At 37.6% G+C, this 118,859-nt stretch overlaps 1 protein-coding gene across 1 annotated transcript; it reads left to right on the forward strand.

The window, feature by feature from the left end:
- Positions 1-452: 452 nt before the first annotated feature.
- On the forward strand, positions 453-69,544 carry LOC134205475 (cAMP-specific 3',5'-cyclic phosphodiesterase-like). Its single transcript, XM_062680750.1, is given in 16 exon segments — positions 453-649; positions 651-789; positions 792-839; positions 842-1,002; positions 1,004-1,126; positions 30,482-30,670; positions 30,957-31,001; positions 31,619-31,720; positions 51,346-51,514; positions 51,578-51,671; positions 51,739-52,049; positions 52,123-52,387; positions 52,466-52,580; positions 52,803-52,965; positions 53,041-53,397; positions 66,322-69,544. Coding segments are annotated over 16 exon segments (2,541 nt in total). The 3' UTR covers positions 66,385-69,544.
- Positions 69,545-118,859: the final 49,315 nt, after the last annotated feature.

A 118,859-nucleotide genomic window follows, 5' to 3' on the forward strand; every position in this document is an offset into this window, starting at 1 on the left:
TCCAATGACAAAATAAATAAATTATAAAAGACCTTTCCGAACGTTGTTGCTACTTGACTCATGAATCGCCAGTTAGAATGACCAAATCTTACTTCTGTGAGGGTATTTTATAACCCTTTATGTATGTAACGCTAATATATAGATCTTTCTCATCCCTGATGGCGTCATTGTCAATAAAAATGTGCAATGCTTGCCTGGGAAACGATGTTCGTTGATATTAAATTTTTAGCAAACTAAATCACTGTTTATTCTGAATATCCGAATAGATCAATTTCATCCTGCAATTCATTAGCAATTGAATTGATCAAATTATCAAAATCAATGAGCCCATCGCGTTCGCTGATGAAGTTTACAAAAGTAAAAAAGCCATACAGCGAAGAGCAACTTAGCCGAGCCAGTGAACTTGAGCAGAAGGAAAATTTACCCCTATCATCGCTGCCATTTCAAATCGCATGGAAGAAGAAGACGATAAAGTGTGCTCTTGGAAGGTTTCTGTCCAGCAACAACAGCAGCAAATGCGATCGACATATCAGCATCAACAGCTACAAACACAACAAAAAAACAGCAGCAAATGTATTCAACAGCCAGATTCGGCTGGAGCTACCGAACTCGTAGGTGATTATGGACCGAAAACCGACCGATTGATGGAAATGTTCGACTCCAAGGAAATTCGCAGCAACAAGGTGGAATACAAACGCAAGCGTACAATCATTTCAATCTATATACTACTTCGTCATCTGCCCGACGGCAGCGAGCTCGAAGAAAACCAAGTTCCACAGTTTTCGCAGAGCAGCAGCAGCGCAGCAACGACGCAACAAAGTTTCTAGCCTGGAGCGACTTCTCATCCAGTTTCCAGCAGGCCCTGGCCTCCCCATCTTTGAAATCTCCTCACACATTTTCCGGATTGGCCGCTTTGACGTCACCCTCTCTTATTCCATCGTCTCCAGAGCTAGCCATTTCCGCCGGATTTGAGAACATCGGCGAAATGGAAGAAGCAACGAGCTGAAGCTCAAAAGAGCCTCGAACTGAACCGCAAAATTTCAACTCAGTCCAGCCATTTGAGCATTCGCAGGAGCAAACAACCAAGAGGAACGAACCTCCTGTTACAAAACGCTGAAACATTGGAGTAAGTATTCCGCCAAAGTAGGTTGTTGCATTTTTTTCTTCTTATGCCATCATTACACACTATAGGCAAAATGTAGAGCATGATAGATGATAGAACGACTGTAAAGACCCTGGAACGCTATGACGTCACTGAAAAACGATCTCGAAGGTCCTGCAGTCAGCGCCGGTACGCTGAAACAAACGCCCATAATATAATCCAATGGCACGAACAACATGCTTTGCTTTCGCTGGGCGCATTTCATTTAAATGCATTTAGTTTGTTGCTTCTCATAGAAATTTTACTGAATCAAACCAAATTCGTTCAACTACTCGCAAAATGCACGTCAATAGAATTCGTGTGTTCTCCTCTCTGTCCCGTTCACCTCCTCTCCTGGAACACACACACCCATTACTATGTTTTCCAGGGAAGCCTTGCCTGGTTTTCCGGATCTCACCCAATAAACGGTAGCCATGCAGTCTGTGATAGCATACTGGCTAATGGTAACAAGTGATTGCCGATTGAAGGACGCAGAAAAGTTGAAACAATGATAGATATTCTGTATTCTGTTAGATTATTAATGACAATCAAATTCAAGCCTAACATTCGATCGAATTAGAATATTGGATTGCAGTACTTTTTTGAGTTTTCGTTCTTGATATAGTAAGAAAAATAAGGGTTCTTTGAGAAAGAATCCGCTGAATCATATCCTGCGTCAAACGGGTCATCGCTCAACTGGTGGGACCAATGCACTTTTTATGGAACGGTCGAATGCGGAATGATGGAGAAGCCTTGGTAATCGAAGATCGAATATCACTACTACACAGAAGTGAGAGTTAAACAGACAGAAAAAGGACAGGCAACTAAAAGTTTAACCTTCCGGGACTCGCATGGTCCTGAATCACTCATGCAGTCCCGCCGGAGATTACAGTAAATTAAAGGGGTTTAAGGTAATTAATTTATGAATAATTCATCTTATCCTATTTATATACTTGACAGTAAGCTTTTTGTCCATTGAAATGAAAAGTAGGCTTTGAAATTTAAATAACAAAAATGAATACAACTCGCCACGCAACATACGCAGACTTTTAGGTCCCATTTGTTTGCGTATTCATCCTAACTGTTCGAAAAATGACTGTATTTATATTACAAATTGCAGTGAACTAAATAAGATCAACGGAATTAAAATCAAAGGGATAAATTTTCAAGGTACGTATTGATTCATACACAGTGGTAGATTAGTCAATGGATCTCCATTAATTAAAACACTCAGTTCAAAAATGGCTGTACGGATTTTGATCCTTTGATTCGAAATCCATCCACGGCGAACGGATTTCGACTCAGGAGGAAATGATTTTACTTATTATCATAATTGAAACAGATTTTACGACCGTGATTGTGATGAAAGAGGTTTGTGGTTTTATCGGTCAGTTCACCCAAAAGGAGGTAGATAATCGAAAGATAATTAAAATCAACAAAATGAAAGCTGTTCGCTTATTAATAGTACACGGTTCTGTAGTTTCAAATCCGGTACAGACCCACAAGCAGGCTAATCTGGTGTAACGAGAACTCGATGGCATCCCAGCTTGCGCTGTTGAATCCCTAGCAGCACACATGTTCCACGTAGGTTACTGTAACTCATATGTGACCAGATTTGGTTACAACTGTTGCTGCAACCATTTTGACTCACTTCGCCGCTCGGATGCGTTCTTCAGATCATGTCATTAATGCACAGTATCGAATACCCGCCTTCAGGATCGCTATCTCGTCGGTCTTACCACGGTTAATAGCGTCCAACGTGGACTTCTCCGCAAAACCAAACTGATTGCTTGACAGGCCGTTCGTACCGTGGAGCTGAGTCAGCCTGTGAGAATGATCCTTCATACTTGCCCGTCGTGTCTATAAGGGATTGGTCTATACGCCGATGGGTCGCCCGGTCTGCAGCTTCGGCAACAAACCAACTACAGGAATCTACACCATCAAGGCATATCTGCATAGCTAGCCTGAACATGTACGGCTGCATGCTGCCTTTGAGCGCTGTTCAGAACTCATCAGGCCTGGAGCTTGTTCGTTACCAGGATTTGGCACCGCGAGTAACTCTTCGTCGTCACGAGTCACTACTGCCGTACCTATATCGTTTCGTGCAGGAGGGGAGGGAAGAGTGCCCGATAATCTTCGCCAACCGATCCGGGACCGTTCGGGGTGAAGAGATCCCTCGGTCTTGGCCATCATTATCCTGAGGCGTCACCCACGGATTCGCGTGGCTCCTTCACAGGTTGATCGAAACGCGCTCTCTTACTGCTCTTGATGGCTTTGTTAAAGGCCAGTTTTAAGGCTCGAAACACTTCACGGCGGTCCGCTCTTTCATCCTCGGTGCGGGCACGTTGCATCCTTCGTCTATCCTTGAGGCAGGATGATCGAATGTCCTCAATCTCGGTACTCCACCAGTATAGGTCTGTCATTTCTCGGCAGGGCTTTTCTCGGCATAGTGGCGTCGCACGCGCGTGATAGGACAGCTACCAACGCATCTCCGCTCCAACCTTCAGTGTTGGCCTCCATTCCCAGTGCCTCGGACCTCGGATGTTGCACGCCATGGTTGATCTTAAAGTGATTTTCTAGATGATAACTGTGGGTGTAACCCTCGTCCACCCTCCGTTCCTTCTGAACGTGCTAGCGGAGCTATCATGATCTACCGCGTCGAGCTTCGCTAGCGCCTCTAATAACGCCTTGACTCCTTCGATTGGTGCATGCCCCACTCCACTGCTCAAGCGTTCAAATTCTGTATGACGACCGGCTTTCGACCCATCTAGGTCGGACGAACTCATCGATCATCTGATTGAACTGTTCTAATGATTACCTTGGTGGGACATAGCAGCTACAGAACACACCATGATCTTGATATCGCGACACCCTCAGCAGAGGAGTGTACCACCTCTGGCGGGCACAATTCCGTCGTGCAACAGCCGCCACCCAATTGCGCATTAATAGGGACGTTGTACGGGTCGGACAAGACGGCGACATTTGTCCCAAACTCCGAGACCGACTGCAACAGCAGCTGCTGGGCAGCTGCACAATGGTTAAGATCCAGCTGTGTTACTTGCACAGTCATCTTGCGCTTCCGCGACGCCTTCGGGCCCTCTGCACACGATCTGTTCCTTCCAGACGATGTTTGGCCTTATGGTTGCACGTCGTTTGGTTTGCCCTAAGCGCCTTCGCCGGATTGCTGCCTTAGCTCTCTAACCGCGTGCTGATAGGGCTATACCCCATAACCGCTGGAGAAGACTCTGCCGTTGCTGCAGTCTCCGTCACTCTGCTCTCCGCCTCCTGGGAGACTCACCAAATCCAAAGGGTTTACACATGCATACTCCCATATATTTCCCATGCATAATGCATCATCAAAAGAATTATTTTTTCACTGTAATTGAGTCCCCTTGGTTGTCGAAGCCTACTGAAGTAGTCGCCTGTAATGATCCCATGGTCATCTTTGCACTTACGTGTTCAGAGCCAGATCGGCGCAAGTCAGGAAAGGGCATCTGAGCCTACTCCCATCCAGCAGGCAAAGGTTGGTGGCAGAATTGGACAGCGTGCTATAAGGCCCTCCACGGTTTTAGAAGACGGGAGACAGCCTAGACATTCGCCCACTCGCCGTTTCGAGTCAGTGTCACCCCCCATTGAGAGTAGAATGTCAAACGCCACTCGCTTTCACAATATTTCGATATCCAAGACAAGGTCCGTTAAAACGCGGTCAGAATGCCATAATCAGGATCTCGCTGGCATTGATCCTGATGTGCTAATTGGCACCCTGGCCCTTCCGTGCCCTTGCTGCAACAGCATATGCGCTGCGACCTGTCCTCCAGAATCTGTGTATGTACTGAATCCAACCTGATTCTGTCTCTGTCAGACATTGTTCTACGATCATGCCATATTGTCTCCGTTGTGTCGTTGATCACTGCTTTAACCTTTTGTCTGTGCTCTGGGCTCAACAACTACTGCCGTTTTTAGTTATTGATTTGCTATTTTTTGGTAGTTTGGTAAAACTAGCCGAAATATGCCCCCTGTGTGTGTGTAGTTTTACGAATAATTTGATCAGATCTCATGTCTCGTTATGGTGCCTTTTGTTATGAAGACTAGTACTGCAAAGGATTCCTTGAAGCAAGAAAAGTTCCTTCAGAAAGTGTGGGAGGGATGTACTAGTTGTCATAACAGGTACAGCAAAACTTCACAAGGACGCCCTTGTTCTGTACTAACTATTCAGGAATAGAAGGTCGAGAAGAGCCACCGTTGATAACTAAGCGTGAACCGGATACCTGGGACTCTCACAATATCCGCGGCAATAGAAGCAAAGATGCCCTGTACGTATTTAGTGGTATTTTAATGAATCTATTTGTTTTATAAACAATGCAATAAACATTGAAGTAAAAGTAAAGAATTGGAACGTGCTCACTGCTTTAGTTCTCTTCTATCGAAATAGCTTCGGTTTTGAACTGCACCACGAATCTTCAACGTAAGTTTCATGCATTTCTCATTTTCATCCTACGTTGTCTCCATCGGAATTATGGCTGCAATGCTCAACTATCGGACGATTGCGCAAAGGTGTCGTCAGTTTTGAAGCTGTAGAGTTCGTTGCCTTTAATGCCCAGGATGCTGTCGCCAAGCAATTCGAACTGGTTCAGCTCAGCAACAATTCTAGTGCGTTCGCATCGATATAGATATTATTCCTCTTTGCAAAACTTTCCCATCCTGAATAACGCTTTTACAAGAGAATGAAATGGAGTGTATCAGTGTTTTAAATCATATATGAATGATCATCAGGTATCAGTAGTATGAAGTCGGCTCAGGAGGCACGTTCCCTCAATTTGGGAGATTTGTATCGTCACTTCGGCCTTCTCATCATTTACCTGACGGAAAAGGAAGTAGGGAAGGAAGAGGAAGTGAAGTTGGAAAGGAGAATGGAACCATTTATAGGGAAGCCATATGTAGACTACACGTTCAGCTAGGGACTAAAGAGAGGTCCCAAAACACAGAGGATGTAACAATACGAAGGTCAAAGACGAAATACAGAGTGCATCGAAAAACGCATAATGCGAATCCATATAGATGACAATCACAGACATTGTAAAAAAATGCATAATGCGAATCCATATAGGTGGAAGTTTGTTGAAAACAAGTAAAACACATATTCATAACCCCACACTCACGTTGAGGATGAACAAGAGATACATAGCCGAATCAAAGACGAGACACAGAGTACACTGTGAAAAAACTAATACGAATCCTATAGGTGGCATGTTGAAAATTGAAACACATATTCATAACCCATTCTTATTGAACCTCACGTTGAGATTGAACAGGAGTAGCGAACCCGAACGTTAAGGACTAGAAAGAGTACATTGTGAAAACGTACAATGCGAATCCATAGGTAACATACACAAAGTACATTGCAAAAAAATGCATAATGCGAATCTCATAGGTGACAATTTGTTGAAAACCAAGTCAAACACGTATCCATAACCCCACTCTTATTTAACCTCACGTTGAGATTGAACAAGAGTAGCGAAGCCGAACGTCAAGGACAGACACAGAGTACACTGTGAAAACGCATAATGCGAATCCATAGGTAATATACACAAAGTACATTGTGAAAACGCATAATGCGAATCCATATAGGTGACAATTTGTTGAAAACTAATTAAAACACATATCCATAAACCCACTCTTATTTAACCTCACGTCGAGATTGAACAAGAGTAGCGAGCGAACGTCAAGGACGAGACACAGTACACTGTTAAAACGCATAATGCGAATCCATAAAGGTAACATACACAAGTGTATAAAAAAAGATAATCCTTTTAATGCCCAGGATTGCTGTCGCTACAATTGAACTGTCTGCCTCAGCAACAATTCTAGTGCGTTCGCATCGAGCCTATAGATATTATTCCACTTCCCCATCCTGAATAACGCTTTCTACAAGAGAATGAAAATAGAGTATCAGTGTTTTTAAATCATATATGAATGATCATGTTACAATCTGAGTCGATTGGTATTAATACACATGGGTCTCGAGACCTATATAAAAAGTTCGTATTCGAGTGAAATGATAGCCTTCGTATTAATTTTGTTTTATGAAATGACAAAAATGTGTTTTTTTATATATTTTAGTTGTTACTACGCATTTAGGTAAAGGCAAAATCAATCAAAAAACTAAAATGTAAGTTCATGGACTCCATCAGATTATGGTGTGGAGCAGGAATTTATACGATTTCGTTGAAACTAGAACCCAAAAATACGATGGTATAACGAAATCGGATTAATACGTATTAAAAAATATAAAAAATCAAGTATTCAAAATGGACCCATTATGCATCAATTTCTCAGTGGATTGAGATAACTAATGCAGAATATTCTCAGCGACATTAGCTCTGTTTGCTAAACATACAAAAAAGTGGAAAAGTATACTGCCAGCTATCCTATATTGAAATGGATTTCTTCTTTATTCTTTATTTGGAGCAGGGAAAAGCCCATTTGAGTAGAACTGCTCTTGTGGTCTTTCTCAAATGGGCGCAAAACCTCCTTATCTTTAATACCAAAAGAAATACATAGTTTCCAAATGATACATAGTTTTCTTGCATATAATTATCAATAACTCTACATTAAAATACTGTCCTAGTTAAACCACTTATTCTGGTGTGTGTTGTAATAGAGTTGAAAAGTAAACTGTTTTCGGAGGGTTGCGAAAGGGAAAGTCATATATCCTCGAGCAGGAATTGAATATGACACAATACTAGCGAAAGGTGCATTTTGGGCATACGTTCGTGCACCTCTTAAGTAATAAAGAGTTGATCGAAGTTGGCGAAAGGGAATATTAACGTTCAACTGCGAGAAAGAAGCGGGCAATCAATTCTTGATTGCAATAGTTCCGAGATGAAAAAGGCTTTTGAAACGTCTCGAGATCACTAAGCAGATCTAAACTAATAAGCTGACAGTGCTTCATAGCTAGGTAAATTATTTGGGTCATTCCAGGAAGACGGCGGGCGAAACGGACGAATTTGCGCGTACCTTTCAATTCGCATTGTGCTGTTTGCAGAAAGAAGCTCAGACAATAGATGAACATTCAATAATGACCTGACCAACGCGCAGTATAATGATTTAAGACATTGAATATTATCAAGTGTTTTGCTATGCGAAAAATAAATCCAAGCGTCTAAAAGCTTTTAAAGTAATGAAGTCGATGTGATCTTTGAAGGTTAATTTAGTGTCTAATAAAACCCCCAGATCTTTAACAATAGATTCTCTTCTAATAACTATGGGTCCAATTTTGTAACTAAAGTCGATCAAAAAGTGTTTACGGAAAAGGAAATTATCGACATTTTTCAGCATTGAGGGCCATGCGATTTATCTCGCACCATTTAACGAAAACGTCCGATATTTGTAGGAAGAGTGCATCTTGAGTATCGTTGATAATCCAGTACAATTTAAAATCGTCGGAAACGAAAGCTTGAATGAATCAAGTATTAAATTCACATCGTTGAGGTAAACTAGGAATATCAATGGCCTATGTGACTACCTTGCTGTACACCTGAGGAAACGTCAAAATGTTGTGAAATGGTATCTCCTAGTTTGATGGCCATTTCACGGCCAGTTTTTTTTTTTCTCCTGTTCAGGTGTGCCACTGCGACCAATTATTAGATCTATTGTAGCGTTACCCGTATCCTTAGTGTTTAAGGGCATGTCGAATTACTCCAGTGCTATTGAGAAGAATGCAGTATCGGTTTCGATACAGTTGTTGTTTGTTTTCTCAAGACCACCATGAAAGGTCCCGCTATTTAGACCCTTCATAGAGACCAATCCCATTGAAGGCGCGCCCCTTATCAAAGGAAATCAACTCTTTCTTGAGAAAACAGAACAGTGATACTGTTTTTGGCCATGCATCGGAGCCCCTAGCCACATCTCTCTTGCTTCTAGAATATCACCAGTAAACAATGAAAACCGGATTTAGCTTGTCTACAAGACCATTTCAAGCAAGAGAATTTGTTCTAATAAGAACTCGTGTGTTCCTTCACTACCATTGTTCACCAGTTCAAGAAGAGAGGCATTTAAACCCCTAACTGATTTTTCCAGCAGTCGTTCAGCCTAGACCGGGTACGAGGTTTTTAACATGCTTGAAAGTTGTTTCCGCTGTATACAGTTTAGCCTCAAACAAGAGGAATTGAGTCTTCAACTGTCTGCAAAGGTAACATTAATTATGTTTTATTTCTGAGACTTGTTGGTAGCGAGGACTAAATACGATGAATCCAATACCACAACTTATTGCCTAGCTAGAAAAATGGATTAGGTTAGGCCTGTTTGGTAGATCTTACACCGCAACACACTACGTCAAAGTGATCTACCGTGTTACGGGAATCCCGGCCAGTTAGGTACGATTGAAGCCAGCACAGAAAAGATCCAGAAAATCCTAGGCGTTCAAACTTAGCAACTGCAATCCTGTGATTAATTTTATCGAATGCCGCTGAAAAGTCGTAAATTGCGTCTACTTGACATCTTTCTGAAGAGATTGCGATGAAAGATAAAATTGTCAGATTCGTATTTGTTGAACGCCCCGGCATAAAACCGTGTTGATGCTCAGAGATAAAATCTTTACAGTTGTAGCAGAAATTTGTAAACCACTTGTTCAAATAATTTTGAGGTGGTACATAAAGCGGCTATTCCGCGGTAGTTACTAACTTCACGCTTATTACCTTTTTAAAAAACAGGAAAATGTAGGATTTCTTCCAATGCTCAGGAAAGTCCAACTTGAAGAAGTATTGAAGAGACTAGTCAGAGGGAGTAGACTACTGAACATTTTTAAGGACGAAGGCGGTATACCATCTGGACACAGTAGTAGAGGCTTTAAAGTAGAACAAGTTTACATTGCGTCTGTATCGACGATTGGGTGATTTCAACTGGAGGACGAACAGGGACGTTGAGCTGGCTTCAGTGATTTGAAGTAATCCAAGGACTCTTTAGTAAATACACCGAGAATTGCTGTTGAAACAGATTACAGATGTCTTTAGTTGATGCATATCAGTGTTACCCTTAGTCATGGTAGTAGACCAGATTCTTCTGTTGTTGGTTGACGTAGTTCTAGAACCCTTTAGGTTGTGACGTAATTTCAGTTGTATTTTCGTTGGTAAGAGGAGTAAAGCCTTTGTTCATGCGTTTGTAGCGACCGTTCAATATGTTATAGTGAAGCTTATACTGGTGAGTTTTAAACTTTGAAAATCTACGCAAAGCAGACCGTTTACGACTTTTCAGACGCCTTTAGAGTTATTTCCATGGTGGATTTTGGGAGGGTTGCTTAATCGTTTTGGAATGAATTGATCAATTGCATAAAACAATGTTGAGAAAGTTGTCACGACGAATTAAGGGCCTGATTGATGAGAGTATTCCAATTAATGCCGGTGAGAAATTCATTCATTTTTGTATAATCGCCATTCTTATATCGTAGTAGACTGTTCAGCTGGATCGAAAATAAACAATGCGAAACCCGCTTATGTCTATTAACAGAGGAGGAGTGAATGGACGATTTCACTAGAGGAGAAGGTGCTTCGATCAGTGAAAATGTACATCTCCTTGAAGCTAGTAAAACAAAGATCAAGCAGGATTTCATTTAATGAAGCTAGACTTGACTCACAAAATTTGTCAAATATTAGAGAATATTAGTTTATTTGACAATGTAATAAATTCTATATGATACGTAGACTCGAAATCCGTACACTTAAGCACCTAGTAACAAGTCATTAGAAAAATAGAATCGAATGTAAATAAAACGTTTGTCATTTACTAAAGGAGCATGGCTTTTACTTTTGAAGTGTTTCAATTTACTCATTAAAAACTACGAAAACTTGACAAAATAATGAATAAAATCTACTACACTCGACCTGAAATCCGTCAGATCAAAAACTGTACAGCTATTTTTTAACTAAATATTAAAATTGAAGAGTCTGATTGACTAAACTACCATTGTAAATAGTTCGATACGCACCTGAGAAGCGATCCTCTGATTTGTATTCGCTTATCTATGTAGATTCGCAATTAGAAAAACACAGCTACTTTTTGGTAATATACTTAGCCGAAAACAAATGGCGGTAAAACCCGCGCTTGATGGTGATTTGTTTTTGATTTTTGTTGTTTTAATTTCAAAGTCTTTCATTTCTATGCCCTAGAAGCTTACTGCCAAGTATAGAACAGAATAAGATAAATTATTTCTATGAATTACCTTTAACCCCCTTTAACTTATTGATATCTCAGAAGGTGGACGGATTTCGGTGCTGTACGGATTTCGGTCCTGCACGGTACATACCAATTAGTTTGGATCACCTCGTTTTATAACAAACATACTGCTCATAATCACATGTTTGTTCCGATTGAATAGGAATTCAGCAAAGATAAGTATAGTAAGAAGTTAAGCTATTTGTTAAAAGATTCAACGAGATTTGACGAATTCGATAGTCAAACACCATCAATAGGTAGGTAGGATTCCTGCTACCTGTTGATGGTGTTGGTTTACGTGGGAGCACTATCAGATTCGTCAAATCATCGTTTGAATCTTTGTTTACAAAAGCAGATAAGTCGTTTTGAAAATTTTGTCTTGATGTGTTTACAGGGGCTGTATGCTTTAATAAAATCACAACATTTTTTGGGGGAACAAAATACAACATAATTATATATAAATTAATATATATAATTGTAAATCAATTTTGCTATGCGTACAAAGATGAATATTTAAGATTTTCCAATATAAATACATTTAATTAATTTCTCGAAAGCAAAGCAACGTCAAGAATCTATATACCCATTCAAACGTTTATCTTTTAGGATTCGAATTCACCGTTATTCGCTAGAGTCGAGCTTAATACGCCATATTAAAATTAACAATATTTCAATCAATTGAAATTATTGTAAAGCATTTGATTTCGGAAGCTCCTTTAGATTTGAAATAATTAGCAACGCCACTGTATATCCCTCTAGAAATAAGTGCTGGAAGAAATGTACACTATTGCATTAGAAAAATCGAATCTCGATTGTGTATTTTAAAAAAACACACCAGCACCACTTTTAAATGTAGAACCATTGGATGGCGTAGCACATTCAATTGAAACTTTTCCGGGTTTACAAAATAATTACGCTATTAACTAATAATTTAGTTGTTGTTTTACTGACTGCCTTATCTGAAACAAGAGCAGTCAGGCATCGTTTCCTCAACGGATTAATTCTCTCCTTTCAGAATGAATAGGTGTATAGGATATTAATAAATCTCTCGCTTAACTTTTCAAGAGGTCCCAAGTAACATTTCTTTCATGAATCAATTTGAACAGCGCAATCAACAGAACAACATGAAAGCTATTGATTGCAGTATTCCAACCAATTCATGAAAAAACGCTACTTAGGTCCTTTTGAAAAGTTAAGCGAGATTTCATTTACAATAACAAGTCACCACAATCTCGCGCAGAAACTCCACAAAAATCGTACAAATCCAGGTACAAACAAAACTGTAAAATTCCTACTTCTTCGTCAGCAAATAGAATTATTAGATTTTTATACAATACTTGTAAAGAATCTGGAAACCCTCAATGCTGAAATTATAAATTTCTTTAAAAATCATTCGAATAAAGCTTAAAACAAAAGATCTGTTGAACCAGTATATGTCAAGAGCTTATCTACGAAAAAGGTGTAATCATTGATGCAATTATGTCAATGTGTTATGTTTTGTCAGTTTTAAAAGGTTATCGAAAGTTTGTCAAACCTCCAATTTTCATTATTTATAATTGTAAAATAAGTAAAGCAAGTTTTAAATTAAGAGTTTGAGCACGTACAAGTGGATGAAGAAGCGTAAATAAATGCACGTAAAGTATCTTATTGGATTCCATATGAAAGTATTTCCAACGTTAATCAGCAAACATCCATATTCGTTGAAAGCAGCCGTCACAAGAAACTGGGAGTGTTTAATTTCCAACGATCTTAGAAATCTTCACTCTGAAAAAAGAAAATTTCTGTCAAGCGTTGAAAAACACATCCTATCCGGTCCAAGCCTCCTTCGTTTTTTTTTTCTACTAGCCGAAATCTGTCCCCTAGGGTCAAATTTGTTTGAAAAATCTTGAAAATAAGCCGTAAAGAGTACTCTAGAGTAAACTCACGTTGTCTGTACTCTAAGGACTTATTGACCCATAATTGAAATCGTTATTTTGTTTGGCCCATTTCGAATTTTTTGGTGTTTCTGAAAAAATTTCTATATATAATGTCAATAGGAAAGTTGTTCTGGTGGGAATGGACCGTCGTGACGGGAAAAATATAGAATTTAAAATTAGGCGGCTCCAAAAATAATGTAGAAAAAAACAATGAGTTTTTTTTAATTCCGGAACGCAATGAGGTGTTGTCTTTATGTATCCTCATCCGATTTTCTTGCAAAATGCTGCCTAATTTTTCGTTATTGAAAATTGGCCCAATTGGCCATTGTTGCAAAAAAAAACCGAATGATTATACATAAAGACAACACCTCAATTCGTCGAACCGAGTCGATTGGAATATAACACAAATACGCAACAAAAAGTTTATCCATCCCTCTGGCTCATCTAGCTTTAGTACTTCGTGTGACCACTTTTGGCTTCAAAAACTGCACAGCATCGTCATGGCATCGACTCAACAAGCTTAGCAGTTGTTTACAAAGTGATTTTGTCCCATTCAGAAAAAAATACCTGCCGCAATTGCTGGATGCTTGTTGGTTTTTGCTTCTGGGCCCTAAATTTTAAAATTGATCAGAGATGCTCGATTGGAATAAGGTTGGGAGACTGTGCCTTGATACAATTGACACGATTTTCCTTGAACTGTAAAACCAGTTTTGGGGTGTGCTTCAAATCTCCGTCTTATTGGAGAGTATATTTGCGCCCCAACGCTGGTCGTTAGACCCAAATAACATTCATTACTGGTACGAATCGTGATGTTAGTTGAATTGAAAACTCGCTTTCAATCTGTTTCGCAATTTTTCAAGCTGATAGTCCCTGATCCAGCTCCGCCTCCTTCAAGATAGTTCTGTTAATTCGGCGTGTTGTCTTTGAAGGACGCCCCGATCGTTGGTGAGATAGAATCACGCTTATTTTACATCTGCATAAACCTATTGACCGCATATTTGTGAAGCTGTACAATATCGGCAAATTTTGAGCACGAAAACTTCAAGAGCACCAAATGACAGCTAGACACAATGTTTACATTTAAGAAATACCCTAAGACTCTGTAAAACACACTTAAGTCGTGGTATCCGTCTAATAAACCTCAATATGTGCCTCAAGAGTGCACATTTAAGTTTATTGATTATATTTTATCCGAAAAGTGTTTCAATTGCAGCAGCATCCGCCACTGTTACCTAAAATGATACATCCAATTATTGGTGTAGTGGTCCAATAGTTGCTATATTTTAAAATTCGCATTCCTATAGTTTCGAATCCCATTGTTTTTATATGGGACTCGCAACCATAGAAAACTACCGCAACTATTGGTGCAAAGCCGAGAGAAGGATAAAGGTATGTTAGTGATAGGTACTTTACCGATTTTGAGAGAAATCCAAACCTTTTATTTCATCTAATGCCAAGTCAACAAATTGATAGGCTACATGGGTTGCTACGTCGAATGCGTTATAACAAAATAATAGAAATTCGGTGGAATCGAAATAAACGAGATCCATAACTCTGGGCTGCATCAATTGGTTCAGTGAAAAACTGTGAATTCACCCAAGAACTGCGACTTTATTCTAATAGTAGTTAGTCTACCCCCCATTATTACGTTTTCAACACGATTTTATCACGTTTTTGACCTATAAACCCCAAAATCATTTCTGAGATATGTCATAGATTTTATGTCTTTCGACAAGAGGTAACCCAACGGTAATCTTCACGCATTTTGCCTTCCCAAGGCATCATCGAAATCAAAGCTTCCAGTGCGTATTTTAACAACATCCTGAGCCACTGTGTATAACTCCTTTGTAGGTAAAATTGTTTTCAGCATGATATAAATCTGTTATTCTCTCCTACTTGGGTACTTTTGAATACATTTGAAAAGTATTCCAGAGTAAATGGCTATCATGGGGCAATCCTGAATTGCCAGCCACAGTGCCATGTGGCTCGTTTGCTGTATGGGCAATCTCGAGAGGCATTCGCAAGAGGCGTCTGCGCCGACAACAATTACCTACCATCGATTGATTATAGAGTCTGGGCAGCGTACTTATCCGGCATGGATTGGAACCAGTCAGTAGCGAATACATTTTAGAATGCGACGACGACCATACACGAGTCATAGATAAGATTATTTACATTCGAGCTCGCGCAAATTTTCCTTCTTCCCGTTTTGGACCTTCCGCCTGTGTTTCGATCTATAAAAAATGTGACTGTTTGCTCAATTTTCAATGCTTTGTGACTGCTTTCAATGAAACTGATTCTACCAGGAAGTGCTGCGGTGATTAGGAATTCGAAAAAATCAAACGTGACGGAAAGTGAACACTTGATAATTCTCGCGGTCGTGCCAGGGAGTGCAAAACTGTTCTCCGGAAATTGGGCAATGAAATTCCGGAAGGAAATCGTTTTCCTCTCACCGTTCTGCGGCCGTTATATAACGAATGCATTCCGGTTTGCAGTTTTCAGCGTGACGCTAAATCTTTGAATTCTCTATAACCGCTGTATCTCGATGAATTACCAATGTAACAGAATAACTGACCAACGCAATCGTTCACGACTGAGCTGCAAGATTAAAAATTTGAATTCCGTATCAGTCAAACAAACAATGATATGATTGTTGCTGTATTTGTACTTCTCGCTGCTCCGTGGACTAAACAGAAACGAAAATCTGTCGTCCGCAACAATTTGTCGTCATCGGCGGATCAAGACCGCCACCATCCCGCCAAACTAAGCGAATCGGCTGCGGTCGAGGGCAAACCTCAACTCCTCGCTGGAGGAACTGTGCGTGTCCCTCGCAGAGCGATAGCTTTACTCCTCCGCGACCACGCAAAATCTACGATAAGCGTCGCCAGGATTCGTCCTCGATATGTTCGGACATATTCAACACGGACGAGGGTGGCGGTCATGTCAACAAGAGGCGGCGCGCATCACACACGCAAGAGTCTGACCCGCATTCGGCGATGCATGTCCAGAACGAGTCTTACCGACGGAGGGACGGAAGGTAGGGGAGGATGCATTATGCACTTTTATGGTTTTCTTTGCATGTGAACTTTCATCGGCCCAGAACCGAAGGTCGGGAACTGGATGATTATTTTTAAACTGTACCGCTCATAAAAAAAATCTGCTCTTCCGCTCATTTTTGGACGCAACGAAAAATACGCGCAAAATAGTCGTCTAAGAAAAACATACCTCCAGAAAAACTACTTTGACATTTTATAAAATTTAGTTGTCACGTGGTGCATTCCGGCGGTGGATGATTGGATAAGCACGTGCTATTTGTACAGTGGAGAAATTTTTCTATGAGAGCCTTGGAAAATGATCGCGAAAGTTGTCATTTTGTTACAAGTTACAATATATTTCTTGTTAAGTGATCTTTTTGCACTCTCATGGAATAGGGTAACCAACTTGATTTGGACCCCTACAGATTTTGGACCATCTAGGTGACATTTTCTTAAATTCTGATCCAAAATCAATGCCGCTGCTGATTCCATTACTGGTTTCAAGAGAGTAATATTGTACTGCATTTGTTTAACTAGTTTTTTTTGTGAAATTTTAATTAAATCAAGTTTGGGCAAGAAGGCAAACGTTACAATGCGTTACACTTCAAAGCATACATAGCTGAAAAACTCAAAATGCACACAATAAGTTCAAGTCGAAATTTAGAATGCAGGAATTATCTTATTTATGTCTGCCAATCGAAAGATAAGGCTTTGCTTCGGCTCAATTGACCAGAGCGAATTGGTAATTCGACTTTTAAGAGTCTCTTTCAAATTCACCCCTACAACACTCCAGTAAAATGCTAATATCTTTGCCTAATAAACTCTAATCTTCTCGCGGTTTTCAGCATAACATTCTGTATTTAATTCTACAAGATCTGAATGAGTATCATGGTTCTTGATCGTAAATAGTGCCGTCCAACTGCAAATCACTGTTTTTAGTTTCTGTATACATTTTTCCATATAAACTTCCAACGAGTTTAGCACCGCCCAAACGTTGACCGATTTGGCTGAAATTTTGTCCAGAGCATCAGGGCATCGAATAGAACCGAATAAGAGGGCGGCCCATCAACAAATTTGAAAAAGTGTTTTTTGAGCCACCCTAATACGCAGTTAACATTTTGCACAGTTATTAGAAAAAGTTTATTGGTGATGTACCAATTGTATAACGGGAAAAAGGGGGAGACGAGGGATCCATAAATGGCGGCTAATCGACGGCGCTTTGTCATGCTGTCAATAGAAATGCTCTGACACATCAAATCAAAACATTTTCTTATTCAATGCATTTTTCTGGAAAATGAGAAAGTAGGGAGTGATGAAACTCAAAAATCAGTTCACCATCACTCACAACTTCCTAATTTTGTTTCGCCTTTGTATTTTTTTTTTGTATTCTCACTTACCCGTGTTTTCTGAGCACCCCTAGAGGTGCATAGGGCTAACATAAAATCTCTCTATCCTTGGCGGCTGCTCGCTTCAACCTTGACCTGAACTCAGGCCAGATTCGTATCTACTGTCTCTATTTCTTTGTTGAGGCCCTGCAAAGTCCTGCCGGATTCCAGTCCAGCGCTTCTTGCAGATTTCGTCTCCACTCTTTCATACTGTGTAGCCAGCCCACCTTAATTCACGCTCTCAAACTTCTGTTGATATCGATTATTGATGGCTTCGGCTCAGCATCACTATCCCGACATCCTGACTTCCAAGGATTATTTTGATCATTCGGTAATTTGAATTCGACCATTTAGTAGTCTGTCAATAACTCATTCCAGAGGCTAAATTTCAAAATATGCTGTATGGTGGACTTCTAATGTGACGGTTTTTTTTCTACAACTCTACTTAACATAACGGAGTTGAAGCGCTTGTTGCAGTAACTTAAACTAAATGTTAATTAAATTACAATCATTTAGTTGAGTTATGTTCGGATAACAGGATCGATTAGGTGGAGGATGATTTGCGGACCCTCCGCAGACTGCGTGGTTGGCGACACTGCACAGGCCACTCTGGTCTTAGTATGATAATAAATGAAAAGGTTTGGATATCTTCAATGCAACTAGCCCTATAACTCCGTTATTTTTAGTGGAAATTAAACAACTATTAGGGAGACCAATGCACTTGAAGTCCACCATACAACACATTTTGAATTTCAGCCTCTGGAATGCGTTATACACAAATTACCAATAATCGAACCCAGATCATTAAATAAATTCTCAATGGCATCTTTGCTGGCTTTTGCTGGGAATTTTCCTACGGGTTATTTTCTTGGGCTCCTTCCAAGTTCCCATTGGTGATCAGCCTTCGATGACCTACCCGGAGGAAGCCAGCGGAGCCCAAGGGTCTGTCTTGGAGGTCCTCGTCGTCATGAAACGTGTGTTTTACTTCCTACCATCAAACATCTACATTTACATTCACGCCGACTAGGGTTCGTAATGCCCACTTTATCTCAAGAGCAGAGTATGCTCACTAACGAAAATTTTCGGTGAAATTACGTTTTACGAAAGAAAAATAGTCTGAAGAGTGATAACCATTTTACGTTCCCTATCAAAGCCACGAAAAGACGGTTTGTTTGTTTACTTTTATATCCTAACATTTTCGCACCAGCATCAATGCAAATTGTCGTAGCCTTTGTGGAACAAATAACCTAGTGCTTCCATTTAGATAGCGTGGCAATGATGTGACTAGACTGAACGCATACTGCACTATTATTGTTAATATTCTAGGTTCAAATCGCATCGAGGCCATGATTTTTTTATAATTGTTATATGATAATTTTTGCGATAAATGAGTGAGGAGAAAAAGTATAGAAACGAGAAAAGAATTTCATCTATTAGGCATGATTTTCGTTTGTCTTCTTAGTATTTATTTATTTATCCAGACTAAGGCCGAAGTGGCCTGTGCGGTATATAAGAGTCTTCTCCATTCGGCTCGGTCCAAGGCTACACGTCGCCAACCACGCAGTCTACGGAGGGTCCGCAAGTCATCTTCCACCTGATCGATCCATCTTGCCCGCTGCGCACTTCGCCTTCTTGTGCCCGTCGGATCGTTGTCGAGAATTATTTTCACCAGGTTACTGTCCGACATTCTGGCTACGTGCCCGGCCCACCGCAGTCGTCCGATTTTCGCGTTTCGATTTTCATGCAACTCGTGGTTCATTCGCCTCCTCCACGTACCGTCAGCCATCTGCACCCCACCATAGATGGTACGCAGCACTTTCCTTTCGAAAACTTCCAGTGCGCGTTGGTCATCCACGAGCATCGTCCAGGTCTCGTGTCCGTAGAGGACTACCGGTCTAATGAGCGTTTTGTAGATTGCCAGTTTGGTACGGCGGCGAACTCTATTCGATCGGAGCATCTTGCGGAGTCCAAAGTACGTACGATTTCCAGCCACTATGCGTCTCCGAATTTCTCTGCTGGTATCATTTTTGGCAGTCACCAGTGAGCCCAAGTACACAAATTCTTCTGCCACCTCGATTTCGTCACCACCGATGCAAACTCGCGGTGGGTGGCTCACATTCTTCTTAGGCTAGTTCAAAAAATAAGATTGGTTGTTTCCTAACATTAAACATAGAAAAAAGATTCTCCAATGTTGGTCGTCGTCGGTGACAATCCCGCACGCACGCGGCTCAAAGTCCAATCCGTCATTCTCCATGACCGCCAGCAAATGTATCCGTAGACATGTTTGCCGGGGAGACATCAGGTTCGAGCATAAAGTTAAGGGAACATCCCGTCTCCAAAATGAAAATAAGTTGAGGTCATTTGTAAAACTAGGTTCCATCTAGTCCTAACCCTGTCTAAACCACACAGGCCCAATAACAGAGCGCTCTGTCTACGGATTAGTCAGGTCATCATCGATAGACGCGTGTTTTATGGTTTGGAACTCATGTGCTTATCCCACTTCAACCTCATCGATACTCAGTCGACGACCTTCAACCAGTTCCGCTTCTGGGTTGTTGCCCTCTACACCAGCGTAGTCTGCCTATGCTGAGGCATGTTACTTTTCCACCACGTACGCTAGTTATCTAGTTATAGAGGCCCTCCTTAGCCGTGTGGTAAGACGCGCGGCTACAAAGCAAGACCATGCTGAGGGTGGCTGGGTTCGATTCCCGGTGCCGGTCTAGGCAATTTTCGGATTGGAAATTGTCTCGACTTTCCTGGGCATAAAAGTATCATCGTGTTAGCCTCATGATATACGAATGCAAAAATGGTAACTTGGCTTAGTAACCTCGCAGTTAATAACTGTGGAAGTGCTTAATGAACACTAAGCTGCGAGGCGGCTCTGTCCCAGTGTGCGGATGTAATGCCAATAAAGAAGAAGAAGACGCTAGTTATCTCCTCCCAGTGACATGTATCCACTGGCATGGCGCAAAAAGCTGGCACTCCTCTACAGCCATAATAAATAGTTCCATAGGTTAACATGGGCCCTCCTTAACCGTGCGGTATAACGCGCGGCTACAAAGCAAGACCATGCTGAGGGTGGCTGAGTTCGATTCCCGGTGCCGGTCTGGGCAATTTTCGGATTGAAATTGTCTCGGCTTCCCTGGGCATAAAAGTATCATCGTGTTGGCCTCATGATATACGAATGCAAAAATGGTAAAACTCGGCATAGAAACCTCGCAGTTAATAACTGTGGAAGTGCTTAATGAACACTAAGCTGCGAGGCGGCTCTGTCCCAGTGTGGGGATGTAATGCCAATAAGAAGAAGAAGAAGATAGCTTAACATTTTCGCAGAAGGGACAACTCAGAGGCTCAACTTTAAAGATCGGTGGTGAAACTTTACGTTTACGGATGGGTCGATTTCAGATCGTGGAGTTGGGATCGGAGTCACCTGGAGAAATCTGACGATTTCGGACAGCCTCCCAGGCATCTGCAACACTTTTACTTCCGAAGTTGGTGAAAAGTAGGCGGGTTGTCGTTGGCGATGACTTTTCAAATTTTGGAATCAATTGATAATAAACACAAAATTATCATCTAAGGTTTACAACCTTACCAAAACTAATTTTATGTCAACAATGAAGTTCAATATGATGCTTGGCATTGTGTTTGATATTATGTGTTGAAAAAAGTGGTGTTGATCCTCAATTATTTGAAAATTTGATTTTTCCCATCCCTGCTGTGATCAAACAACATAATTTCAAGAAACTAGATTCTCACGCTCACCCATCAATTTCATTATCGTCGCCATTATTCATCCTTTCCTCGCGTACTGAGAACTCGGATGGAGTCAAACAAAACTCCGTCAAGGACACTCCTCACGGAATCCAAGTTGCAACTCGCGTTTTCGGGGGCACATCACTCGATACGGATGCGGGGCACAACTGTCATTTTTGTTGATCTAGCTTTGCTGCGTCGCGTGAAATAATGCGTGAAATAACAAAAATGACAGTTGTACGTTGCTTCCGTACCGAGTGGTGTGCCCCCGAAAACGCGAGCACTTTGAAACTTGGATTCCATGAGGAGTGACCTTAAGCAGATGAGCAGATGATTTTATCAAGAACTCCATTGTTTCTAAGCGTATTAAGATTTTCGTGGTCCAGCCGATCGAAAGCTGTTTCGTAGTCAATGAATACCAAAATGGAGAGACTAGTGGAATTCGTTGACCTGCTGTAGTGTAAAAAATAATAAAAGGCACCTTGCATACAGTCGGCCTGAACTGTCATAGTTGGTACAACATTTCTTATCTGCTTATAGGTAATTAACCACAGGACTCTGAGAAATTTCATGCTTCGTTTGGCTTGGGACTTGGACTTCGGAGTTGATTTGACGCGGGTAATGCGTCGCATCATTGGCGGCTCATGTTGGTTGGTCAAGTGTCGAAACTGAGGAAGTTGCTCGAAGTACTCGAACTCTAGAGTGCTTTGAGAATAGGTCGTATGTGCAAAAGAGAGTCTCTCTTTGCCTCCATTCTCTTTCGATTATTACAGATCTATAATAAAGTTTACTTCAGATTTCTTGGCAGATATCTAAAGATTATAGCTTTGTCTAGCGTTCTGAAGTGAAAATGTGGCAAAATATGCAAAACTAGCTTATGTACAAGCGAAAGAGAGCGTGAACGAAGAGAGCCTCTCTTTTGCACATACGACCTATTCTCAAAGCAATCTAGAACTAACGTTTCAGCTGATCAGCTGGATTGATGAGTAACTGACCCGATACCAACTGATATTATAAAGGAGGCAATATCGCCAGTTATTGCAGTTTTCTCTCCTTCGTTGTCCACCCACGCTCTTTTGTCCCATCTGCAGCAGTTGGTTACTGAGCCCAATACCCAATCTCTAGAGCCCAATACCGTTGACGTTATTAGTATTTGAAAGCCATGCTCCATACCCACTCTATCGCTACTAGAGTTTCCATCCTGGGACATACCGGGACAATAATTCCAAAAAATTTCTTTTTAAAAAAAGTTTAAAGTTCATGGAAAATTTTATAATTTTTATAGTTTATTTTTTTTATTTTCTTATTTTTTATTGTTTTTTATTCTTTATTTTGTTGAACAGCTTCATTTTTTTATGGAAAAAAATATTTATTTATTTTTTTTGATGGACATTTTGATTTCTTTATGGAGATTTTTTTTATAATTACAATTTTTGCTTTAAAAAGTGTTTTGTGGAAAATTCTCAATTGCTTATGAAAATTTTGCATTTCTGTGGAAATTTTATATGTATTCATTGTTCATACCCTGACTTCATCATTTTTCTAAGTTTTTTTCTAAGTTTTTATGAAAAATTTCTAATTCTTACTGGAAATTTTATTTTGCTGCCTATCAACAATACATCGTTCAGTTCAATCAAAGGTAATTGCCTATTTCCGGGGATTAAACCACCCGACTTGGACGTTAATTTACAATGTTACGAAAACTCATATGTGAATATGTACGTTATGTGGAAGATATTGATTTGGAAAATGTATTGGAGGTAACCACTTTCCCTTCGATGGGACTCGAACCCATGTAGGAATGGGTTCGAGAACTGTAGGGTCATGGGTTCGAGTCCCATCTAAGGGAAAGTGGTTACCTCCAATACATTTTCCAAATCAATATCTTCCACATAACGTACATATTCACATATGAGTTTTCATAACATTGTAAATACATCGTTATCAATATTCTTGAATATACAAAAGAGCAGCTACATATAATTGGTGCCTACCCATCTTCTGTCTAAAGCGAAGTATCGATTTCCAAAACTTCTCCTTAGTGTACGAACCTTGCTAAAATCCTTGCTCCTCCTAACATTGAGCCAGTCGTCCTAGGCTCTTCTTCTCAAAAACTTCTCTAACCCATTGCCCGTACAAATGGCCTTTCTTTCGACGTTTGTACAATAATCTCTTCAGCACATCTGCCTGTACAAGTGGCTTGACTCCGACGCTTGCACAGCGCCTATCAAAGATCTGCCAACCAGTTCCTGAATGTTTTGGTCCGAAGCTACAGCTGGACTCCTGCTGACTAGCCAGCAACCTACCTGTGGCGCGATCTATGGACCCTATTCTATGATAACGTCTGTTTTAGCTAATCCATTGACTCTAAGTTGTAGATCTTGAATCGTTCCTAGGCCCATAATCTGATGGAGATAAGGGAAGGCTGCAACTGTCAGCAGTAGCCCGGCAGACGTATAAGTCAGGAGGCTGCCATGGAGTAAATAAAATTCTAGTAGGTATTGTGTTTTCTTTGTGATGGAATTCCCTTCTCCAATAGGTTTTGGCCTCAGTACGCTTCCAATACACATTTTCCGTCTGCAGCGAGATGTCGCACACCACCTGATAATCCAACAGAAAATATGTTACTTCAATGGAGCATTTAATGCAAAACCAGCAAATGTCTAAACTCAAAACAATGAGGACTACCTACTACTACCAGTTCATTGTAAAAAAAATCTTTTTGACGTGTAGCTCGGCTGCATCGGTCGGTGTGAAACATTAAAATATCGTAAGGTGCATTCTTAGATATTGTGTAGATATTGTGGACACATTTGATAATGTATCTTTCGATGCCATATATTGTGAACAAATATTGTAAGCCGCACGTTGATTGGGTCCGCAACGTTAGGCATAAGTACGTTAAACATAATGGACGTTAGGCATAATGTACGTTAGGCAAATGGAATGAAATGAAAATGTCATAAGCTGTTCTTTGGGTCATTTTATGCCTAACGTACATTATGCCTATCATCCGTTATGCCTAACGTCCATTATGCCTAAGGGGAAGAAGTATGTCAGACAGCATTGATTGTGACACTGACGACTCCCTCCTCGAATGTAGAACAGGTGCAGAAGTCTATTCGTGTGAGCTGAGATTTGAACAGTCCCACTCACTGGGTAGACACTGCACTGTCTTTCAAGCGGAAATATTTGTCATCATTTGTGGAGTGCAATTCTTACTGCAGCAACACATGGCTTCGACAAACTCAAGGACGAAGTTAGTAATCGCATATCGAACTCAAAGTGGGAGCATAATTCAGTTTAAAATTTACACCCTATACGCGTACCTTTCTATTCAGTTATAACTGAAAACGAATTGGCTGATGAGTTAGCACTGAAGCATCACATGACTTTATAGGTCCTGAGCCAACTATTTCAATATCTAAGTATTTTGGGTGAAGCTTTTGATTAACTTTTGAGCTGCCACTCAGCTCAAATGGTGAGTAGTTTAGAGTCATGCAGTCAAATTGTTTATCCGAGAGTCATCTTCGATAGTTGCAAACAATTTGACTAATCTGTCCAAACAGAATGGCAGTGTCTTAGTCCCCGTTAGGGCAAGTAATACTCATCTCCGTATTGGCACTTGAGCAACAATTGTCTTGTCCAAAACCTTTTTTGTGGTACGTCGCGTAGATTTTAACCTTCAAAATCGCTTAATTCCGATACTGTTTCAACGCGCACGACAAACAAGCAATAAGTGACAGAATGTCAATACCACGTACCACGGGTAGCGTATATAGGAGGCTAAAACTGGCATCAGTACCAATACAGACTATTTACATGGGGCATACCTACTACACAAAGATCAAAAATTTGTATTCAAACTTATTGAACACCCTGAATGCCCTCTTTAAGAGCCTCTTCCCCAAAAACTCCCCTTTTTATCCCATCCACATTCCTTTCCTATTTGTTCAATTTTTTCTGTCAGGTAGTGATGAAAAGGCAAAATCTCAAAAAACACAAATCTCCCAAATTATGGTAAACATAACTTGGAGCTAATGTTCTGATATATGATCAGGGATGGAATGCTCCTCAGAGCGAATCAGGAGAAGAAAAAAAATGCTCACTGCTCTCGTCACACGAATCTTTGCTCTTCTCTTTTGCACTTTTACGTTTCACTCTTTTTCGGGTAGCTCCGAAATAAATACATTTCTCAATGATAACTGAATGATTTGACTCAATGAAGTGAGGAAAAAGTTGCTCATTGAGTATCTTTGAGCCTCTTTTCGAAGGACGGAATTAGTGGTGGCGAATAAATTTATGGCAATTAGTTGGCTAATCTAACTGTAGCCAGTAGGTTATTATATTTATCGTGGTTGTTTAGAAAACAATTCAATCACTGACATAAGGCTAGTTTAGAACTGTTCCATTTAATTTCTACACTTTGTTGTAAATGGAATATCAGTAAACTTGATTTATGCTAATGAAGACATTCTCTTAAAGGAGCTTAACAATTTTCATTTGAAATTCAAGCAGTCGAACAAATCTTGTATTAATCGATCGAAACGATATACACTAGAGTCGCTTTTCTTGCGGTTTAGTATGAGGCTTGTTTTCAATGCAGATTTTGGGTCTCACGCGTTTTTACGCGTTTACACAGTATTTTGAGGAAAGGCTTGGTGCCTTTATGACACTACTTCTTTCTTATAAAAGGAGATCAAGGGATCGCTCCCTGGCCCTTCTTTTTTATATTAGATAATTTCGTCAATAATCTCTTTGCTAATCAAATTCTAATTGCTAGCCAAATAAATGTAGATTTGCCTACATCAAGCTGCCTGTTACTTAGAAGCAGTAAATAATCTATATATATAAAAACCAATCTATGTATGTATGTTCGCTAACTACTTCTGAACCACTTGGCCGATTTCAACCAAATTTGGTACAGACATTCTCTATCCTCAGAGGAAGTTAACAAAGGGGTGGGATGGTCATTGGAAAAAAGGGGAGGGTGGTGGGAGGGTTTTGTTCAGAAAACGAACAATTCTGTGTAACTTTCAACTCCCAGGACCGATTTCAACCAAATTTGGTACAGACATTCTCTCTATCCTCAGAGGAAGTTAACAAAGGGGTGGGATGGTCATGTAGAAAAGGGGAGGGGGTGGTGGGAGGGTTTTGTTCAGAAAACGAACAATTCTGTAACTTTCAACCCCAGGACCGATTTCAACCAAATTTGGTACAGACATTCTCTATCCTCAGAGGAAGTTAACAAAGGGGTGGGATGGTCATGTAGAAAGGGGAGGGTGGTGGGAGGGGTTTTGTTCAGAAAACGAACAATTCTGTGTAACTTTCAACTCCCAGGACCGATTTCAACCAAATTTGGTACAGACATTCTCTATCCTCAGAGGAAGTTAACAAAGGGGTGGGATGGTCATGTAGAAAGGGGAGGGGTGGTGGGAGGGTTTTGTTCAGAAAACGAACAATTCTGTGTAACTTTCAACTCCAGGACCGATTTCAACCAAATTTGGTACAGACATTCTCTATCCTCAGAGGAAGTTAACAAAGGGTGGGATGGTCATGTAGAAAAGGGGAGGGTGGTGGGAGGGGTTTTGTTCAGAAAACGAACAATTCTGTGTAACTTTCAACTCCCAGGACCGATTTCAACCAAATTTTGTACACATATTCACTACGAGGAGGTAATCATATGGGAGGGATTTGGGAAAGGGGAGGGTCTGGAGGGAGGGGTTTTGTTTAGAAAACAGGCAATTCAAGTAAATCATGAACCCCTGTACCGATTTCAACCAAATTTGGTACACATTCTACATCATAAGGAAAAAGATAACAAAGGGATGGGATGGTCATTGGAAAAAAGGGGAGGGTATAGGGGAGGTGTTGTCTTTGGAAAACGAGCAACTCAGTGTAACTCCCAACCCCAGGACCGATTTCAATCAAATTTTGTACACATATTCACTATGAGGAGCCGATCGTACGGGAGGAAATTTGGATAAGGGGGTAGGGGTCTGAAGGAGGGTATTGTTCAGAAAACGGGCAATTTAGTGTAACTTCTGAACCCCTGTACCGATTTCAACCAAATTTGGTACACATTTTCTATCCTAGGAGAAGATAACAAAGGGGGTGAAATGGCCGTTGAGAAAAGAGGAAGGGTAAAGGAAAGCGGTTGTCTTTAGAAAACGGGCAATTCAGTGTAACTCCTGACCCCAGGACCAATTCTAAGCAGATTAAATGATTAAATCATTCAACTCTATGATTAAAGATTATGATTAATGAATTATAATTTTTGAAAATGATGACTGATAATGATTAATGATTAAATTCATTTTGACAATAATTAACGATTATGAATAATAGATGAAAAAAACCGTTGGATTATGATTAACGATTACCGATCGTGATTAAATGTTGACACACTATGTATGGTTATGATTAACGATCGATATGATTAATGATTGATGATTATGAATGATCAAATTGCATAGTGATCCATAATCGAGTAACCTTTATTCCAAATTTTAAAAGGTATGATAATTATATGATAATGATTCAAGATTAATAAATAAAAAGCAAGGTATGCAATGATCCAATGTTCCAGCATAACTTCTGTACCCTTGCCCGATTTCAACCAAATTTGGAACAAACATTCTTTTTCTTAAGAAGGCGAAGATGACGGGGATCGATCAACTCAACACTTCATCGAAATCATGGTTTGCCCAGAGAAAAGCAATGATTAAAGTGTTTCCTTCTGGACGGTAAATGTGATCATTTCTTTAAAATAGACGTTTTTCCGGAATAAAGGCATCGGTGTATGTTTTTCCTTCTTTAGAAATAGACGTTTGCCCGGAATAAAGCGATTTTGGGTTTGATCCCATTTTCAAAATCAGTCAATGTTTTCAAATGTAATCTACCTTCTTTTAATCAAATGATGAAATATCAATAAGAAAACACAATTATCCTTTTGACCTATTCCAATTCCGATGGTGAAAAAAACTGCGAATTAAACTGGCAACTCCGAGCAAGGCCGGGTACATAAAGCTAGTTAATGTAATATAATGGTATTAATTTCTACCCGCCAATGGATGCTATACACGTTCGCTATTCTCATCCTGGTCTCATACAGGTGCGAATTTGTGAAGCTGTTGTGCGGGTAGCAATGGTGTGTGTGAAATGTGCGTTCAGTTGGAAAGAACAACAAAAATGTTGCTCATCAAAGAGGCACATTGAGACAAACGGCTTCTCTCAAAGAGCGCCGCTCCTCATTTTTCCCGCAACGAAGAGCATCTTTTTTTATGTTTTGATCATAACCGTGATGTCTGGTTTCTCATTTTTGATGAACTTTTTTTTGCTCATTGAGCTCATTGTGCGAGTAAATGCCAAGCCTGTATATGATACCTTCACATATTGATCCTGATGTCACCCTTCGAAACTATATCGACGGGCATTTTTGCTGGTTCACGAATTTGAATCGAATCAAAAACACTTTTTCAAATTGTTTGATGGGCCGCTAATAACTTCGCCGAGTAAACACTAATCTTCTCGTGGTTCTCCGCATCATATTCTACAGGAACTGAATGAGTATCATAGTTCTTCATCGCAAATTGTAGCGTCTTACTGCAAATCACTGTTTTCGATGCTTCTGCATACATTTTCCCATATAAACTTCCAACGAGTTTAGCACCGCTCAAACGTTAACTTATTTGGCCAAAATTTTGTCCAAAAAAATGAAAAAAGTTTTTCCCATACTAGTTTGAGGCTCCCTAATATACATGCATATCGAAAGTCATAAGAATTGCTAACCAAAAGATTTATCTCGTTGAATTTGAATTTTACTACAAGCTGGTTGAACTCGGGTCGCTTCCGTGTGTTATGCATTTTGCAATACTTTCCCCAAAACAACCACACATTGATGCGCCAAGAGCTGGGTGGCGACGGTGGGACTTGACTTGGAAAATGGAACTTGAGCTGAGAGCGAATACAAACCGCGCGCCGCCACCGGCCATGGGCGCTTCGAGTTTTTGATTGATGAGTTTCTCGATTTGCGGAAGCGTGGGAATGTTTTTAATTTATGGATAACATGTTGATTTTTTTTTCAAGCTGGATCCATTGATGTCATATGTTTACGTCTTAGGATTTCGCTTACGGTACAGGGTGGAATACATTATGCGATGGAAGCGAGGCTGGTCGTTCACCATGCTTCTCCATTATGGTGCTTTGCGAACCTGTCAATCAATAAAATAAAAACAACGCTGAATTCACCGAAGCTGGAAGACATCGCAGCGCTTCTGTGGAAACTTGAAAGGATGAAAAACAAAACCCACAATAATCCTGTAACGGTGAATCCTATAAGAGGGATCATTTACATGAGTAAATAACACAATTCAAATCGGAAAATGTTGGGATAGCTAGGATATGGATGGTATTAAGCATCGTTCCTTTGCTCAGGTGATGTTTCCCTGCAATAACGAGATTTTTACCGTAGCCTTAACTGGATTTCCATATTTTTTTGTGACAGAAATAGGATGAAGTAATGTATGAAACACATAATTGGAAAAACGATATGACATCTAAGGAGTTAAAATTTCTGGAGAAGTGAGAACAAAACAGTTGCATAGCAAATGATACAATGTTCTTAGAGATTAGAGAGAAGATATAAATATCGCCCATTACTTTAAGTTTGTGCAATATTTCTTTACCGCTTGCATAAATCACCGACATGATCTGGATTCGCAGAATACATTTGTTTCTCAGAGCAGATCCGAGCACCAATCCAGAACTAGCAAAAATTGGTTTTACTCTGATTAATCTTTGCTTCATCTGGTTGCGAAAAATGCGTAGTAGATACGTAGTTATGTGACAAAGTCGAATGAAATAGTCGAATGAAAGGTCGAATGATACAGAGTTTTTGAATACAATAAAGTAGTTTGTACTCAAATAAGACTATCTATCCTGTTATTTCACTTCAAAGCGTCATGATTAAAATCAAGATTATCATCTGTAATAATCATTAAGTGGTGAAATCAATGTATTTTTTTTGTTTTTCTCTTCCAGTTTTGACGTCGAAAATGGCCAAGGTTCACGATCGCCGCTGGAAGGTGGATCACCGGCAGCCGCCGCTGCCGCCGGATTGGTACTGCAGAATCTACCTCAGCGAAGAGAATCCTTTCTGTATCGGTCCGATTCGGATTTCGAGATGTCGCCGAAGTCGATGTCGAGAAACTCCAGCATCGCCAGTGAAAGGTAACGTACAAGTTGAACTACCTTCCGTTCCCGTGTATCAAATGTATCTGTTTTTCTATACTCCCATCTAATTGCCGGCCCATGTCCGCACATGTGTCGTGCGACCGTTGTTGCTTCCCATACCCCTGTGTCACAATGCAACTCCCACTGACGAATGTCAATCACCGAACTTACCCTCCATGTCGACACATGAATGTTTGCCCCACAATTGATCAACCAACCAATTACCACCACCATCAATCAACCTGTTCGAACTGAACTCATACAGAACTGATAAATTTTCTAGACTCAAAGAAGTGGAAGCACCCACGATTACCAGCACGGAACGAACGTAAGTATGGGGAAAAGGCGGTAACAAGCATGATGGCGTTTGTCCTGTACTTGATGAGAGCGATTATGGTATTCATATGTAATTGATACTCAATTATGGTTTTCAAAATAACACTCGTAATGTTTCACAGATGAGTTGATGTTGACAAGCCAATATCAATTATTAATGCATAAACTTGAAATTCAAGTCAAGGGACATTGAAAACCTTAGCGCTTAATGTGTATACAGCTTTAGCATTTGAACAAACGCTAGGTTTTTACATTTTACAGTTACATTTTTATATAGGAACATTGTGATTTTGTACATGCCAAGATTTCATACATCATTTCATCGGTGTAGAAGTGGTTGTGAAAATTACTTCTGCATAGGATACCAAACAGGTGCAACACTCGTATTATTAACTGTGATGGAAACAGTAAATCGCGTTCTTGGGCAACATTCTAACATCACAAGTTTTCAGGACAACCGTCATCAATTAAATAGCCATATATTCCTCGTTTGTGATTTATTAACTCGAACATTTCTCTTCTCTCCCTGTGGAATTCTTTCCTCTGCAACTCAATCGTAAAACCCCACCATCGGATGGTTCCGTCAACACCGATCGCGTCACGGCACAGGCATGTGGAAGATCTGATCGTTACACCATTTGCGCAAATTCTCGCCAGCCTACGTTCGGTGCGATCGAACTTTTTCAACTTGACAAATGTTTCACCGCCCAAGTGAGTATATTTCTTTCATTTATTTTCCTCGTTCCTAGCGCAGCATTATCACATTTATCTTCACACACACCATTGGCTACATCTTAAACCCCATCATCTGCGTTCGCACTGTTTCTGCTATTAGGCTAATGGTCGGAAATGATGCAAAATTGTATGCTGGAAATTGATAACGTGGTCTCCGCTGGTGATTTACTTTGAGATATCGTTGGATTATAATTTCAAAATCATCTTTCCTCGAGTTATATCTTTAGCGAAAAAATCCCAAATTCTTGGGATCTGTCTCAGGCAGTACGTCGCGTCGCGCAAATGGTTTGCTTTTTCCCATCAAGCGCTAGAAAATCAACGGGCGTCCCCATTATTATTGCATCATGGGGCGCAACGGTGACGAACGACGCGCTACGCCAAGTTGGAAATAAATCAGGAAAAATAACATGTGATTCATTGGAACGTAGGCATCACAATCACTGCATCGCTTGGCTAGAGCGGCAGCAACGGTTGTAGAAATATTTTTAGAAAGACAATCGTTCTGGTATATATTTTTGATTTTTTTGCTTGCGTTTGCTCAGCACGTGTTGTTTTCAAAACAAAAATAAAGCTAATGGACCACCACGGACGATTATCAAAAAAAATACGATCTTGGAGGTTGTATACCTTTGAACTCTAAAAATTAAAAGTTTTTTTTTCATCGGCGTGGGAGGAAACCATGTAGAGTGAAGATTGGGAATCCCAACTGGGGCCTAATTTTTATAATTAACTGGATAACTATCGTTTACGATATTGGAGCCGGTGCAAAGGAAAATGTATGTACATGGCACACAGATTTTCCTTCCCACATTTTTTTTTTCAATGGGAAAGAATTGCCTTTAAAAAAATGCTAGAACAAAAGTCCAATGAAACCACAAAGATGTACTGAACATGTTTTTGTTGTTGTTAAAGCAATTCGACGAAAGTTGGAAGGTGCGAACTTTGACGAAGTTTTACAGCTACCATGGGAAGGGAAGGGTTAAGTTTACACGAGACACATTTTCCTAAAAGCTGTGAATAATAATTTCAAATTTATAGTTTATGTAATTCAATTGCACCAAGACGTTGTGAGTGATATGCCTGAAAGATAAATGCAAAGTTTCTTCTGCAATTTCAAGTTTATTGGAGCATAATGCTCAGTGGTACATATTACTGAAAACAAAATGCAACAGAAACCGAAAATGTTTGCCTGTAAGAATGGTAATGGTAATGGAAAAATCAATCTAAACGGGAGTAAACCATCTTAAAAATCAAAATTGTGTAAAAACCTGTTGCATAAACAGCCATATTCCGAGTATTCTTTTAAATTTGCTGATTTAAATTGGAACAGGTCCGGAGGTGCAAATCTTATTGAGCGTCTGTTCTCCATGTCAGGATCGGCTCACAACAGCGTCTGTTCTCCATGTTAGGGGCGGCTGATCATCGTCCGAGTGCCAGCGAGGGACTCTAAGTGAAACTGTGCACCATGGTCCACCGGAAATAAGGAGGAATGGTCCTCCGGAAATTTAAGGGGTTTGGTGTCAGGCCCTGCAAGCCAATCTTAAGCAACGAACAATCAACAAGAGAGTACCCGAGCAAAGTCTGAAAACATAATGAGAGCATATAGAAAACATATTTTGATATTGATATCAAATCGAAATCATAATTTGTTTTCAAATATGAATCATCATAACTGATTACATATTTTGATCTCATTTTGCTGTTGATTTCTAATTTGTATGATCTGACATCAAACTGTGTACTTATTTTGTTATCGGAACCAATATCAAAATTAGTTTTCGATTTGCTCTCATCGATAGCAGGAATAGTTTTCGATTTGATGTCACAGTAAGATTTTTCTGCTGTAGATTTTGATCTTTTAACCGTTAAAACGACCAAAAGGATATCAACCTGAGTTATCAAAATTAGGCGATTTCACAACAGCAAAATTAGTTATCGATTTGCTCTCAAGCTTTGCTCGGGTACGGACCGGAACCATCGGCGAAGACCACTGCGACGAAAAGGGACTAGCGATTGGAAACTCGGTTCGTGGAACTGCAAATCTCTCAACTTCATCGGGAGCACACAAAAACTCGCCGATGTGCTCAAGGGCCGTGGATTCGGCATCGTAGCGCTGCAGGAGGTTTGTTGGAAGGGATCAATGGTGCGAACGTTTAGAGGTAATCATACCATCTACCAGAGCTGCGGCAACACACATGAGCTGGGAACAGCTTTCATAGTGATGGGCGATATGCAAAGGCGCGTGATCGGGTGGTGGCCGATCAATGAAAGAATGTGCAGGCTGAGGATCAAAGGCCGGTTCTTCAACTTCAGCATAATCAACGTCCATAACTCACACTTCGGAAGCACTGATGACGATAAGGACGTACTCTACGCGCAGCTGTAAAGTGAGTACGACAGCTGCCCAAGCCACGACGTCAATATCATCATAGGAAATTTGAACGCTCAGGTTGGTCAAGAGGAGGAGTTTAGACCGCCTATTGGAAAGTTCAGCGCTCACCGGCTGACAAACGAAAACGGCCTACGACTAATTGATTTCGTCGCCTCCAAGAATATGGCCATTCGTAGCACCTACTTCCAACACAGCCTCCCGTATCGGTACACCTGGAGATCACCACTGCAGACAGAATCACAAATCGACCACGTTTTGATTGATGGACGGCACTTCTCCGACATTATCGACGTCAGGACATATCGTGGCGCTAACATCGACTCTGACCACTATCTGGTGATGGTTAAACTGCGCCCAAAACTATCCGTCATCAACAATGTTCGGTACCGACAACCGCCGCGGTACGACCTAGAGCGACTGAAGCAACCTGATGTCGCCACTGCATACGCGCAGCATCTCGAGGCAGCGTTGCCGGAAGAGGGTGAGCTCGATGGGGCCCATCTTGAGGACTGCTGGAATACAGTCAAAGCAGCCATTAACGACGCAGCGGAGAACAACGTCGGGTATATGGGTCGAAGTCGACGGAACGATTGGTTCGACGAAGAGTGCAGACAGATTCTGGAGGAGAAGGACGCAGCGCGGGCGGTCGCGCTGCAGCAAGGTACCCGGCAGAACGTGGAACGTTATAGACGGAAGCGGAGACAGCAGACCCGCCTTTTTCAGGAGAAGAAACGCCGCCTGGAAGAAGCGGAGTGCGAGGAGATGGAACAGCTGTGCCGTTCTCAAGATACACGCAAGTTCTATCAGAAGCTCAACGCCAAGGATGTTATCGATCATTTAGTAATTTGCGTTCGATCATTTAGTAGTTTGTCAACAACTAATTCCAGAAGCTGAATTTCAAAATGTGTTGTATGGTGGACTTCTAGTGCGAAGGTTTTTCTACAACTTTGACTAATGGTTCGTTGTAAGCATTCAACTAATAACGGAGCTATAGCACTAGTTGCAGTAACTTAAACTAAATGATTGGAATTTTGTTATCATTTAGTTTAAGTTACTGATACTATAGCTAAAGCTCCGTTACTAGCGGAATTCAAACAACGAACCATTAGGCAAAGTTGTAACCTTCGCACTAGAAGTCCACCATACAACACATTTTGAAATTCAGTTTCTGGAATTAGTTGTTGACAAACTACTAAATGATCGAACGCAAAATACTAAATGATCGATAACATCCTTGCTCAACGCATCCCGCAAAGGCTTCGTGCCGCGAGCCGAAATGTGCCGGGATAAGGATGGGAGCATCTTGACGGACGAAAGGTGGAAGCAGCACTACGAGGAACATCTGAATGGCGCTGAGCGTACAGGCAGTGAAAGTCAAGGCAGCGGAGGAGATGACTACGTCAGTTCAGCGGACGATGGAAGCCAACCAGCCCCCACCTTGAGGGAAGTTAAGGATGCCATTCAACAGCTAAAGACCAATAAAGCAGCTGGTAAGGATGGTATCGGAGCTGAGCTCATCAAGATGGGCCCGGAAAAGCTGGCCACTTGCCTGCACAAACTGATAGTCAGAATCTGGGAAACCGAACAGCTACCGGAGTGGAAGGAAGGGGTTATATGCCCCATCTACAAGAAAGGCGACAAACTGGAGTGTGAGAACTTTCGAGCGATCACCATCCTTAATGCCGCCTACAAAGTGATATCCCAGATCATCTTCCGTCGTCTGTCACCATTAGTGAACGAGTTCGTGGGAAGTTATCAAGCCGGCTTCGTTGACGGCCGCTCGACAACGGACCAGATCTTTACTGTACGGCAAATCCTTCAAAAATGCCGTGAATACCAGGTCCCAACGCACCATCTGTTCGTTGATTTCAAGGCGGCATACGACAGTATAGACCGCGTAGAGCTATGGAAAATTATGGACGAGAACAGCTTCCCTGGGAAGCTTACCAGACTGATCAAAGCAACGGTGGATGGTGTGCAAAACTGTGTGAAAATTTCGGGCGAACATTGTGCTAGAACATTGTGCTAGAAGGTGTCATGCGGAGAGCCGGGTGTAACAGCCGGGGTACGATTTTCAACAGATCCAGTCAATTTATTTGCTTCGTCTTCCTCGGATCCTTGCTAACGGCTGACAACAACGTTAGTCGTGAAATACGAAGGCGCATCATCTGTGGAAGTCGGGCCTACTACGGGCTCCAGAAGAAACTGCGGTCGAAAAAGATTCGCCACCGCACCAAATGTGTCATGTACAAGACGCTTATAAGACCGGTTGTCCTCTACGGACATGAAACATGGACAATGCTCGAGGAGGACTTGCAAGCACTCGGAGTATTCGAGAGACGGGTGCTTAGGACCATCTTTGGCGGTGTGCAAAAAGACGGTGTGTGGCGGCGAAGAATGAACCATGAGCTCGCCCAACTCTACGGGCGAACCCAGTATCCAGAAGGTAGCTAAAGCCGGAAGGGTACGATGGGCAGGACATGTTGCAAGAATGCCGGACAGCAACCCTGCAAAGATGGTGTTCGCTTCCGACCCGGCAGGTACGAGACGGCGTGGAGCGCAGCGAGCGAGATGGGCAGACCAGGTGCAGAACGACTTGGCGAGCGTGGGGCGTATCCGAGGATGGAGAGATGCGGCCTCGAACCGTGTATTGTGGCGTCAAATTGTTGATTCAGTGTTATCTGTTTAGATGTTAACTAAATAAATGAATGAATGAAATTGGAACAACTGCTTGTCATTGTAATATGTACCAAAAAATTAAATGTGCATAACTCAGGTTTAAGTTATCAGAAATTTCGTTATTCCCTAGATCCTTGAAAATAAAAAGGTTTTTGTAAATAAAACTCAAAATTGACAAAAATGATTTATATACCACTTTTTCTGCAAATCAACGACTAGACAAATATTTCTAAGTAAGTTAGCTGCTTACAGGACCCGGGCAGAAGCTATGAACAAAATAAAAAACATCCTCAAAATAATTTCCTTAACATAAAAAACATGTTATGGACTTGATTGATATAAGAAATAAAAGAACAGGCAACAATATCAAAAAATTGCACCGAAAATCATTTAAATATCAAGATATGTTATGGATAAGAACAAACTAATGGCACATGCTATTGATCACTTTTTACAAATAGCATAACTTAATGTCAGAATGATATTTTAGTGCAAAATATTGATATTGTCGTCTGGTCCTTTATCAATCAACATTTGATATTATTGAGCTATTTTCGTCTAGTCGTGGAGTGAAGAACTGATTAATGTCAAAATTTGGTGCCATGGTGCCTATTTCCGTCATCAAATTCTAATTCACTAAATACTCGCGAATGATAATTAAAAAAAAAATTTGGGGTTGTATACAAGACACAACCGCTCGACGTAAACTACGTAAAACCAAATATAGGGTTACGGCAGGCATTTTCGTCTTTTCGTCATAGTCTCGAAAACCAATAAAAGAGAAATTTTTTGCCGAACTCATCCGTACCGAATCGTAAGCTCAGGAGAAACGTTCTGCTAAAGTGTAGTTCCAGCAAATGGACGTTGCTTTCATAGGTTTTGACCCATACGACGAAGGACGAAAATACCTGCCGTGTCCCTAGTAAACTGGACCAATTATTCCGCTCTATATAGAAGAGAAGGAATTTATCCCACCGCCGACACTACTACCCAGCTTTAGCAGCATCTCCCACTCTGTGAGGGAGTTGGGACCCCACTGTCTAGCAGCTGGGCCACCCCATTCATACACCCCACCCTAGTAGCATTTTGGTTTTATGCTTGTTTTATAACACTCGTATAGAGAAAATTATGGTGTTTAAGAGCGATATAAAACTTAAAATGTTACCTGGGCAATTCAGCAATTGATAATACCCTAAAAGTAGGCAATTACGAAGAATTGGAACGCGCTGCATAGGAGATGCATGATGCATGAAAGAACTATTTTTTTTTTTTCAATAGTTTAGCGTTGATGCTCAGATGTTTCAATACTACTGGCAAATTGGTGGAGAGTTTGCGAATCGATTGATATATAAACCTTTAAAATCCATTGAAAGATAAAGGACCTATTAATGTTACAAATCTTACATGATTTCGTGACGGTCCCCAATTTTGAAATTTTCATTTTACACCCTGTATCCGAGTCTTCCCCTTAGACGTAGTTTACGTCAAAAACAAAGTTATCATCAGGCAAAATAGAAAAAAGTGTACACAATGATCTGAACTCATTCCAGTGTTATTTTCTTAATAACACTGAAAACAAACTTTGCGATTCAGATAAACTACACGATTTCCTACCTTATTCAAACGAAGAAGGAAAATCCATCATCTTCCACTCCTAGCGTATGCCAGTGTTGGGAAAAATTCAAAATCTGAATCAACCATTTGAATCATGGTAGATTTTCTTTTGTTCTCCTTTGTAAATTAACAGAAAATTAACGTTCAACACATATTTAGAACAATGGATACTCCTGCGTGTGTAAAAAAATAAATTTCCCCCAAATTGATTTTCAACACATTTTGGAACGAAATGATTTTTTTTTAGAAATGAGTAAAAGATCCATTCTAGCATGAAAAACTCAAACGTGATGCATTCCTTTAAACTCGCAAATGTATTAGTTCGCGCGGGAACGCTCAATGATCGAGATAGATGAATTATTTTCAATCGATGTATTTACACTTACTTTCACTACACTTTTTCACTTTTTTTCACTACATACTAGATTGAAGCAATATTTGAACCGGTGCCAGCGAAAGTGGTACATGTTTCATTGAGTAAATTTTTCAGGAGACGCATTTCCCCAAAAACATCGAATAATAAATTCATATTTGCTATTTTTGCATCTAAACTGTACCAACATGTTATGCCTGATGTGCCTAAAGATAGTGTAGTGAAAAAAACGAAGTTTATGACAAATTTTGAGTTTATTGGAACAAGTTGCAAATGTACCACTATTAATGGGAACAAAAGGAAACAGAAACCGAAAAACGTTGACAGTAAAAGTGGTACATGTACATTTTTAAAATCATTTTAAACAGCAGTAAATTATCTTGAAATTCAAAATAGGATCAAAATCTGTTGTGAGAACAGTCATGTTGCCGAATTTTCTTTTAAACAAGCTGATTTAAGTGAGTGGAACTGTACATGTACCACTTTTTCTGGCAACGAAATGGCCATTGTGATATATACCAGAAAATAAAATGTGCATATCTCCAGATTTAGTTGCCAAAAATCACTTTTTTGCAATTCCTGATCATAATACCTGGTTTACAGTTCGTCTTTGAGTGATAAAACGGCCTACTTTTCCATACCAACAAAATGGGTGCTTTAATGAACATTATGCAACTCAAATGGGTTGCATAATATCCATTATAGCACTCATTTGGGTGCTTTAATGAAAAACCAACATCGGAACAGTAGTTACATGACTACATTTTGCTGAATTAGCTTGGGATAGTGTTCAGATAGTGTATTCTCTGCATCGCGTAATAAATGAAATAGTTTGATGGACATAACATCAGAATTTTCCAAAGGCGACTTCATCTATCGCTTCAAGGCATGTAGAGAGCTATGCGATGTGGCACGATAACAAAGAATCTGATTGTTCTCTGCAGAAACATTATTTATTGGCAAGAATTATCATGTGGAGTAAATATTCTTTACTATTCTGGTACAGATTTATCATAACAAAGCTCATTTTCGTCATTGCAAAAATAGCGTGTGCAACTCGTTGCAAAACTCGATTTTTTCAGCACTCGTAGTATTTATCCAACTCGGCAAGCCTCGTTGGATAAACGTACAACTCGTGCTGAAAAAATCATCTTTTTGCAACTAGTTGCACAAACTACTATTTCGTTATTCCTTTACTAGATATTTGCAAATAGAACCCGTTGGTATAAAAAACTCAAAATTGACAAAAATGGTTTATGTACCACTTTCGCTGGCACCGGTTCATTTGTTGCTGAACTGAAAAATATTAAAAATGGAACTCCCGAAAGGCGTAACAATTAATGTTTTATTGCCAGTGCAGATTTAGATTTTTTTTCTTTGTCGCCTTGTTTACACTTGAAGAACGCGTTACCAAACTATCGATGTGAACTGAATAATCTTATGTTACACATATGACAAAACGTCATGCAGTCAATAAAACTCATTTGTCCAATTATTGTCTGCTGGCATAATAAAAGTAAAGTATTCCAAATTCTTTTTTGTTATCCAATCCACAATACCAAAATTTTCTACTATTCCGAAACATTGAAAAGGGGAATAACTTCATAATAGAAATTTGATGGCAACACTACCCACGGACATGTTTCGCGCTTGTGTTGGTTGTTTGACAGATTGAGGCATTTTACGAATGGTAGTACAACCAATCCTTTTTAATGCGGTCCAAATGGGATTGTAATTAGAAAATTTTATGAACTGGAACCGAAAAACACGAAGAATTTCGAAATTGCTCAACGTGATAGTTTTGATGCATAAGCTCCTCTAGTTATTCAAGAATTTTCTGGAATAAATAACTGCAATTCTGCAACTATTAGGAAAGAAACAATCTTTGCGAATGTGCCATCAAATATAACTCTCTTGCAATCTAAAAAGCGCAAGAGGTGGAGCCTACGGAAACATCTTTCGATTGCAGTAAAATTGTAATAATGTCGCAAAATACTACAGCCGGCATAATAAAGCGACCACTTGCCGTTTTTCATACAAAAAGGTCAACTTTGGAGCTCTATATCTCGGTTAACCGTGAACCGATTTTGCTGAAAATTTTACCAGAGCTCAAACATAACTTGTATTTTGTCATACCTAAGTTTCTATCACACTAATTAACAGAGTGAAAAAATACTTACTTACTTGATGGGCTACAGCTCTTCGATGAACCTACGCCGAATGCAGTATCCTTCTCCACTGGACTCGATCCTGGACCAATCGCTTCCAGCCGCCCTGAACATTGAGCGCCCTCAGGTCCTCTTCAACTGCAAAAAGCCATCGTGTACGCGGCCTTCCACGAAGCCTGCGGCCTCTTCCGGGTTCTCTACTAAATATTATCTTTGCTTGACGTTCTTCCGGCATACGAACAACGTGACCAGCCCACCGTAGTCTGCCGTGTTCTATAAGCTTAATAATATCCAGCCCTTTATACACCTGGTACAATTCGTGATTCATGCGACGCCGCCAGAGTATTGTTCGCAGCACCGTACGCTCAAACACTCCGAAAGCTCTCCGATCAGCCTCCTTTAACGTCCATGTCTCATGGCCGTATAAAGCCACCGGAAGAATCAGAATAGTATACAGCGCGAGTTTTGTTTTCGTTTGCAGACTACGAGACTTAAGCTGGTTACGAAGTCCGTAATGAACCCTATTTGCAACTGCAATACGCCTTTTCACCTCGCGGGTAACATCATTATCGCACGTCATAACACGTAAAAAAATAACCTTATATGTTTTGGCAAAAAACCATTCGAAAATACGTATACTCTTTATTATGCCACCCAATGAATGATCCCATACCAAAAAGCTAATAACATTCATAAGTTAATGAAAAGTATAAGTTTCGGAATGTATGTGATTAATGCGATGTATAAGTTTTTTCTTATACATATCATTAAGAGCCTACTTTGGCAAAAAGGTATTAGAAATATTAATAATAAATAACATTAATTTTTTTTACGTGTAATCTTCCAAGATACACAAATTCCGCCAACACTTCAAATTTTTCACCATCCAGCACCATTTCGCTACCACCACCACTAATGAACCCACGTTGATTGCCAGCGACCATATACTTCGTTTTGCTGGTATTGATCGTGAGTCCAATCCTCACTGTCTCCCTCTTAAAAGGCACAGAGGCCTCTTCCACGGCACGGCGATCAATTCTGATAATATCGATATCGTCCACAAATCCCAGGGGCATATGCGATTTTGTGATAATGGTACCGCTTCTGTGCACACCAGCTCTCCTAATCGCTCCCTCGAGCGCTATATTGAACAGTAGATTCGAGAGTGCATCACCCTGTTTTAATCCATCTAAGGTAACAAATGACGTCGATATTTCATCCGCAACCCTTACACTTGATTTCGATCCGTCCAACGTTATACGAATCAGCCGTATCAGTTTCGCCGGAAAACCATGTTCAAGCATAATTTGCCATAATTCATTCCGTTTCACTGAATCGTACGCCGCCTTGAAATCAATAAACAGATGATGTGTCTGCAAGTTGTACTCCCGGAATTTATCAAGGATTTGTCTCAGGGTAAACATTTGATCCGTCGTTGATCGGCCCTTACGAAAACCTGCTTGGTATTCACCGACGAAGGACCCTTCAAGCGGTCTCAATCTGTTGAACAGAATACGGGTCATAATTTTGTACGTGAATTAAGGAGGGTTATTCCTCGATAATTGGCGCACTCCAGTCTATGCCCTTTCTTAAATAGAGGGCAAATGAGGCCGTCCAACCAGCTAGCAGACATTTCCTCGTCTTTCCATATTTTTGACATAATATGGTGCAGAACTTCATAAAGCTGCTCACTGCCGTGTTTGAGAAGTTCAGCCGGGAGCTGGTCCTTCCCCGCAGCCTTATTGTTTTTCAGCTCTTTAACAGCTTTTATAACCTCATCTAGTGTAGGTGACTCCACAACTTGTCCATCGTCGCTAATATTTATTCTGTTCACCGATGCACCGTCACTTCCTCCATTCAACAAAGTCTCGAAGTGTTGCTTTCACCTGGCAGCCACAGCAGTTTTATCTGTCAGCAAATTCCCTTGTTGGTCGTTGCACATGACGGGAGATGGCGCTGTCTTTCTCCGCACGCCATTGACAGACTCATAAAACCTCCGCATATCGTTCTGCTCCATTTTTTCCTGCGCCTCACTAATAACTTTTTCTTCGTACTCTTTTTTCTTCCTGTGGTGGGTTCGTTTTTCGGCTGCTCTTGCTTCCTTGTACCGATCTCTATTCCATCGGGTACCCGACACCAGCATCCGGCTTCTGGCAACGTTCTTCTCGTCTGTCACTCTCTGACACACCACATCGAACCAACCCGTCCTGGGTCGCCTATGTGCAGTGCTTACCACTTCTTTTACTGTTGTGCTCACCGCTCCATGGATCGACTCCCATAGATCGTTGATGTTGCCGCTAACGTTGATTGCACTTATCCGTTCGTCGAGCTTCTGGCGGTACTCAGCCGATACTCCTTCCGCCGACAATCGCTGGATATTGTAACGCATCGTTCGCTGTGATCTTTCGTTCGATACAGTTGACAACCGTGATCGAATTTTACTGAAAACGAGATAGTGATCAGAGTCAATGTTCGGACCTCTGAATGTCCGCACATCGATAACATCCGAGAAATGGCGCCTATCCACCAGAACATGGTCTATCTGGTTGCAAGTTTTACCATTTGGGTGTCTCCAGGTGTGCTTTCGGATGTTCTTTCGTGCAAAGTAGGTGCTACTGATGGCCATCCCTCTGGTAGCAGCAAAATTTACTAGCCGTAGGCCGTTGTCATTGGTAGCGGAGTGAAGGCTCTCCCTACCGATTATGGGACGGAAAAAGTCCTCTCTACCGACCTGAGCGTTAGCGTCTCCGATAACAATTTTCACGTCATGCTTTGGGCACTCTCCATAGGCTTTATAAAGACATTCATAAAACGTGTCCTTCACGTCGTCTGATTTATCGTTTGTCGGTGCTTAAACGTTGATTAGGCTGTAATTGAAGAATTTGCCCCATATCCTCAACACACGGATTCGTTCGCTAATGGGTTTCCACCGCATCACTCGCTTCATCTGCTTGCCCATCACTACGAAGCCAACTCCAAGCTCTGCTTTTCACCGCCGCTGTGATAGATGTTATACTTGAATGCAGTGTTGGTCGTAGGGTCCACGGCTCGGAATTCACGTTCTCCGGATCTGGGCCATCGGACTTCTTGAATAGCGGCCACGTTCACTCCAACCTTCTGCAGATCGCGAGCCAGAAGGCTCACTCGTCCAGGTTCATTTAGGGTCCTGACATTCCAGGTACCGAGTTTCTAATCATAATCCTTATTTCGTTGCCGGGTCGGTTGCCAAAAATAACGTTCTCTTTTTCTTCTATCTCCATTTTTCGTTGTATATGAGAGGCTTCAGTAAGCTACCTTACCGGGGTCGCGTTACCTACATCGCGCTGCTAGGGCTGCCACCTTAGGTATAGCTGACGCGATACAGCGTTTCGTTGATCAGCAGCTGGGTACCAGGCATACACTGTTTGAGCCGCACCTCCTGGCGAACAGACGCTCGAGGCGTACCTTCTCACTCTAGCTGATGTCAGAAGGACAACAGTGCCCAGGCTGCACTTCCAGCTAAGTACACAACCCTTAGCTGGCGGTCTTTTGTCATCGACGACCCGTGGAAGCGTGAGATAGCGACTTGTGGGGACCAGAGCTCTGTTGGGCGCTTCTTCCTTGATGTCAACCCACCATTTTGCAGCCCTTTTTTGCAAAAAAATATATATATATATATATATTTTAAAATATATTTTTTAAATATCTTAAATTCTATGTGTTGTAGGCTGATGACATATTCAGCAAAAAAGCGTATTTTGGCAATAGGGAACAGTTTACTGAAGGAGAAGGAATAGAGGAGAAAAAAATATGGAATTAGAAATAAGGAAGAAGCATTAAGGAACAAGAAGAAATAAAGAAAACGGAAGAAGAAAGGAGAAAGATGGATGAAAGAGGAAGGAAGAAGAGAGAAGGTATAGGGAAGAAAAAAAGAAGAAATTAGAAAGAAGGAAGAAGGAATAAGGAAAATGGTTTCTTCTTCTGAAGAAAGAAAGAAGAAGGTAGAAGAAATAAGAAAGTAAAACGAAGGACGAATGACAAAGGACGAATAAAGAAGGAACAACAAAGAAGAAAGAAGAAAGAACAAAAAAGGAAGAAAGAACATAAAAGAAGAAAGAAATATGAACGAAGAAGAAAGAAGGGAGAAGGAAAAGAAAGAAGGAAGCTGAAAGAAGAATGAAGGACGAAGGAAGGAAGAATAAAGAAGAAAGAAGGAAAAAGGAAGAAGAAAGGAGGAAGAATGAAGCACGCAGAATGAAGCACGAAGTAGGAAAAATGAAGAAGAAGAAGGAAGAAGTATAAAGAAGAAATGGGAAGAAGCTTGAGCTTGAGCTTGAGCTTGATTGACTGCTCGTAGTTGCTACTCCATTATGACCAGATCAGCTGTTCTTGCACAGGGAACCAACAGATGTTTGCTTGGGACTAGCACACATCTTCAATGTACAAGTACTGGTGATCTCATTTGTTAGGTCAACCTGGCGCCTGCCACGTCAGAATGCAAGTCAATGTAGGGAAGGGGAGGAAATGATGATGCAATCACTCGCCCACTGCAAGCCGAATATACCTCTGCACTTGCCACGAGTTCATGCGGAATTTGTTGGAATTTCTGGGTTAGGTTGGAGAGGCAGAGGTCCGTTTTGGTTAACGAGCTGCCAATGTGATAGATAGGAGAAGGTAACTGATGGAATTTCTAATTGGATGTAGGAAACGAGCTGTATAGTTCATTTCCAATTCTAGCAGATTACTGTTAGAATACTCAAGTTGAAGGTATAGGAATACAAATGGAAACGGTATGAAAGTCCATTTCCAGTTCTAGCGATTGCTAGAACATGAGAAATATAGAGGAAGATACAAAGTAGGAGAATGGAACGGACCTGGGATTGAACCCACGACCTCCTGCGTATGAGGCAGAAACAGTAGCCATATGACTACCAAGCCCGCTATAAAGAAGAAATGGGAAGAAGTAAGAAAAAGAGGAAGGAATAAAATAAGAAGGAAGAACGTAAAAGGAGGAAGGAAGAAAAAATGAAAGAAATAAGAGCGAAGAAGAAAGAAGGAAGAAGGTAAAAGAAATGAAGAAGAAGGACGAAGAAAGAAGGAAGTTTTAAGAAAGAAGCGGGAAAAAGGAAGAATGAAGAAGTAAGGAGGAAGAAGGATGAAAACGAAGGAAGAAAAAATAAGAGAGAAAGAATAACAAAGAAAAAAGAAGGAAGGAAGAAGAAAAAAGAAGGATGCAGAAAGAAGGATGCAGAAAGAAGGAAAGAGGAAGAATGAAGAAAGATAAAGAAACCTGGAAGAAGGAAGAATGAAGAAAGAAGAAGGAAGCTGAAACAAGGAAGAATGAAGAAGAAGGAAGCTAGAAGAAGGAGAAGGACAAAAAAAGGAGGAAAAAGGAAGAAATAAGAAGGAATAAGGAAGAACAAATAATTATTATTTAATCAGACTAAGGCCGAAGTGGCCTGTGCGGTATATAAGAGTCTTCTCCATTCGGCTCGGTCCATGGCTACACGTCGCCAACCACGCAGTCTACGGAGGGTCCGCAAGTCATCTTCCACCTGATCGATCCACCTTGCCCGCTGCGCACCTCGCCTTCTTGTGCCCGTCGGATCGTTGTCGAGAACCATTTTCACCGGGTTACTGTCCGACATTCTGGCTACGTGCCCGGCCCATCGCAGTCGTCCGATTTTCGCGGTGTGAACGATGGATGGTTCTCCCAACAGCTGATGAAATTCGTGGTTCATTCGCCTCCTCCACGTACCGTCCGCCATCTGCACCCCACCATAGATGGTACGCAGCACTTTCCTTTCGAAAACTCCAAGTGCGCGTTGGTCCTCCACGAGCATCGTCCAGGTCTCGTGTCCGTAGAGGACTACCGGTCTAATTAGCGTTTTGTAGATTGTCAGTTTGGTACGGCGGCGAACTCTATTCGATCGGAGCGTCTTGCGGAGTCCAAAGTACGTACGATTTCCAGCCACTATGCGTCTCCGAATTTCTCTGCTGGTGTCATTTTCGGCAGTCACCAGTGAGCCCAAGTACACAAATTCTTCTACCACCTCGATTTCGTCACCACCGATGCAAACTCGCGGTGGGTGGCTCACATTGTCTTCTCTTGAACCTCTTCCTATCATGTACTTCGTCTTCGACGTGTTGATGACTAGTCCAATCCGCTTAGCTTCCCTCTTCAGTCTGATGTAGGCTTCCTCCATCTTCTCAAAGTTACGTGCCATAATATCTATGTCGTCGGCGAAACCAAATAGCTGGACGGACTTATTGAAAATTGTACCACTCGTGTTAATCCCTGCTCGTCGTATTACCCCTTCCAAAGCGATGTTGAATAGCAAACACGAAAGACCATCACCTTGCCGTAACCCTCTGCGGGTTTCGAAGGGACTCGAGAATGCCCCTGAAACTCGAACTACGCACATCACCCGATCCATCGTCGCTTTGATCAACCGTGTCAGTTTATCCGGAAAACCGTGTTCGTGCATTAGCTGCCATAGCTGGTCCCGATCGATTGTATCATATGCGGCTTTGAAGTCGATGAATAGATGATGTGTGGGCACGTTCAATATTCGCGGCATTTCTGCAGTACTTGGCGAATGGCGAACACCTGGTCCGTGGTGGAGCGTTCGCCCATAAAACCCGCCTGGTACTGCCCCACGAACTCCCTTGCAGTTGGTGCTAGTCGACGGCATAAAATTTGGGAGAGTACCTTGTAGGCGGCGTTCAGCAATGTGATTGCGCGGTAGTTGCTACAATCCAGCTTATCGCCCTTTTGTAGATGGGACACGACACCTTCCATCCACTCCTGCGGCAAAACTTCCTCCTCCCAAATCTTGGTAATGACCCAGTGCAGCGCTCTAGCCAGTGCCTCACCACCGTGTTTAAATAGCTCTCCTGGTAGTTGGTCAACCCAAAGGGCTTTGTTGTTCTTCAGCCGGCCAATCTCCTCCTGGATTTCCTGGAGATCCGGAGCCGGTAGAATTGTGTCCTGCGCGCGTTCTCCCAGGTCCATCACCATACCGCCATCTTCGTCTGCCACATCGCCATTCAGGTGTTCTTCGTAGTGCTGCCGCCACCTTTGGATCACCTCACGCTCGTTCGTAAGAAGGTTCCCGTTTATGTCCTTACACATATCAGGCTGTGGCACGTGGCCCTTACGTGAACGGTTTAACTTCTCATAGAACTTTCGTGTGTTATTAGCGCGGTACAGTTGCTCCGTTTCTTCACGGTCTCGATCTTCCTGCTGGCGCTTTTTCCTCCGGAAAATCGAGTTTTGTCTGTTCCGCGCCTGTTTATATCGTGCCTCGTTCGCCCTCGTGCGGTGTTGCAGCAATCTCGCCCATGCTGCATTCTTCTCTTCCACTAACTGCTCACATTCGCCGTCATACCAGTCGTTTCTCTGATCCGGGGGCACCGTGCCAAGTGCAGCGGTTGCGGTGCTACCAATGGCGGATCGAATATCTCTCCAGCCATCTTCAAGAGACGCTGCGCCTAGCTGCTCTTCCGTTGGAAGTGCCAATTCCAGCTGCTGCGCGTATTCTTGGGCTAGTCTACCATCTTGTAGCCGCCCAATGTTAAGTCGCGGCGTCCGACTTCGACGCGTGTTGTACACCGTCGAGAGTTTTGAGCGCAGGCATACTGCAACGAGGTAGTGGTCGGATTCAATATTCGCACTGCGGTAAGTGCGGACGTTCGTGATGTCGGAGAAGAATTTACCGTCGATTAGAACGTGGTCGATTTGGTTTTCCGTTTCTTGGTTAGGTGATCTCCATGTGGCCTTGTGGATATTTTTGCGGGGAAAGAAGGTGCTTCGGACTACCATTCCGCGGGAGGCTGCGAAGTTTATGCATCGTTGGCCGTTGTCATTCGATACGGTGTGCAGACTATCTGGTCCGATGACCGGTCTATACATTTCCTCCTTCCTACCTGTGCGTTCATGTCACCGATGACGATTTTAACGTCCCGCAGTGGGCATCCATCGTATGTCTGCTCCAGCTGTGCGTAGAACGCTTCTTTCTCGTCGTCGGGTCTCCCTTCGTGTGGGCAGTGCACGTTGATGATGCTATAGTTGAAGAAACGGCCTTTAATCCTCAGCTTGCACATCCTTGCGTTGATTGGCTGCCACCCAATCACGCGTTGGCGCATCTTACCCAGCACTATGAAGCCGGTTCCCAGCTCGTTGGTGGTGCCACAGCTTTGGTAGAAGGTAGCCGCTCGATGCCCGCTTTTCCACACTTTCTGTCCTGTCCAGCAAATCTCCTGCAGCGCCACGACGTCGAAATTGCGGGGATGTAATTCATCGTAGATCATCCTGTCGCAACCTGCGAAACCTAGCGACTTGCAATTCCATGTTCCAAGCTTCCAATCGTGATCCTGTATTCGTCGCCTAGGTCTTTGCCGATTATATCGAGTCGCATTATCTCTTATATTGTTCGTAATGATTGGTTTTCTATGCGGCTTATTGGGCCAGCGCAAACCTCCTGTCTCGTCGGAGGGCCGTCGTGTCAGGCCTGTTTTGTGTCCCACCTGACACCAGGACTTGGGCTTGTGCGCTTTGAGCGGCACACGGTCGCTTTAAATGTCGGGGCCTACTTGCGGATACATACATGCAGCTTTTTATAGGAATTTAACAGGGCCCGCTGTCAAACCCCCACCTCATCCTAGGCAAGCCCTACAACTCGCAGATGGCCTGGGGAGGGATCGTCAAGCCCTTGGACATAGTCCCTGCTGCCCCCAAAGAAGAACAAATAAGAAAGAAGGAATAAAAAAGAATAAAAACGGAAGAAGGAAATAGGAAAAAGGAAGGAAGAAAAAAGAAGAAGGCAAGAGGAAAAAGGAAGGGAAAGAAATAAGAAAAAAGAAGGAAAAAAGAGAAAGAAAGAAGGAAAAATATGTCACTTAGAATATATACGGAAATGGGTACATGTATCCAGCTGCCAATGCCCATGGGGATGGATATATCGTAATAACTTAGATTATCGTGATAACTTAGTATTTAAATTTTATGATCAGCAAACATGCAAACTTCACTGCTATTAAAGCGAAGTGAGAAAGCTTTGTGACCAAAGAATTTAAAAAGTTTCCCAATCAAACAAAACCGCAAGTAACCATGTTTTAGTGGTCGAGAACTACAAATGTAACACACAACATTTAAGCCCGCAGTCCTCTGTTTTCCATAAAGACAAATATTTCTAGACCAACATTTGAAAAGGGCGTAACGAACTTTCTTCTGGAAGGAGATTCTCTATTTATCCCGTGGATTCGCATAAGTGTCTTTGCTTATGGAACCACCCCACCCATTTTTGGCCCTTCATACAGGAGTTTGATGAAATACAACCAGTAATATAAGCATGATCAAATCGTTTGTCGAATATGGCCAGTGCTATCGGCAGGTGCCTTGCTACAATAGATGGTAGTATCATCATCATCATCATCAACAACAACATTTGAAAAGGGCGTAACAGCCAAAACATATCCTTTGTCTTGCTTTGTCTCTGTATATAGCTTTGTATGTAGACGAGGAATATCAGAGAATAAATTTTGGCTGTTTCCCCCTTTTTAAAAAAGGTTGGTCTAGATTTGTCAAGTTGATATCTATCAGACTGGCTAGAAATCGACATGGATATCAGGCTGACTTGACAAATATTGGTCATTATAACAAACAATGTATTGATAGCTTTATGAAACCTAATGTTCATTTAATTGACCAAAGAGCATTCTTTGGCTTATTTATGGTCTACTTTCCCAAAGAACACATAATGTTGAAGCCTTCAGCTGTTCTTAAAATTGAAAACATTAAATAAATAAGAGTACAAGTGTGAACCGGGCCTAATTAATTGGTCTGATTAGATTCAAAATCGAGTGAATGAGGGAAGTCGAGCGAAAGAAAAAAATTGGGTTCTTTGGGAAAGTTGACCTCAAATAAAAAATCAATTGAAACCATAAGAATGAAGTAATGTTTATATATTTCATCTTTATTAAATTACTTACTTAAGCTGCAAACTGAATATACTATTAGGACAATAATGCGTATAACAGCAAGACTGATATATCAACAATAAAATATGAATCGCTTTACTGAAAATAACAAACCTGAATGCGTTGAATGAAAACTCAATACATCACTTTCAGTTTCATTTGCATATACAATATACAAACATACGCAACAGACACCTCCGCTAAACTGTCGCAATAAAAAAGTAACATGAGTAAATACTACGAAATTGCGCTCTTCGCCCCATTACGTATTTACTGGGAATTTTATGATCTCTCTTATTCACACAATTCTTGCTCGAGAAAACCCCACAATAGAAGAAAAAACACTCAGCTGATCGTGAAGCAATATCGTTTGCGCACACTTTAATCATCTCACTCTCAATCGCACCCCCAACAGATCAAAACGAAATAACGTGCAAGTGACACCGGCTCCAAAAGCACTGACCCCCGGAGACGATTCGTATGTGAAGCTGGCTTTGGATACGATCGACGAGTTGGACTGGTGTCTCGACCAGCTGGAAACGGTACAAACGCATCGCAGCGTGTCTGACATGGCGTCCTTGAAGGTATGATCCCACGAGTTCTTATTTTTCGTAATGTTTTTCCTGACAACTATTTTACCGTTCCAGTTCAAGAGGATGCTCAACAAAGAACTATCACACCTTAGCGAATCTAGTAAATCTGGCAACCAGATATCTGAATATATTTGTTCGACTTTCTTAGGTAAGCAAAAATTACTTTTCGAAACTTTTGTATCCACTCACGAGCCAACATTGGCGCCCAACAACAGATAAACAACAGGAACTGGATATCCCCTACAGCAGAGATGATTCGGATTCTCACAACCCGAGCACGCTTTCCCGTAGCCGATCGCCCCGGATGGGCGAACGAATGTCGCAAATTTCCGGCTTCAAGCGACCGCTGCAGCATACCAATTCTTTCACCAGTGATCGATTGCCACTGTACGGGGTCGATACGCCGCACGAGCATCAGTTGGGGCCGGTTCTCAACCAGATCGACACCTGGGGCATCGACATCTTCAGAATCGAAACCTTAAGCAACAATCGACCGCTGACCTGTGTAGCTTTTGCTATCTTTCAGGTAGTGTGATGTTTGAGCCAATTTGAGTAGCAATCGGTTAATAATTTTTCTTTTCTCTACCAAACACGCACAGGAACGGGACATACTGAACACTCTTATGATACCATCCAAAGTTTTTCTAGCGTTTATGACAACCTTAGAAGATCATTATGTTAAGGATAATCCATTTCACAACTCACTGCACGCAGCGGATGTGGCGCAGAGCACCCATGTTCTGCTGAACACACCGGCCCTAGAGAATGTATTTACTCCGCTAGAGACCTGCGCAGCACTATTTGCCGCCTGTATACATGATGTTGATCATCCTGGGTTAACTAATCAGTTTTTAATTAATTCAAGTAAGTTCAAAACTCTATGGGCTCTATGAATATCGTGTCTCTTATCACTATTATCGTTGCCATTATTTATTACAACAGGTTCAGAGCTAGCAATTATGTACAATGACGAGTCCGTACTAGAAAATCATCATTTAGCAGTTGCATTTAAACTCTTGCAAAATGAAGACTGCGATATACTACGCAATATACAGAAGTAAGTAGCAATCAAATATTGGATCCACGCAATTAGCATGGAAAATTCTCCTTAAATTGGAAGACAATTAGAATGTTTTAAATCAGTTCAGTTTAATCTACACAGAATCAGTGGTAGCCTTCCCACAATTTACTCAAAGATTGTGTAGGATAAACTGTATTCGCTTCATTGATAACATAATAATTATCACAATACTTTATTCTGCCATTGTTTCACTCACAGGAAACAACGTCAAACTTTTCGGAAGATGGTAATCGATATGGTGCTTTCAACGGATATGTCGAAACATATGACACTGCTGGCTGATCTGAAAACTATGGTGGAGACTAAGAAAGTCGCCGGTTCTGGAGTCTTGTTATTAGATAATTATACTGATAGAATACAGGTGAATTAGCCACACTAGATTTAATTTTTTTGATAACTTCTGACTACCTTCCAATCGGTAATTCCCTGCCAACAGGTTTTAGAAAACTTGGTACACTGCGCTGATCTCAGCAATCCCACCAAACCGCTACCAATGTACAAACGATGGGTTGCCAGGCTGATGGAGGAGTTCTTCCTGCAGGGGGACAAGGAGCGAGCCGCCGGCATGGACATTAGCCCGATGTGCGATCGGCACAACGCGACAATCGAAAAATCGCAGGTCGGCTTCATCGACTACATCGTGCATCCGCTGTGGGAGACGTGGGCGGACCTGGTGCATCCGGACGCCCAGGACATTCTCGACATGCTGGAGGAGAATCGTGATTACTACCAGAGCTTAATACCACCTTCGCCGCCGGCGCTCGACGAGGCGGACGATAAGATTCGTTTCCAGGTAAGTGATCTGTTCGTTGGAGTATAACACATTTCGGCATGCGATGCATGGGTGAGGCATTCGCGGGATCCCGAGCAGAAGTGAGACCTGGATAACAGGAGTTGGTATGAAATTGGTGTGCATAAGCGGTAAAATACCAAAAAATATCTTGCAAAATACTTCAGGCATAACACACTCAGGTACCAATACCAAGTAAATAATAATTTGTTAAGCGTTTGGTATTATATTAACAGATAGCAGTAATATTTTTGGTTTTATAACTGTCATGAAAACCATTTGGTCTATTATAAGGCTTCTATAAAACCAGCATCAACGTTACTATGGAGAGTATGTTATGCCAAAGTACTTTGAATTTTTATTCCTGGTAATACTTATTGAAATTTTACTTATTATGCACACTAAGTTCATAACAGTGTACACACTTGCACCGAGGCTTATACTATTTGCAATAATTGGTTTTATCGGCGGAAAACTAAACCTGAGCTGACCTTCTATTTCGCCCGAAGGGCTTCGTGTCGGTTCAGTTAAGAGACTCACCCAATACCAAGATTTGGACTAATGCGTTCTGAGCGAAACGCTATCGCTTTAGTTGAGCCGGTTTGTAGATACATACAGAAACATCTTGCAAAAGGTTACTAGAGCCCGCAATCAAATCCCGCCATAAATCGTAGTGCTTCTGCTGACCCCTGAGACACACACAATTTCAAAGTTTTTCAACATTTCATTGAATTAAGTAAAGCATATTTTCTAGTAGGAATGTCACAATTATAAATATAAACAAATCGTCGCAAATCTAGCATTAGCTGCTTTGATCACTAGCCTGGAAAATATTCATTGGAAGCGCTTTGAATTTTCCAGGGTTCCAAATGTATCTTGCAATGCGTAATATCGAGATGTAGAAAGTAAACATACATGTGAACAGAGAAAACCATCAACTAAGGAGAGATCTCGAGATATGAAACATCGAGATGAAGAGAGTTTACTGTATTGCATTATTTTCTCCTGTTCGAGATGCAATACGCTCCTTACGTCAAAACAACGCGGTTGGGATAAGCGCCGGCCAAATATTGTCGGTGGTAGCATGTGTCGTTATTTTACTCGCCATCAACTTCGACAAATTCATCGCAAATTATATCGAAAAATTCTTAAAATTTCTTCTATAAATTATTCCAAGTTTCAGTGAAACTCTTATGAACATCTACGAAAAATGCTAATGAATTTTCACGAGAATGTCTAAAAATCTTTTAACGCAAAATTTTACGATTTTCCATAAGATAAGACTCTATATTACCAGGAAAAATCATCCAATTATTGCACTACGGCATCAAATATCGAAGTTTCATGCATCTAAAGGACATTTGGGACCAAAAACAAAATTTTGATTTTTTTCGAAATTTGATGTATCCCTATACGGGGAGATTTGCATCCCCCAGGACACTAAAATCATCAAAATTTCATTTTTTTCAAAAATTCCCCATTGTCACTTTGGACATCCAATTATTGCACTACGGCATCCTTCTCCTTCTTTATCCTTCTTTCATCCGTCTTCCTTTTACCTTCTTTCTTTTTTCATCTTCTTTCTGACTACTTCCTTGTTCCTTCTTATTTTTCCTTCGTTTCTTTTTCTTCTATCTTTACCGCCTTTCTTCTTCTTTGTTCATTCTTACTGTTTTTCTTCTTTCTTTTTCCATTTTGCTTCTTTCTTCTTCCATCTTCCTTCTTTTTTCTTTCTTTCTTCCTTCTTTCTTCCAACTTTCTTCTTTCGTATTCCTTCATTCTTCCTTCTGTCTTCCATCTATCTTCTTCGTTGTCCCATCTTTCTTCTTTTTTCTTTCTTCTTATTTCTTTATCCTTTCTTATTCATTCTTCATTTTTCTTTTTTCCTCTTTCCTTCTGCCTTTTCCTTCCTTCCTTCTGTCTTTTTCATTTTTCCTTCCTTTTTTATTCTTTCTTCTAAATTCTTCTTTCTTCTTTCTCCCCCATCCTTTTTTTCTTCTTCCTTCAATCTTATTTCAATGTTTTCCTTCAATATTTCTTCTTCTTTCTACATTTTTCCTTCTTTCATCTTCTAGTTTCCTAATTCTTCCCTGTCCCTTCATCCGTTTTTTGATTCTCTCTTCTTGTTTTCTTTTACCTGTTTTCTTCTTCCTTTTCCTAACTTCTTTTTTGTTTCCTTTCTCCTTCCTTATTCCTTTTTCCTTCTTCATTATTCTTTCTTCTTTCTTTTTTTCGTTTTCCTTTTTTACTATTCCTTCTTTTTTCTTCCTTATTCTTTCTTCTCAATTCCTTCTTTCTTTTTTTGTCTCTCTTTTTTTGTCATCTCATCTTCAGGCCGAAGAGGCCTGTGCGGGAAATAAGAGTTTTCTCCAATCGGCTCGGTCCATGGCTACACGTTGCCAACCACGCAGTCTACGGAGGGTCCGCAAGTCATTTTCCACCTGATCGATCCACCTTGACCGCTGCGCACCTCACCTTCTTGTGCCTGTCGGATCGTTGTCAAGAACCATTTTCACCGCAGACGACCGATTTTTGCGGTGTTAACGATGGATGGTTCTCCCAGCAGCTCATGCAACTCGTGGTTCATTGGCCTCCTCTACGTACCGTCCGCCATCTGCATCCCACCATAGATGGTACGCAGCACTTTCCCTACGAAAACTCCAAGTAAGTGCGCGTTGGTCCTCCACGAGCATCGTCCAGGTCCAGTCCAGAGGACTACCGGCGTAATGAGCGTTTTGTAGATTGTCAGTTTGGTACGGCAGCGAACTCTATTCGATCGGAGCGTCTTGCGGAATCCAAAGTACAGGGGTTAGGCAAAATGATTGAGATAGGCAAAATTTGGCCCAAATTCAAATCCTTATAACTTTTTGAAAAATTGATGAAATTGAACAAAACCGGAAGCATTCGACGGCTAATTTAGTCAAGATTTAGGAACATGTGCGGTCACGAATACTGGCCACCGGACACCGGAGATGTTCCGGATTTTCGGAGGCCATGTCAAAAACACATTTTTTTCTGCCGCTCGTATTTTTGTGTGGTTTGAAGTTACATCGATAAACATTATTTTCATAGAAACTAGATCTAATTGAAAATTGAATGCGGGCTGTTGCGCTAAGATCCGTTGAAAAACATCCGAGATATGGCCATTTCAGTAAACCTGGTTCCGGATACTATGGTCAATTATGTATATCCTTCCAATCACGTATATATTATCCGGTACCATATCAATATTGGTATCAAACTTCAAGATTTTTCATGGAGATGCTTCAGGAAGCATATGCAGGACGATCAGTTGCCCTGACCACTCTGTAGTAGGTTCCAGGTGCCCCGGGGGAAGTGGCCAATTTGAAAAACGTTCAGAACCCTATCAATATGGGTATCAAACTTCAAGATTTTTCATGAAGATGCTTCAGGAAGCATATTCAAGATGGTCAGTTGCTCTGACCACTCTGTAGTAGGTTCCAGGTGCCCCGGGGGAAGTGGCCAATTTGAAAAACGTTCAGAACCCTATCAATATGGGTATCAAACTTCAAGATTTTTCATGAAGATGCTTCAGGAAGCATATTCAGGATGATCTGTTGCTCTGACCACTCTGTAGTAGGTTCCAGGTGCCCCGGGGGAAGTGGCCAATTTGAAAAACGTTCAGAACCCTATCAATATGGGTATTAAACTTCAAGATTTTTCATGGAGATGCTTCAGGAAGCATATTTAGGACGATCAGTTGCCCTGACCACTCTGTAGTAGGTTACAGGTGCCCCGGGGGAAGTAGCCGATTTGAAAAACGTTCAGAACCCTATCAATATGGGTATCAAACTTCAAGACTTTTTATGAAGATGCTTCAGGAAGCATATTCAGGATGATCAATTGCCCTGACCACTCTGTGGTAGGTTCCAGGTGACCCGGGGGAAGTGGCCAATTTGAAAAACGTTCAGAACCCTATCAATATGGGTATCAAACTTCAAGATTTTTCGAGGTGATACTTTTAAATGCATTTTAGAACCAGCAGCTGTCATGACCACTCTGTAGTGGGTTCAAGGTGCCCCGGGGGAAGTGGCCAATTTGCAAAATGTTCGAAACTATATCAAAATGAGTATCAAAGTTCAAGGTTTTTCATGGAGATGCTTCAGGAAGCATATTCAGGACGATCAGTTGCCCTGACCACTCTGTAGTAGGTTCCAGGTGTCCTGGGGAAGTGGCCAATTCGCAAAATGTTCGAAACCATATCAAAATGGGTATCAAACCTCAAGATTTTCGAGGTGATACTTTTAAATGCATTTAGAACCAGCAGCTGTCATGACCACTCTGTAGTAGGTTCCAGGTGTTCTGGGGAAGTGGCCAATTTGCAAAATGTTCGAAACCATATCAAAATGAGCATCAAAGTTCGAGGTTTTTCATGGAGATGCTTTTGGACTCTTCTGTCGAATAGAGTTCGCCGCAGCACGAAGTTGACTATCTACAAAACGCTCATTAGACTGGTCTGCCTCTATGGCCACGAAAGTTGGATGTTGCTGGCGAAGGACCAACGCGCCCTTGGAGTTTCCGAATGGAAGGTGTTGCGGACCATCTATGGTGGGGTGCAGATGGAAGACAATGGAGGTGGTGGTGGAGGTCAATGAACCACGAGTTGTAACTGTTAGGAGAACTATCCACACGGTACAATTTTGGCGGTTACGATGGGCCAGGCATGTAGCCAGAATGTCAGACGATAACCCGATTGAGATGATGCTTCGATAATAATCCGACCGGTACAAGAAGAAGAGGCGTGCATCGGTCACGGTGGATCGACCAAGTGGAACGCGACCTGCGAATCTTTCGCAAAAATGAAAAACAGACGTCATATTCAGGATTTGTCATCATATCAACAAATACCTTGTCTTCCAAAATAATTTGATAATCGGCACTTTGCCCTTAAGTGCCATAATAGGACCATGGCCATGTCAAGATATAGCACCCCACACAATTGCTAAGTTATGCTTGCGACCTGCTGCCATTGATGGAAGGCCATCTTACACTTGGTCGATCCCCCGTGACCGCATCGCGCCTCTTCTTCTTGTACCGGTCGGATCATTATCGAGCACCATCTCAATCGGGTTATCGTCTGACGTTATGGCTACATGCCCGACCCACCGTATCCGCCAAAATTGTATCGTGTGGATAGTTCTCCTAACAGTTACAACTCGTGGTTCATTGACCTCCACCACCACCTCCATTGTCTTCCATCTGCACCCCACCATAAATAGTCCGCAACACCTTCCATTCGGAAACTCCAAGGGCGCGTTGGTCCTTCGCCAGCAACATCCAACTTTCGTGGCCATAGAGGCAGACCAGTCTAATGAGCGTTTTGTAGATAGTCAACTTCGTGCTGCGGCGAACTCTATTCGACAGGAGAGTCCAAAAGCATCTCCGTGAAAAACCTTGAACTTTGATCATTTTGATATAATTTCGAACATTTTGCAAAATTGGCCACTTCCCCAGGACACCTGGAACCTACTACAGAGTGGTCATGACAGCTGGTTGAAGTTTGATACCCATATTGATATGGTTCTGAACGTTTTTCAAATTGGCCACTTCCTCCGGGGCACCTGGAACCTACTACAGAGTGGTCAGAGCAACTGATCGTCCTGAATATGCTTCCTGAAGCATCTCCATGAAAAATCTTGAAGTTTGATACCCATATTGATAGGGTTCTGAACGTTTTTCAAATTGGCCACTTCCCCCGGGGCACTTGATCATTAGGCAGAGTGGTCAGGACAACTGATCATCCTGAATATGCTTCCTGAAGCATCTTCATGAAAAATCTTGAAGTTTGATACCCATATTGTTAGGGTTCTGAACGTTTTTCAAATTGGCCACTTCCCCCGGGGCACCTGGAACCTACTACAGAGTGGTCAGAGCAACTGATCATCCTGAATATGCTTCCTGAAGCATTTTCATGAAAAATCTTGAAGTTTGATACCCATATTGTTAGGGTTCTGAACGTTTTTCAAATTGGCCTGGTCAGGGCAACTGATCGTCCTGCATATGCTTCCTGAAGCATCTCCATGAAAAATCTTGAAGTTTGATACCAATATTGATATGGTACCGGATAATATATACGTGATTGGAAGGATATACATAATTGACCATAGTATCCGGAACCAGGTTTACTGAAATGGCCATATCTCGGATGTTTTTCAACGGATCTTAGCGCAACAGCCCGCATTCAATTTTCAATAAGATCTAGTTTCTAGGAAAATAGTGTTTATCGATGTAACTTCAAACCACACAAAAATACGAGCGGCAGAAAAAATGTGTTTTTGACATGGCCTCCGAAAATCCGGAACATCTCCGGTGTCCGGTGGCCAGTATTCGTGACCGTGCATGTTCCTAAATCTTAACTAAATTTGCCGTCGAATGCTTTCGGTTTTGTCCAATTTCATCAATTTTTCAAAAAGTTATAGGGATTTGAATTTGGGCCAAATTTTGCCTATCTCAATCATTTTGCCTAACCCCTGTACGTACGATTTCCAATCACTAAACGTCTCCGTCTTTCATCGTCCTTCTTTCTTATTTCTTCCCTGTTACTTGTTTCTTCTTCTTTCTTTCTTATTCTCTTTTCCAACTTTATTTCTTCATTGTTCATTCTTTCCTCTTCCTTCTGCCATTTTCTTACTTTCTTCTTCGTACTTATTCCGTCTGTCTTGTTCCTTAGTTATTCTTCCTTCTTTCTTCTGCCTTCTTCTTTTTTCCTTTTCCGTTCTTCTTATTCTTGATTTCTTCCTCTTATTTCCTTCTTCTTTTTTTGTTCTTCATTTTCAATTCTTTATTCTTTATTTTCTTCTGTGTTTCCAAAAGAAGTTCTGCATAATTTCAACGAGGAATTTCCCTCTAATTGTCATTGAGAAATTCAAAAAAATATATAGAGATTCCACCGGATAATGTCTTCACGCCAACTTGCCGCGCTACTCCATCTTATTCCGGAGTATTTTGGATAACTCGTCCACGTAACCATCGGCTCATCATTAGCATTCAATGGAGGATTGTATTGCGGATACAAGAACGCAGAAAACCTTCTGCAATTGTCGCGTAGTTTGAATGGAAATGCAATGGATGCCATCAGCAGCTTTTTACTCCAACCTTCGACAGTGCCTCAAGTTCGTGTCTACCTTGCAGCAGTTATACGGCCACTCAAAGCAAATAGCAAATCACATGATCGTTAAGGCTCGTGCAACTTCACCTCCAAAACTGGGCAGGATGGATACACTAGTTAGCTTCGGACTGGTGGTTCAAAATCTTTGCGGACACCTGAAAGCAGTTGGGCTTGGAAGTCACCTAGAAAATCGAATACTATTTCAGGAATATGTAGAAAAGCTACCAGCCACAGTAAAATGGACGCAAGTTCCCAGGCTTTGGCAACAATTGCATATTTCCGCATTATAGATCAAGGGCAGATCAGGGTAGCACTTTGTCTCACTCAAAACGAAGGTCACACCACTTCGAGGAATTTCGATTCCCCGGTTGGAATTGATGGCAGAGTTGCTATAGTTGTAGACAACCACACATTGGATATAAAGAAGACCGACTTTTGGAGTGATTCATCGACGGTTCGCTCCTTGATCAAATCAGACACACATCGATATCGACAGTTCGACGTCTTCAGGGTCGATGAGATATTGAGCCTATCACGGATTTATGAATGGCAGTGCATTTCGACTAGGGTCAATGTTGCAGACGAAGCCACCAAATGGGGAAAAGGTCCTTCATGTAGTATAGATAGCCGATGCGATGGTTTCAAGGACTCGACTTTTTCTATGACAGTGAAGCGAACTGATCGTTGAGTTCAGTGCGTGATCTCTCTTGTTTCGGACAGCAGAACGATCGCGCGGTCGGCCGAATTATTGTGTTCTGCATTGCGCGGCCGGTAATAAAATTAATCAGTTCAGTGCGTGATCTCTCTTGTTTCGGACAGCAGAACGATCGCGCGGTCAGCCGAATTATTGTGTTCTGCATTGCGCGGCCGGTAATAAAATTAATCAGTTCAGTGCGTGATCTCTCATGTTTCGGACAGCAGAACGATCGCGCGGTCGGCCGGGATATTGTGTTGTGCGTTGCGCGGCCGGTAATAAAATTAATCAGTTCAGTGCGTGATCTCTCATGTTTCGGACAGCAGAACGATACCGCGGTCGGCCGAATTATTGTGTTCTGCATTGCGCGGCCGGTAATAAAATTAATCAGTTCAGTGCGTGATCTCTCATGTTTCGGACAGCAGAACGATCGCGCGATCGGCCGAATTATTGTGTTCTGCATTGCGCGGCCGGTAATAAAATTAATCAGTTCAGTGCGTGATCTCTCTTGTTTCGGACAGCAGAACGATCGCGCGGTCGGCCAAATTATTGTGTTCTGCATTGCGCGGCCGGTAATAAAATTAATCAGTTCAGTGCGTGATCTCTCTTGTTTCGGACAGCAGAACGATCCCGCGGTCGGCCGAATTATTGTGTTCTGCATTGCGCGGCCGGTAATAAAATTAATCAGTTCAGTGCGTGATCTCTCTTGTTTCGGACAGCAGAACGATCCCGCGGTCGGCCGAATTATTGTGTTCTGCATTGCGCGGCCGATAATAAAATTAATCAGTTCTGTGCGTGATCTCTCTTGTTTCGAGGCGGGCTTGGTAGTCATATGGCTACTGCTTCTGCCTCATACGCAGGAGGTCATGGTTTCAATCCCAGGTCCGTTCTATCCTCCTACTTTTTATCTTTCTCTTTATTTCTTATGTTCTAGCAATCGCTAGAACTGGAAATGGACTTCCATACCGTTTCCATTACTATTCCTATACCTTCAACTTGAGTATTCTAACAGTAATCTGCTAGAATTGGAAATGAACTATAGAGCTCGTTTCCTACATCCAATTAGAAATTCAATCAGTTACCTTCTCCTATCTATCACATTGGCAGCTCGTTAACCAAGACGGACCCTGCCTCTCCAACCTAACCCAGAAATTCAACAAATTCCGCATGAACTCGTGGCAAGTGCAGAGATATATTCGGCTTGCAGTGGGCGAGTGATTGCATCATCATTTCCTCCCCTTCCCTACATTGACTTGCATTCTGACGTGGCAGGCGCCAGTATGACCTAACAAATGAGATCACCAGTACTTGTACATTGAAGATGTGAGCTAGTCCCAAGCAAACATCTGTTGGTTCCCTGTGCAAGAACAGCTGATCTGGTCATAATGGAGTAGCAACTACGAGCAGTCAATCAAGCTCAAGCTCAGCTCAAGACAGTGAAGCGAACTGGTCGATGACTCTTGAAGAAGGTACGGATGAAAGTGACAAGGAATTACGGGAGGCGAACATATGCAGCCATATGGTGAAGTAATCGTTTTTAGATCATGCGCGATTTCCAAAAGCAAAAGAATGTTACGCTCAGTGGTGTACGTTCACCATTTCATGGATCGCTTGCATGCTTCGAAAAGTAATGGATCATGGATACTGTTGGAGTAACTAGTGCGGAAATTCAGAAAGCCGAGAGAACATTGTGGTTGACTGTACAGTCTGAAGTGTCACTTCGCGTGTGTTTGGGGGAACCTTAAAGCGGATATTTTCTCACTAGTGTGATGGAGACGCATGGTACGCGCGAGGTTTATAGTTTCGTTCGGTAGAGAGGGGAACGAATCCCCTTCGTCGGTGGGGATGAACCCGTCAGTTCGATTGGCGGAACATTAAAAAGAACTTTCGTCGCGCAATATTCGTTTTCATTTCGCTTTTCCGGACAAACGAATTGTAAATGCCGATTGGCAACACGTGCAATCTGCAATGGAGTTGGCCAGTGATACTTACTTGATACTTGATGGGCTACAGCTCTTTGATGAATCTACGCTGAATGGAGTATCCTTCTCCACTGGATTCGAGCCTGGGCCAATAGCTTCCAGTCGTTCTAAACGTTGAGGGGCGTTAGGGCCTCTTCAACAGCATCAAATCGTCGGGGGAACAAATAGTGAATTGTCGCTAAACAATGCAAAAAATAAGCAACAAAAGAGAATAACGATAATTTTTTGTGCCCATCTGTAGAGGATAAAACCAATGTTACGTTCCATTGAGTCGTTACGCGAGGTAATTGTCGTGAATTTTTCAAATTGCGATTGTTTGTCAACAGATGGCTATGTTTATGTCTAAACATTGATAATTAATACATTTTTAACCGCGACAGGCGATCGTTGTCCTATTCTGTTCTAGTTTGGGACGAATGCTTGTTGCGAGTCCCAACATTTACTAGAGAGGACAATGTTGCTATCATTGACACAGTGGTAGTTTTACATTCGCTGAATGAGAATACACCACAGACATCTACAATGGTATATGGACACTAACAATACCATAGAACCGCTTCAAGTCCTACGACTGCAAGGCAAATTTCGATTTTTGTTTTGTTTTTGTCTTTAAATTAAAAAAAAACACTTCAATAAAGACAAAAAAAAACTCTTGTAAAAGCTGTATAGTGGTTATCAAGAGTGGTCCACTCGGTCATTATTTTACTCTTATAGTGGTTATCAGAAAGTTGTCATTTAATAATCAGTTTCATTGTTTATTCTTATAATTTGATCTTGAAAACCGTTTGGTAAGTGGAATAGAACTCGAAAAGTTACTTGGGATAAACTATATCAAGACAAGTTTGTAGATCGGTTTTTTCTGAATATTTCTCCAATACAGAAGAACATACCAAAAGCTTTAACAGGTTTCTTCGAACTTTTATATCGACCGTTTTACTGTTTTCGTTATCCTTGCCGTTTGCTTGTTGTTATGTGGAACCGATGTGGAATGCTGAAATGTACATGTCTTGTGAATTTTATTCATTTCGTTCTTTTCAATATTTCTTCCATTCTGGTATAGACCGTTCCGATAATAATATATACAATAAATAAATTGAATAATTCTAATTTTTTTCAAGTAATCTACTATTTTATGGTTACATATGGCCCAACTTTTATTTTCGTTCATATAGCATCAAGTATTCGAGAATGTTCCGAATATTTATCACGTTCTGTGAATTTTTACTTCCCATTGTTTTGAGGATTTTGCACAACATGTTTTTCAGCTGTTACTCAAAAAAAATCATAAATATTCTACTTACTCCATACGAACACTCATTTAACAAGCATTATGGATTTGAAAAATGTAATAATTGCAATTGGACGAGAAGTAGAACAATTTCAAATTAACAGCGACTAGCCTCAAAAAGCATTAAAAATTATTTCGAGCTCTCGTTTTCACCCTATCTGAAAATCGTCTGATTCTAAAGCCATATCCGTACTCATGTGGATTTTCGATATAATTTTTGAGGCTTTTTGGAATTTCAACCATATCGATATCGACCGCAAAGCCAAGGAGTATATGCGATCTTGTGATAATGGTAGCACTTCTTTCCACACCAGTTCTCCGAATCGCTCCCTTGCGCGCTATATTGAACAATATATTTGAGAATGTGATGGGATTCGGCTTCACAGTCTCAAAATTGTTCAAACAATAATGTTTTAACTGCCCGTGGGGTCCGTGATTGATAGTGCGAACAAATTAAACAATGTTTTTTGATAAAATCCACGATAATCAAAATAGAAAACATGAATGACAACACGACACAAGATTACAGTGTAACAAAACAACGAAAACAGTAAAACTAATTTCCCCCAGAAGAAGGGTGCCAAACACAGCCGAAACGTCGGGCAGTTAAAACATTATTGTTTGAACAATTTTGAGACTGTAAAACCGAATCCCATCACATAAATTAACAATCGAGACACCATAGAGTTAAAAATATTTGAGAATGCATCACCCTGCTGCAATCCATGTACGGTTACAAAAGATGTCAAAACCTCATCAAGTGTAAGATTTCGTTCCGAATCAGCCGTATTAGTTAAAATGTTTTGGCATAATTTGCCGTATTTTATTTCACTGCTACGCTGCGTTGAAATCAATAAACAGATACAGACAGAAGTAGAACTGCCCGAATTAATCAAGGATAAATATTTGATCCATCGTTGATCGAGCCTTACAAAAAGCCGTGTGATATTCGTCGACCAGGGTCACAAACCGCCCCGTCACCGATTGTCTGTAGTTGAAGAAATGACCTGCGATCCTCAACTCTTACATCTTAGCGTATAGAGCCTTTTATCAAACCGGTGTGTGAAGCCGACCCAGAGTTGGATGCTAGTGACACAGGTTTGGTAAAAGGCAGCTGCTTGATGTTCGTTTTTCCAGGATGTATAATGTAAACTACTTTCATTGGGCATCGGACTGAATTTTGTGAGATCAATCCAATACATATTACTCTATAAAATCTCCCAATGGAAATGAAAATCTCAGCACTGGTCAGCATAGACGGAGTCACAGATATCGGTTGGTAAAGAAAAAGAGACATGGATCCGTGGATCCAAGGAGTCAATCAGTATTCCTCAGAGCGGAATTACAAATGATTTTTTTAAAAACATTTTCAAATTGCTTATAAACCAAAACGCATGAGGTGGTGCCAAACGGCACACATGCATGAGAAACAAACAGTGAACGCATGGTTGTTTGTAAACCTTATTTCATTGAAGGAAAATCTAACGAGTGAGTTGAAAGAACCACACATTGTTGATTTTAGGTACAATCAAAGGGTTTTTCTTGATCTTGATTACATTTCAGTAATGATAATCTAATATTAAATTTTAATGATAATAATCTCTTAGAAATATACTAAAAACGATGAAAATCTGCTTCAAAAGTTATGAGCGAAATTTATAATATTATCTGATCGTACTTGGAACAATCATTGAAAATGACCGAATCAACATGATTTGGGAAAAAAGTTGTTCCAAGTTTATTCTCCTGTTTCATAGTGCTTTTAGTTTCTCTTAAATCCAGTATTTTTTCATAGCTAAATTAATTCATATTTTATTCATTTGTGTTCTTTCAGATGACACTGGAAGAGGAAAGTGCGTCGGAAAACGATGAATCGAATCGCGATGAAAAGCCCTAAGAAATCTGCACATTATTTTCACCCTGCGGCTCTCCCCCAACATAACGAATATACATTTAATCAAGGACTTTACAGAAAACATTAGGCATATACTCATCAAACTTATGTAATCACGTAATGCAAACCAATATCCAAATGAGATACACAAAACCAATGGAAAATAATAGGAAGGTTGTTAGGGAAAATCAATACAAAACGAAAACCAAAACAAACAAACAAACAAATAACCAAGCAACAATAACATACATGGACACATACATTAACAAACGTACACATACACATACACATAAACAGCGCCAGGGCTGGTTCCCTGCGTTAAGTATATTTAAAAAAATGAAGAGTTGTAATTCGTTAATAATTTATTAGTTGAGGGACATTTTATGATGAGCAACAGATGTTTTGTACGATAAGTTATTTTATTTTTGATACGTCCGAGATGTATATGTTGAAACCAAAAAAACAGAGAAGAATATGTAAAACAAACAAGCAAACACACCACACGAATAGCGGAATTTATACCCAAACCAAAAAAGGGAATATCTTATTTAGTAACTGTAAGTTGTAGCGGCTAAGTGCGCATACAACGGAGGATCCGGCGACATCGATCTGCTGGTAGTTTCATGGAAATGTTCAGATCGCCTTCCTCCATGTAATACTGTTTTCATATTCGGTTTTGATTTCCATCCCTGTTCCGTTAAGTTTCTTAATGTCAAGAAAAGGAAGATAGCCCGGATTCTGTCACAAGTATGACGGATTTTGGTTAAATCGCTGTGATTTTTCGAAGGCACCAGATCACATGAAAATGTTTTGGTTTCATTGGTCAAATGATACCTAATATGACGAAAAAAATAGAACCAAGCGGAACGGAAAGCGATCGAAATCAAACGTTGAAGAGTCGAGAAAATGATCGTTGAGAACAGATAACAAATAAAATGGTTACACAACTGATGATATTATACGGTAAAACAGACAAAAAGGAAAACTATCGTAGATCATAAGTAGTTATTAAATAGAAGCAATATCAGAGCAAGGAAGAATCGAAAAAAAGGTGTTTAACGACAGATTCTAGTACGATAATATTTGGAAGTTGATTCTCTGTGTAAAATTTGTTTCGCTCGTTGTGTGCTTGAACCCGTTTTGGCAAAGATTTTCGTTTCGTTGGATCGTAGCTACAAATGTCGGATGTTTAAGTATAGTTTTGTAACAATTTTTTATATAGCAAAGCAATTTCAATTTAAGGAATAAATGTTGAACATTTAAAGTAATCCATTTGACATTTAACGTTTATTGATTCATATAAACTTTCTTTTCTACTATGACTGGCAAGGATATAACTTCTAATGAACGTCTTTTTCTTGATCTAAAACCCATTCCTTTCATATAAATCTTTCACTTCAACAGTCCCCACCGAAAACGGTTTGATCAATCGTAAGTCTATCTTATAGTGTTTGTACACCCAACCGAGATGCTCGCCATTCCCGGATTGGCAATCCTACGCTTTTTTTTTTCAAAATACTTATTGGAGATAGTGCCAACTTTGCTTTACTTTCATTAACCCGTTCCAAAGATCCATCATTATTGAAGATCTAATCCAGATTTTGTCGAATTAAATCTTTCAAATGCTATTCATCGGATCTTATTGAAATTCCGAAGAATTTCTCAGCAAATAATTTCCAGCGGAAATTCAGAAGAAAAAAAAAACGTTGGCGAGACATAATGAGTACGATTTTTCATAACCAGCAGATAAATCGTCGTAGAGTAGATCTCGGGTCGTGCAATGTCATGACGAAATCTATTTTTTTTCGGTTTCTTCATACGACGAGAATGACTGTTGTCATCCCTAAACTAGACTCGTTTCGAACTAAATTGGAATCTTCCTATGACTAAGTTTTATGAAGAACTGGGAATAGTGGAATATGATAGCTCAACAACAGAGTTAGTTTAGTTCGTATGTTAGAGTTTGGTAATGAACTCTTCAACTGTGCAAAAATCACTTTGATAGAGTACCTACATAATAAAAAAGCTTCTTGGAGTCCTTGTGATCCTGTTGCGCTTGAACATATTGTGCAGAAGTCGAGGATTACACGTCGAGCCCTTTTTATTGAATGTACGCCGGTGCCAACTGAAAATATTTTTCTAAAAGTCAGACCGTTTTCGAAGATTATTTTTACAGGTTGTTGTTGACATTCGAATTAAACGTAATTGCTCGCTTTGATGAGTTTTGTCCATTTTATTACTTTGATCAACTCTGGCATTCCTGTGAAGTCAAATGGATACTTTCATTTATACGCTACCAAATATCAAAAATGTTACATTCGAAACTCAGTACATTGTGGTGATTTATGATTGACTCCGAGCATTTTGTGATTGCCTGCGAACAACTATTCTACAAAAACGCATAAATTCTAAAACAAAACATACGTTCAATCATCATCGAAAGCTGAACTGTGGGCGATTTTATTTGTGCATGGAATCACCGATCAAAATCACACAAAGAAATCACGCTGCAAAAAAACAACACAAAGATCAAGAATCACATAAACGATAGAAAAACGTACATACACTACATATAAGCAGTGAACAAAACTGTCTCGAAGCGGAAAACCTTTAACAATTAGCGAACAAGACTAATTAATGAGTAAAACCAAATAAAACTATAACGAGAACAAAACCAAACAAAGTGTAATGCAGAGAATCATACAAAAAAACTGTCTGATTACGCTAATAATTAGTGAAATATCGATGTGTGTATCTAGTTTCGAGATTTAGGACAGAAGAAGTAAGTAAAAAAAATCGTGAAAATGTAACTAGAATTTCAAAGAGGAAAATATTACCGAACTGGGTAGATAGTTTAGATACTACATTGGCTGATTTTATTTTATTTTGTTCGTGATTTGCGACAGCGTTACCAGGTGTTACAATCGATGGGATAAAGGTGCTGGTCACCCAAAAGCCAAGCAATAGTCAAACGCGCGTACCATTAAACATTGTTTAGAACAAAGTCTTCCAAATAATTCAGTTTCATACTTTCATATTTCGAAGCTTCTAACAATTTCGAACTGCATTCATTTGGTTACAATAAAACTGAATTGATTCTTACTACAAGTTTCGCACTATCCGACAGATATTAATCAAACTCAGGGCACAAACTTGATTCAGTGTTTAACGAGGAAACATAATTTGGCGATGGCAATACTACGATGAGATCGAATGCTGTTTGTGTTCAGTGTTCTCTAGCAAACGGAATGGATAATATATATGAAGAACGGATTACGTAGTGGACAGTGAAACTAGGAACGAAGAACAATTCTCAAGTGTGTTAGAAGCAATAAAAAAGAATTTCACAGGGTTCGTTTTTAAAATGGCTGTTTTAAGCGTGTCTCCCGCGTAAAAACCGACTTCATTGTACTCACGACCCTATATTGTCGGCGTAGCACCAACTTAGAAATCGGAAGTCGTGACTTCCGAACCGAACTTTCTTCCGAAGTTTTATCTGTCAAACTAATTGATGCGTTGTAGCGCATCTTTAGGCGAATCCAGCACACTATTTCCGAAGTTGGGAAAGTTGCCTGTATCTGGAGAAAAATCCAACTTCGGTATAAAAGGCGGTATAACTTTGTTCCGGATAGACAATATGTGTGTGCTGTTCACGTTTCACTTGCCTGACATTTGGAAGCCCACGGTATACAGAAAACAAGATAGGCTCTTAGGAAAAATAAAATTTCAAGAGTGACGCATATTTTATCGCCACGTGTTGTAGTATAAAAATTTCAAACCATCTTCGTCATTGCGCATCTCCATTTGATAGCTCTTTCGTAAGACAGTTTGCATGGTTTGCTCGTTTCGAGTCGAGATGTGCAATGCCACCCCAGCTCTCGTCACGAGGATCAAAGAAGCTATGTAATGGCATAACCTTTCTTGATTGATTTCAGAGGTTGGAACTTTTTTGTCTTTCGAGTCAATTTAACTCATTTTTCCAAAACTTGCTGTGTGCCGAGCTTGGCCGTTCTCCACGACTTCTTCAATACTTCAGTTGCTATGTCATCAAAGGCAATCGGGGTCTTAATCCTATACACCAATATGAAAGTGATTTCCAGGCTTCCGAATTCTCTTTCATATGAATAAAAGCCTAGGATTAATCCCTTTAGTGAAGTGTGATTTTTCATGTTCCCCTGTGAGGAAGAATTCTCACACAACGGATAGAATGACGGGTGATAAGTTCGTGAGCGACAGCTCGCCGGATAATTTAATTTTGATCTATCAAATTTTCCTCATTGTCGTTTCTTCAGACAAATTTTACAATCTTATTCACAAAAATTAAGGACCGCGACTGGATTCGAACCTAAAACAATTTTGAAATGTTTGGAGCGCCCGTTATAACAACGCCACCACATGAACTGATCGAAAGTAAAGAGAAAAACTGCTGCATTGAACCTTCTTCTTATCTTGGCGCATCGTCAGATTCAATCAGTTTGAAGAGGCAAAGTAAGCGGCATTTAATTTTCGCGAAACATGGGAAGAGGAATAACAATTTTTCGCACCGTCGCTTGTGCCGGAGTTTATCGCACTGTTATTTATCCGGATAAAATGGATGGTGGAGCGATCTGTTGCCTCGTGAGTGAGTGAGAAATCCGAATTCTGGTGATTTCGGATTAAGTAGAGCTCTAAGTCGTTGTCGAGCGAAGTGCTAGTGAGGAATCTTGAGTACCTCGATCTCGATCAGCACATAAGGCATCATTATTTTATCTTTAAAATTTTTAAAATCAGGTTAACACTGTATGTTATATTTTTGAAATCTTGATTTTTTTTCAATTTTTTAAATTGTTAAATTTTTAAATTATCAAATTTACAAATTTTAAATTCGCCTGATATTTAATAATATTTAGAAACAATCACATCTCGCCTCTCCCCTCTGATTTTTTGCCCAAAACTAATATTTTGAGGGGGACAAAAATTTGTTTTAACATATTCATTTATTATTAACAAAGGGTGCCCATTTGACCTTTCAAAGACCAGTAAGACACAATTTTAATAAAAATTTTCCTTAAAATTTTAAAATAATAAAATCTAGTCTTAAATTTTTGAAATTTTTCGAATTTAAAAAAAATCCCTGTTTTCAAATTTTACAACATTAAAATTATTAAAATTTTTAAATGTTAGAATTTTTAAATCCACAACTTTTTTTAATTTTTAAACCTTCGAATTTTTGAAATATTCAATTATATTGATTTTTTGAATATTTATATTTTTGAATTTTTAAGTTTTCTAGTTGCTAAATTTAAAACTTTAAATTTTCTAATTCTTAAATTTTCAAATTTTTCCAATTGCATTTTTATGTATCTTTGAATTTTTAAATGTCTAAATTTCTAAAGCATCAAATTTTTAAATTTTCACATGTTTAAATTTAAAAATTTTCAATATTTTAATTTTTTAAGTTTTTAAATCCTTTAAAGGCATTTTCAACAACCTTATGAGCACGTGGTCGCTTGAGAACAATAGGACTGAATGTAAACATCGAAGCACCATCTAGTTTTATTGTGTAAAGATGATCAGCTGGGGAGCTCAGAACAATAAAAAAAATCAAAAAAAGTGCGGCTTGTGACGATTTTCAAGTGAAATGCGCACGGTAGCCAACAGCGAAACTGAAATCTGAGTACGACGAAATTTATTTCATAAAAGGTGAATAAAACCGCAATAATTTTTTTTGAAATTTTAAAATTTTAAAACTTTGAAATTTAAGAATGTTGGAATTCTTAAGATTACAATTTTTAAAATTTTGAAGTTTAAAACTTTTATATTATTAAAATTTTAAATTTAAATATGAAAAAAATTAAAATTAAAATTTAATTCTGAAATTTTTAAATTTTCAAATTTTTAATCCCTTAAATTAAAAAAAAAATTAATTTTTAAATCGTTAAATTTTTAAGTTTTTAAATCCTTGAATTTTTAAACTTTTTTAATCTTTAAATTTTTAAATTCCTTACTTTTTGAATTTTTAAATTTTTAAATTTTTTAATTTTTGGATCTTTCATTTTTTAAATTTTTAAATCCTTGAATTTTAAAATTTTTGAATTTTTTAATCTATAAATTTTAAAATTCCTTAATTTTTGAATTTTTAAAATTTTTAATTTTTGAATTTTTAAATTTTAAAGTTTTAAAATTTTGAAAATTTGAAATTTTGAAATTTTGAAATTTTGAAATTTTGAAATTTTGAAATTTTGAAATTTTGAAATTTTGAAATTTTGAAATTTTGAAATTTTGAAATTTTGAAATTTTGAAATTTTGAAATTTTGAAATTTTGAAATTTTGAAATTTTGAAATTTTGAAATTTTGAAATTTTGAAATTTTGAAATTTTGAAATTTTTAAATTTTTAAATTTTTAAATTTTTAAATTTTTAAATTTTAAAATTTTTGAATTTTTAAATGTTTAAATTTATAAATTTTTAAATTTTTAATTCTTTAAATCTTAAAATTTTTAAATTTTTAAATTTTTAAATTTTTAAATTTTTAAATTTTTAAATTTTTAAATTTTTAAATTTTTAAATTTTTAAATTTTTAAGTTTTTAAATTTTTAAATTTTTAAATTATGAAATTATTAAATTTTTAAATTTATAAATTTTAAATTTATAAATTTTTAATTTATAAATTTTGAAATTTTGAAATTTTGAAATTTTGAAATTTTGAAATTTTGAAATTTTGAAATTTTGAATTTGAAATTTTGAAATTTTGAAATTTTGAAATTTTGAAATTTTGAAATTTTGAAATTTTAAAATTTTGAAGTTTTTAAATTTTTGGATCTTTAAATTTTTAAATTTTTAAATTTTTGAATTTTTAAATGTTTAAATTTATAAATTTTTAAATTTTTAAATTTTTAATTCTTTAAATTTTTAAATTTTTAAATTTTTAAATTTTTAAATTTTTAAATTTTTAAATTTTTAAATTTTTAAATTTTTAAATTTTTAAATTTTTAAATTTTTAAATTTTTAAATTTCTAAATTTTAAATTTTTAAATTTTTAAATTTTTAAATTTTTAAATTTATAAATTTTGAAATTTTGAAATTTTGAAATTTTTAAATTTTTAAATTTTTAAATTTTTAAATTTTTAAATTTTTAAATTTTTAAATTTTTAAATTTTTAAATTTTTAAATTTTTATGTTTTTAAATTTTTAAATTTTTCAATTTTTGAATTTTTAAATTTTTAAATTTATAAATTTTGAAATTTTGAAATTTTGAAATTTTGAAATTTTGAAATTTTGAAATTTTGAAATTTTGAAATTTTGAAATTTTGAAATTTTGAAATTTTGAAATTTTGAAATTTTGAAATTTTGAAATTTTGAAATTTTGAAATTTTGAAATTTTGAAATTTTGAAATTTTAAAATTTTTAAATTTTTAAATTTTTAAATTTTTAAATTTTTAAATTTTTAAATTTTTAAATTTTTAAATTTTTAAATTTTTAAATTTTAAAATTTTAAAATTTTTAAATTTTTAAATTAATAAATTTTAAAATTTTTAAATTTTTAAATTTTTAAATTTTTAAATTTTTAAATTTTTAAATTTTTAAATTTTTAAATTTTTAAATTATTAAATTTTTAAATTTTTAAATCTTTAAATTTTTATTAAATTTTTGAATTTTTAAATTTTTCAATTTTAAAATTTTCAAATTTTAAAATTTTAATATTTTAAATTTTAAAATTTTAATATTTTAAATTTTAAAATCTTGAAATTTTTAAATTTTCAAATTCTTAAATTTTTAAATTTTTAAGTTTTTAAATTTTTAAGTTTTTAAATTTTAAATTTTTAAACTTTTAAAGTTTTAGTTTTTTAAATTTTTAAATTTTTAAATTTTTAAATTTTTAAATTTTTAAATTTTTAAATTTTTAAATTTTTAAATTTTGAAATTTTGAAATTTTTAAATTTTTAAATTTTTAAATTTTTAAATTTTTAAATTTTTAAATTTTTAAATTTTTAAATTTTTAAATTTTTAAATTTTTAAATTTTTAAATTTTTAAATTTTTAAATTTTTAAATTTTTAAATTTTTAAATTTTTAAATGTTTTAAATGTTTCTCTGAATTTATAAATTTTTTAACTATTGAATTTTAAATCTCTGAATTTTTAAATTTTTAAATTTTTAAACTACAGTATTGACCCGATTTTGTCACTCCCCGATTTTGTCTACCCCCGATTTTATCACGTTTTCGACCCGATTTTATCACGTCCCGATTTTATCACGTTTTCGACCCGATTTTGTCACCCCAAACAATTTTGTCATTCTTTTTATTTTCGAAAATAATACCACAAACAATATTGATTTCCATGAAATAACTTTCACCGCCTGTAGTGTATTACGAACAACTTCTGAGTACCTGGGAAATATTCTGTAAGCAATTTCGACAAGAAATAACGGGTACCGTTCACGCATTCGGCCTTTCCAAGGCATAAAATGATTCATATTTGTGGAATGAATTAAAAAAAAGGAAATATTTTGTTTTCCACTTTTGTCACATACCCTGTTTTATCACCCCAAAATTCACCAGGGGGGTGATAAAATCGGGATATTACTGTATTAAATCTTAAAATTTTTAAATCTTTAAATCTTTAAATTTTTAAATTTTTAAATTTTTAAGTTTTGATCTTTTAAAATTTTGAAGTTTTAAAATTTTGAAGTTTTAAAATTTTGAATTTTGAATTTTCAAATTTTTAAATTTTAAAATCTTTAAATTTTTAAATTTTTAAATTTTTAATTCCTTAAATTTTTAAATTTTTAAATTTTTAAATTTTTAATTCCTTAAATTTTTAAATTTTTAAATTTTTAAATTTTTAAATTTAAATTTTTAAATTTTCAATTTCTTAAATTTTTAAATTTTTAAATTTTTAAATTTTCAAATTTTTAAATTTTTAAATTTTTAAATTTTTAAATTTTTAAATTTTTAAATTTTTAAATTTTTAAATTTTTAAATTTTTAAATTTTTAAATTTTTAAATTTTAAAATTTTAAAATCTTTAAATTTTAATTTCTTAAATTTTAAATTTTTAAATTTTAAATTTTCAAATTTTAATTTTTAAATTTTATTTTTTTAATTTTAATTTTTAAATTTTAAATTTTAAATTTTAAATTTTAAATTTTCAAATTTTAAATTTTTGAATTTTAAATTTTAAATTTTCAATTTATAAATTTTAAATTTTTAAATTTTAAATTTTAAATTTTAAATTTTAAATTTTTAAATTTTTAAATTTTAAATTTTAAATTTTAAATTTTTAAATTTTAGATTTTAATTTTTTTTTTTGAATTTTTAAATTTTAAAGTTTTTAATTTTATAATTTTAAATTTTAAAATTTTAAATTTTAAATTTTTAAATTTTAAATTTTTAAATTTTAAATTTTTAAATTTTAAATTTTAAATTTTTAAATTTTAAATTTTTAAATTTTAAATTTTTAAATTTTAAATTTTTAAATTTTTAAATTTTAAATTTTAAATTTTTAAATTTTAAATTTTAAATTTTAAATTTTAAATTTTTAAATTTTAAAATTTTTATATTTTAAATATTAAATTTTAAATTTTTAAATTTTTTAAATTTTTAAATCTTTAAATTTTTTAATTTTCAAATTTTTAAATTTTTAAATTTTTAAATTTTTAAATTTTTAAATTTTTAAATTTTTAAATTTTTAAATTCTTAAATTTTTAAACTTTTAATTTTTAAATTCTTAAACTTTTAAATTTTTAAATTTTTAAATTTTAAAATCAAATTTTCAAATTTTTAAACTAAATTTTCAAATTTTTAAATTTTAATTTTTTTTCTGGTAATAACTTTCAAAAATTTTAATTTTTTATGTTTCTAATTGTTTAAAATTTTAGAAAAAAAAAATTAAAATAAAAACATTTTTTTAATCAAAATTTTTAAATTTATTTTTTTTATTTATATTTCAAAATTAAAATTATTTCAAAATATTGAAATTTTTAATTTTTTACCTCAAATTTTAGATTTCTTAATTTTAATTTTCCTAATTTTTTTTAATTTTTGTGCTCGATGTCTCTTGATTACTGCTCTACGTGTTGCATATGCTGTCATTAATACAAGTATTGTGGCCCTCCTTAGCCGTGCGGTAAGACGCGCGGCTACAAAGCAAGACCATGCTGAGGGTGGCTGGGTTCGATTCCCGGTGCCGGTCTAGGCAATTTTTGGATTGGGCATAAAAGTGTAATCGTGCCTGGGCATAAAAGTATCATCGTGCTAGCCTCATGATATATGAATGCAAAAATGGTAACCTGGCTTAGAAACCTCGCAGTTAATAACTGTGGAAGTGCTTAATGAACTCTAAGCTGCGAGGCGGATCTGTCCCAGTGTGGGGATGTAATGCCAATAAGAAGATTGTGGCCTTTCACAATGATTATAAAAGGAGACCACCATCTTGGATTTTTGTGAAAAAGTTTTTTTTCGGAAAATTTGCTACCACCGATTTTGGAAATTAGTACATTGTTGAAAAAAAATTAAATGTGTTCAAACAAATGTTCGCAATTTGCCATTTACAATTTCATATCCATGATTGCAAATACTGCAAATATTTTGTTTGTACGGCTCAAGCTATTGGAGCATGACGGAGCCATACTCACGCATCACGAATCAAATAGATTCACAAAATCACGGGTCTTGATTTTGATGAATTTAAATGCAATTGGAGCGATTTTCAAATATTCAGAATCCAATTTATATCATTACTGGGAAAAAGTTGAAATGGTAGAACCACTTCTTTAAACTTTGATATATATTCGGTGAAATTTATTCAGATGCAAAAGATTATTTTTCCACAAGGCAATCTCCGATTTCGAAAGTTCGTTAGTTTGTTTCTGCTTCAAATCAAGGAGACGAATTAAATCAACAAACTCTACTGTCGTGATGCTTATCCGCCATTCGGTTGGTGAGCTAAAATATTAACTACTAAATTACATCTACTAACCCATGAAATATAGTTAACGTTATTCCCATTGCAGCCCTGCAAATTATATTTAAAAAAATAACCAAAACTGAATATCCTGGTAACGCTCGAAGGAAATCTACGTGTATTAGTTGTTTCTAATTAGTAGGACAATATACCAAAAATGAGAAGAAGCCATACAGAAAGTAATTATACGAGATTCATTGTGAAACAGCTGTTAGTAAAATACTTCTGTGGGTAGATATGCAGCATTAGCGTTAAAGCGATTTGAACCCGACGAGTTGGATATGCATTGCAATAAGACACCGTAGCACATTTTGACCTAATTCCTTTCAGAACCCCACCTACCGAGACCAAACCAAATAACAACCCACCTGAAAAAAAAAAAAACAAAAAGATTATAGATATAAAGACCACGAGAAAACTCCAATCGGAAAATGCTCAAAGTTCATCAAAATTTTGCGCAATAAAGTGCCTCTTTAACATAATCAAATATTTAAAATAGTAGAAGTAATATTATCAGGTTATCGAAAAATGTATGAAAACGCTTTGCATGTTAGTTATAAAATCCTCGTGTGTACTTCCACTAGGACGTAAGAAGACATCTAAATTGGCTAGTCTTTCGTCAGCAATTAAAACCCGGAACGTTCTCACCCTCTCCAAGCTCTCTCACTCTTCTCCCATCAATAACGCTCAGACTCTCTCTTTCTCTCTAGTAACAATCCGCTTAGCATTTGAATCACGTGCAGGAGATCCATCCAACTATTATTTCAAGCTGTATAATAGATAACGCGTCGAAAACACATGCTCATTAGGCTTTCATTCGGTCCCAATGTGGCCCGACCCATCTGCATCATGTACACAGACAAATACCATTCAATGACCGCGCCTGTAGATGCCAGTACTATGCGTAAACCATCAACGTCGCTGTATAGTAAAGAAAATATTTGAAACTGTGACAACGTCTCAGACTTTTGCAAGCATTAGATAAACATGACTGTTTCACTTGGTTAGTGAACGAACTTTGAACAGGCAGCGGAAGGAGTACTCATCATTTTACTCTCCATAAAAAAAATAACGTGTAAGAAAAAAATTTACATTGAGGGGGCTTCGAAAAACACAGAAAATGCACGTAATTCGTATACGTCCACAACAGCGCGTGGAGCGATTAAAATTTAATACTCCGCCCAAGTTAACGTGCAGTAATTCCAATCAATAAAAATGGTCGAATGTTCCAAATTGCCCCTAATGTAGGATATACGCTTAAATAAAATTCCGTATTTCTCTTTATACATAAAATATTGCAGTCAAATAACGTCTATCAGGAATGTTACAAACCGTACTGTTAAAACTGCAATACAAAACGCGTAAAAATTACTTTATCAAAATCGTTGTTTCGTATGTCTGATTTTTTCAAACCAAGGAACAAAATCGGTTAAAAAAAACACATCAATACAAAACCTTGAAAAGGTTTAAAAGTACGAAACTCCAAAACGCGTGAAAAACGAGCAAAATTGCGTTGCGTTAAATGGTTCAGTTATTACACTGGGGATCTTTTCATGTGCGAGACACTGTTTTTTTTTTGTTTATGTATTAGGTAAATGATGTATGTTGGACAAGCGCAGGACATTCATTAGAAAATATATCGAGATTGAATAGTATAAACCAATTGAAAACCACTAGCTTCATCCAAATACATAACCCATGATTAGTTCAGGTTCCATTGCCCAATTTTTGGGCAAATTACGTTTACAAGGTGTAAATTGTGATATACAGGTAGATCAAACAACCCAAATTTTGAGTTGTTTTCGATCTGGATCTCGTTCCTTCCATCCTTTGGTGTCAAAACAGAGAAAGAAAACCACCCAACGATAACAGTTCGATGGGGAAGCCAACGCTAGGTTAAAGGGGTTGAACTCAAATTTAGGTTGTTTAAACCGATTTGAACTTAACATTAGGTGGAAAAATTAATATTTAGGTACTTTTTCACACGGGATCAAACGAAACTACTCAAACCTGAGTTCGGCCATCCAACTCAAAATTTGCTTCCCCAACGGTCCAAATTAAGTGAAATGAACTTAATTTGAGTTGTTTGAACTTCATTTTGGGTTGTCTGATCTAACCGTGTACTGCGAACTGAAATATTTTCTTATTGGACATCAAATAATTGACAGGAAAATGAATATATTTTGGCCAGAGTCATTTCTCCTTATGTCATGATGACATGGCCTACACGTATCCACATTCATTTAAATGTATTTATTTGCTTAACTGACATAGATTAAACCAGAAAAATTGTTTCGCAATCTTATCGATATCATTGAAAACAGCCAAGTTGGCAATTATTGGTCTATCCATGTACTGTACATGGGGTGACCAATAAGTTCATGTTAAGCGATTGAATATGTTAGTATCTCAATTATAATTAAACTTTGGCCGCAGGACCTCAAGATTGCCGTTTGAACCAATTTAAACGTGTTTCAGGTACATGTTACGAAGAGTCCTATACTGCATGTTCTCCCCACAGGCGAGAAGTATACAATGATCATACTTCTTCTATCTAAAATTGATCGAAGAAGCTCAGGCTTGTCCAAATAATCATTTACTCCTATTATGTAAGTAACGCAAAAATTGAATAAAATGTCTTATTTCTAAACAGAAAATCTGTCAAGAGAACAAAGAAATAATTAATTATAAAGTGCTCTTTTCAGTATGATAATTCAAATTTGTCGCTGCTATTGCTCCTCCACGCAGATGGAAACCAGAAGATGCGACATAATCTACTTTCGGGACCAATGTGTCGTGCACAGAGCCGAAAGTGCATGCGTTGTCACACTTTGTCGCAGATGTGTGCTCTAACAAGACATACAACAAAAGCAAGTTGTCGCGGTTGGAAAAGTTGTCATCTGGTCTGGGATCCAGTCGTGGACGGAAAACTGGAAGTGACAAGTTTTTTTGACTGACCATGTTTGTATCTTGTCAGGTGTCACTGAAAACGCGAAATTCCCAGGCCTGGTTCAGCCCTACAAATTTTCAGCCTTATGATTCAGCGTGTAAGACCTGAGGTATCATCTGAATGTGAACGAGATTTTTTTTTTTATTTACGCAAAATTTTCAGAATTTCCACTGGATGAGAGTCTTTATTTTTTAATTTCCACAGAAAATTATTAAAAATTTCAGAAACCTTCCGAATTTTTATTTACTAGGAGTATTTTCTGAGTTTCCACAGAAATCTTATGAATTTCAGCGGAAATTCTTCCAAATTTTCTGTGGAAAATTTACGCATTTTCAAGGGAAATTGCTTAGATTTCCTAAGAAAATTCTCCAAATTTCGTGTGGTTCCAAAATTTTTTCCCTGACCACAAGTAAGTTTCTCTATTATTACAGAAAATTTCTCGAATGTCTACAGTAAATTTTCCGGTCTTCATGGGATGTTCCTCCGAATTTTGAACATCGAGTTTTTTTTATTTTCTTTTATTGTGGAATTCTAAACCAAATTCTTCTGAATTTTTAAAATACTTAAAGTCTATCCTTTCTGAATTTCTGCAATAAGTTGTCTCAAATGTCGTTTTCTTTAATTCGGGAAATTTTCGAACTACCACGTGAAACTTTCCCAACATTCTACCGGATTTTTTCTATGACATTCTTCTGAATTTTCATGGAAATTTTCTCCGAATTACCGCAAAATATTCCCAAATTCGGTTATTTTATTAAATTTCCCAACAGATCGTAACAGGCAGATCAAAATTACACAGAAATTCTTGCGATTTTACACTGCAAATTTATCTAAATTCTTCCAGATTTACTAGAGAGAATCTTCCTGAACTTCCAGAAAAGAAATTCTGCATTCAGACGATTGTGACGTCAATCGTTTTGGCTGCAAAGAGTTGGTTCCGATTCAAAGGCGCTGTATCAAGGAAGTGAGGAAAGCTTTCCTTTTCCATTAATTGGTTGTGTGAGGTGCGGTTGCACGGTACGGGTGTTTGATAAACTTGTTACCTTTGGGCACCCTTGGTTTGCGAATGACACGAGGGGTACGGACTCACAATGATGACAAGGAAGTCAACCAGATAAGTGAAATGATAGCTCGTACGTACAGCCGCGCGTGATATCGAGGAACGAAATAAAGTTATAATAAATTGTAATTTTCCCTGGTTATGCCGTCCATTGGTGACCCTGACTGAAAAACCGCTAAAATCGGTCGAACGATTTCATCGTAAACTTAAAGAAGCTATTACTGCCGAGACGTGGTTTGTTCGACTTCTGATTTTGCTTGGTTTACGGACCACCTTCAAGGAGGACATGGAGTGCTCACCCACCGAGTTAGTGTCAACCTCTACGTATATTCTTCAAATCACCGGAAAAATCATCGATCGAGCTTAATTTTTCACCAGATCTTCATCGTAATGAACCCAAGATCAGACCAATTGAAACCAAAACACCACACCAAAAAAATGTTCGTGAACAAGCCCCGAAAGATTGAACCACGTTTTCGTGCGCCACGATGTGTGAAGAAAAGTCTCCAACGACCATACGACATCGCTCGAACGAATAAGTACTACGTGGATACATATGCTGATCAATTAGAAACCGCAACGAATTTCAAATGATCGAATCAAAGCAGCTTGTCAGCGTTAAACGTTGACAGATTCTGATAGCAAGAAAATCTAGTTACAATACGGGCCGTCGCGTTAGATGCTTGAATGGGGGTCACTGTAGGTAGACGAACCCCTGCTGGTTGCGAATGACACGAGAGAGAGGATCGACTATGATGACAAGCGAAGCCGACCAGAGAAATGAAATGATAGCTCTACGTACAGCCGCGTGATATCGAGGATTGAAATAAAGTTAGTAATATTCGTGCCGTTTATATTTTCCGCTTCCGATCGTGTCCGTCCACCACAAATCCTTGCGGTAAAAATAAGCGGATGTTTCTCACCAGTGCGGTGGAGACGCACGGTACCCGAGGTTATAGTAGGAAACCAGGAAACGAACCCTTTCGTCGGTATGGGTGAACCCCAGTTGGCAGAAGATTAAAAAATCCGGACAAACGAACTGCCAGCGCCGATTGGCAACACGCGCAACTGCGATGATGTTGGCGAGGCCCATGCTACCGTTTAGGAGACCCAGGGAGCCCAGTAATAACGGGCATCGAATTGAATCGACGAGGAACACCTGCAGACGTCACAATGGATAGAAAGCGAACAATACCACAGGACCGCTCCAAGTCCTACGACTTCAAGGCAAAATCATTCGTTTCCCAGAACCCATTCATCCTTCGGCTCTCCCCGATAGTTTCCTTGGTAGTCCCATCGTTGAGGCCCTCAACGCGTTGAAGGTTCTGACGCAACACTCCAGCGGCTGCAAAGTGGACAAACTTTGCAATGGCATGCCGAAATCGTGAATACCCCGTGTTGAACTCCACTAAATGTGTTGTCTCAAATGCGGACACACTTCGCTTCCAGAGGACTACATTCTGGAGAGCTGAACCAACAAGGAGTGAAGGAACTTACGCATACAAAGAAGGAGCCGAGGGAAGAAACATTCCACAATCATCCTGACTGGGAAGTGCTATTCCGATTTTGATTGACTAGAGTTCGCACTAGGAACTACTATCCCGCCCAAGATGAATACAGTAGGGAGAACGGTCAATGCACCCTGGGGCAAAATGGCCTCACTCATAAAATCACTCATGTAATCTGTTGAGCAATTTATGAACGAATATTACGATTACAATTCATAATTAGTTATCCATCATTAAGCTCCATTGGAAAACTTTAGCAAAATCCTTCATATTCACTCAAATTTAATGATTTGTTTTCTTCCACAACATCCGTAGATTGTTGTTCAATCCATTAAGAAAACAAAACAACCATGCGTTCACCATAATTCTACATGCAATCGAGTCATTTTAGGCCACCATTCGTGCGTTTTGCCCCAGGCCTATTTTTAAAACATTTATTAAATGCGTTAGAATGTCATGAAAACCTTATTGTTTTGAATAGGAGATCATTGTGAAATGAGCTGTTATAAATTTTGCACCTGCACGTTGGAAATCGTTGGGTATTTTGTTTATAGGGTGGAAACATCGAAAAGCTTAAGGTGCATTTTGGACCGTTCTTCCTTTACTAGTGCCCACGTTTAGTTTGAGGAAGAAGGGGTAGTATTATCGCAAACGAAACAAACCGGCTACTCTCTCCCATATTGTGATTGAATCAGATTTGGCAGATTGAACATAGAGGTGATTCATCTTGATCCTGCCCTAGTTACGACCAAGATGAATACACCATAGGTGTTCCATCCGAATTCACGATTCAGCCATCTTGATTTTACTATGGCGAACCAGCCTGTTTGTTTTCGTTTTGCATTGAAAATGAATTTCACCCTCCTTCTTTCTCTTCCACAAACTTGGCAGATTGGAGCACCTACTGTATTCATCTTGGTTACGACCATCTCTGCTGGTAGCTTGGGAAACACAATCAAGCTGAAAATGCCATGAACGTGTACTTATAATCAAACACCCCAGCAACCCGTCCCCAGTCGGACCAGCCATAATACGAATTCTGCAAATGCAATGCCCACCCAACCCCCAGCAGGAAATATGCAGCGTAAGTAGAGGAGACGAATTCCAGCATATCGGTGGACCAAGGCTTCCATACGCTCAAGCCCTGGGCAAATTAGATCTTCGGTCCTAGCACCCCCAAAGTAGTGTCAACCAATGTAGAAACATGGAACAACTGATTCAGAAGATCGCCCAGTTTCCAATTCCCTTTTCTACCCCATCTCCTACAGTTGTGGGTTTTAGACCGCCACACCCAGTGGCTGTTTCTCCTTTCCTGGCATGATGGAAGGGTGGCAACGACGAAGATGGCTGCAGCTTTGCCGCTGCACTGGACGGTAGGCTCGGACCTGGCTAGATTGGTATCGGAAACACCGAAACCTACCCCTCTGGGACATGGAACCATCGGTGTATTGTACGGTATGGTTCCGAAACGAGTGGCCACGAGCTTTTGAAGACCAACCTTCTTAGCTCCGATTTGTCGCCTCTCCGGAAGCGCGCGGCGATGGAGTTTTCGATATTTGGGAGGCATTGATCAGCTTCGCTCCGTGCGTGGACCCGCGCCATGGGGAGACCAGTGCCGGCCAGCTTCTATGGATCCGGTCAGCCTTGCGAGGAGAGGATTCCGTACTCTCCTGATGTCACCTCAGCATAGGAAGCCCTGCAGAGATGACCGTGAGGAGTCTTTGCCGGAAAGGGAAGATTCGCTTCGACACAAGCTGCCTAGCTGGCGTGGAAGGAAGGAGACCGGAACCCAGTCGGACGTAGCTGGAATATTGAGAAAGACACTGACGAGGTCCTTCGCGGAACAGGTCAGCTCTAACCCATATAGCAGGCGACTATCATGGTTGCTTGGCCTATACTTAGCCTGAGTGTGGCTGTTGGTCAGGTGTTTTGCGGCCAGGGTTTTCATCAGGTTAATTCACGGATTGCAGGCCATTTCACCGCCCGGAAGTGTGGTTAAAGGTAAGCCGCCGGTCAATATCACGCCAAGAACGCGAACGACTTTCCGGTTAGGTATAGGGTCGTGGTCAAGCTTAATAGGCGGGCCTGACCTGATGGTAGCCATGGCAAACGTGGTCCCGGATGCACTTACCGGCATTCATAGTAAAGCCATGAGGTGGCCCAGCGGTGGATGGCGCTAACCGCCGCCTGTGCTTTAACACTAATTGCCTGGGAGTTCTCACCCGACAACCAGGAGGATGCGTCGGCGTAGAAAAAGGGTGGACTGGCCGGTAGTATGCCGAAGACCCCGTTCACTAATCAGGAAAAGGGGACCGCAAGAACGACCCTTGAGGACCCAGTTTCTCGGCACACTTCCGGATGCAGAGTCGCCGATGAGGACCGTGAAGGTCCCCGGTCAAGAAGTTTGAAAAGGCACGATGTTGCCAGTGATACCCTACTTCTTGTAATTTGTTGAGGACCAGGGTGTCCAGGTCCTGCTGAAGGTTCGGCAATGTCCAGCGAAACCAGGTCAACATGTTGCTTTGTTAGAGGGCTCGCAGCACACTGCCAGGGGAAAAGTATGTGTGGTGCTACCCGCGAAAGGCGTGATGTTGAAGCCGAATCTTCCATAAAATAACTATTTAAAATAAAATAATAAATAATCATTTCCGTTTTCAAAAGGGGGTTGGTAAGGAAGAGGAGAATCGTCACAAAATCCGTTCATTCGTTACGCACAGAACCGCCTCACTGATTGTTCAGAAGTTGAAGAACTGACCTGACGATCCTCAGTTCTTACATCTTAGCGTATAGAGATTTTATCTATTCTGGGTGTAAGCGGCCCAGAATTAGATTATAGAGACACATGTTCGGTAAAAGGCGGTGCTAGATGTTCGTTTTTCCAAGATAAATAAAGTAAACTACTTCTAAGGACTGAATTTGGGGATCAACTCAATACAATTTTCTATAAAATTCCAAATGGAAAAGAAAATCTCAGCACTGGTCAGCAAGACGGAGTCACAGATATCGGTTTGTAAAGAAAAAAACAGACTAGATCCATGCAAAAGCAACATGCATGAGCAACAAACAGTGAACGATGGTTGTTTGTAAACCTTTGTCATTGGAAGAAAATCCTGTGATGAGTTGAAAGTTGATTTTCGGTGAAAATTAAAAGGTTTTTCTTGATCTTGCGCTACAATTCAATAATAATAATAATAATTAAAAATTTTAATGATTATAATCTCTTATAAAATGTATCAAAAGATGAAGTAATCGAGTTTCAGAAGTACGGAGAGGAATTTATAATATTATCTCATAGATGTAACAATCATTGAAATGAATGAACTACATGATTAGAAAAAGTTGTTCCAAGGCTTCTCCTGTTCCATAGTGATTTTAGTTTCCTAGTTCCACTATTGTTTCAAGATTAATTATTTTTTATCCATTTGTTTTCTTTCAGATGACACTGGAAGAGGAAAGTGCGTCGGAAAACGATGAATCGAATCGCGATGAAAAGCCCTAAGAAATCTACATTACTTTCTCCCTGCGCTCTCCCCAACATAACGAATATACATTTAATCAAGGATTTACAGAAAATTAGGATATACTCATCAAACTTATTAACCACGTAATGCAAACAAATATCCAAATGAGATACACAAACCAATGGAAAATAATAGGAAGGTTGTTAGGAAAATCAATACAAAACGAAAACCAAAAACAAACAAACAAACAAAAACCAAGCAACAATAATATACATGGACACATACATTAACAAACGTACACATACACATTCTAAACAGCGCCAGGGCTGGTCTCCTGCGTTAAGTATATTTAAAAAAAGAGTTGTAATTCGTTAATAATTTATTAGTTGAGGGATATATTGAGCAAAAGATGTTTACATAAGTTATTTTATTTTTGATACGTCCGAGATGTATGTGAAACCAAAAAACAGAGAAGAATATGTAAAACAAAAGCAAACACACCACAGAATAGCGGAATTTATACCCAAAAAAAGGAATATCTTATTTAGTAATCGTAAGTTGTAGCGGCTAAGTGCGCATAAACGGAGGATCCGGCGAAATCTGCGGTAGTTCATGGAAATGTTCAGATGCCTTCCTCCATGTAATACTGTTTTCATATCTTGTTTTGATTCCCTCTGTCCTAAGTTTCTTAATGTCAAGAAAAGGAAGATAGCCGGATTCTGTCTCTATGACGGATTTGTAAATCGCTGTGATTTTTCAAACACAGATCACATGAGTGTTTGGTTATTGGTCAAATGATACCTAATATGACGAAGAAATAGAACCAGGAACGGAAAGCGATCGAAATCAAACGTTGAAGAGTCGAGAAATGATCGTTAGAACAGATAACAAATAAAATGGTTACATAACATGATATATATACGGTAAAAGAAAAAGGAAAACTATCGTAGATCATAAGTAGTTATTAAATAGAAGCAATATCAAGAAGGAGAAAAAAGGTGTTTAACAGATTCTAGTACGATAATATGGAAGTTGATTCTCGTGTAAAATTTGTTTCGCCTGTGTGCTTGAACCGTTTTGGCAAAGATTTTCGTTTTGATCGTAGCTACAAATGTGATGTTTAAATATAGTTTTGTAAATATATATAGCAAAGCAATTTCAATTTAAGGAATAAATGTTTAACATAAAGTAATCCATTTGACATTTAACGTTTATTGCTTCATAGAAACTTTCTTTTCTTATGACTGCAGGAATAACTCTAATGAACGTTTTTCTTGATCTAAAGCCCATTCCTTCCATATAAATCTTTCACTTCACAGTTCCCACCGAAAACGGTTTGATCAATTGTAGCCTATTCATAGTGTGTACACCCGACGAGAATCTAACTCGACATTCTCGGATTGGCAATCCTACGCTTTTTTTCTACAATACTGATTGGAGATAGTGCCAACTCTTTACTTTCATTAACCTGTCCTAAAGTCCATCATTATTGAAGATCTAATCTAAATTTTGTCGAATTAAATCTTCAAATGCTATTAATGCTTTTATTGAAATTCAAAGAATTTCAGCGAATAATTTCAGCGGAAATTCGAAGAAAAAAAAACCGTTGGCGCGACATAATGAGTATCATTTTCATAACCAGCAGATAACGTCGTAGGGTAGATCTAGGGTCGCAATGTCAAGACGAAGTCTATTTTTTCGGTTTCTTTATACGACGAAATGACTGTTGTCAGCCCTAAACTAGACTCGTTTTAGAACCAAATTAGAATCTTCCTATGACTCAGTTTTATGAAGAACTGGGAATAGTGGAATATGATAGTTCAACAACAGAGTTAGTTTAGTTCGTTTGGAGTTTGGTAAGAAGAGTTCAACTGTGAAAATCACCTTATAGAGTACCTACATAATAAAAAAGTTTTAGGGTTCTTGTGATCCTGTTGCGCTTGAAAATAAGTCAGAAGTCGAGGATTCACGTCTTCGAACATGGCTTGGTGACGTGAGCCCTTTTATTAAATGCCGTTCCCAATTGAAAATATTTTTCTAAAAGTCAGACCGTTTTCGAAGATTATTTTTACAGGTTGGTGTGACATTCGAATTAAACGTAATTGCTCGCTTTGATGAGTTTTGTCCATTTATTACTTTGATTAACTCTAACATTCCTGTGAAGTCAATGGATACTTTCTTTTATACGCTACCAAATATCAAAAATGTTACATTCGAAACTCAGTACATTGTGGTGATTTATGATTGATTAGCATTTTGTGATTGCCTGCGAACAAATTCTAACCGCACAAATTCTAAAACAAAACATACGTTCAATCATCATCGAAAGCTGAACTGTGGCGATTTTATTTGTGCATGGAATCACCGATCAAAATCAACAAAGAAATCACGCTGCAAAAACAACACAAAGATCAAGAATCACATAAACGATAGAAAACGTACAATACATACATAAGCAGTAACAAAACTGTCTGAAGCGGAAAACCTAACAATTAGCGAACAAGACTAATTAATGAGTAAAACCAAATAAAACTATAACGAGAACAAAACCAAACAAAGTGTAATGCAGAGAATCATACAAAAAATCGTCTGATTACAATAATTAGTGAAATATCGATGTGTGTATCTAGTTTCGAGATTTAGGACAGAAAGAAGTAAAAAATCGTGAAATGTAACTAGAATTTCAAAGAGGAAAATATTACCGAACTGGGTAGATAGTTTAGATACTACATTGGCTGATTTTATTTTATTTTGTTCGTGATTTGCAGCAAGCGTTACAGGTGTTACAATCGAAGGGAAAAGGTGTTGGTCACCCAAAAGCCAAGCAATAGTCAAACGCGCGTACCATTAAACAAAGTCTTCCAAAATTCAGTTTCATATTTCGAAGCTTCTAACATTGAACTGCATCTATTTGAGTAACAAAACTGAATTGATTCTTACTACAAGTTTCGCACTATCCGACAGATATTATTCAAACTCAGGCACAAACTTGATTCAGTGTTTAAGAGGAAAATAATTTGGCGATGGTAATACTGATAAGATAAAATGTGTTTGTGTTTAGTGTTCTCTAGTAAACGGATGGATATGAAAAACGGATTATATAGTCGACAGTAAAACTAGAACGAAGAACAATTCTCGCTTAACTTTTCAAAAGGACCTGAGTAAATTTTTCATGAATTATTTAGCTTATCTTTTAAAAGGACCTAACTAATATTATGAATTAATTTGAATAGCGCAATCAACAGAACAACATGAAAGCAAGGTATTCAAATTAATTCATGAATTTTTTCTATTAGGTCCTTTTGAAAAGTTAGGCGAGAATTCTCATGTAGTAGCATTAAAAATAATTTCACAGGTTCGCTTTCAAATGGCTTTTGAAGCGGATTTTAAGATTACGCGGTTTGTTTTTGAAAGTGTCTCCCAAAAACTGACTTACTTGTACTTACGACCATAAATGCGTACGCTATATTTGCCTGACATTTGTAAGCGCACGGTATACAGAAAACAAGGTAGGTCGTAAGAAAATGAATTTCAAGAGTGAGCAAATTTTATCGCCACTTGTTGGAGTACAAAAGTACGCAAGATAGCCTTCAAATAATTTCAAACCCAGAACCTCATTGCGCATCTCCATTCGACAGCTCTTTCGTATGACAGTTTGCATGGTTTGCTCGTTTGAGTCGAGATGCAATGCCACCCCAGCTTCGATTACGATGATCAAAGAAGCTATTTAATGGCATAACGAATCCAGCACTGCAACCTTGTCGCTGGTCTCTTAGAAGTTCACCAGTCTGTAGAAGCTCACGACGGACCTGTCCGCCTTCTTGTATTATTTGAACCATATGTCCTCGCGGCCAGCATGTGCACCTACGACACCTTTCTTGATTGATTTCACAGGTTGAACTTTTTATCTTCGAGCTAATTTACTCATTTTTCCAAAACTTGAAGCCGATTTCTGTTCTCACGACTCTTCAATACTTCAGTAGCTAGTCATCAAAGGCAATCGGGTCTAATCCATTTGGTGAAACCAAATGAAAGTGATTTCAGACTTCAGAATTCTTCTATGAATAAAAGCCAGGATTAATCCCTTTAGTGAAGTGTGATTTTCATGTTCTCGTGAGGAAGTATTCTCACACGATAGAATGACGGGTGATAAGTTCGTGAGCGACGGCTCGCCGGATTATTTAATGATCTATCATTCTTCCTGTCGCTTCTCCAGACAAATTTTACAATCTTATTCACAAAAAAATAGACCGCGACGGATTCAACCAAAACAATTTTGAAATGTTTGAGCCCGTTATAACAACGCCACCACATGAACTGATTGAAAGTAAGAGAAAACGCTGCATTGAACCTTCTTCTTATCTTGGCGCATCGTCAAATCTAATCAGATTGAAGAGGCAAACTACAGCATTTATCGCGAAACATGAAGAAGAATAACATTTTTTGCACGTTTATTTTTACCGTTTATCGCATTGTTATTTATCCGGATAAAATGGATGGTGAGCGATCTGTTGCCTCGTGAGTGAGTGAGAAATCGAATTCTGGTGATTTCGGATTAAGTAGAGCTCTAAGTCGTTGTCGAGCGAAGTGCTAGTGAGGAATCTTGAGTACCTCGATCTCGATCAGCACATAAGGCATCATTATTTTATCTTTAAAATTTTAAAATCTAACACTGTATGTTATATTTTTGAAATCTTGATTTTTTCAATTTTTAAATTGTTAAATTTTAAATTATCAAATTTACAATTTTAAATTCGCCTGATATTTAATAATATTTGAAACAATCAATCTCGCCTCTCCCTCTGATTTTTGCCCAAAATAATATTTTGAGGGGACAAAAATTTGTTTTAACATATTCATTTATTATTAAAAAGGCTCCATTTGACCTTTCAAAGACAGTAAGACACAATTTTAATAAAAATTTTCCTTAAAATTTTAAAATATTAAAATCTAGTCTTAAATTTGAAATTTTTCGAATTTAAAAAAATCCTGTTTTCAAATTTTAAAACATTAAAATTATAAAATTTTTAAATGTTAGAATTTTAAACCACAACTTTTTTTAATTTTAAACCTTCGAAATTTTGAAATATTCAATTTTGATATTGATTTTTAAAATTTAAATTTTTTAATTTTAAGTTTTCGAGTGCTAAATTTAAAACTTTAAATTTTCTAATTCTTAAATTTTCAATTTTTTCAATTGCATTTTATGTATCTTTGAATTTTAAATGTCTAAATTTCTAAAGCATCAAATTTTAAATTTCACTGTTTAAATTTGAAAATTTCAATATTTTAATTTTCATGTTTTTAAATCCTTTAAAGGCATTTTCAACAACTATGAGCACGTGGTCGCTTGAGAACAATAGGACTGAATGTAAACATCGAAGCACCATGTGTTTTATTGTGTAAAGATGATCAGCTGGGAGCTAGAACAATAAAAAAATTCAAAAAAGTGCGGCTTGTGACGATTTTCAAGTGAAATGCGCACGGTAAAACAGCGAAACTGAATCTGAGTACGACAAAATTTATTTCATAAAGGTGAATAAAACCGCAATATTTTTTTGAATTTTAAATTTTAAAACTTTGAAATTTAAGAATGTTGGAATTTTAAGATTACAATTTTTAAAATTTTGAAGTTTGAAACTTTATATTATTAAAATTTTAAATTTAAATATGAAAAAATTAAAATTAAAATTTAATTCTGAAATTTTTAAATTTTAAATTTTAATCCCTTAAATTAAAAAAAATTAATTTTTAAATCGTTAAATTTTTAAGTTTTAAATCCATGAATTTTCAAATTTTTAATCTTTAAATTTTAAATTCTTTACTTTTGAATTTTTAAATTTTAAATTTTTAATTTTGAATCTTTCATTTTTAAATTTTAAATCCTTGAATTAAAATTTTTGAATTTTTTAATTCATAAATTTAAAATTTCTTTAATTTTAAATTTTAAAATTTTAATTTTTGAATTTTGAAATTTTGAAATTTTGAAATTTTGAAATTTTGAAATTTTGAAACTTTGAAATTTTTAAATTTTTGATCTTTAAATTAATTTTAAATTTTAAATTTTAAATTTTTAAATTTTAATTTTATTTAATTTTTAATTTTAAATTTTTAAATTTTTAAATTTTAAATTTTTAAATTTTTAAATTTTTAAATTTTAAATTTTAAATTTTTAAATTTTTAAATTTTAAATTTTTAAATTTTTAAATTTTTAAATTTTAAATTTTAAATTTTTAAATTTTTAAATTTTAAATTTTAAATTTTAAATTTTTAAATTTTTAAATTTTAAATTTTAAATTTTAAATTTTAAATTATTAAATTATTAAATTTTAAATTCTAAATTTTAAATTTTTAATTTTTAAATTTTAAATTTTTTAATTTTAAATTTTAAATTTTTAAATTTTTTGAATTTTTAAATTTTTTATTGCTTTTCATAGAAGAATAGACTAATGAAATTTCATTTGTAACAAAACAAATGCTCACACGTCGAATATAGAAATTATGAGAAATCCAAAACATCATTCTTGCACCTTTTTCACACAAAAGCTTTTCTTGCAGTGGAGACGTCATCCATATATGGAGAAATGGAACATATTTTGGTGGACAATATTTTCATGGAGTCGAAATTACTGCGCAAAATTTGTAATAAATTTTAAATTTTAAATTTTAAATTTTAAATTTTTAATTTTATTTTAAATTTTTAAATTTTTAAATTTTTAAATTTTAAATTTTTAAATTTTAAATTTTTAAATTTTTAAACTACATGTGACAACTGATTTTGTTACCCCGATTTTATTACCCCTGATTTTATCAATGTTTTGACCTGATTTTGTCACCCCAAACAATTTTGTCATTCTTTTACTTTCGAAAATAATACACACAATATTGATTTCATGAAATAATTCTCACCGCCTGTAGTGTATTACGAACAACTTCTGAGTACCTGGGAAATATTCTGTAAGCAATTTCGACAAGAAATAACGGTACTGTTCACGCATTCGCCTTTCCAAGGCATAAAATGATTCATATTTGTGGAATGAATTAAAAATGAAATATTTTATTTTCCATTTGTCACATACCTGTTTTATCACCCAAAATTCAAAGGGATAAATCGGATATTACTGTATTAAATTTTAAATTTTTAAATCTTTAAATCTTTAAATTTTAAATATTTAAATCTTTAAATTTTAAATTTTAAATTTTATTTTAAATTTTTAAATTTTAAGTTTTGAAATTTTGAAATTTTTAAAATTTTAAAATTTTGAAATTTTTAAATTTTTAAATTTTTAATTTTTAAATTTTTAAATTTTTAAATTTTAAATTTTAAATTTTTAAATTTTAAATTTTAACTTTAAATTTTTAATTTTTAAATTTGAAATTTTGAAATTTTGAAATTTTGAAATTTTGAAATTTTGAAATTAAAATTTTGAAATTTTGAAATTTTAATTTTGAAATTTTGAAATTTTGAAATTTTGAAATTTTGAATTTTGAAATTTTGAAAATTTTGAAATTTTGAAATTTTGAAATTTTGAAATTTTTGAAATTTTGAAATTTTGAAATTTTGAATTTTGAAATTTTGAAATTTTGAAATTTTGAAATGAAATTTTAAATTTTTAATTTAGAAATTTAAAAATTTAGAAATGTTGAATTTTGAAATTTTGAAATTTTGAAATTTGAATTTGAAATTTGAATGAATTTGAAATTGAAATTTGAATTTGAAATTTTGAATTTAAATTTTGAAATTTGAAATTTGAAATTTGAAAATTTGAAATTTTGAAATTTTGAAATTTTGAAATTTGAAATTTGAAAATCTTGAAATTTTGAAATTTGAAATTTTGAAATTTGAAAATGAATTGAAATTTGAAATTTTGAAATTTTGAATTTGAAATTTGAAATTTTGAAATTTTGAATTTAAATTTTGGAATTTTGAAATTTTGAAATTTTGAAATTTGAAATTTTGAAATTTGAAATTTTGAAATTTTGAAATTTTGAAATTTGAAATTTTGAAATTTTGAAATTTTGAATTGAAATTTGAAATTTTGAAATTTGAAATTTTGAAATTTAAATTTTGAAATTTTGGGATGAAGAATAAAGAATGAATAATGAACAATGAAGAATGAAGAATGAAAAATGAAGAATGAAGAATAAAGAATAAACAATAAATAAAGATTAAAGAATAAAAACAAAATATAGGGTAACTGTACTAGTTTTGGCCATGTTCCTAATTTGGCCAGTTTCTCGCATAACTCCTGAAGTATAGCAATTTTCGAGGGTTGTATTAGCTCTAACAAGAGATATATTCTTTACCTAAGCGATAAAGCTGTCGAAAATGATCGATATTTTGAAAAATGCATTTTTCAGGGTTGGCCAAATTCGGGCACCAAGGTGGCCAAAACCGGTAAACTTCGCCTAAAGAATAAAGAATAAAGAATAAAAATTGCACAGAGAAGAATGAAGAAGGAAAGAAGAAGGAAGAAGACGGAAGAAGAGAGAGAGAAGGCGGAAGAAGTTAGAAGGAAAAAAGATGAAAGATTGAAGAAATAACGTAGAAGAAGAAAGAAGGAAAAAGTAAGATAAAGATGGAAGAAGGAAAAGGAAAGAAGAAATGGAAGAATGAAGAGAGAAGACGGAAGAAGAGAGAAGGAAAAAAAGATTAAAAATTAAAAACATCAAAAAAAGAACATCAAAGAAAAACGAAGGAAAAAGTACAATAAAGATGAAAGAAGGCATAATGATGAAGCAAGAAGAAACAAGGAAGAAGGAAGACAAAACAAGGAAGGATTAAGATGGAAGAATGACGAAGGAAGAATGAAGAAGGAACAAGAACGAAGAAAAAAGGAGAAAAGGGAAGACTAAATAAAGTCTAAAAACGAAAAGGAAGAAAGTAAATGATTAAGGAAAAAGGGAAAAAGGAAGGAACATGAAAGAAGGAGTAAACAGGACGAAAGAAGAAAGAAAGATGAAGAAACAAGGGACAAGGAAGAAGGAACAAAAGGAAGTAGAAGAAAAGATGAAAGAAAGAAGAAGACAGAAAGGAAGGAAAACAAGGAAATGAAATAAGGAAGAAAGAATAAGAAAAAACAAGAAAAGGTGGAATTAAGTAATTAGAAAGAAAAAGGAATGAATGAAGAAGGAAGAAGAAGAATAAAAAAATGAAGAAAGAGGAAACCAGAAAAAAAGTAGGAAGAATAAAGAAGGGATAAGGAAGGCAAGGAAAAGGAAGAAGGAAGAAATAAGAAAACAAAAGGAATGAATGACGAAGGAAGAAGAAGAAAGAAAAATGAAGGAAGAAGAATCCAGAAAAAAGAAGTAGAAGAACAAGGAAGGCAGAAGAAGGAAGAAGGCAATTAGAACAAAGAAGGAGGAATTAAGAGGGAAGATCTTAGAAGAAAGGTAGAACGAAGAAGCAAGAAAGAAACAGAAAGAAGGAACTAGGATGGGTTGAGAAAGCAAGAAGGAAAAAATGAAAAAAAAATGAATGAAAAAGAAGAAAAAAGAAATAAGGGAGAAGGAAGTAGGAAGAAAGAAGGGAGAATAAAGAAGGAAAAATAAGAAGGAAGAAGAGAGAAGAATAAAGAATAAAAAGTAATCTTGGCAAGAAACAAAAACCAAATTCAAAAAAATTATTTTAATAGACCCCTCGATTTTTGTCAATTCTTGACTCACAAAACTATCATAACTCCAGCATTTCTCAACCGATCGTAGAGATCAGTGGTTTCAGCGAGAATTGCTCCCCTATTAACGTCAAATGTGAATTATTCCACTAAAATTGGTTTCGAGTTTTAGCCTTATGTGAGATTTATACTTTTTCAGCCTTTCGTGTTCAGCCCAGGCCTGGGATTTGTCACCTTCATACAGAAAAACCATGCGACAAAACCAAAGAGAAAACAGTCACCTCAAACTGGACAACACAACCTAACCAGCGTAGCTCGATACAGCGTACTACTGGTCTCTCACTCCGACAAGACATTTTGAATCTTGTCACATACCTATTTTGTTACGATATATTTGTCGTGTGACGCTTTCCATCGCGACTAAGGTTTTGCACAACCAGACGGATTAGAATAGTTGTCATGGTTATTGACAAAAAAGTTCGTCATGTCACCTTGAGTTTTGTCGCGACAAAATTGTTGTCGTTGTCAGCAAAATGTTGTCATTATGAATTGATGACAAGATGTGGGGAAACCACTGAAATGGTGTGGTTTCTGGGTTTTACAGAAGTTGAAGTCGAGCTCATTATCAAAACGGCTAATATGTACGGCATAATAATAATGTGTCGAATTTTGGTGATTTTAGTCCAGCTCCTCCTGTTTAACCAAAATGCGTCATTTAATTTCATATATCTAAAATGTATGTTTAAAAGTCACGAATGGTTTGAAACTATCTATATCCGGAAATCTTTTAAGCGGGCCATTAACACTCGAGCACACAAGCTGTTGTATTTTGAACATCATAAACCAAAAACATATCACGCTGTACATAGCATGAACAAGCCCTCATGAGCGTTTCATGACCGTACACTTATTACGTAAGCACTTATGGAAGGAGTACTATCATTTTTTACTCTCCATATAAATAAAAAATAACGTGTAAGAAAAAAAATTTACATTGGAGGGGGCTTCGAAAAACACAGAAAAATGCACCGTAATAAGTGTACGGCCCCACAACAGCGCGTGGCTAGCGATTAAAATTTAATACTCCGCCCAAGTTAACGTGCAGTAATTCCAATCAATAAAAAATGTATCGAATGTTCCTAAATTGCCCCTAATGTAGGATATACGCTTAAATAAAATTCCGTATTTCTCTTATACATAAAATATTGCAGTCAAATAACCGTCTATCAGGCAATTGCTACAAACCGTGTACCGTTAAAACCGGGTAAATTACAAAAACCGCGTAAAAATGACTTTATCAAAAATCGCTGTTTCGTATGCTCCGATTTTTTTCAAACCCAAGTGAACAAAATCGGTTAAAAAAAACAGCATCAATACAAAACCTTGAAAAGGTTTGAAAAGTACGAAAACTCCAAAAACCGCGTGAAAAACGAGCAAAATTGCGTTGCGTTAAATGGTTCAGTTATTCTACACTGGGGGATCTTTCTATGTGCAAGAGACACTTGTTTTTTTTTTTGTTTATGTATTAGGGTAAATGATGTATCTTGGACAAGCGCAGGACATTCATTAGAAAATATATCGAGATTGAATAGTATAAACCAATTGAAAACCACTAGCTTCATCCAAATACATAACCTATGATTAGTCTTGTGTCTCCATTGCCCAATTTTTGGGCAAATTACGTTTACAAGGTGTAAATTGTGATATACACGGGTAGATCAAACAACCCAAATTTTGAGTTGTTTTCGATCTGGCATCTCGTTCCTTCCATCCTTTGGTGTCAAAAACAGAGAAAGAAAACCACCCAACGATAACAGTTCGATGGGGGAAGCCAACGCTAGGTTAAAGGGGTTGAACTCAAATTTAGGTTGTTTAAACCGATTTGAACTTAACATTAGGTGGAAACAACTTAATATTTAGGTACTTTTTCACACGGGATCAAACGGAAACTACTCAAACCCGAGTTCGGCCATCCAACTCAAAATTTGGCTTCCCCCACCAACGGTCCAAATTAAGTGAAATGAACTTAATTTTGAGTTGTTTGAACTTCATTTTGGGTTGTCTGATCTAACCGTGTACTGCGAACTGAAATATTTTCTTATTGGACATCAAATATATAATTTCGACATGGAAAATGAATATATTTTGGCCAGAGTCATTTTCTCCTTATGTCAATGGTATGACATGGCCTACACGTATCCACATTCATTTAAATGTATTTATTTGCTTAACTGACATAGATTAAACCAGAAATTAACATTGTTTCGCAATCTTATCGATATCATTGAAAACAGCCTGAAAGTTGGCAATTATTGGTTCATCCATGTACTGTACATGGGGTGACCAATAAGTTCATGTTAAGCGATTGGAATATGTTAGTATCTCAATTACAATTAAACTTTGGCCGCAGGACCTCAAGATTGCCGTTTGAACCAATTTAAACGTGTTTCAGGTACATGTTACGAAGAGTCCTATACTGCATGTTCTCCTGCATACAGGCGAGAAGTATACAATGATCATACTTCTCTTCATATCTAAAATTGATCGAAGAAGCTCAGGCTTGTCCAAAATATATCATTTACCCTATTATGTACGTAACAACGCAAAAATTGAATAAAATGTCTTATTTCTAAACAGAAAATCTGTCAAGAGAACAAAGAAATAATTAATTATAAAGTGCTCTTTTCAGTATGATAATTCAAATTTGTCCGCTGCTATTGCTCCTCCACGCAGATGGACAACCAGAAGATGCGACATAACTTACTTTCGGGACCAATGTTGTGTCGTGCACAGAGCCGAAAGTGCATGCGTTGTCACACTTTTGTCGCAGATGTGTGCTCTAACAAGACATACAACAAAAGCAAGTTGTCGCGGTTGGAAAAAGTTGTCATCTGGTCGGGGATCCAGTCGTGCGACGGAAAACTGGAAGTTGACAAGTTTTTTTGACTGACCATGTTTTTATGTATCTTGTCAGGTGTCACTGACAAACGCGACAATTCCCAGGCCTGGTTCAGCCCTACACATTTTCAGCCTTATGTGAATCAGCCTTTCGTGGAAGACCCGAGGCATTCATCTGAATGTGAACGAGATTTTTTTTTTATTTACACGCAAAATTTTCAGAATTTCCACTGGATGAGAGTCTTTATTTTTTTAAATTCCCACAGAAAATTATTAAAAATTTCCAGAAACCTTCCGAATTTTTATTTACTAGGAGTATTTTCTTGAGTTTCCACAGAAAATCATTATGAATTTCAGCGGAAATTCTTCCAAATTTTCTGTGGAAAATTTTACGCATTTTCAAGGGAAATTGCTTAGATTTCCTAAGAAAAATTCTTCCAAATTTCCGTGTGGTTCCAACAGGATTTTTTCCCGAATTGCCACAAGTAAGTTTCTCAATTTATTACAGAAAATTTCTCCGAATGTCTACAGTAAATTTTCCGGTCTTCATGGGATGTTCCTCCGAATTTCCGAACATCGAGTTTTTTTTATTTTCTTTTATTGTGGAATTCTAAACTAAATTCTTCTGAATTTCCATAAAATACTTAAAGTTTATCCTTTCTGAATTTCTGCAATAAGTTGTCTCAAATGTCGTTTCCTTGAATTCGGGAAATTTTTCGAACTACCACGTGAAACTTTTCATATATTCTACGGGATTTTTTATATGACATTCTTCTGAACTTCCATGGGAAATTTTTCTCTTTCGAATTGCCGCATAAAATATTCCCAAATTCCCACGGGTATTTTATTAAATTTCCTGAACAGATCGTAAAAGGCTGATCAAAATTACACAGAAATTCTTGCGATTTTACACTGCAAGTTTATCCAAATTCTTCCAGATTTACTAGAGAGAATCTTCCCGAACTTCCACGAAAAGAAATTCTGCATTCAGACGATTGTGACGTCAATCGTTTTGGCTGCAAAGAGTTGGTTCCGATTCAAAGGCGCTGTATCAAGTGATAGTGAGGAAAGTACTCTTACTACTTTTCCATTAATTCGGTTGTGTGAGGTGCGGTGGGGCCGCACGGTACGGGTGTTTGATAAACTTGTTACCGTTTGGGCACCCCTGGTTTGCGAATGACACGAGGGGTAGGGACTCACGATGATGACAAGGGAAGTCAACCAGATAAGTGAAATGATAGCTCGTACGTACAGCCGCGCGTGATATCTAGGAACGAAATAAAGTTATATTAAATTGTAATTTTCGCTTCCGGTTATGTCCGTCCATTGGTGACCCCGACGTGAAAAAACCGCTAAAAATCGGTCGAACGATTTCATCGTAAACTTAAAGAAGCTATTACATGCCGAGACGTGGTTTGTTCGACTCCCGATGATTTTGCTTGGTTTACGGACCGCCTTCAAGGAGAACATGGAGTGCTCACTCGCCGATTTGGTGTCAACCTCTACGTGTCGTCGGTCGAGCTAATTTTTCATCAGATCTTCATCGTGTAATGAACCAGATCAGAGCAAATGAAACCAAACACCACACCAAAGGAAAAGTGTTTGTGAACAAGGCCCTGAAAGATTGTACCCATGTTTTCGTGCGCCACGATGCTGTGAAGAAAAGTCTCCAACGACGGACCTTATCACGTCATCGCTCGAACGAATAAGTACCTAAATTGATACCTATGCTGATCAATTAGAAACCGCAACGAATTTCAATTGATTGAATCAAAGCAGCTTGTCATGTCAGCTTGGAAACGTTGACAGATTCTGATAGCAAGAAAACTCTAGTTACACCTACGGGCCATCGCGTTAGATGCTTGGTGTAACTGGGGGTCACTGTGGCGGTAGACGAACCCCTGCTGGTTGCGAATGACACGAGAGAGAGGGATCGACTATGATGACAAGGGAAGCCGACCAGAGAAATGAAATGATAGCTCTTACATACAGCCGCGCGTGATATCGAGGATTGAAATAAAGTTAGTAATATTCGTGCCGTTTATATTTTCCGCTTCCGATCGTGTCCGTCCACCACAAACTCTTGCGGTAAAAATAAAGCGGATGTTTCTCACCAGTGCGGTGGAGACGCACGGTACCCGAGGCTTATAGTAGGAAACTATAGGGAAACGAATCCCCTTCGTCGGTATGGGTGAACCCGTCAGTTGGCAGAAGATTTAAAAAAATCCGGACAAACGAACTGCCAGCGCCGATTGGCAACACGCGCAATCCGCGATGATGTTGGCCGAGGCCCACTGCTACCGTTTAGGAGACCCAGGGGAGCCCAGTAATAACGGTGCATCGAATTGAATCGACGAGGAATACACTGGCAGATGTCTGCAATAGTATATGGAAACGAACAATACCACAGGACCGCTCCAAGTCCCCAGTTGCCCAGAAACCATTCATCCTTCGTCTCTCCCTCGATAGTTTCCTTGGTAGTCCCATCGATGAGGCCTTCAACGCGTTGAAGGTTCGCTGACGCAACCACTTCCAGCGGCTGCAAAAGTGGACAAACTTTGCAATGGCATGCCGGTGGAAATCGTTGAATACCCCGTGTTGAACTCCACTAAATGTGTTGTCTCAAATGCGGACACATCTTCGCTTCCAGAGGACTACATTCTGGAGCAGCTGAACCAACAAGGAGTGAAGGAAATCCTACGCATACAAAGAAGGAGCCCGGAGGGAAGAAATACTCCCACAATCATCCTGACTGGGACAGTGCCATTCCGATTTTGATTGGACTAGAGTTCGCACTAGGAACTACTATCCTGCCCAAGATGAATACAGTAGGGGAGAACGGTCCAAAATGCACCCCTGGGGCAAAATGGCCTCACTCATAAAATCACTCATGTAATCTGTTGTAGTACATTTATGAACGAATATTACGATTACAATTCATAATTAGTTATCCATCATTAAGCTCCATTGGAAAACTTTAGCAAAATCCCTTCATATTCACTCAAATTTAATGATTTGCTTTTCTTCCACAACATCCGTAAGATTGTTGTTCAATCCATTAAGAAAAAACAAACAACCATGCGTTCACCATAATTCTACATGCAATCGAGTCATTTTAGGCCACCATTCGTGCGTTTTGCCCCAGGCCTATTTTTAAAACATTTATTAAATGCGTTAGAATGTCATGAAAACCTTATTGTTTTGAATAGGAGATCATTGTGAAATGTAGCTGGGTTTATAAATTTTGCACCTGCACGTTGAAATCGTTGGGTATTTTGTTTATATGGGTGGAAACATCGAAAAGCTTAAGGGGTGCATTTTGGACCGTTCTCCCCTACTAGGTGCTCCAATGTGCCCAGTTTGAGGAAGAGAAGAAGGCGGGGGTGAAAAATTCATTTTCAATGCAAAACGAAAACAAACCGGCTACCTCTCCTATACTAAAAACCAAGATGGCTGAATCGTGAATTTGGCAGATTGGAACACCTAGAGGTGTATTCATCTTGATCCTGCCCTAGTTACGACCAAGATGAATACACCACTAGGTGTTCCAATCTGCCGAATTCACGATTCAGCCATCTTGGATTTTACTATGGGCGAACCAGCCTGTTTGTTTTCGTTTTGCATTGAAAATGAATTTTTCACCCCTCCTTCTTCTCTTCCACAAACTTAGCAGATTGGAGCACCTAATACTGTATTCATCTTGGTTACGACCATCTCTGCGGTAGCTATGGGAAACACAATCAAGCTGGAAATGCCATGAACGTGTACTTATAATCAAACACCTCAGCAACCCGTCCCCAATGTCCGGACCAGCCATAATACGAATTCTGCAAATGCAATGCCCACCCAACCCCCAGCGTAAGTAGAGGAGACCGAATTCCAGCATATCCGGGTGGACAAAGGCACCCCATACGCTCAAGCCCCGGGGCAAATTAGATCTTCGGTCCGGTGCTAGGCTCCTACGCCAAAGTAGTGTCAACCAGCCGTGTAGAAACATGGAACAATCGATTCAGAAGATCGCTCAGTTTCCCAATTCCCCCTTTTTCTACCCCATCTCCTACAGTTGTGGGTTTTAGACCGGCCACACCCCAGTGGCTGTTTCTCCTCTTCCTGGCATGCTGGAAGGGTGGCAACGACGAAGATGGCTGCAGCTTTGCCGCTGCACTGAGACGGTAGGCTCTCGGACCTGGCTAGATTGGTATCGGAAACACCGAAACCTACCCCTCTGCTGGACATGGAACCATCGGTGTATTGTACGGTATGGTTCCGGAAACGAGTGGCCACGAGCTTTTGATGAAGACCAACCTTCTTAGCTCCTCGGATTTGTCGCCTCTCCGGAAGCGCGCGGCGATGGAGTTTTCGATTTTGACGGGAGGCATTGATCAGCTTCTCGCTCCGTGCCAGTGGACCCGCGCCACTGGGGGGAGACCAGTGCCGGCCACGCTTCTATGGATCCGGTCAGCCTTGCCGAGGAGAGGGATTCCGTACTCTCCTGATGTCACCTCAGCATAGGAAGCTCCCTTGCAGCAGATGACCGTGAGGAGTCTTTGCCGGAAAGGGAAGATTCCGGCTTCGACACAAGCTGCTTCAGCTGGCGTGGAAGGAAGGAGACCGGAACCCAGTCGGACGTAGCTGTTGAATACTGGGGAAAGCACACTGATGAGGTCCCTTCGCGCAGAACAGGTCAGCTCTAACCCATATAGCAGGCGACTATCAATGGTTGCTTGGCCTATACTTAGCCTGGAGTGCCGGTTGTTGGTACGGTGTTTTGCGGCCAGGGTTTTCATCAGGTTAATTCACGGATTGCAGGCCATCTTCACCGCCCGGAAGTGTGGTTAAAAGGTAAGCCGCCGGTCAATATCGACGCCAAGAACGCGAACGACTTTCCGGTTAGGTATAGGGTCGTGGTCAAGCTTAATAGGCGGGCCTCCGACTTGATGGTAGCCATGGCAAACGTGGTCCCGGATGCACTTACCGGCATTCATAGTAAAGCCAATGGAGGTGGCCCAGCGGTGGATGGCGCTAACCGCCGCCTGTGCTTTAACACTAATTCGCCCGGGAGCTCCACCTACGACAACCAGGAGGATGTCGTCGGCGTAGACAAAAAGGGTGGACGTTGGCCGGTAGTATGCCGAAGACCCCGTTCATTGCAATCAGGAAAAGGGTGACCGCAAGAACCGACCCTTGGAGGACCCCAGTTTCCTCGGCATACTCTCCGGATGCAGAGTCGCCGATGAGGACCGTGAAGGTCCTACCGGTCAAGAAGTTTTTGATAAAGGCACGCATGTTGCCAGTGATGCCCCATTCTTGTAATTTGTTGAGGACCAGGGGTGTCCAGGTCCTGCTGAAGGCTTTGGCAATGTCCAGCGAAACCAGGTCAACATGCTTGCCTTTGTTAGACGGGCTCTGCAGCACACTGCCCAGGTTGACAAAGTATGTGCTGGTGCCATACCCTGAGCGAAAGGCGTGATGTTGGAAGCCGAATCTTCCATGTAAAATAATCATTTCCAAAAATAAAATAATAAAATAATCATTTCCGTTTTCAAAAGGGGGGTTGGTAACGGAAGAGTTAATCGGCCCTCACAAAAATCCGCCTGGCATTCGTTGACCAGGGCCACGAACCGCTGCCTCACCGATTGTCTGTAGTTGAAGAACTGACCTGCGATCCTCAGTTCTTACATCTTAGCGTATAGAGCATTTTATCTATTCTGGGTGTGGAAGCGGCCCAGAATTAGATTATAGAGACACATGTTCGGTAAAAGGCGGCTGCTAGATGTTCGTTTTTCCAAGATAAATAAAGTAAACTACTTTCATTGGGCAAGGGACTGAATTTTGGGGGATCAATCCAATACATAATTACTCTATAAAATCTCCAAATGGAAAAGAAAATCTCAGCACTGGTCAGCATAGACGGAGTCACAGATATCGGTTTGTAAAGAAAAGCAGACATAGATCCATGCAAAACGGCACACATGCATGAGCAACAAACAGTGAACGCATGGTTGTTTGTAAACCTTTGTTCATTGGAAGAAAATCCTATGGGTGATGAGTTGAAAGTTGATTTTCGGTGAAAATTAAAAGGTTTTTCTTGATCTTTGCGCTACAATTCAATAATAATAATCTAATATTAAATTTTAATGATTATAATCTCTTAAAAATGTACTAAAAACGATGAAGTAATCAGATCTGCTTCAGAAGCTACGTTATGAGAGGAATTTATAATATTATCTGATAGATGCTTGGAACAATCATTGAAATGAATGAATCAACATGATTAGGGAATAAAAGTTGTTCCAAGTGTATTCTCCTGTTCCATAGTGATTTTAGTTTCTCCTAGTTCCACTATTGTTTCATAGATAAAATAATTATTTTTTTATTCATTTGTTTTCTTTCAGATGACACTGGAAGAGGAAAGTGCGTCGGAAAACGATGAATCGAATCGCGATGAAAAGCCCTAAGAAATCTGCACATTACTTTCACCCCGCGGCTCTCCCCCAACATAACGAATATACATTTAATCAAGGACTTTACAGAAAACATTAGGCATATACTCATCAAACTTATGTAACCACGTAATGCAAACAAATATCCAAATGAGATACACAAACCAATGGAAAATAATAGGAAGGTTGTTAGGGAAAATCAATACAAAACGAAAACCAAAACAAACAAACAAACAAATAACCAAGCAACAATAACATACATGGACACATACATTAACAAACGTACACATACACATACACATAAACAGCGCCAGGGCTGGTTCCCTGCGTTAAGTATATTTAAAAAAATGAAGAGTTGTAATTCGTTAATAATTTATTAGTTGAGGGACATTTTATGATGAGCAACAGATGTTTTGTACGATAAGTTATTTTATTTTTGATACGTCCGAGATGTATATGTTGAAACCAAAAAACAGAGAAGAATATGTAAAACAAACAAGCAAACACACCACACGAATAGCGGAATTTATACCCAAACCAAAAAAGGGAATATCTTATTTAGTAACTGTAAGTTGTAGCGGCTAAGTGCGCATACAACGGAGGATCCGGCGAAATCGATCTGCTGGTAGTTTCATGGAAATGTTCAGATCGCCTTCCTCCATGTAATACTGTTTTCATATTCGGTTTTGATCTCCATCCCTGTTCCGTTAAGTTTCTTAATGTCAAGAAAAGGAAGATAGCCCGGATTCTGTCTCAAGTATGACGGATTTTGGTTAAATCGCTGTGATTTTTCGAAGGCACCAGATCACATGAAAATGTTTTGGTTTCATTGGTCAAATGATACCTAATATGACGAAGAAATAGAACCAAGCGGAACGGAAAGCGATCGAAATCAAACGTTGAAGAGTCGAGAAAATGATCGTTGAGAACAGATAACAAATAAAATGGTTACACAACTGATGATATTATACGGTAAAACAGACAAAAAGGAAAACTATCGTAGATCATAAGTAGTTATTAAATAGAAGCAATATCAGAGCAAGGAAGAATCGAAAAAAAGGTGTTTAACGACAGATTCTAGTACGATAATATTTGGAAGTTGATTCTCTGTGTAAAATTTGTTTCGCTCGTTGTGCGCTTGAACCCGTTTTGGCAAAGATTTTCGTTTTGTTGGATCGTAGCTACAAATGTCGGATGTTTAAATATAGTTTTGTAACAATTTTTTATATAGCAAAGCAATTTCAATTTAAGGAATAAATGTTGAACATTTAAAGTAATCCATTTGACATTTAACGTTTATTGCTTCATAGAAACTTTCTTTTCTTATGACTGGCAAGGATATAACTTCTAATGAACGTATTTTTCTTGATCTAAAGCCCATTCCTTCCATATAAATCTTTCACTTCAACAGTTCCCACCGAAAACGGTTTGATCAATTGTAAGCCTATCTTATAGTGTGTGTACACCCGACCGAGAATCTAACTCGACATTCCCGGATTGGCAATCCTACGCTTTTTCTCACAATACTGATTGGAGATAGTGCCAACTCTGCTTTACTTTCATTAACCCGTTCCAAAGCTCCATCATTATTGAAGATCTAATCTAAATTTTGTCGAATTAAATCTTTCAAATGCTATTAATCGGCTCTTATTGAAATTCCAAAGAATTTCTCAGCGTATAATTTCCAGCGGAAATTCAGAAGAAAAAAAACCGTTGGCGCGACATAATGAGTATCATTTTTCATAACCAGCAGATAAATCGTCGTAGGGTAGATCTAGGGTCGTGCAATGTCATGACGAAGTCTATTTTTTTTCGGTTTCTTTATACGACGAAAATGACTGTTGTCAGCCCTAAACTAGACTCGTTTTAGAACTAAATTAGAATCTTCCTATGACTCAGTTTTATGAAGAACTGGGAATAGTGGAATATGATAGTTCAACAACAGAGTTAGTTTAGTTCGTTTGTTGGAGTTTGGTAATGGAAGAGTTCAACTGTGGAAAAATCACCTTAATAGAGTACCTACATAATAAAAAAAAAGTTTCTTAGGGTTCTTGTGATCCTGTTGCGCTTGAAAATATTGTGCAGAAGTCGAGGATTACACGTCTTCGAACACGTGGCTTGGTGACGTGAGCCCTTTTTATTAAATGTACGCCGTTCCCAATTGAAAATATTTTTCTAAAAGTCAGACCGTTTTCGAAGATTATTTTTACAGGTTGTTGTTGACATTCGAATTAAACGTAATTGCTCGCTTTGATGAGTTTTGTCCATTTTATTACTTTGATAAACTCTGACATTCCTGTGAAGTCAAATGGATACTTTCTTTTATACGCTACCAAATATCAAAAAATGTTACATTCGAAACTCAGTACATTGTGGTGATTTATGATTGACTCCGAGCATTTTGTGATTGCCTGCGAACAACTATTCTACAAACGCATAAATTCTAAAACAAAACATACGTTCAATCATCATCGAAAGCTGAACTGTGGGCGATTTTATTTGTGCATGGAATCACCGATCAAAATCACACAAAGAAATCACGCTGCAAAAAAACAACACAAAGATCAAGAATCACATAAACGATAGAAAAACGTACATACACTACATATAAGCAGTGAACAAAACTGTCTCGAAGCGGAAAACCTTTAACAATTAGCGAACAAGACTAATTAATGAGTAAAACCAAATAAAACTATAACGAGAACAAAACCAAACAAAGTGTAATGCAGAGAATCATACAAAAAAAACTGTCTGATTACGCTAATAATTAGTGAAATATCGATGTGTGTATCTAGTTTCGAGATTTAGGACAGAAGAAGTAAGTAAAAAAATCGTGAAAATGTAACTAGAATTTCAAAGAGGAAAATATTACCGAACTGGGTAGATAGTTTAGATACTACATTGGCTGATTTTATTTTATTTTGTTCGTGATTTGCGACAGCGTTACCAGGTGTTACAATCGAAGGGATAAAGGTGCTGGTCACCCAAAAGCCAAGCAATAGTCAAACGCGCGTACCATTAAACAAAGTCTTCCAAATAATTCAGTTTCATATTTCGAAGCTTCTAACAATTTCGAACTGCATTCATTTGAGTACAACAAAACTGAATTGATTCTTACTACAAGTTTCGCACTATCCGACAGATATTATTCAAACTCAGGGCACAAACTTGATTCAGTGTTTAACGAGGAAAAATAATTTGGCGATGGTAATGCTACGATAAGATAAAATGCTGTTTGTGTTTAGTGTTCTCTAGTAAACGGGATGGATATGAAAAACGGATTATATAGTCGACAGTAAAACTAGGAACGAAGAACAATTCTCGCTTAACTTTTCAAAAGGACCTGAGTAACATTTTTTCATGAATTAATTCTAGCTTAACTTTTTAAAAGGACCTAACTAACATTTTTTTCATGAATTAATTTGAATAGCGCAATCAACAGAACAACATGAAAGCTATTGATTGCAGTATTCAAATTAATTCATGAATTTTTTTCTATTTAGGTCCTTTTGAAAAGTTAGGCGAGAATTCTCAAGTGTGTTAGTAGCATTAAAAAATAATTTCACAGGGTTCGCTTTCAAAATGGCTTTTTGAAGCGGATTTTAAGATTTACGCGGTTTTGTTTTAGGCGAAACGTGTCTCCCGCGTAAAAACCGACTTCATTGTACTTACGACCCAATATGTTCGTGCTGTGCACGTTACATTTGCCTGACATTTGTAAGCGCACGGTATACAGAAAACAAGGTAGGCTCGTAAGAAAAATGAATTTCAAGAGTGACGCATATTTTATCGCCACTTGTTGGAGTACAAAAGTACGCAAGATAGCCTTCAAATAATTTCAAACCCAGAACCTCATTGCGCATCTCCATTCGACAGCTCTTTCGTATGACAGTTTGCATGGTTTGCTCGTTTGAGTCGAGATGCGCAATGCCACCCCAGCTCTCGTTATCACGATGATCAAAGAAGCTATTTAATGGCATAACGACATCCAGCACTGCAACCTTGGTCGCTGGCCTCTTCAGAAGTTCACTGACTGTCTGTATAGCTACACGACGGACCTGTCCGTCCTTGGCTTGTATTACTTGAACCATATGTCCTCGCGGCCAGCATGTGCACCTACGACACCTTTCTTGATTGATTTCCCAGGTTGGAACTTTTTTGTCTTTCGAGTCAATTTTACTCATTTTTCCAAAACTTGCTATATGCCGACTTTGCCGTTCTCCACGACCTCTTCAGTACTTCAGTAGGTATGTCATCAAAGGCAATTAGGATCTTAATCCTATTTGGTGACACCAAAATGAAAGTGATTTCCAGGCTTCGGAATTCTCACTCATATGAATACAAACCTAGGATTAATCCCTTTAGCGGAGTGTGATTTTTCATGTTCTCCTGTGAGGAAGTATTCTCACACATTTTTATACGGATAAAATGACGGGTGGTAAGTTCGTGAGCGACGGCTCGCCGGATTATTTAATTTTGATCTATCAAATTTTCCTTCTCGTCGCTTCTCCAGACAAATTTTACAATCTTATTCACAAAAAATAAGGACCGCGACGGGATTCGAACCCAAAACAATTTTGAAATGTTTGGAGCGCCCGTTATAACAACGCCACCACATGAACTGATTGAAAGTAAAGAGAAAAACTGCTGCATTGAACCTTCTTCTTATCTTGGCGCATCGTCAAATTCAATCAGATTGAAGAGGCAAACTAAGCAGCATTTAATTTTCGCGAAACATGGGAAGAGGAATAACATTTTTTTGCACCGTTTATTTTTTACCGTTTATCGCATTGTTATTTATCCGGATAAAATGGATGGTGGAGCGATCTGTTGCCTCGTGAGTGAGTGAGAAATCCGAATTCTGGTGATTTCGGATTAAGTAGAGCTCTAAGTCGTTGTCGAGCGAAGTGCTAGTGAGGAATCTTGAGTACCTCGATCTCGATCAGCACATAAGGCATCATTATTTTATCTTTAAAATTTTTAAAATCTGGTTAACACTGTATGTTATATTTTTGAAATCTTGATTTTTTTTCAATTTTTTAAATTGTTAAATTTTTAAATTATCAAATTTACAAATTTTAAATTCGCCTGATATTTAATAATATTTAGAAACAATCACATCTCGCCTCTCCCCTCTGATTTTTTGCCCAAAACTAATATTTTGAGGGGGACAAAAATTTGTTTTAACATATTCATTTATTATTAACAAAGGGTGCCCATTTGACCTTTCAAAGACCAGTAAGACACAATTTTAATAAAAATTTTCCTTAAAATTTTAAAATATTAAAATCTAGTCTTAAATTTTTGAAATTTTTCGAATTTAAAAAAAATCTTTGTTTTCAAATTTTAAAACATTAAAATTATTAAAATTTTTAAATGTTAGAATTTTTAAATCCACAACTTTTTTTAATTTTTAAACCTTCGAATTTTTGAAATATTCAATTTTTGGATATTGATTTTTTGAATATTTAAATTTTTGAATTTTTAAGTTTTCGAGTTGCTAAATTTAAAACTTTAAATTTTCTAATTCTTAAATTTTCAAATTTTTCCAATTGCATTTTTATGTATCTTTGAATTTTTAAATGTCTAAATTTCTAAAGCATCAAATTTTTAAATTTTCACATGTTTAAATTTGAAAATTTCCAATATTTTAATTTTTCATGTTTTTAAATCCTTTAAAGGCATTTTCAACAACCTTATGAGCACGTGGTCGCTTGAGAACAATAGGACTGAATGTAAACATCGAAGCACCAGCTAGTTTTATTGTGTAAAGATGATCAGCTGGGGAGCTCAGAACAATAAAAAAAATTCAAAAAAAAGTGCGGCTTGTGACGATTTTCAAGTGAAATGCGCACGGTAGCCAACAGCGAAACTGAAATCTGAGTACGACGAAATTTATTTCATAAAAGGTGAATAAAACCGCAATATTTTTTTTTGAAATTTTAAAATTTTAAAACTTTGAAATTTAAGAATGTTGGAATTCTTAAGATTACAATTTTTAAAATTTTGAAGTTTGAAACTTTTATATTATTAAAATTTTAAATTTAAATATGAAAAAAATTAAAATTAAAATTTAATTCTGAAATTTTTAAATTTTTAAATTTTTAATCCCTTAAATTAAAAAAAAAAATTAATTTTTAAATCGTTAAATTTTTAAGTTTTTAAATCCATGAATTTTCAAATTTTTTAATCTTTAAATTTTTAAATTCCTTACTTTTTGAATTTTTAAATTTTTAAATTTTTAATTTTTTGAATCTTTCATTTTTTAAATTTTTAAATCCTTGAATTTTAAATTTTTTGAATTTTTTAATCTATAAATTTTAAAATTCCTTAATTTTTAAATTTTTAAAATTTTTAATTTTTGAATTTTGAAATTTTGAAATTTTGAAATTTTGAAATTTTGAAATTTTGAAACTTTGAAATTTTTAAATTTTTGGATCTTTAAATCTTTAAATTTTTAAATTTTTAAATTTTTAAATTTTTAAATTTTTAAATTTTTAAATTTTTAAATTTTTAAATTTATAAATTTTTAAATTTTTAAATTTTTAAATTTTTAAATTTTTAAATTTTTAAATTTTTAAATTTTTAAATTTTTAAATTTTTAAATTTTAAATTTTTAAATTTTTAAATTTTTAAATTTTTAAATTTTTAAATTTTTAAATTTTTAAATTTTTAAATTTTTAAATTTTTAAATTTTTAAATTTTTAAATTTTTAAATTTTTAAATTATTAAATTTTTAAATTTTTAAATTTTTAAATTTTTAAATTTTTAAATTTTTAAATTTTTAAATTTTTGAATTTTTAAATTTTTAAATTTTTAAATTTTTGAATTTTTAAATTTTTATTGCTTTTCTCACAGAAGAATAGACTACCATGCAAATTTGTCGAAGTAACAAAACAAATGCTCACACGTCGAATTGTATAGAAATTAGCGAAAGCACAATCCAAAACATCATTCTTGCACCTTTTTTCACACCCCAAAAAGCTCTTTCTTGCAGTGGAGACGTCATCCATATATGGAGAAACTGGTGGGAACATATTTTGGTGGGACAATATTTTCTGCATGGGAGTCGAACACGGCGCAAAATTTGCAATAAATTTTTAAATTTTTAAATTTTTAAATTTTTAAATTTTTAATTTTTTAATTTTTTAAATTTTTAAATTTTTAAATTTTTAAATTTTTAAATTTTTAAATTTTTAAATTTTTAAATTTTTAAACTACAGTATTGACCCGATTTTGTCACTCCCCGATTTTGTCTACCCCCGATTTTATCACGTTTTCGACCCGATTTTGTCACCCCAAACAATTTTGTCATTCTTTTTATTTTCGAAAATAATACCACAAACAACATTGATTTCCATGAAATAACTTTCACCGCCTGTAGTGTATTACGAACAACTTCTGAGTACCTGGGAAATATTCTGTAAGCAATTTCGACAAGAAATAACGGGTACCGTTCACGCATTCGGCCTTTCCAAGGCATAAAATGATTCATATTTGTGAAATGAATTAAAAAAATGGAAATATTTTATTTTCCAATTTTGTCACATACCCTGTTTTATCACCCCAAAATTCACCAGGGGGGGTGATAAAATCGGGATATTACTGTATTAAATCTTTAAATTTTTAAATCTTTAAATCTTTAAATTTTTAAATATTTAAATCTTTAAATTTTTAAATTTTTAAATTTTTAAATTTTTAAATTTTTAAATTTTTAAGTTTTGAAATTTTGAAATTTTAAAATTTTAAAATTTTGAAATTTTTAAATTTTTAAATTTTTAAATTTTTAAATTTTTAAATTTTTAAATTTTTAAATTTTTAAATTTTTAAATTTTTAAATTTTTAAATTTTTTAATTTTGAAATTTTGAAATTTTGAAATTTTGAAATTTTGAAATTTTGAAATTTTGAAATTTTAAAATTTTGAAATTTTGAAATTTTGAAATTTTGAAATTTTGAAATTTTGAAATTTTGAAATTTTGAAATTTTGAAATTTTGAAATTTTGAAATTTTGAAATTTTGAAATTTTGAAATTTTGAAATTTTGAAATTTTGAAATTTTGAAATTTTGAAATTTTGAAATTTTGAATTTTGAAATTTGAAATTTTTGAAATTTTGAAATTTTGAAATTTTGAAACCCTGAAATCTGAAACCCTGAAACCCTGAACCCTTGAAATTTAAAACCCTGAAACCCTGAAACCCTGAACCCTTGAAAATCTTGAAACCCTGAAACCCTTGAAACTGAAACTTGAAATTTGAAACTTTGAAATTTGAAATTTTGAAATTTTGAAATTTTGAATTTTGAAATTTTGAAATTGAAATTTTGAAATTTTGAAATTTTGAAATTTTGAAATTTTGAAATTTTGAAATTTTGAAATTTTGAAATTTTGAAATTTTGAAATTTTAAAATTTTGAAATTTTGAAATTTTGAAATTTTGAAATTTTGAAGTTTTGAAATTTTGAAATTTTGAAATTTAAAAAATTTGAAATTTGAAATTTGAAATTTGAAATTTGAAATTTGAAATTTGAAATTTTGAAATTTTGAAATTTTGAAATTTTGAAATTTTGAAATTTTGAAATTTTGAAATTTTGAAATTTTGAAATTTTGAAATTTTGAAATTTTGAAATTTTAAAATTTTGAAATTTTGAAATTTTGAAATTTTGAAATTTTGAAATTTTGAAATTTTGAAATTTTGAAATTTTGAAATTTTGAAATTTTGAAATTTTAAAATTTTGAAATTTTGAAATTTTGAAATTTTGAAATTTTGAAATTTTGAATTTTAAAATTTTTAAATTTTTAAATTTTTAAATTTTTTAAGTTTTCAAATCAAATTTTCAAATTTTTAAATTAAATTTTCAAATTTTTAAATTTTAATTTTTCTTTTCTAGTAATAACTTTCAAAAATTTTAATTTTTCATGTTTCTAATTGTTTAAAATTTTTGAAAAAAAAAATTAAAATAACAACATTTTTTTTATTAAAATTTTTAAAATTATTTTTTTTATTTATGTTTTAAAATTAAAATTATTTCGAAATATTGAAATTTTTAATTTTTTACCTCAAATTTTAGATTTCTTAATTTTAATTTTCCTATTTTTTTTAATTTTTGTGCTCGATGTCTCTTGATTACTGCTCTACGTGTTGCATATGCTGTCATTAGTACAAGTATTATGGCCCTCCTTAGCCGTGCGGTAAAACGCGCGGCTACAAAGCAAGACCATGCTGAGGGTGGCTGGGTTCGATTCCCGGTGCCGGTCTAGGCAATTTTTGGATTGGGCATAAAAGTGTCATCGTGCCTGGGCATAAAAGTATCATCGTGCTAGCCTCATGATATACGAATGCAAAAATGGTAACCTGGCTTAGAAACCTCGCAGTTAATAACTGTGGAAGTGCTTGATGAACTCTAATATGGGGCACACACTTGTGGTATTCGTACCATGGTACAAGGCGACAAGAAAATAATTCCAAGGCTATCTTTAATGAAGACAATAATTGATATGGCACTCATTTCAAGATTTTTGTACCATGGTATGAATACCACAAGTGTGTCCCCCATATAAGCTGCGAGGCGGATCTGTCCCAGTGTGGGGATGAAATGCCAATAAGAAGATTGTGGCCTTTCACAATGATTATAAAAGGAGACCACCATCTTGGATTTCTGTGAAAAAGTTTTTTTTCGGAAAATTTGCTACCACCAATTTTGTAAATTAGTACATTGTTGAAAAAAAAAATTAAATGTGTTCAAACAAATGTTCGCAATTTGCCATTTACAATTTCATATCCATGATTGCAAATACTGCAAATATTTTGTTTGTACGGCTCAAGCATGACGGAGCCATACTCACGCATCACGCATCACGAATCAAATAGATTCACAAAATCACGGGTCTTGATTTTGATGAATTTAAATACAATTGGAGCGATTTTCAAATATTCAGATTCCAATTTATATAATTACTGGGAAAAAGTTGAAATGGTAGAACCACTTCTTTAAAATTCAGATGCAAAAGATTATTTTACCACTCCGATTTCGAAAGTTCGTTAGTTTGTTTCTACTTCAAATCAAGGAGACGAATTAAATCAAATAAACTCTACTGTCGTGATGCTTATCCGCCATTCGGCTGGTGAGCTAAAATATTAACTACTAAATTACATCTACTAACCCATGAAATATAGTTAACGTTATTCCCATTGCAGCCCTGCAAATTATATTTAAAAAATAACCAAAACTGAATATCCTGGTAACGCTCGAAGGAAATCTACGTGTATTAGTTGTTTCTAATTAGTAGGACAATATACCAAAAATGAGAAGAAGCCATACAGAAAGTAATTATACGAGATTCATTGTGAAACAGCTGTTAGTAAAATACTTCTGTGGGTAGATATGCAGCATTAGCGTTAAAGCGATTTGAACCCGATGAGTTGGATATGCATTGCAATAAGACACCGTAGCACATTTTGACCTAATTCCTTACAGAACCCCACCTACCGAGACCAAACCAAATAATAACCCACCTGAGAAAAAAAACAAAAAGATTATAGATATAAAGACCACGAGAAAACTCCAATCGGAAAATGCTCAAAGTTCATCAAAATTTTGCGCAATAAAGTGCCTCTTTAACATAATCAAATATTTAAAATAGTAGAAGTAATATTATCAGGTTATCGAAAAATGTATGAAAACGCTTTGCATGTTAGTTATAAAATCCTCGTGTGTACTTCCACTAGGACGTAAGAAGACATCTAAATTGGCTAGTTTTTCGTCAGCGATTAAAAACAGGAACATTCTCACCCTCTCCAAGCTCTCTCACTCTTTTCCCATCAATAACGCTCAGACTCTCTCTTTCTCTCTAGTAACAATCCGCTTAGCATTCGAATCACGTGCAGGAGATCCATCCAACGAACATTTCAAGCTGTATAATAGATAACGCGTCGAAAACACATGCTCATTAGGCTTTCCTTCGGTCCCAATGTGGCCCGACCCATCTGCATCATGTACACAGACAAATACCATTCAATGACCGCGCCTGTAGATGCCAGTACTATGCGTAAACCATCAACGTCGCTGTATAGTAAAGAAAATATTTGAAACTGTGACAACGTCTCAGACTTTTGCAAGCATTAGATAAACATGACTGTTTCACTTGGTTAGTGAACGAACTTTGAACAGGCACTTTCCGGTAGGAGTGATTCTAACTACTAGCTGACAGTATGTTCTGTATTTCCCATTCCCTGAACTGCCAAATTGGCACTAATATCCGGATATATAGACGATGTTTTATGGACAAATTTTAAGCCCCCGACTGAAAGGACATCCCATTTGCTAGTCGATCCAACTTAGCGGAGCTCAAATTGTGTGTGAGATACAACTGAGAAGAATTTTAGAAAGGAACCATTACAAGCACGTATATTTTCTGACGCTGGTCGTCGTTATATGCAATGTTTTACAAAAGTAATATTTAATTTTAAGATTGAACTTTGTTAATTTTACAATAATAAAATACGAACAATCAATAAATATATTTTGTGCCCTGATTTGTTTCGTTGAGCGAACGATTCGAAATCTCGGAAACCATACAAAACTATAGAAAACAATACCGGAACACAAACTAGAACTATGAATCAAGTGAAACTTACAACCCAATGCAGATACAGGAATGCTCTGTTTTTAGAAATTCGTCTTCTTTGTTAACTGATAAACCAAACACGTTGTAAATTGTGGCGAACGGCGCCGTGATGAAGCTATTCAAAATTGTTCGGAAGGAAGAAACGCGTTGCCAAAAACGGATCATCACTGTACAGAAAACTATTTGCAATTAAAATGTGTGCGCATTGAAGAAAGTCTTCTGTTCTATCGCTAAAACGTGTATCGTTCAAACAAATGCTACCTTTGTGAGGAATGTTTCAGTTTCGCATGTTTTCATCCTATTTGGATTTTTTTTAAATCGCGAGCTAATCAAAGGTGAGGAAAACAGTTTTATGGACGCTACAATGTGTATGGAACAATGATTTTACTTATTGTTAAAATAAATATGTGTTAAAAATAATAATCTTGTTTCATTTATCCGACAGCCATTTCAACAGTATTTGACGTACCGCAAACAATGTGTCTGGTTGCAAAAGGCGTCACAGCTAAAATGTATTTATTCTAGTTCTTCGTGCACATACAAAGCTATATACGTAGAAGAATAACTGAGATGATTTTGACTGTTACACCCGTTTCAAATGTCGATATATTCTGTTTTATGACTGTACCACAAACTCTCTAACATTGGTGTTAGTTGTAAGAATCCATCGACGAATCCATCCATTTGACTGAGTAATCACGCGATAATTGAAACAAATCAGCTAATCCCATTTTTAATGTGACAAACGACACCTTAATCCACTTATGGTCCAAGTTTCATGTCCGTTGAGGATTACCGGTCTTATGAGTGTTTTGTACATGACACATTTGGTGCGGGAGTGAATCTTTTTGGCTTTGTTATAAAATCTCCAAATTGTCATGGAGTTTGAACAACATGGTCTATCGAATCAACCAAAGCCTTCATGATGTCCCAACCTGTTGTATCAACTCAATTATGTTCTCAGAGTATTTGTCTTTCACTTGCACCTCAAAACAAGACATATGAGGTGTTGTAAGATCTCCAAATTGTCCTGGAGTTTGAATCAAATGGTCTACCGAATCAAACACCGAATCACTATGTCCCCAGCCGCGGTGTCAACCCAATTTTGTCTTCTGAGTATTTGTCTTTCACTTGCGTTTCAAAACAAGTCATATGAGGTGTTGTAAGATCTCCGAATTGTCCTGGAGTTTGAATCAAATGGTCTGTTCGGGAGCAGCGTTATCGATCCGCCCTGGCTACGACTCTGATGGTGGTGGTGGGTTGTAAAAAGCAGATCTCATTAGCTTACGAATTGCGTCTCAAATTCTGGCATGCAAGATGTTGTAAGATCTGCCATTATGTCTACAAAGTGTAGTTAGATTACTTACCAAATGAACAACAACTTGCATGATGTCTTTAGCAACGGTATCACGCCAATTGAGTTCTCCTAGTGTTTATAGTTATCCTTCAAATTGCCCAAGAGTAGGAAGCAAATAGTCTACCAAATCAAGCTCTCCTGGAACTATGTCCCCAATGAAGGTATGTTCCCAATTTTTATTTCATCAGCCCTAGTCTTTCAGCCCTAGTCTGGCTCACCCCGGATCCCAATTATGTCATCTGAGTAGACCTGTGCGCCATCGCGCCACGCCGCCGCCGACGACGATTTTCTCACGCCGTCGCCGTTGTCAAAAATGAATATTTTTTACCACGCCGATGACATTTGTACTGTTAAGTCTAGATTAATCAAGCTCATGTCGGAAATACATATTTTAAGCCAAGTTTATAGTGAGTAGTGAGCTAATTCCCGTCGTAGTAGGAAGTGCTTGGTTTTCAAATCTAATTTATACGCTAGCCCAACTACTTACTCTAACTAAGTTGTATGTAACACGTATTTTAGAGTTTCTAGTTTTCATTCTGTACTATTAGCGCATTGAATAAATCATAGTTTATTGAGAATCGGCAATCAAAAACACCCTTCAAAATTTTTAAATTTGTCTTAT

This window comes from Armigeres subalbatus, chromosome 1 (genome assembly GCF_024139115.2).
Source record: "Armigeres subalbatus isolate Guangzhou_Male chromosome 1, GZ_Asu_2, whole genome shotgun sequence".
NCBI classification, from domain to species: Eukaryota; Metazoa; Arthropoda; class Insecta; order Diptera; family Culicidae; genus Armigeres; species Armigeres subalbatus.